This window comes from Podarcis filfolensis (genome assembly GCF_964270895.1).
Source record: "Podarcis filfolensis genome assembly, chromosome: 12".
Lineage (NCBI taxonomy): Eukaryota > Metazoa > Chordata > Lepidosauria > Squamata > Lacertidae > Podarcis > Podarcis filfolensis.
In genome coordinates this window covers 16,856,795-16,959,850 of record NC_139614.1, presented here as the reverse complement: position 1 = coordinate 16,959,850, position 103,056 = coordinate 16,856,795, and the positions used below count along the sequence as shown (strand labels likewise).

The following is a 103,056-nucleotide window of genomic DNA, read 5'->3' as shown; positions in this document are numbered from 1 at the left end:
GAATGCATTGCCTGCTGCTGCACTGTGGTCCTTGGAGGCCAGATCTGCGACTTCCTTGGGTGGCCAGTGCCACCTCTACAGTGGCCTCTTGGCAAATGGGTGGTGCTGCTGATCTCCTCTCATCCTTGTTCCTGATGTAGATCTTCGCTCACCTCTTATTCCTTGGTGCACTATTTTGTGATTGATCTCAGGTGCCAATTGTATTGGGCTGGCTCTGTTTCTCATGCTCAATTTCAATAGACCTACAGCCTAGAATAGAATTGGCAAGACTGAACAGAACCAAATCTTACCACAGAAAGAGCAAAAACATGCAATATGGGTAAAGCTGCAATATCTAATATTTATCCAGAGTTATATTGCGAATCTTTAGATCACTCCTCAACTCTGATCAAGCATCTCTTTCTGACCCTTTACATTGTAGTTTTTATTAATTTCTCTTTTAAAAATGTAATATTTTCCTGTTTGCCTTTTAACATTCTGCACAGCCCAATTACAGTAGTACCTCGGGTTACATACACTTCAGGTTACAGACTCCGCTAACCCAGTAATAGTACCTCAGGTTAAGAACTTTGCTTCAGGATGAGAACAGAAATCGTGCTCTGGCGGCGTGGCAGCAGCAGGAGGCCCCATTAGCTAAAGTGGTGCTTCAGGTTAAGAACAGTTTCAGGTTAAGAACGGACCTCCAGAACGAATTAAGTACTTAACTTGAGGTACCACTGTACTGTACTAACCTTGTCTCCTCTTAATGGGAAGAATCTGTGCATACTGCTATGGCTTCACCCTCAAGTGCTGGCATACTTTTGTATGCCAACAAAATTATTTGGGTGCCAGTTACAAATAAGGCAAAGGATTGACTGGAATTCAGGGCAAGATAGAAGGGTAAAACAGCATCACCTTGTCCCATACAGTTCTTTAAAATCTGAGTATTTGCAGGGCAGATGTGGGAAGGAAGCTGTTTCTTCCCACTTTCCTCGATCCAATAAACACAGGACAAAACAGAAAATATGTATTTTTCCTCTCTTCATTTTTCTTTCTTTTGCTAATATGGGAGGAAGAATCAGGTGTGTAATATAGGAGTGTACATTTCAGCATACTTTGTGAAATAAATACCATTCCAGTAAATGTCTTTTTCTGTTACCAGTAAAGGTAAATCTGCTTTCTAGTGTCACTAAGAAACAAAACTCAAGTTCTCAGTGGCTTCCTCTGAGTTTTATGACAGTAAACAAGATAGAACTAAAAAGGTTATTGCATTGGAAGTGCATAACTTGCCCAATCGCCCACAAAACTGTCAACACTGGGGCAGATTAACCCACCTCAAGCCTACAATGGTTGCCATTCATTCCTATGAGAAATACTCTACTCTAGAGATCCTTGAATTATATTGGTCTTCAATTCACTACAACCCCTGCCCACCACAGTGATAGGATTTTGAGCATCTAATAATATAACACAACTTCAATTCAAAAGATACATATTGCAGCATTATACAGTGGTACAATTTGTAGCATCGTTTTGTAGACTCACAGCTCTTACTTGCTGGTTGTGCATTTCTTAAACACATGGCAAGAACTTCACTCTAAACTAAACTAGCTAGATAAAAGTTAGAGCACCAGAGAGCTTTCATGTATTATATCAGTAACATTAACCCTGCATAACAAACAACATGTGATTAAAGATTAACCGAAAACGTTAAATTCAGTGGCATTTTATTGCTTTTTGTCAACTTTTTGAAACATTACAAAAAATAGTTTTCGCAACATTCATTAAACAAATTATAAAGGCTGGATTTTTCACAGTACATGTTGGAGAATTTTTTGTAGGCATTATATAAATTAATAAAATATTGTTTCTACATTTGGAACAGTGTTAACTTGCTTTGGATTTTATTATAAAAGGAAATGTTATATGCAATTAGAAAACTGTCATAAAAACTGGAATAAAGTGTGGAATCACACTGCAAATCAAAGTAAATGTTTTTGTTCAGCTCTGAACACTGGAAGACACACTTACAAAACAAAGCATCAATAACAAATGGGAAATGTTACAAAGGAATTCGTCTCCTGACTAATAAATTGCATTATAAAAACCTGGCATTAAATAAGTTACTCCAAGACTGCCGAATAGTGACAATATGTACTAAATATGAAAAACTTTATTTTCACACCAATTGCAACCATTTTCCTATAATTGACAAATTTACTAAAAAGTTTTAAAATAAAAAAACTGCAAGTAGTAAAATCACAAGACAATATTTTGTATTCAGAATACGAGTATATATTGACACAACTATGTGCCTGTACATTCACTAAAATAAATGGTTCTTCACAACATTTGTACTGTATTAGGTAATGGATGGCACCTATAATCAATCATTCTAAAAAACATTAAATTACTGACCAAACTTAAGAAAAGCAAAAGCAAAATACATTCAAAATGTTGTGCTAATGATCTACAAACTCTGAACTGGTAACTTCAAACACAATGTATAAAACATATGTATAATACATAACCCCTTTAAACAATGCATACCAGTGCATTTTGGTTTTGCATTTCATCTATCCGTGACGTTTTTACATTTGGAACTTACTTTTACAATGGGCACATTTTACAAGACTACTGTACATAGAGATAAATGTGTTGGGGGGGGGAGGAGAAACGTTCTGTTGGATGCTAAATGACTGACATGCTTTGTACACTATCTTGCACATTTTTGTTGATTATCTTGATAATCTGGAATAACCTGCCTTAAACACAGTTTGCAGCATGGAACATTGCAAACTAAGGATAATGAGCTGTTTGTGCATATCTAGAACAGAGTTTTACAAGTTCATACACAAACCAAAAACACCGGGTTGTTTAGATTCTATTGTGACACTAAGATGCTTTACAAAAGATGCCAGTACCAAGGTATCTAAAAAAAGTGCTCAGCTATTTAGTCTACTGGTTTAATGGAAATATACTGGCTTTAAATTAGGCTCCACCCTAAGGTGAATCAGTGCACAGTAAAGTTTACTCATTTACACCTTTTAAGGCAACATTTATTATCTACGTACAGTAAAAGCTCTGTCCTTCACTGTCTTACTTTAATACTATCCTTTTTTTAATTATGGAGAAGGAAATAACGTTTATACAGTATAATAAGCAGTAAATCACCTAGATTTTACCACTGGAATTCTCAGCATGTCATCAGGACTTAATATGCTATCAAATGTGTAAGATAACATTAACAAACAACATCGAAACAATCAATGCAGACTACATTGCAAGTCATGGTTATGCCTGGCACTGTATAATATTTTTACATAATTAAAATAAAATAAATATTGTGATTCTAAGTAGTTTTCAGATCTTTGCTTAAGTTACCAAAATTATTAACCCTTTGGCACTGAAAAGTTGATATGAACTGTTCAGCATTATGGAATTATAGGCTTAGAAAACAAAGGGTTAAAATTCAAGACAATCTGTTTGGATCTTTGCAAATTACTACCCACAGCTCTGAATACAGAATTTTTCAGTAATGGAAGACAAGTGTGAATAACTCTGAAAGCTACAGGCATGATTGCGTTTTTTTACTGTACCAAATAGAACACATTGTTTTCAAACGTGATTGTTGAAGACGTTGAACACACCTTTTGTGAAGGAGATGGGGTAAGTGACAGGTGGTCATGATTTTCAAAAAAGAAAAAGTGCATATTTTCTGAAGAAGGCTAAGGCACAAGCTACGTGAACATCCAGGAATGAACGTTATAGCTATACTCTTACCAATATCAAAGATAAGCAGTACTGAAAAGCTAACTTGATGGTGCTGAGGCATCAGCTCTTCTGTTTAATGATGACCCATATCCCTACATGTTGATTTAATAAAGTTAACTTTTTCTTCAAACTGTGAATACATTTAGCAGCATTTAAAAAATAATAATAAAAGGAAATGCCACTGTTCAAGTAAATCTTAAGTGTCAATTCCATAGGTTTCTGTTCCCATTACTTGCTCTCAATTGTTTCAGGTCACTGAGCACAGTTGCTTTTGATGAGCCCCACAATCTGCTTTTATGCTGTGCAACTTATTCACTCCTCTGGTTCTGCCCTGAAAACGGCTTTTGAAACACCCCACTATTTCAAAAGCAGTTGACGGCACGGTACATGAACTTCCTCTTCAGAAAAGTAAAATGTTCCACTGGGTGCACCAAGTTACTTTCAAGATCCAACATGCACTTCTTGCAATATTCCCAGTGAAAAGTTCTGCGGGAGACGTGCACAAATTCTTCTTTTGACAGAAAGCACAAAGAGAGGTGCAAATATTCATTATTGACGGAAAATAAGCACAGCCTCAAGTTATGTGGCTTCTGTTACAATTGTGAGCAATGTCAACAACTAGACTTCTTTGCAAGGTTTGCGGAACTTAAGTTTTCATACAAACAGCATTCTTCAGTAACAAGTGGTGAGGCAGTTTGCTAACACGAATTGCATGCTGCCAGGCAATCAAGGAGGGAAAAGAAAACACATTCTTAATGGGAAACTGCTGGGAGGTGGCAGTGATGACGGGCTCTACTGAGAATCTCTGCTAGCATGAGAGGTCCATATGGACTTGAAGCTCCTAACCAGCCAGTAACTACATGGTTTACATCAACTGCCACTTCCAATAGTGGTTTTTAAAGACCTATTTGATTGCTCCACGGTGGTGATTGCTACCAATGAATGGCTTCACCAGTTGCTGCCATTTCACCTTAGAAGCAGAATTGGTTACTGTGAGTTTCACCATTGGGCAAGATGACTGAAGTCCATGCTGGCAAACAGATACTATCCAGCTGCAGTTCAAGCCTTAAGTCCTGTGCATTTCATCAGGACAGATATACACAAATGCTTAATTCTGCCACAGAAAGAAATGAGCATTAATATTCTGGTGCAGGGATGGGGAGCCTGTGGACCTCCAGATGATCTGAACTACAACCCCCATCATCCCTGACTACTGGCTATATTTGCTGCGGATGATGGGAATTGGAGTCCAGCCATGACAGGTGGGGTCAGAGTCCCCCCCCCCAACCCTGTTCCAGTGTGGCTAGCAATTTATACAACTGACTTCAGTAAGAGGAGATAATAAAGCAATGTGCTTTTAAAATTGAAGACCTTACATGTTTAATTTACCTTTTAATTTTAACTTCACATAAAGTTACTCCATTCCTTCAAATGCATAGAGATTAATGTATTACACAATCCTCACACCTTGATGCTAAACACAGTGGCTCCAGTTTAGGGGCCTTCTTCATATGTGTGGGATTTTCAGATAGGTACCGTGAAGATCCAGCATACACAAGATCTTTCCTTAATATAGAGTATAATTTCATATGCACATCCTCCACATAAGAGAAGGCCTTACCCATTGCAGTAGCTCTGCATGCACAGCTTTGGACCCAGATTCACTGCCTTCAAAATTAAGCACCATTGACGTCAATGCAACTTATTTCTATGCATGGCCTAATATCTTATAAGGAAGCTGTAGTTCCAAACACATTGCGTGGATCTTGAAACGCTCAAGCAGAACTCTGTTCATGCAACAGGGCTCCTTCCCCCTGCTGTAGGCCCTGTGGTTCCCCAAAGTATCTCCTAAGGGCCAGAAGGACCCTCTAGAATATAAAATGGGGTATGGGGGCAGCAGCTGGATGAGGAAATGGAAGAAATTCAGCAGGGTTGCCTTTCACAAGTGGAAGTATTTTTTTCCACTCACACAAGAAATCTCTGGATCCAAGCCTTCCAAGTAATAGCATTTAGATACTGAGTTCTATTGACTGAGTCAGGATTGGCTCAATGATTGCTAGCCTTTTGCTCTGTCTCTCATCCTCTGTGAGGCACACTCCCTCCACCTGCTCTGGGTCTGTGTGGGGCTGTTTGAAAGCCCTTTGTTTAAAAGCAAGATTCCTGTGCAAACCCTCTCCTGAATCAGGAAAATGTTTGCATTGGGATCCCCTGCTCTCACCACTCTGAATGTATTTTCAGAGATCAATTAATATTATGCACATGCAGGAAAAGGAAACAAACGCATTGGCTAATCAAAGTCTGTTAAGCTTACATTTTAAGTCAGGAACCTTAATTTGGAGCCTACATGTGTATTCAAATCCACAGGCCCTGTATAATTTCAATGCCTCATTAACTTCAATGGAGGCAAAAGAATCTGTACACAAAATATGTAGTATGAAGAGGTACTGTGGAATCCATGTCTTACAGGAATAAGGGAAAGGCAACAACACTGTGTTTAGTGTTATACTAATTTAGGACTAATAAATCGCTCACAGATATCCATTTAGATCCCCATAAAACAGCAACATGAAGTAAGAATGGCCTGAAAATAAAGTCATTTATGAAAGGGCACATTGGGATTTTTTCCCCTAGGGAGACTGACATTTATAACATTTTGCAAACACCCAAACAGTAATTGCCTGAAAACGTGACGTGTACTGCAATAAATTATAAAAACTACTACATACTAGAAAGTTATAAACAATGCAACCAATACTTCACAATTAAAGATGATTTTGACATGCAATGCATGTACTGATAACTAAAAAGTATTTTTAATTTTCCTATTTAAAAAAATGAAAAACATTCCACTAAAAATAAATATTTCCAGAGCGGACATCACTTCTATCTTGTCTGAAAGTCTTGTTGCTGTGCATACAGTATCCATATCTCTCGAATTTCAGTACTTGAAAGAAGATGTGAAGTCACCCTTTTACAGTATATCCTATAAAATAATATATACCCTTGTTCACTTCTATAATGAGGTTTCAGCATCTACATACTTTGTTTCAGGAGTATTTTCCATGTCTATTTTCACACACTCTTCTTTTTCAGAACTGTTAAGAAGAATTCACAAGGTTAGATGAGCCAAAGAATATATAACACACTCAAATTTTATCAAATAGTACCTGTATTTCATGTATCACATATTATTTTTTATTATGAACATGCACATACACACACTCAAGTTAACACATTTCAAGCACATGAAGCACATCAGAAAAGTTTAACATGGATTCAAGATTATTCTCTTAGGGTTTATGGCTTGAATGCTGCTTTTCGCTAAACATTTAAGCCATTTTCAGCTTTTCTTCCTATAGACGCATGTGTATTCAATATAATTGCAATAAACCACCACTAATTATTCAACTTTAAGGCTGCAATTCTAAATCCACTTAATACGATGGTGCTTATTTTTGGGTAGACATGTAGGACTGCCATGTAAGGTCAGTGACAGACTAGGCAACATGCATTTAGTCTGGATTCAGATGCAGCCTGAACCTGAACCCACCTAATAATTCTAAGTTCCTATTATATGTGAATTCATGGGACATTGACAAATCACAGGGCCATTGTGCCAGTGCAAGAGGCTGCTTCATCATGGAAACATGAAGCTGAATTCTGAGCAGACAAGCATCTCAGACCTATAGTCAGCCTGGCAGATGTCAAGAAGCTCAGACTATGAAGTGGGTTCTTAACTATGGTTAGCACAAACCATGGTTTCATGTTACATCTGAAACCAGCCGTAATGTGGGAAAGGTTTTGCTGTTTTGTTTTGTTTAAATATTTTGTGTTTTTATCTTGTATTTTTATGCTGTAAACTGCCCAGAGAACTTCAGATGAAGGTAGTATAAAAATTAAATAAATAATGAGGTCTTGCAACCAGCCTCAACATTCATGATCTCAAGTGTGCAGCTACAGGACTAAGAATATTTGAAATTCCTAGTAGCAAGCAAGCTTTTGTGAAATTTGTGTTTGTGTATATACACCCGTGTGTGTGTGCATCTGTAGCCGAATGGGGGGAAGAGTATCATGCTTTGTGTCTTTTCTACTCTTTATTCCAAATTAAAGTTCCACAATGAGTAGAAACGATATGAAACAGCTATGCATGGCATTCTTTGGTCCGTTATGCTACAGATTAAATATTTTTAAAAGAGCCACCCCATATCTAAATCACTACAATACACAGAAAATGTGCTTTGGGTGATATCCAACACTTCCCTTCCAGCAGGGCTTCCTGGATCAACTTTTGAGTAGGGGCTGTGGGTGGATGGAGAATAATTGTCAAAAACTGCCTCTCTCTCTCATTTTGCTGATAGATGCCTTCTACTACGAGAGGGGAAGTATTGGATATCATTTTCTGTCCATTATCCAAAAAACCAATTCCAGTTTAATCAAGAGCCTTATGCTAATCCATTATATATATTTTTCTTTGACGATGACCCTCATAACATGTAAGCAAACTGGGCTTTTAAAAAAGATACCCTCACTTCCAAAGCACATTTGTTATGCAGAATGGTAGGCTGTTATTTAAGAAAATTCTATGGGCAGCTCCAACTCATGACACTAGTTTCACTGTTCTTGGGATTCTGGACTTCCAAGTTTAGAAACTACTCTTTTTCTTTCCTGGGTCTCATAAACTTTTCCATTGTTTCACAGGTCAGATGTGTGATATAAACTTATTTGGGCATTCAGGGATATAAATATAAATACCAGTCAAAATTACTTCCACAGCTCAACAAAATCAAAGCATAATCAGAAAGGTGAGTAGTTTTAAGCTACCTCAAGTTAGATCTTGTTACTTTGGCATTCTCTGTGTTCATGGAAAGAGCCTTCCACTGTGCAGTTTTGGCCATTTCATCTGATATGTTTACAACAGAAGGATCAACGCTAGACAACAAACACAACTTGATTAGTACTCAGTGCCTTGCAAAAGCATTAATTATGTCTCATGCTCTTTACATCATTTGAGCCTTTATGTTATGTATTTACCCAGCCACTAGTGACGTGTTGTGTTAAATACTACATTCTGTATCAATACATGTGGTGTAAGAATTCCTGGGCTAAAAACGGTATTCCATTAAAGGAAAAACTGGATTGGCTTATTGAGTGATTTTAATCATCATATGGCAACAGAAATATTTGTATGAAAGAATCCAATTCTAACTGAGTCTATTTTGAGAGCAGATCTGAACTACTTCTGTACTAGCAACATTTTTCTTTGGAACACATGAGAATAACCAAAATACTTTGTAAGAATTTCAGATACTTATTTTCTCTATCACTTCCTTGTTCACCCAAAATTCTTACAAATAAGTATTTTGGTTATTTTCATGTGTTCCAAAGAAAGTGTATATTGGCCAAATCCATACAAACTAGGGGCCACCATCAGAAAAGTATCTTTTTATAAAGCAAACTTGAGAATATGGCTAGGGATGCTTGCTGATATTGAAAAGCTTGTTGGGATGCTGTTCTTAAGTCACTTAATCCTAACTAGCTCTATACGAAGAAGGTATGTTCCTGGGTAAAGTGGTTGATGACTGTAGCCTTAGGAGCTCTGGTATTCCAACTGGAGCCAAGTATTTTGGCAAGACAAATTATTTTAAAAGTATACATGTTCCTTTCAAACAGATTACAGAGGAAGGATGTAAAATGTTCTGGAAATGAGCTGGCTGGAAAAGGCAAAGACGTTTCATTTTTTCCTGGGCTTCTGGCCCTTTAATTTGAATGGTATATATTAGTTTCTTTAGAGGGATGAGACTTAAAGTCCTGCCTTCTTTGTGTTTTTAGTCTTATTCAAATTGTTGTGTTTTTAGGTTTTTATTGTTGTTTCTAATTGATTTTAATATGAGTCAGTCTGAGTTACCTTGTAAGAAAAGTGAGTAGCAAACAACATTAATAAACAACATTTCTTTGTTTTAACTTGAAAAAAAGGATACTCAGTTGGGATTGATTTTAGTAGTAGATAAATTAAAGGGTTAAGTGCTATGTCCTTCAAGTCCGTTTACAGTGGAACCTCGTGTTACATACAGTCCTCCTTGCGAACACTTCGGGTTACAGAAGTAGATGCTTCCGGTTGCGAACTTTGCCCTGAGATGCAAGCGGAAGTTGCATGCCGGGAGCACGGCAGCAGGAGGCGCCATTAGTGAAAGCACAGCTCATGTTATGAGCGGTTTTGGCTTAAGAACGGACCTGCAGAACGATTTAAGTTCATAACCGGAGGTACCACTATATTATCAAGTGTCCCCAGACAACTTTTTTTAATGTACACAAGGTTTGGTTTTTTGTTTGTTTGCTTTGCGTTAAAAGGAAATTACTATATAGAGCTTTTTTGTTTTCGTTTTTTTAAAAAAAGACTGTCCAGGCTTTAAGCAGCTGGTAAATTTATGGCTCAAATTATATTTAGTATCTTCAATGCTTCTCACATCATTAGCCATGCACAGGAGCACACTAGACAGAACTGACCAAAACAGCTTCTTCACCCTGAGAACAGCTGGTTGAAAGTGAGTCATCTGATCTGTTCAAAAGGGTCACATGAATAAAATGTAATTTAAAATAGATATATAAAACCATATTGTAGACATAAGGAGGTCTGTTTTTTTGTTCCTCTTTCACAGACAGTTGAATCCCAGATTTATAGGTCAGTACTGATTCACAATAGTTCAAATACATTAATTTCCACATAAAGTTATGTAAAAAGCAAACAATAAAAATAGTAGGTATATATCACACCTGTATTTTAGAGCTTTCACGGGAATCTCTAACACATCGCCTCTGTCATATGGAAGGTGTATAGTTTCACTGTCCACTGCCTGAAACATTCGTTCAGCTTCCTGAAAGTTACACATTATCCAATACATATTTAATTATTTTACTCTACAAGAATGAGGCATGCAAACAAGGCCTTGGATGATTTTCAATGTACTTTAAATACAGAGCGGTGGCCATAACTGTATTTTGGATAGTGCTACATTATAATTGTACAACATAGCATCCTGCCCAGTCACCTACTGACCCCTCCAAGATAAGTCATATTTGGGACACAGAATAGGGGATATTTAAAGAGTTTCGCACAGGTAATGAAGCTTGAGTCCCTTTCTTTCTGGAAACTACTGCCCACGCCATCTGATAAGCCATTTAGAATATCAGGGTATGGGGCCTTCGAGTGCAGTGCCAGCAGCTGCTGTCAACCCACTGGTACCAACAAAATTGGGTATCTGCTGTGATCCATGGGAGTCTGAGGGATCCATCCATCAAACCCTAAAATATGATCTCTAATCCACCATTCTCCCATCACTTGGGATATATAGAGGAAGAGTGGGTTAAGGTTGTTTAAGGAGCATGTTTATGTGGGGAAAGTGTTCCCATAGATGCCTGGTTGGCCACTGCAAGAACATGATGCTTAAGTAGATGAACCACGCCTGAACCAGGAGGTTTTCTTGCTTCTTACAGAAGACCCCAGTCCTCATTGTGCATCTCTTGTTTATAGTAATATTGAGTCAGCACTTGATTCAATGCATGCATGCCCTTGCATATTTAAAGAAGGTTCTGGGTCACAATTTTAAATTTAGTCCATTTAGTCCAGATGAATTTAGGAAGGGGGAATATTCCTGCTCTTGCACTTACAAATGAGATTTTAATTCAATTAAATCAGTGGAGAAACACATCTTCAAGAGCAGTGGCATGCAGACCCCAGAGACAGAGCTATGAGAGCAGGTAGTTCTATTTACCATCACTTGCCCCTCCACTCCATTACCCCAGGAAACTCACTGTATGCTGTAGCTTGAAATTGGGTTTGCAAAGCGCAGTTGATTAATTGCTGAATGGGACACAACCTAAAGGAAGCTCTATCATACTTCATGGCCTGCCCATAAAAGGAAGCTCTGCCATTGGATAGTGAGTTTGTTTGGGCCTTGGGTGAGAATCAAGGTGAAAGGGTGGTGTTCCAGTGTTGAGTGGGGAAGTATAGGAGATAAGGAGAGAAAAAACTGAGGGGTTGGCACTTGCCTCCCAGAGTTCTTTGCTCTCCTGCCTCCATGACATGAAGAGGGTAATACCCAACCCATTTGGGTCATCAAATGGGGTGTGTGGTACAAATCAGTACCAAATTATGCTATTGATATCAAAAAGAAACATTTATGAAATCTTGTTAGCACTTTAATCAGTAACTTGCACTGTGTATTATTTACATCATCTTCCAGTTTGCATTTTGCACTGTGTTGTATCAATTATGTTTTGGGGTTATGTACTGGGTTGCTTTTTCACTGTTTCAGTTTTGATTGTATTTTTATGTACATACGGCAACCTGCACTGGGACATACTGGTGAAGGGCAGGCAAGACATACAATAAATAATAATAATTCATAACGACATGGACACTGCTCCACTCAGGCACAGGAGCTTTTCAGCTCTTGTTTCCAGGGGCAGCTTCACAGATCCTTGAAAAGCCTGCCAAAGTCTTGGGGCACTTCAGAACAACACCCAAAGGAGTAAAATTGCAACTCATTTTTCATATATTTATACAAATTCTAAAACCATACAGGTGACAGATCCATTAAAAACTATAGGAACTATGTTTTACTCTTGCCCCCGCCCCCAAAACCCCCCACTGATTTCAGTTGTTCTTTTTTTGTTATAAATTACAATCACACTTACTTCCTTTGCTTTTTTCTTTTTGTCATCTTCCTTCTTCTTCTTACTTTCTGGCATAAGGTCATCAAGCCAACTGAGCTCCCGTTTGGTGAAACACAAATCCAAAAGTTTGCGAATGAAAACTAGAGCTAAAACCTTGAAAACAACAATTTAAAAACAACAGCTATCACACAAAGATCAGAACACTAATAGAAAGGATAAAACTAATACAGACTGTGTTATACAAGACAAAATTGTATGGTGCAAATTCTTTGTTGAGTTGACACAATATTGAGTTGACACAAATGTATATTCTCAAATACACTATAATTATTTACTTACCATCATAGGAAAAACAACAGCAGCAGCAGATGCTTTAATTGCCCACAAAAGAACGAGACAGGTGAGTTGAACTACCGTAAATACATGAACCTTCCAGAGTGGCACGTAACGCAGATAGATCAAATCAGGCTGATGTTTGGCCGGCATTCCAAACAATTTGATACGGTCAAAAAACTAAATTGAAAAGGGGGAAAAAGTTATTGAACTTTTTTTCATCCTAAAGGGAAAATTAGGAAAGAAAAATGATCAGAAATATAAATTGAAGGGATTGCAAAATTAGGCAGGGTTGCGAATTTGACTGTCCAACTATTGGTCAAATACTTAAAGCATTACTTAATTAGACTGATAACAGAGTTACCCAAGCTGCAAAAACAAACTGAGTAGCATCCAAGTCACACTCTGAGTAGACCAATTAAAATCAATGGACTAAAGTTAGTCAATGCATCTGCTCTGAGTATGATTCAGCCAGAACCCAACCTATGAGAATTTCTAAACAGGGAGTGCCTAACCTGTGGCTTTCCATGCATTACTGGACTACATATCACATTATCCCTGACTACTGGTCATGCAGGCTGGTGGGATGATGGGAACTGAACAGCATCTAGAAGGCACCCTTGTTCTAAACGAATTAATTAATTAATTGTCACTAATATTGTTAAACTCTAAGTGGTTGTGAGCAGTACTCAAGAGACTGGTTCAAGAGTGGAGTACAAACATGACTCCAGGTCAAAGAAAGAGATGCAAGGAACGCTTCCTCCTCAGCTTTAAGCTGCATTAAGCCAATGCCTTTCGCACACTGCTAAAGCCACCTTCTGATGCTTTGTGGGAACAGGCAAATAAGCGTAAGAAAAATAGTGTCCTCTTTCCTTGCAATCCTCAGTCTGCCCGCAGAGTTGCCATCGCACCCAGTTTCCACCAATTTTTGCCTCTACTGCAAAACTCCTTGTTCCAATACCATGCTATGAGCACCCCCCACAACTCTTAGGGGCGACTTTGGGGGGGCTGGGGAGAAATGCCAAGCTATAGTATCTATTTTTCACCTTTCCCCCTCAGATACTGATTAAAATAGAACTTGCCTGGATGCCTTTTAGTGAGGATGCTCCCATGTAAAGAAAAACACCATATAAAACGGGCATTGGAATAAACTGTGGGGAAAAGATCAGCAAGTTCATTAACAGATCAGTGAATGCATTTTCTACCATCTTTATGCTAACAGTTAAGGTAAAGGGACCCCTGACCATTAGCCTGGAGAAGAGGAGGTTAAGGGGTGATATGATAGCCATGTTCAAATATATAAAAGGATGTCACATAAAGGAGGGAGAAAGGTTGTTTTCTGCTGCTCCAGAGAAGCGGACACGGAGCAATGGTTCCAAACTACAAGAAAGAAGATTCCACCTAAACATTAGGAAGAACTTCCTGACAGTAAGAGCTGTTCGACAGTGGAATTTGCTGCTAAGGAGTGTAGTCTCCTTCTTTGGAGGTCTTTAAGCAGAGGCTTGACAACCATATGTCAGGAGTGCTCTGATGGTGTTTCCTGCTTGGCAGGGGGTTGGACTCGATGGCCCTTGTGGTCTCTTCCAACTCTATGATTCTATGATTCTATGATTCTAGGTCCAGTCGTGACCGACTCTGGTGTTGCAGCGCTCATCTCGCTTTATTGGCCAAGGGAGCCGGCGTACAGCTTCCGGGTCATATGGCCAGCATGACTAAGCCGCTTCTGGCGAACCAGAGCAGCGCACGGAAACGCCGTTTACCTTCCCGCCGGAGCGGTACCTATTTATCTACTTGCACTTTGACGTGCTTTCGAACTGTTAGGTTGGCAGGAGCAGGGACTGAGCAACAGGAGCTCACTCTGTCGCGGGGATTCGAACCGCCGACCTTCTGATCGGCAAGTCCTAGGCTCTGTGGTTTAACCCACAGCGCCTTATTTATCAAAGTCACAGCCTTGAGCACTGCATCCAATTAGGGAAAATGCATGATTCAACAACAATTAACTATGAATGTGTGTTTAACAGAAAACTTAGGGCTCGTCCACACGTTTGCTTGTCCTGTGCCAGGAAAGCATGGGTCCGAGTGATTTCCGCTTTCTAGGCACAGATCCAAGTGGTTTTTCATTTGTCCTGCCGGTTTCCCCGCAGAAAAACCAATCGATGTCTGTTCTGATTCAGCGCAAACAGTAGGTTTTCTCAGGACAAAGCATCAGAATAAGTGGACGAGCCATTAAAACCCATCTGAACTCAGAATAATGAACTTAGCACAATATAAAAAACATACTATAGGTACACTTTTCATGCTTAACACATGATTTTCTACTGAGATTGGTTGGATATGGCGAGAGGCATGTTCATATCATTGAAGCCATACCACTGGGACTTTTAATACTGTTTTACTAGCATGTTCAGCCTACATAATGTTACGGAATAAACTTTTTTTTCTTACCTTTAATACAGATGTCATAAATACAGATAGCCCCATCAACACAAAGATCATTAATCCTGTCACTCTCTGCTCACGAATTCCCAGGAACTTTGGCTGCTCCCCAGGAGCAGAACACTCGGATTCTACTTTTAAACTGTTGACATGACTTATAGAAAGAACAGTTGCAGCCACAAACCAAGGCAAGCCCATAATTGAGCATATACCTAACATCATGCCAACCATGAGCAGATCGAGATGATATCCACCACCTTTCTGTTGAGTCAAACACAAACATGTTTCATAGCAAATATGCACATATTCAGGCAACAATACTTTTTAAAAATTTCGACACAGACATCTGGAGTATTCCAATTGCTACATATTCATAATGGAAAATATTTAGCATATAAAACCTAAACACACTGAATCCAGTGATCTATAGAAGAAAAATGTATGGTAACAAAACATATGTTTTTTCAAGTCAATATGGTATAAAAATAACCCAAAAAGTATGAAAATCAGAACACACTGCTATGACTGAAGATCTTCAGAATAATTAATAAAAAATACACGGCTTTAAAAGAGTTTCACCCAGGATAAATGGTGCAATTTATATATAAAAAATGGGTCTGATTACAAATAGCTTTATCCCACTATCTGAATACAAGATTTTTGCCTCCATCTTCAGCATTTTATAAACCTTTGCAAAGTATACAGAGGAAGTTACTATTTCAGAAACTAGGTTAACTTTTGTATTTACAATGAGGAAACATAATTAAAATTTCACCTTGAGTTTATGTTCTTTCCTGTTTATGATAACTGCTGTAATTTGCTGGTCCATAAAAATAAGAATGGTGCAGAGTAAAGCAGGAACTGCAGCTATTACAAGTGTCCACCAAGGATTAGGTCCTAGCGGATCTATGAGCCATCCCCGATCACTTCGTGTGGGCTTGTGGGGGGGGGGGAAACAGAGGTAACAAAAGGACTAAGTACTTCTTCCTTATAGATTAGACATGTATGTTAATTCCAAAGTTGTTATGCATACTATTTGCTAACATTTCCCAAAAATTCAAAGTTTAAAAGATTAGTTAGAATAATTTTTAAAACAAGTAGTACTGTGTAACATTTGAGTTTTAATTATATTTGTGGCATGATCCTGCATTGACAGGGCCTTTCTACTTCAGAAGCCACCTAATGTCCTTGTATTCAGGATAATAAACTATCAAAGTTTAGTAACAGTTCAATCCTGTGCATGTTTACTCTAACACAAAAACTCATAGGACTGTGCTGTAACAAAGCGGAAGTAGGACCGTTTTGCATGAAGTCACACTACTGGGATGCAGAATACCAAAAAAGTGTGTGAGCTAATGAGCATTTACTCAAGTTGAGAGCCTTACTGCATTCAATGAGACCTGTTCCCCAAATTTACAAAATGAGAACTAAAGATAAAAATACAAAAACACAAAACTGATTACTATAGCACTAATCATTGTGCATATCTAAGCACAGTGGAAGAAAATACAAATTTCAAGTGCATGAGCCCAAAACCTAAATCAAATCTGTCAATTCCAGTTCTGTCACAATATACATTTCACTCGATCTAGCTTCTAAACAGTGCTAGTATAATAGGTTGACTTCTCATTAAAAAACTACCATAAATAGAGTTGATTCCTAGTGAAAAGTTAGCCATTTTGGCAGCAGTATTTAAAGAATTCCATTTCAGATTCAGCATTATTATTATTATTATTATTATTATTATTATTATTATTCTTACTTCAAATTTTTCAGGCACATGAAGTTTAGGAGAAGGAACTCCAACAAGATAATCAATGAGAACCATGATGACTATTGTCAAAAATACAGCAAAATCACTTATTGTAGACCGCACCTAAAAAGAAAGAATATACTGGTTGCTGTTTTTTTTAAAAAATGCAAATTAATGCTATTTGCCACAGTGACAGGGATTGTCAAATAATTAATCATTCGGAAGTAGTTTAATACAAATGTATACTTACTGAAACCTAGCAGCATATAAACTTACTCTAAAAGTTGAAAGTAAGTTAAATGGGAATCTCATTATCTTCAAGAAGAGATTTCTTCTGGATGAACAATCAGATTTATGATATTCCAGGACCAAAATTTAAAACCTTAAATCAACATTTTCCTAATCTTAGTCTCCTTGCAATTAATTCTGTGTTGTTGCAAAAAAACCCCTCAGATATCTATTATTTACAGAAACAAAATATCCAGTTAGATCATTTAAAATCTCCTTTCATCTAACAATTTCAATCTGATCTCTACAGAAATGAGCAATATATAATAAAGCATACTCAGCCTCTCCAATTTCAAAAGGACATACACGTGCAGCAAAAGGAATAACGTGAAATCTTCCTTGTATCAGCACAGAAGATAAAACACTGAACCACTTTATTGTTAATGCATGCCTATATTTAGGAACAGTTAACACTAAGTAGGGTGGGACTTTTACATTTTTTGGATGCCTTTGCTGCTATTTATTCTAAGATGATGTGCTTAAGATAGCACCGCGATTGTGGTTTTCTCTGATCAGGATTATTTTAGCATTTGAGTGCTCACCCAAAACACAATTAATCAAAAAAATCCTATTCGTATCTAATTTAACTGCATTGGGTGTGTGACTGTGCCACAAAGCCAAAAAGTTGCTTTGCCTCTTATGTTTGTATCACTGATCAATCTTTTAATAATTACCAATTTAAATGGTACTGCCGTTTTGTATTGCATATTACAAATGCAAAGCTTGGCTAAGAGCTGGTGATAGTGTTGAAACTGTAGGGTTTTTTACTCAACTAGAACAATTAACTATGGGTTGAAATAGCTTTAACCAATGATAAGTATGGTTAATTCAACTCCTCTCCAAAGCAAAACTTTGGAACAATTAATTAAAGAACACTGCATCCTCATCAGTCCTTACAATAGTTACTGCCACAAGCTTGTCCCATATAACACATTTACATGGGTGATCCTGAACTTTTCAGTTCTATACACATTGGAGGATATTTACTCAAATGGGTTAGTTTCTCATCTAACATGCACAAATGAGCCATTAAGTTGCATAGTTGATTAAACCCAGAACCTGTGTCATCTTTGGACTTGCATGCACCAGAAAACCCTCAAAATGAATAAATGCTACCACAATTACCTTGGTGGGGAAATAGCGCTTGGTCTTGAACTGCTTGAGGAAAGAGGAAAGGAAAAACGTTGTAAAGAACAGTATGACGGACCAAAAAAGAACATCTGGGAAATATGGACCATGGTGGCCGCAGGCTGATCCAACAAACACGCCATGAAGATCTGTACATTGCTGTAAATCAAACCATGCAGAAATGCAAATTAGATGAACTGTTCGCATCTGCGATTAAACTTGCACCTGCCCTCTTTAAATGTATAGAGGAATCAACAGATCCAAACTCTGAGGGAATACAGACAATTAGGCATCACCTGGCAAGAGGATCTGATCCTGTGCAGTGCCACTTTGCAAATGCTTTCCTATAGGAGCCATAGTGTTGAGCCTACCTTCTTCCAGGAAGAGGCAGCTACCTGTTATTAGGTACATCTTGGCCTTTTCTTGCTGTTTTTCCACCCTGCCTGCCTCTCCTTGCTGCCTGATGCCCTTCCCTCTGACAGCCTGGGCCATCCAAGCTGACTCAAAGCAATCTGTGACTGTTTATATCCAACTCATCCAAGGCCCATGGTCCTCCAAATATGTCTCCAGTTTGGCTCGAGGCTCAGCTGAATCCAACGTACAACCCAAATATCAAGTGTTATGGCTTCATCATGTCTACAAAGCAGTAAACTGGACTGTATTTGAACAAAAAACTCAACTTAAAGCATCTTTATGTTTCAAAAATGGGGAACTGTCAGGAACATTTTCATTTTCTATACTCTACATATTTTTGCATTATGTAAGAAACTAGGTTGAGACTGCTGCAAAGAGCAAGCTAGCTAACTGGATTCAACAAAATATCATCCATGATTAATTTTAAGCTCAAAGATTGTATAACAGATGAAGCAACTTGCTTTTCACTAAACATCTAATGATATAATGTTCCTTTTCCCATCTTGCCCTCTATAACCTCCTTCATACTTATAAAAACACATACAAGGGGAGCCAATGGATTCTTTAAGAGTTTTAAAAAATAGTTTTAAGTAGTGAAAAATCATGATACATGATGAGAGACCCCAAATTTATTTCCATTATTTATTTCAATAATATTTTCCTTCTCTGCCTGGAACTTCTATGCATGGCAAGATCAAAAGCAGGTCTCAGACACATGGAAACCTACCACTCCAGACTTTTCACTGGCAATTTCTGAAGCTGGAAGATACTATATTTCTGAAATATACAAAACTATCCTTGCCCCCAAACAGGAAAACAAACTGAGAAGCAGCAGAGGGAATCATTCCCTTGGAACCAATGCACCAATTATCGTCTTATGTCCTGCCTACTGTTCCATCAATGATTAATTATTTGTTGGACATCTGCATAAGTGGGGAAAGAGTTTAACTGATTAATTGTTCAAAAGCCAGACAGTTCAGAATCTAAATTGGCAGCCCTGATCTCAAGTCAGTACAACAATATAGAGAGTGAAGGATTAAGACTCATGTGTGCCAAGTTATTTCAGACTATTTAGACTAGTTCTACAGCACCTCTCAAGATACTCACTTTAACTGTGAGGTTAGACCATGGTATAGTATCCACAGATTTGTTGGCTGTCATCCACTGCGCTACTGTTTCATTGGTGGGGTCTGGAGGCTCTGCACACACACATCTGACAAGTTTAAAATTTCAGTATTTCAATCAGTATGTTTCATCTTGCTGCTATAAACATTTACAATATCTAGCCTGACATTATTAAACCAGGAAAAAAATGACAATTAAATGAAAATTTATCATGATATAATGTGAATGCTTGAAAAGTATGAAGTACAGAATAACAAAATTGGTTTAACAAAGTAGCCTAAGATTGATCCTGAAAATATCATTTTCTTTTCAATGGTTAAAATATTAAAAGGCAGCCAAAGAGAATGAAAAGGGAAACGACATGGATGCTAAAGAATGGCAAGAAATTTTATTTCTTATCCTAAGAAATAAAATGCTTTTTGATCCTCAGAACCGATGGAAAGTGAGGGAGAATATAGGCATGGAAAACAACATTGTTTCCATGTTCTGCTGTATACAATAGAACATCAGGAAATAACTCATGTCAAATAGGCAGATGAACTACCAGTTTAATCTAGTACAGCACAGTGTATTTTATTAAGAAAGCCAAACTTACGAATACAATGTCAATTTATTCAGGTCATTGTCCCTGTTGAATTCATACATTTCTCCCAACTGAAAAAGCTTTTCCAGTGCTTCATATATGAATATTATGCAAATAAGAGCAGCAAAAGCCTCCTCAGTAAATCGAGTGATGTAACACACAAGGCTGCTTGCATCAGTTGCCACTAACAATATGCATAAAAATGCTGTCCACAGACCAATGCTGGTTCGTAGAGAGAGATAAGAAAGTCCATAGTCCCTATTGAAAGAAGAAATATGGATTCAGTAAAACTAAATATAATGCAACAAGAGACACAAGTTTGACAATATCCTGGGTTTGGATCTGTCTCCATCTGTTAATGCTTATGCCATAATGAATGTGTTAAGGTGGCGCAAGACTCTATTGTTTTTACCATTTCAGTATTATTAGCTGTATTTTTGCTATCATGTTTTTATTATAATTTTGTGTGCTCTTTTAAAGTGTATTCTTGTACCTTGAGGTTTTGGTGATAACAATGTCATTCATTTATAACTTCATGTCTAAAGAATCAAAATTGTAATTAGTGAGAAGGCTTTACCATCTGATTCCAGAAAGGTCATTCTATCTGCCTTTAGTGTCAACTTCAGATTCCTCTGATGCAGCAACACTGAACATAGCATAATGGTTTCTGGCTACCATTCAGATATCTAATTTCAGAAGTAAACATTGCTAGGTGTCCTTGTACCTACTTTCACTTTCAAGCGTCAAACATAAAAAAATAATCTTTCAAGAAAAAAATGCAATGGTATGCAACTATATCTTGTGAATAAAAGTTCACTTACTTGCAGAATTTAAATAATATTTTCTCAAATACTAGGACAGGTCCAGTGCTCCCCAATATTGTCAGAGGTTGCCCAGCAAATAGTGAATAGGCAATCCCAGTTAATGATGCTCCAAATAAAGATTCTATTGCACTCTGAGGGGAGGAAAGAAACATGTGATTCCCAGAACATAAGATTCAACAATTCAGCTGTATGCACATTGATTTATAAACAGCAGCAAGAACGATGAAAGCATTATAACCATCATCGGCTGTAATACAGTTTTAAACTAGAAATGTCACTTAGCAGTATCATGGCCAGAATTCAAGGTGCTTAGAAGTAGTAAAACTATCCAAAAACAAGGGGAATAAGTTACTCATTTGGCATGCTAAGGAAGAAAGGCACATGTCAACAAATATAGCACACAAATTCAGGAGAAAAAGGATAAATAAAGGGTCTTCTCCTGTATAAAGTATGTTGCAACAAACCTGTACCCAAATTGAATACGATGTGCTCTACTATATTCGAACTCTCATGACACAACAATGAATGAATGCAACTCAGCAATGATGATTAAACATAAATGGGGGGAAACATGGGCACAAAAAATAAATGGAGAAGAAAGTCATCATCCCACCTGGTAATGCATTTTCTCAATTACAACATACTGTAATTGTCTGGCTATTTTCTTAATAAGTTTTCCAATACGGCACCCCCTGGGATGTTATCCATTTACAGGAAACGACAAGATTAATTTTGGTACTTTAAGACAAACTAATCTAAAAATGCATGGGGGAGGCAACACTATTTTTCCTTTACGTAATTAATTGCAAGGTATTCAAAACTATTTAAGGTAATTATGGGGCAAACACAATACACTAGCCCTAGGCCTTTTGTGGCGAATGGCAGTAGCAGCCAATGAGGAGGGTTTCCTTAGCGTTGATGGCAACCCAGTCAGATGGGCAGGGTACAAATAATAAAATAATAGCAATTGTTGTTGTTGTTTATTTGTTTGGTTTAGAGCACTTTGTGCCCCCGCGGACCACACACATTGGCTGGCAGCAGCTGGTGCAGCAGCAGGAGTGGACCCTCTTGCTCTCCCAGGTTCCCAACTCCATGAGTCACTGCCACTTACCAAGATGGGGAGGGGCAAGGTGCAGAGAGCTCAGCATAGTGCAATGAGTGGTGGAGTATCAGATTATCTCCACTGCCACCTGCTGCATCACAGAGTTCCCCCGACCCCTCCTGGTAAGCAACAGTGCCCCATGGTGTTGGGAACATGGGAGAGCAACAGGAGCCCACTGTTAGCTAACATGTGCGACCCCAATCTCTTTAAACATCTGAAGGGGGCTACAGAGTGCACTAAAAGCCATTAACGTTAAGGGAACCTAAAACTCAACAGGAGAGATACGCCAAAATAGCTCAAAACTGAACCATCTGAAAATGATATATGGAATGGTATCTTGAATAAATGTAAGGTAACCGAGAACATGCGTTTTGTTTGTTTGTTACGAATGAGTTATAGAAGAAAATGAAAAAGCAGGCCCACAACCAGCAAAGTTCATTGTTTACCACTTAATGTAGCACAAGATCAATCTAATCCTTCAGATGTTAACCATAACCTAGTCTTGGGTTGATCAATGCATTAACCTTGGTTTCTCTAGGCAGGATGGCAACAGCGGGAGCACTGTGGAAGTGACAGCCTCTGGAGATGTGGGGAAGTGGTGTGAACACAAGTGTGTACCTTACAAGTCAGTTACTGTGCTTGAACACATGTGTGCAGTAGCTAATTTAATATATTCACTGATGCACACCAAGCAACTGAAGGCAGCAAACAATCCCAGACAGCTAAAAGAAAGAAGGCATTTTTCAATTTACATGCAGGAGGTACATATTTTTAAACCAGCTGCTTGAGAACATGCTTAACTAGTATTTCAGAGCCAATGCTATAAGCCTTTTCTAACAGTTACTACACCTCATTATTCCATGTTACTAAAAGTGGATTGTCCACAAGCAAATACAACAGGGAGCTTTTTGTTTTGTTTTGTTTTTGAAAGGGCCACAGTAATGTAGAAGAAAATTATATAAATGTTCAAGTTATGTAAAAAAAACTAAGTCAAGTCTAACAAAGGGGAAGCATTAGTACTGTATGAAAATGTGAATACCTGTTATGGAAAGCAATACCGACACTTTCAATACATATAAAAACAAATTTCAAAATTACAGACATTTATACTGTGAAGGCAGATTTACAATGAAATATTTACGTGAAAAGTTTTTAAGTGTTCCATTAATTTTAACCCCCATTAGATCAGCTGTTATAATGGCCTATACATTCGAAATCATCATCAGTAAAAACAGGATGGTTAAGGTCACAAAAAATAAAATTCAATGTCAAAAACAATTAAGAATTTAGTTAATTTGTACAACTGCAAATAAAGTGGGGCAGTTATTTTCAAGAAGACCAAACATTTTACACACATATATATGTATTTAAACATCAACAAATTCTTATAGAGGAAAGCAGCTTCAGGAGTGACGACTGGAGTAGAGAAGGGCTGATGAAAGGTGTTTCACCCTTTCCCTTTACATTACTTTTCCACTGCAACACAGTAGTGCCCCACCTGCCCCCGCCAGGCAGTGAAATGCATCTGGGACCCGGGGGGGGGGGGAGAAAGTGGCGAAGTTGGTTGGGCATAGTTGCAGCAAAGAGTGGTGGACAGAGACAAGGTTAAGCACCTTTTCACCACTTTTCTGCTCCAAACAATTCCTCCCTGAAACAGTTTTCTCTAACAAAAGTGCCCATCTAGATTTTATCACACACATGTGCGACATTTAGGATAGCTCAGAGTACTTAGTTCTACATTTCTCTTTCCAAAAACTTTTTTTAAAAAGGCATTCTTTTTATAGGTCTACTACCCAATAAAACAACCAAGCTATCCGAAACATCAGCCTTGAGCAGAAAATCAAGGTGGGTCCAAAGGCGGGTGATCCAATAGCCTTTCCACAGCCAGTTTAAGGCCTCTTTAAAATAAAGACAATGCAAGCTGTTTTCCAATCCATGAAACGATTCATCAAGACAGAGTAATTTTTACCTTAACTGTGCGTCTTCTCCTGTTCATACACACATTTTTATCCATGTTTTCCAGTTAATATTTGAGGAACATTTAATAGGGGGCAAGGCTAATCAAATGCTGTGGCTAAAGGTCTTCAAATAAAGGTAGGAATAAAGGAGACAAATGAACACAGTCACTTGCCTCTGAAAATCTAAACGCCTGGCTACTACCATTCTTTGTACTCACTATTCTGCCTTCTGTAGCTTCTCCAAGGAGCCCTCCAAAAGTGATTACAGGAGACATACAGGCACAGTATAGGAAAAGAATCGAGGCCAGGCACTGCAGACTTAATGCATCCTTGAAGTCACTCAAGAAAAAAGGTGCTTTCCTTTTGATGTCAAGTATCAAACCACCAAAAAGCCTAAATAGGTGAGATGAAACTCGTCAAACTGTACACTAAAGGACTCCAGAACGCTTAAAACTATGGGATACACAAGACTGACAGTGCAGATTTTTTTTAGCACAAAGTAGCCTTATTTCATATACTCCAAACCTATTGACAATTACAAACTGCAAATGTACCATTTTAATCTACTCATTTTCAGTACCTAAAGTAAACTTAGTTGATATTCTGTTTTTAATGCTGGCAGATAATTTGTGTATAATGGGCTAGACATTGAAAAAAGCTTGGAAAATATTCAGTATCCCTACCTGAATGTAACATTGATCAAGATATTTTACATCTAACATCTGCTGAAAATCTGTAGGACTTCTGTTTCCCTGCATTTGCTCTTATGGACCAGCCACCCCTCTTAATTCTTTTTAGCAAAACATACTTTTACATAAGTTGATGCAACCCACAGCTTTGTGGATATTTTAAAACTCCATGGGCATGGTCTGTACTTCGCACAAAAGTGGTCATTAATGCTCTCGTTAACAGATGGGAGTAGATGCAACAGAACAAAATATTTCAGATTTGTGTTAGTCTCAGTTCAAAGTGTTTGGCATTTATTCCTTAAAGGTTTTACAAATTGTCCTAGCAGTGCTATGTAAATGATCCAGGCAGCTTACAATAATATTAAGAAATGCAAAAATATACAGAAGACAGTAATATCAGAACTGTGCTTACACTGCACTAAAGAACTCAAAATTCTGCACTTCAGTTTTCCCCCCATACATCTTTAAAACCATCAGTTGGCTCTTGCCAACCCATGGAAATAACTCGCTTTCTCATCTCTGAATTGTGACATTTTACCATGCATGACACATTCACTTTTCAGCCTCTTTTTGAAATGTTAAAGATCCAAAAGTTATTTTTAATAAAAAAAACTGAATGTTCTCAGGGTGACAAATTCTGCAGCCAGTACCAAGTTCTGTGCTTATACCCAGGTTGCACTGAATTGTGGAATATATACAGCTCTGGGCAACTAATTAAAAGGCAGGGGTTCTATACAGCAGCAGAAACTATAAAGAGAAATCTCAAAATATTTAAGGAAAATGGAAATAAGCGTCAAACATTTGATAGCACTGGTATACTGGATTCAAAATATATTGGGAATAATTAACTTTGGTCGCAGAAAAACATTCTTAGAAAGAAAGCCATTTGAATCTCCATTAAAATAACTATTACACAAGAAATGTGTCTATGTACATTTTTATACTCACAGAGTGTAATTAAATTAAAAAATTAAAGCACAGTATGCTATCATTTTTGTGCATTTCAATAATGTTCCTCAATGAACAACTTTTGTGAAAAGCCATCTAAATGCCTTAAATCTTTCATTTTTCATAGCTACCCATTAACTGTATTTGATAAAGCTTACTGATTTGTAAATCTGTAGTCAGATACATATTCAACAGTTGCTTTTTAGAGAGAAAAAAATTCAAATTGGCAAAGAGAATTTTCTTTGAAACTGACTTCTTCTATCTCAGAAAGCTTTTCCTTTCTGTGAATTCTGCCAAGAGGGACAATAGGGGACATCACTAATGTTTCCATGTCTAGGAAATCACTGTGGTTTTTCTTTACAAAATCTTTTGACTATCTAGCCCACTATATACAACTTTTGGTTTTAAACCATATCTATGGCAAATGTAAGACTTTGAGCACTGTTTCAGTTTGAAAATAAATTTGGGTAAGGCATTGACACATTCTCTATTCTTCCCCGAAGCATACTGAAGAATACTGCCATAGTATTAAGTGCCTAAAACAGGCCAACGGTGGAAACTAAACATTACGAAATATATATTCTGCAAATTTCTAAAGCAGTAAGGATTTAGATTTCTACTTCTTTAATATTGCTAGAATTTAAGCAAACACCACACACCTTCCAGTCCTCTGTAGTTCAGGTCCAGCATGATGGCCTTCTTCAAGAGACTCTCCAGGAGAAGCAGCTCCATTTGGAAATTTAGGTATCTTCCGTTTTTCCTGTATCAAGGAAATGCATGAAAAGATTGCATTAAGGTCAAACCACAACAGCAAGCACAATTTCAAGCTCTCTCCCTCGCACCTAAGGAAAGGCCTACACACTGAGCATGTGTTGCTATTTTCCTGCCAAACTCAAAAAGTATTTTTCAAAAAGCAGCGTTAATTATTCACTGAGAAATTATTCTGCAACACTTAACATGGCTCAGAGAGAAAAATCTTTTGATTATTAAAAACTTTAGCTACCATTAACTATGCAAGGAGATAAGTTTACAAGAGGGGAAAAAACCAAACTTTTTGCTTCATTCTAAGTAATTATTATTTTTGTATCAGAACAGGTGATTAGCATGGCATTATCTAGGGAGAAATTCTCTACACAGAAACCATTTAGTTTAAAAAAAATACTATTTGCAGAATTCGCTTCATCAAAGCAACTAGACACATTCAATTCACTGTTTAGTCCATCCTGTATCATGAGCTCAGGATAATCAAACACACTTTGCAGCGTTCAGATACTGAACATAGCATGTTTTCCTTCAAAGTTAGGAGCTAACATTTAGCCACCTCTCTCACAAAAGGATTAGCAGTTCCATGAAGTGCTTTTCAGTTTCAACCAGCACTTTTTCATTCTGTGTGTATCTCATGCAGTTTTGACATTTTTTTAGCTGTCTGCATATCCCACCTATGTCCTGTCACACCACTACACTCTTTTACGGTGCCCTTCACTAGAAAAGTTCTTACCTGAGAAGGAACACTTTTGGGTGGCTCAATTCGAATAGATGGATCCCACTCTCCTGGAGGCAGAACTGTTACTTGATCTAAAAATTCATCGATTCCAGAGAGCAGATCATTTCGGTCTTTAGCTTTATAAGCAACATCATGGAAAACCTTTATAAAATATATACACACTTATATTTGATTTCCTGACATGGTGAAACTCTTCTCTAAGAGGCTGGAAAGGCATCACAGTTATTATTTTAAAAGGCTCAAATAAATAACTTGTTTCTATACTCAGTTCTACATGCAAATATACATATGATCAGCTTTCAAATGCATGCTCAAGACACAAGTTATGTGTGTGCGCTTATGTACACATACACCTGTTTGCATGGACAATGACATTTCAAGCCTATAATATTGATATTTAAACATAGTAAGCATCTGTCAAAGTTTCAGAGTAGCAAGGAAAGGAAAGTTCATAAAGACTGCAGTTCTATACACACTTACATGGGAATATGTCCTGTTGTAGCTAACATGCATAGGATTGTACCACAAGGAGGAAGGAACAGTGAAAAATCTAAGAGCATTATTGTGAGATGTATATAGCTGTCAGATTTCACAAAAATGGTGCTTTCAATTTCACACACACAGCTTTAGGAATTTATCAAAAACGCAACATGACACATTTCACTGCACCATTCATAAATTCGTGCTTATGGTAAACATACTCGTTCCATAGCTATTTCCTTCAATCACCATATAATCATTAGCCATGCCAAGTTCTACTCGAATGAAGATGCCATTCAGATTTTTAAGTGAATACTTTGAACAGATACAGGATGCTTAGTACTCACGTCATCTGTCATAAGTGTTGCTATTGATCGACCAATCTCATGGTATTGCGGCGCTTTGCCTGCTGGACCCAGCAAAAGAAAAAGGAATCTGTGGAAGAATGAAACAGACTACAAGAAATCAGACATTAGAACTATGATAAGCTTATTTTTTTAGCATCAGTGATCAGTGAAGACATGTCAGGTGCTGTGAGAAAGCATAAATATGGAACTGGAGGGCTGCCCAGTGTCTAGCTCAGTTAGTGGCAGCAGATTACCATTTCCATTTATTTATTTTTAAATGAAATAAAATGTACCTACAGTATTTCACACCAATGCAGAAAGTAAAAAACAACAACAAGGAGGTGGCAGCAAAGGAAGTATTTCTCAGTTAAGAATTTCTGCCTGAAAAGCTTAGAGTCAAAACCGTATTATACAAATACAAAATTCCAGCTTTATTATATGTAAGATTTTCCTTACCGGGTAGGAACAGGAACTTCCGTAAGGCCTGAGAGAAGTACAGCGGGGGCCAGCCTCACAAAAGCAATAATTGGTCTCTCCAAAAAATCCACTTCTCCCACCAACACATTTGATGCCTCTGCACCTATGGGAATCTTCCTCATAAAATTCATATCTACCTATTTACAAGGATTAAAAATAGCTACTTAGTTTACAGTTGATTAATGCCAAAAGTGTTTCTAAAACTAGGATTAATGGTATGTGACTGTTGTGAACAGAACACTATGGTGTTGCTACAGGAACAAATGTGTGTCAGAAGAAGCTTCAGAAATACATTTATAATGTAACCATATCTGCACACATTGTTGCATATTTTAGTATAAATATTTAAACACAACTACTTTTTTAAAAAAACAGTTTTTATTATTGGTATCTACAAATATCACTAAAAAGTCACTGCAGTTATATACAAAGTTCTTTCATTTTATAAAATCAGCCTGAGGGGAAAAACTAGATTTGGAGAAGTATCTATTGATATATATATAAGGTTTATTAATAAATTAATTGTGCAAACTGTGTATATAATTACAGAAGAATACCACCATATTGTACAGCACATGAACTATCGGTTCACATACAGACAGATACACAAAGATCACTGAAACTAAGACACCAGTTACACAGCTATCTAGGAAATAAAACTTACAGCTGGCCTCTTGAGTCCCACACCAAGTGTGCCACAACTACAGTGCCAGGAGGCAGACTCCTGCCCAACAGGAGACAAGGCAGGTGCAGAGAAGAATAGGCCAAGTAAAAACACAAAAACTGTGATAGAGGAGCAGGAATAGTGGCATCTGCCATGATTAACTAAAACGCAAGTTAACTTCGTTTACATTTAATTTACAAGATGCACATTCACAGACAACTTTTAAATTAGTAATTACATTGCTCAACTGAATTATATAAAACAAGTGGATGCAATCTTGTCCCTCTGCAGGTTTAAATACAGAAAACTAGAAGGAGGAATAGAGCCTTAAATGCTTCAAGCAACAACAGAAATGTAGGCTCATATATTGTTTCCAGGAAATAAAATATACACCGCATTAAAACCTTCATTGCAAGATAGCATTCATTCCAATACTAAAGGATTCAGTTCTACACACTTGAACTCAGTCCTAAAGTGTTGATTTTAGCAACACTGGCACATACCAGGCTTCCACTGCTACAACTGGACTGTGACCAAGTAGGGCACAACCCTGCTACAAAAGGCATAAGGGAATAGTGGCTGGAAAACAGAATCATCTGTAAGGCTGCACGACTCTTGCTATCTCTAAGCACACCAAATGTAGCCAGAGATTTCCAGGAAGAGTTCTCTACCCTGTTTCTGCAGCCGGGCAATAATAAATGAGCAGGAGATGCAGAGGCCATGCCAATCCAGGAGCACTGCAAAATGTGTTCAGGTATTAACTGGGTATTGGCATAAGAGGCAGCTTGGGATAGGGGACATACTAGAAACCATGACTAAAACAAACCCTGGTCATCATTTGTGGCTGTAGGAGATTTCCTTGGTCATTTATATAGGAAGTAATGTACAGACATCAGCTGCTAATCCTACAGTCCTGAAAATTATGGAAATATGTTCATAATTCTTAATTTATTTCCAGGAGTCATTACAGATCTATTGGAAATCTGTCACAAGTAACTTCAAATAAGCAAACAAAAAAAATCACTTAGAATTTTTGCTTTTAACAATATACGAATAATGATCTTAAACCCAGAATAAATAAACAGCTTTACAATTCACAAAGCTCTCTCTCTACTCTCTAAATGGCAGTTTACCTTGCTGAAATCAACAGTGCTGTTTTCTCTACTTCCCCCTGTTCCACTGCTTTTAAGTTCTCCACTTTTTCCAATGTCCAAATTACCAGGTGCAGATTGTGGTGAAGCAAGAAGTCCTACAAGCAGAATATAGAGGGCCATTCAAAATTACATCAGTAGAAAACAGATTTAGTTACACAATGACAGTGGCAGCTTTCTAAAAGCGAATGTGGAAGTTAATAAACAAAAGGTGCATTAGTATCAAAAATGCCACACAAACAAGTTATTTTCTTCTGAAAAACAATGAACACTTGTTAAAAAGTTGAAATTAGATGCTGCCTAAATGATGGCCTTTTGCAAAATGCACCAGAACAAAAATGTGTTATTTTTTAAAAGAGAACATAAGAATGTGTGTCTAACCACCAATGCTTTGTGTGTGGATCGTGCATCAGAGGGATGTCATACTTTCTATGAGTCTGAAAAACCACAAAAACATACTTTAGAATACCTAGCAAAACACCTAGCTTGTTACAAGACTGGCCTCAAAATTACATCTCTCTTCCATTAGTCAACACTAAAGCAAGAATATGTTTTAAATAGGATGTGACCCATGATCCTAAGAATTAATTTTACACATGAACAAGAGGAACCAATTTTATTTGGAGTTAACACTACAGTTTCATCTGCTCCCAAGGTGGCAAACCAGTTTTAAGAAAAAACCAATAACAAGAAGAACTGTTATAAACTTCAAAGACATATCAGAGTGGTATCCAACAAAATTACACTCAGAGCAGACCTATTAAAATCAATGGATTTGCATTAGTTTTGAAGGGTGATATACACATTTTACTATTATTAAAATTACTACTACTACTACTGCTGCTACTTATTAAAACTCTTACAAGATGCCAACTTTTTTTCTTTTCTGCTTCACTGCTTTGTCTACCATCTAGTCTTGTACACTATTTTGGAACTATTGTTTCACCATTTTGGACAACAGACACAATATGTTACCTCTGTTGTAACATTCTATGAAATACATGGTTTTAAAACTGCATTTTTAAGAACCTTGGCCTAGTCATGACAAGATGCAGATGGGGCTACCAAGAAATCACAGAATCATAGAGCTGGTATATAACACAGAGTTCAATAAGCCACTGCAAAAAAAAACCCACCTCTTTGTGCAGAAACAAACAGTCCACATTAGGAACATTAAATAAATAAATGTAAAAGAAATTGCCTCAGCTGGTTCAGTCTTGCTTCCAACCTTGCTTTGGAACTGTGATGTTACTTATCATCCTCCAACAGGATTGCCCAGTATATCAGAAACTAGACAAGAGAAGTGTGGTCCTGTTGGTTCTGCTTAACGTCTCAAGCGGCTTTTTGTGTTCCTGGGGCTGGTGACACTGCTTTACAGTATCCCTGGTCCTTTCTAGCAGGCAAGTCTCAGAAGGTGGTATCTGAGGGGTACTGCTCAATTCCATGGCCACTAGCTTACAGTGAGCCACAGAGTTACAATTTGTCCCCAACACGTTGAACATCTACAGAAACACCACTGGAGGTTGTCGATTAGGACCACTGAGGCATCATTATGGTGGGAACAACCAAAGATCTTTCTTGTAAATGGTATCACATTACTTCATTGTGAATCAACTTCACTGGCTCCAAGTCTGTTTGCAAGCTCAATTCCAGATGCTGGTTATTTTCTTTATAACCCTAATTAGTTTAGACCAGGAAACTTGAAGTACCCATTTCTCCAATACAAGGATTCCCACTTAATTGGAGTGTGTGTGGGTGGGGGGGGTGTTTTCTACAAGACACTACTGTTGTAAATTGGGAATGCAAGAGAAGGCTTTCTCTGCAGTAGCAGAGCAGGCAAGCAAATGTACTCTAGGACAATTGCTTGCCCGCTCTTAGTTACACTACTTCATACTAAATTATCATTATTTCCCTTGCATCCTATTCTAGTGGAATCCAAGTTCGGAAAACTTAGGGCTGTTTTATGCAGTGTGTTGTCTGATCCCAGACAGTACCTATACCTGCAGAGCAGATTATCTATTTACTGAAAGAGACAATTCCATGAAAATCTACAATGGTCATATCTTCTCACATGAGATAACAGAAAGCTCAACGTTTAAATTAATCTATCAAAGTGCCCCCAGATGACAGTAACCAAGAAACAGAGCAACAAAGGAAAGCAATGGAATAAAACAACCTCAGAGAAAAGCAATAATTTCAGGATATGGCTTACAAAGCATCTTCAAGCTGCGTCACACTTTACACAGCACTGCAACAAAATGTGAGTCAGAGAGAAAGAGAGAGATGTTTAGTTCATATTTGCAGGGGACCTACTTCTGTCAAAAGTAAAAAAAATGTACATTCGACTTTGCAGCTCGAAGACTTTCAGAGCGTTTAACCCTAAATATATACGTACTTTACATTTACTTCGCAGGTCTTAAAACAACTGATTGCTGGTTACTGACTGCTACAATAGCCTGAAAAAATAATTTGCTGTACACCAACACACATAATCAGATGTTAAGCTCCTAGCTATAGTAGTCAATCTTCCTAGTCTCAACCTCTGTGCAAAAAGCTACTGTGCAGAACAGGAGACTGATGCAAGAGGTCTCACGCAGGAAGTGAATAAGACCAGAACACTGAGGACTGCAAAAGGCATCCACATCAATCTTACAGGTATAAAGTGTTGCTGTAACCAATGGAGTTTAGAGTTCAAGTACACTAGTAACTGACAGCTCTTACCCATTTAATTCAGAAAAATTAAATGCCCCCTTAGCTGTTGCACAATCCTCTCCTTGTTACAATTCCTAAAAGGGGGCTGGCTACAGTTAAAGTGGCCCTTTTCAAATTAAACAGGAAAGAACTGGTTTATTACCCTGAAGTAGGAATTTCAAGTTGGGTACAGCATGTTACTGTGTTTTCAAAGAACAGACCATAATTTTTAAGGTAATTGGCATCTTCTGGTGCTGAAGTATACATCACCTACTATAAATTACGAGGTTTAAAAAGTAGTAAAAGGCCACCATTTGGTATCTTAGTTTCAAGTTTATAATGTATAACTCGCTTGTTTCTTTCGTATTTTTTAAAGGCAGAAGCACTTGCTGAATGAATTCCTTTAGGTTATGAACATAAAAAGTATGGAGAAATACTCAGATATTTCATTGCTTTCAATGTGTTAATACTTGTGTTAATATTTCAGTGTCAACTCCAGTTCGTAATACTGACTAAAGTATCACACAAGAAAATATCACACAAGAAGAAATGAAGCATGCAAACGAGTGACAGACTGATATACAACTCATGATTGCTCAAGCTGTGTGATAAAAACTTTGCAGTGGACGTGATTCAGCTGCAGAAAGCACCACACATGGACAATTTGAGTTCAAATAGTTGCCTGGTATTATGTCACTATTATCCTCTGTCGTCTTCTCCTCGCTTTCCTGAGCTTCTAAATCCTCCTCAGGTGGATGAATTACTACTTTAGGGATATCATCACTAGAAGGAGACACTAGGAGTTCAGCACCCTGGTGCTCAGCTGGTGGTAAATTTGTGGTTCCCTTGTGACCGCACCTAGGACTGGAAGGTGGAGTGCTTTGTGGGGTAGGTAAAGGGGTTGCGCTCCTTGAGACGGCTGGAGATCCAGGAAGAAGGTAATTGAGAAGAAGGGATAAGCGATTCTCTCCTCTCAGGGAAATATTTGAGGCAGAGAGACCAGCTCGTAAAGAGTGGCGGGAGGCTGAAAGGCCTTCCCCTGAGGTAAAACAAATAAAGTGATAAAAAAAAATGTTCAGCAGGAAGACAAGTTATTCATATTTTATATAACAAAACTCTAAAAACACAAAACATCACTCAGTCATAGGTGAGATAAGACTTAAGCAAAACATAAGAGCTAAGCAGAATTTTCGATGTTAAAAAAGTCAGCTTATATGTACACATATCTACAAGGTAAGGAAGGAAGGAAGGAGAAATATATTACTGGTGACTGCTTAAGATCCCGAGAGAATTGAGCAAAACATCTAAGTGCTATGCTTATGATAAAGGAATCTATATATATTAAAGCAGACATATAAGCACCTTCTGCAAAACAAGTTCTGGGAAAAACAAGAAAGTACAGTATCTGAAGTACAACATGCAAAATAAAAACACAGTCACTATCCTGACCTAGGGTGTCAACAGTATGTGAACCTTTGTTTTTCCTACTTTAAAAACACGTCACCACAAGAAGGTATAGAAGAAAAATACTAGGTTTAGGGCCTAAAAAGACTCTGTACTGATTACAGGCTCCTAATAACAATGCAACAGTTTGCTGTGGAGCCACCAAACTCAATATCTTTAGAGGCAGGTTTTATCAAAATCAGCAATTTGAAATATACATACATGAAAAGTCAAATATGTGATAATTCTAATTAAGAGTATAGATAGCAATATAAAATGAGATACACATTGATTACCTGAAATTACCTGAGCAGTGACTCTATTTTTTTTTAGCATCAGAAACCACACCAACAGAAACGAAACACCAAATGTGAGAGCCACTCAGTAAATAAAAAGCACACTATCAGAATATCCTATAATGATTCTATATTATAAGCAAATATAAACACATGCACATACAGAGAATAGCAAACAGGAGAAACCAAGGCAATCATTTAGATAAAAAGCAGTGTGGTTTTCCTCACCAAAATATCATTTATTGATTATTCCTAAAAGAAAAATGGACTTATTATAAAATTCAGTAGCATAGGCATAAAACAGGAAGAGCCAGAAAACAGAGGAGGTATATAATAAAACAAGACACAATATTCATAAGCCTTGGTTTCACAAGCATCTATCCATATATTCAGTAGTGTAAGCACAGTTCTCAACTCTTACAGATCAAAAGGCATGAAGACAAAGTCACTAATTCTACAGACAAATGTTTACTCAACTCCTTATATATCAGGAATGAATTATGAACTTGTTTTCTTCAAGTGTGCTGACTTTTCTCACATCTCTGCATTAAATTTGTTAAAAGTTAAAACAAACGGAATGCCATGACTTATCTCACCATTTCTTTCAAGCAAGAGAGGGTCAGAATGTTTCTTGCCTATATCTGCAAAGGATCGGACAAGGGGAATCCGATTAGTGAATTTTTTTTCATTCTGATGATGGTGCCTCTTCAGAAGAGCTTCTCTGACATTGTCTCTCATAGATTCATCCAAGTGACCAGAAGCTATCATGTTATCCAATACCATATCTATAGAGAGAAAAAGATTAAATTAAAAATATAGTGACCTCCTGAAGCTGATTTAAGTCAAATTCCACATTATGAGCAAACCGGAAAGACTTTCCTTTGGTAAATGATGATTCTGGTTAAAGATTATAAAGCAAGCATTTGCTAAACAATGCAAAGCTCCTGCGAGATTTCATGATAGAATCCCAGAGTCCAGCAAAACCCAGCACAAAAAGAGCTTTTAAGCTCTCCGCCATGCATGCAATTAATTGGTGCAATTTCAACCAGCTGTCTTTCAACCGCACAAGGTTGAAATAATGCAAGTGAATTGTGCACAAGATGCAATCATACTGTATACAATGTGGTCCTTATTTGGAAATGTCCAGATTTCTTCTGAATGAGGCACATTTTTGCTTAGATTTAATCCCAAAACTTAAAATTGCTGCCAACAAAATATGTAGCAGAGCGACAGAATAAGCAACGATGCCCTGCAATAAACCCTCAGGCTGGAACCATCTTGTTATCTCCCCCAGTGACAATACCCCAGCCTCAGAGAGGTTCTGGTTAAGATTTATGCTAACACACTGAATAAAATGATTTTTTTAGTGTTACAACATTATGCTACAGAAAATTAAAGCAAGTGCAACTTTTAGCATGGCCCTTATCTGCTAATGAAACACAGTTAATCAGCAGGACTTTTAACTTCAAGCTTTAAGTATAATGGTGGGAATTTTTTGCCTTTATCGTGTTTCTTTCTTAGACAGAATAACTGAAAAACTGCTTTGTTTTGTTTTGTTGTTTTTTTTTTGTTTTAGAACTAGATCTACACAAGCAAAATTTTAAAAATCTTAAAGGAAAACTGGCTGTTACCTGCTATTTCATCCAGCGTACTGGCTCTCATATCCAACATGACTGTCCCGTTTAAGATACAGCTTCTCAGTTCAAAGAGACTGTGCAGAGACAGGGTAGCCACATAAGGTTTGCTCCACCTATCACCACCATCTTCAACATCTTCTTCAAATTTTAGCCATCTGAAACGAAAATACACTGAGCTACATGCACACTAACAAGTCGTTATTTTTCAAAATACTGCTGTTTAAACACAAAAAAACCTTAATAGAAACTATTTTTAATTTTAAAAAACTCTGCTATTTACAATCTATGTATTTCTTTAGATTATTGATATACCGCTCTTTGCACAGGCCCCAGGGCAATTTACAACAAAAAGAACTAAATAAGAATATATAAAATCTATCATTTAGCCCTGCTTCTCAGAATCTTCTTTCCATACATTCTATAATTTAAGTGTTTGCTTTTATTAAAATATTTACAGTACAATCGTATTCTTTCCTACTCAGAAGTAAGCCGTACTAAACTCACTAGGACGTACTCCCAGGTAAAAGAGTACAGGATTACAGCCTCATTTATCCTTCATTTCTCAACCACCCTACCACTTGACACCAGCACCCTTATATAAAAGTGAGCAATATCTTTTTTTAAAATAAGCAGTAGTATCAACAGCCATGGAGCTAGGAGAAGTATGCTTAGGTGTTAAGGAATACTTATCAGGCACTTCAAACAGATTTCCACTTGTCTTAATGTAAACTGGAGGGCCAAGTCTCTTTGTGCTGTAATCATCAGTGAGAGAATTTGACGAGGAATATTCATTGGTTACCTGGCAGTTTCTTTCCATTCATATTCTTCTCCTTCTCTAAAGCAAAGTTCATCCATTTCAGTGAATAGATCGTGGGGAATGTGTTCTTCATCATCATCCTCGGTACCCAGGATAAATTGTACCCTCTGGGATGGTGTGTCTTGATGGAAATAAGATTGTGAAGGGCACATCTTAGTTTAAGGTTTAGATTGTCAAACTCTTACCTATACCATCACACTGCTAAAAACAAAAAGACAACCACTGATGCTGGAAGTGGAAGAGAAGTTATTTTTTAACCACCAACTTTCTAGAAAAATAACACCATCTATTATTTAGATTTTAGCTCCCCATATTCCAGTGGTTCTTAGTGGGCAATGAATGTACATGAATACATACAGCTAATTTGAAACAAAACAGAGCACTGTTTGCAGAAAGTCTGCAATGGCTAGGTCTCACTGAGATCAGTCGGACTGCAGCATTTATGAAAGAGTGCCCATACAATACACACTCCAGGAATCTGTCTTGCACAAATGGATCCCATGATCAGGGTCTCCTTTTGTGCACAGGCATGTGCTAGTCCCTGGTTTACAAAGGTTTTATGAACCATTGCCAAACATACATGAGGCAAAGACTCACTGGTGCACATGTATAACCTATTTCCCTTGGCCATATATAAGCAAGATTCTTTAAGCTGGCTCACATTAACATTAAACCATGATTCTCTTCACGCACTGCCCTCTCTTACCCTTGTATGCTTTGACTGAGATTCTTACACTGCAAGGGGCTGGACTAGATGACCCTTGGGTCCCTTCCAGCTCTGCAATTCTATGATTCTACACATCTACCGTGAAGGTAGTATATGGTCTTGAGCAAACTGTGCTTGTGTACTAGCAATATACAAAATTTGTAGAGAGAAGAATGACTGCTATGTTTGTAAATACAGGAACATTTGAAATGGTACTTAATCTTTACGCAGAAAGATTTCTTTACAAACAGAAATCATAACCGGCATAGAAAAACAGACAAAAATCCTTAACAGATAAAGGAGATTATCATGGTTTGAGAATGAAATAAAGCCTCTTGTTCCAGTACCAAGATTTCCAAACTTGATTTGAGTCTTTTTAAAGGCTCAAAACACCCAAGTAGTGATGCGTTTTCATTTTCGATTTCTAACCTATTAACCTTCTAGCAAAACCTTCCACTGAACAAAAATGGCAAAGGGAGCAAAATGCATTTGGATGTTAAATGGGAGTACATACATTTAGCTCCATGTCTTTCCATGATCATAGTCACAACAATTGTCATGGATTAAACTGGACATGATCCTTCTCGGGGGGGGGGGGGATCCAGGGATATTAACTATTTAAAATATATATATGAACAATCCAGGCAGAAAGCATATTCTCCTGAATAATACTGAATGTTTGGTTAAGTTTGTTATATGGCTTTAATCTTGCTACAGTTTTGAGTGCATTAATAAATTGAAATTCACAAATCCAAATTCCTGAACTACTTCCTTATGGATATCAGACTCTCTCCATCATACAACTTCCTCCTTTAACACTACAACACTCATGTTATGCAATGTTTCCCCCTTTTCTCTCTTTACATTCATTTCATTATCTGTAGTCATGTACATTTCTTGTATTTAACACAAAAATCAAGTTAGCAGCCACGTAAGCATTTCTGAAACCCCACCATTTTCAAGGCTCTATATTAGAAAACAATTAAAAAGTTCTGAATCTAATCTGACTAGCCACTGACCAGATGTAATAATTTTAAGATTATGTAGCACAAGAACAGAGTGCAAGTTCTTGACGTAAAAAGTTCATAAAGAATAATAATGAGGCAATAAGCTCTGTGAACATTGTATAAACACAGGCGACTAACTAATGTAATTTCTCTGGAACATGCCCATAAAACCCTACCATGCTGTCAATTCTACTCTTCTTAAAAATAAATAACCAAAAACTGTGTTTTACTATATTGCTGCTTAAAGCACAATGAAAGAACTATCTTTTTTTTTTTACCATAGGATGGAGATTCTCGCCCATCTTCTTTGTCAGTTTCCTTTTCTTTTCTTCTTCTATGATGCTTATGTCCACGGTGCCTATGACGTCGTCGACCCTGCTTTCCAAAGGGGACGTGCACACCAATATAAACAGCTCTGTGACCTTAACCAAAAATGTTATGAAACATATTAGGCATATCAAGCAGACAACCACAGACTACATAATTGGCTTGAAATTAGGATTAGGACACTTGTTGTACACATGAATTATCCAAAAGTTGAGAAAGAGCCAATCCTGCTATTTGAGGAACATTGTAATAATGTTCTATTTACAAGAATTTGAAGGCAACAGAGAAGTCCCAATTTGGCACAAATGGATTTTCTTTTTTTCATTATCAGGATAGAAATAAAAACATCTTCACTGATTTTTGAACATCTAGACCCCTTTCAAGAAAAGGTTTGAACTCCTTAAAGGATGTACCAGCTCAGAAAATGAATTTGGTACAGAATAATGAGATATGTTAAGGACTTCAAACATCACCTTGCCCAACCACCAATAGATAAAGGAAAGCTGCTGCTGCAACATCCACAGTAGTTTGCCAAACAGCACATAGTAATAACGTCATTAATGGTGTCGTTTTAGAATTTTTGTAGATGTTCACTACTTATTCCATTTATTACACTATTATATAAATCACATACTATGAAAATCATGTGATAATTGGTAATCTCTTTACTATCTTAGGCTACCACAATTTCATTTTCTAGACAGAAAAGGCAGACTTTTACATTTCCAAATACTAAAATCTGAATACATTACTGGGCCCAAACTAGATACAATAAGATGTTCCCTTTCCCCCCACAGTGTTTTTGTTGAACTGAAAGTGGCCTCACAGCTGCAAAATGACATGGAGAAATATTAAACAGGATCTCCTTGCCCCATCCTTCTATTCTGAATATCTGGAAAAACTCATGCAGTTTTTTAAAGAAAAAAACCACGTCAGTTTGAGGCTCAGGTGGCCTTAGTGGCATGGAGTGCCTTCCATCAGCTTCAGCTAGTAGCCCAGCTGCACCTCTATCTGGACAGGAATAGCTTATCATTGCCTATGCTCTGGTAACCTCAAGGTTAGATTACTGCAATGTGTTATATGTAGGGCTGCCTCTGAAGACAGTTCGGAAACTTTAGCAGGTACAGAATTCAGCAGCCAGCTTGCTCACCAGAACAATATAGTTTGAGCATATTACACCGATCCTGGCACGACTGCACTAGCTTTCAATTAGTTTCCAGGCCCAATTCAAAGTGCTGGCTCAGGCACAATTCATCAAGGACCACCTCTCCACATAAAAACTGATCCAGACCCTGTCATCACAATTTGAGGCCCTTCTTCCGTTTACCTCCTCCACACGAGGTCCAGAGGGCAGCAACATGAGAATGGGCATTTTCTGCAGTGGCTCCCCACTTGTGGAATGCTCTCCCTAGAGAGGCTTGCCTGGCACCCTCAGAAACATTCCTCTTCTCACAGGCTCTTAGCTAGTGAAACTTGGGGGGGTATTGTTTTTGTTACTATGTTTATGTATTTTTGTGTTTTTATGTTGTAAACCGCCCTCTGATGCTCGGGTGAAGGGTTAGGGAAAGAAAGAAAGAAAGAAAGAAAGAAAGAAAGAGGTGGGAAGCAGCACTGAACTCAAACATCTAAACTGGCCTGTAATGAAATTGTCAAGACCATGTGTGCTATGGTCAATGTCTATCACAATCAATAAACTGGTGTCGGTTGGAACATCGTCAAAAGTGGTATTCTTCTCAACTTCAAAGCAAGTGATTTAGAACTTGCTGTAAGCCTCACCTCACTGAATTGTGGCGTTTGTTTTTTTAACTAAGCCTAGGTCAGAAAAAGAGTCCTGTTCCCAGCTGCAGCTGGCCAGCAGTTTGACATCAAACCTGGCTTCTAAGTCAAACGCAGGATGTTCGACTTCACTGCAATTGAAGCAGGAAGCAAACTTGATCACACCCACAGTTGAAAGAGAAAGAAAATAGACATTGAAAAGTAAGAAATATACACAGGAACACTGTAGAGGAACTGGTATGTGTGTGTGTGTAATAATTCTTCACAAACAGATCTACTTGGGGAAAGGTCTACTAGAATGGCACACTCCAGGTGAATTTAGATAATCCTAACTCAAGCTTAAGGAACCGATATATAAATGAGCCTTTTGCCTGTATACACAGCCTGTTCTCTCTTCTCCCCTTCGTAGTGGCCACAATGAAGTAATTAGAAGCATCTAATTAACCATAGTATCCCCTTCATCAAAAACTTGAAACTACTTCCACATTTCACCGAGGCAAAGAAGATATGATGCCCAATGTCGTCTCTGGGTATGTGGGAGAGGGGGGGGTGGAGGGGAAGAGGAACATATGCATATGTAAAAATATTAAGTAATTCCATTAAATTCCATGGTCTCAAGTCATATACAAAAAAAATCCTTATAGTCCAAAGGATACTGCTGAATTGTTAAATGACCTTCAGAAACCCCACTTCCACAATGGCTGTGCCATACTAATCCCAAGCAAAGCTTGTTACCGAATTAGCTTAATCCAATATTCAACAGCATTAATAGAATGAAGGACACTAAATTTAGTATACATAGCTCCAGAGACAGTTGTTTGGTTTAATCAGACATGACTTTATCCAAGCTTAGTTGACAAAATCCACAAATGGTATTTACCAGTTAAGGTCATTAATGGTGTCACTTTAAAATTTCTTAAAAGGTGCTCACTACTTATTCTACTGTATATACTCAGACCACACACCATGGAAAACTTATGATACGTAGAAAATAAACAAAATACATTAAAGGCAATTCCAAATCAGCTGATTTTTGCACAGCATCAGAATACACTTTAAAAAAAGCAATTCACTACTTTTTATCCAATAATTTTATATTATTACTGTATTATACCTGCAACTTAGTAATATGCAACATAAAATCTCATATTTTAAAAAAATACCCAGAAAATTCTTACGCTAACAAAGGATCGTCTCATAAAAAAACCTCTACCTTCTCTGGCAACTCAATATTACAATTTCATTCTTGATTTTATTCATTCAGATATATATAATACCTCTTTTGTAAACTCATTAACTATGAAGCATAGCACTCTAGCTTCAATGGAACCTACTTGAAACAATTTTTGCTTAAAACTGCAGTCTAGCTTTGGCATTTTCTTACACATGTTCAAGGATTTCCCCATTATGCTAACATGTTAAACCTACATACACAGAGAAACGGAAGAATATTTTGCTGTCAAAGAGCAGAAATCCAGATTGAAAAGTCTGCCACTATTATTAAGAACACAGTTTATAGTATCACATATTCGAGATAATAGAACTATTAAATGTAAACACGGTTACACCTGGCAAAGAAAAACCTAAGTGAAGCTAAGTAAAAGTCAAGTGCAGCCCCCTCTTCTTAATGAGCTTTGTTTGGACTTCTGCCATGGAAAAAGCAGATGGCACAAGACATCGTTTTTCAAGGATGCACCAGGAGCCAAATTTCATAACATAAGCAAATACCAGATGACTGCTCACTTCACAAAATGGCATCATTGTCTTCTGTCCAACTAACATCTTCAAGTTCTTTGCATGGTGTTCTTAGTAAAGTGTGTGCCTGAGTTTGCAGACAGCTTTCACTGTTGCGCAGTGCAAGTCTCTTAATTAGATTTCTTCCTGTACGTATAGCATACTCTCTTTTACATGGTTACCTGTATAAGTTTGTTTCTCTTCCACAACCACAAATATTTTCAACATATTCAGCAAATCATAGAGAGCTTAAATCAGTAGCTATCCTAATACCCTTTAAACCATTCAACAAGCACATCCCAAGCACAGCACAACTGCAGGGATACTCTCTGATCCCTGATTCTACTCCAAACTGGATATGATTGCAGGAGGGGTTTTTTTGGTGTTGTGCTCTCTTGAGGTTCTCAGAGCACCTCAAATCCTGTCTCTTTTACTAGAAAGGATGGCTAAGCATAGAGCTAGAAAGGAGAAAGGGTAATTGTACCTGACTTCATCTTGCATATTGGATGCAATGCACACTAACAACTTCGGTGAAAATCCCAGGCATGACTTCAAATGGCATCAATGCAACCTAACATGTTTTACTTTTGAACTTGGGAAAAATAACAATCCTAACGAGACTGAAAATATATACTTACTTTCTAGTTCTTCTTTCTCAAAGTTTGTGTTGATAGTAGAGCTGATTTTGCCCGTATCCACCACAGCTTCTTCATCATGACCCTAAAAAAGACAGAGCAGACATCCAGTTTTAACACTATAATCACATCTACATATTTATGTTTCCATTTTATAAATGACTATGACAAATTTTTTAAAAATAGCTTGTCATACCATCTTCAGAAGGTTAGGAACAACAGAGAACACAGGGTTATTTTCTGGAACTGCATATTTTAGTATAAGTTTTTTGGCAAGTCATCATGTTGCCCAGAAAGCCTGAGTGGAATGAAAACCAGTTTTATACCCCATTTTCAATTGCCTGCCATAGTCCAACTTAATAGTTTTGTGTAAGCTTGTCTAGCATGTGAAAACAAGAGTTACTGAGTAACAGACTGTGCATCTTCTATAACAGGGAACGGAAACTACCATGATTCAAAGGAAACATTAAAAACTTTGGGTGAAAACAAGCTTCACAAATATATCCTCTTTTTCAAGCTGTGCATTTAGCAGACACATTTTTATAATGACCCTAAAAAGGCATTATGTTGCACATAATATCTCTCTCTTTTTACTTCTGCCAAGTTAAACATTAAATCCATTTCCATATTATGGATTTTGTAGCTTAAATCTGCATTAAAGTGTTTTCCATTTATCCAACATTTCTTAAAGAGTTAAGCTGTAGATATTTCTCCTTCCAAAAACCTAAGAATTAGTTGGCAATAGTGTAGCATTGCAGAGACTTAAGATTCTGAATGGCAGAGAGAGGAAAAGAAAGAATCATACTGAAAAAATCTTGAAAGCCAAGAGGCACAAAATTTACAGTTCCAATCACAGCTTAGCCAAAAACTCATTGGGCAGATTTATGCAAATAACTACCTCTGCATCAGGTCCTTATGGGGATGAAGTGGGTTCAAGACAACCCATACACATTGAAAGGTTACAGGGCTGCACAAGCCATCCCTGTCCCCCCTCCCATACTACTAATGGGCCTGGCGACCACATACCCCCATCATCACAAATTTGGTGTAAGTGAAAAATAGTCAATATTGATAAATAGGGCCTGATGAGCTGGACCCAAGGGTACTAAAAGAGTTTGCAGGTGTAATCTCAGAACCTCTGTCTATAATCTGTGAGTATTCTTGGATAATAGATAAGGTCCCTGTGGACTGGAGGTGGACAAACATTGTTCCCATCTTCAAAAAGGAGGAGAAAGAAGACGCAGGTAACTACTGACATAGATACCAGGTCCTAGAATAGATAATTAGAAAGTCAGTCTGTGAGCTTTTAGAAAAGAATGCTGTGATTACTAAGACCCAGCACAGGTTTTTCAAAAACAAGTCATGCCATATATATATAGAGTGCATTCCACTCTAAGGCAAAAATCCTGCTTGTATCATATAATGTAGCAATAGAAACAGCTAAGATGCTCAGAATATTTCATTTATTTAGTGAGTGCATGACTCTCTACACGGTATTAAGAGAACAAATCCTTGCTCTCAGGAGCTTACAGTCTAAAATGTGACATAAGGGAGACCCCACTATTTCTAGTAGGCAAACGTTGAGGGCCATATAGATATAGATAGATTAGATAGGTATACACATATACACACAGAGAGAGAGAGATTCTTCCCTTCATTACTACCCCCCCTCTCTGTGTGTGTGTGTGTGTGTGTGTGTGTGTACACACACACACACACACACACACACAATAACTAAGCCTTAAGTATAACTAAAATTATTAAATGCAGATTCTTCCCCTCATTACTTCCTCTATTTCCAGCATTTTTGCCTTAGAGTGGAATGCAGTCTTCTCTACAAAAGATAAGATTCTTTTCTTCTAGAAAAAACCATCATGAGAGTGCATCTTGCAAATACTGCTAGATACTCCTAAAAGGAGAATGCCAGAAAAAAAGTTCATTTTTTAGGTTACATATAAAGTTATGATATGATTCACAATCATGACTGCATGCTTGGTAGGGTCGCAAGAGAGAGAATTATTGATGGCTGCTAGCTCCTTAAGAGAAAATAGACTGGCTCCCTCCTGGTTGTCCTTCCACCAGCAGATGAAGACTTTCTTGTTCTAACAGGCCTTCAAAAACAAACTGATTTTAATGAAAAGACTGGTGCCATGATGTTTTTATTATAATTATCAGTATGGTTTTAATATATTTTATATATGCATATAACTTTTAATTCTATCAATTATTTGTGTTTTCATGGTTTTTTCCTATGTATTTAGTAGCTCTTATTTTTATCTGCAAGCCACCTTGAGTCCTGTCAGGGAAGAAGACAGGTATAAATAAATATAGATATATATTATTTTTAATCAAAGTCATCTGCGCATACCAGGAGATGAGAACCTGTGACCCTCCAGATATTGCTAGACTACAACTCCCATCCTCTTTGACCACTAGCTATCTAGGGCTGCTGGATAACTGGACTCAACAGCATTTGAAGAACTACAGAGTCACCATTCTTCCATAGGCTATGGTATCGCCTAAGAAAAGGTTTAATTATGTAGCATTTTTAACTCTTGTGTGCATTCAGATTAAAATGTTTTTATCTATTAACTTTTAAACTCCTACCAGCTTTTTATGGTTTAAAAAACACAGCACACAATTAACTACTTTTTGCCCCATACCATTGATGATCATTAATGTTCTGTGGCACATGTGTCAGTGTGTCTGGCTGCTAACCAGAAGGTTCGTAGTTTAAGCCCACCCAGGGATGTCTGTGGACAGGATTTCTGCACTACCAAGGGTTGGATTAGATGACCCTCGGTGTCCCTTCAAACTATGATTCTATGATTCTTACTATTCAATGCTAATGCATTTAAGAACTTTAAAAACAAGTAGTGCAATGTTCAAAACAAGATCTCCTTAATGTACTTTGGACAAATACTAAAGTACAGTGGTACCTCTGGATGCGAATGGGATCCGTTCCGGAGCCCCTTTCACATCCTGAAGTGAACACAGCCTGCATCTGCAGATCGTGATTCGCCGCGTCTGCGCATGACGTCATTTTTAGCGTCTGCGTATGCACGAGCGGCGAAACCTGGAAGTAACACATTCCGTTACTTCTGGGTCGCTGCAGACCACAACCCGAAAACGCTCAACCTGAAGCTACTTTAACCCGAGGTATGACTGTACATTAAGGTTAGATGAGGGGTTCATAAAGCACCACAAATTTAAGATGGCCACAACTACAGCCAGCCAACCCCAACCTCTCTCACCACCAAGGAAATACAGCAAGCAAATAGTAAGAGAACCCATATGTGACGCTGAAACAAAACCCCACACATACACTAAGAAGAGAAGCATAGCCACCCCACCCCACTCACCATTTCCCCCTCTTTCCCTCTCTTTTCTTCCTAACCTAACAATGTATGCAATACTAAAGTCTCATAACAAATGAAACTGATCTGTAGAAAACACAACTTGAAAAAAGAGACAATGCATGTATTTTTGTGAACTAAGAGATCTTTAATAAAAATATTTTTTTTTTAAAAAAAAAAAGATGACCACAACTAAGTGGAGCCAATGTTGAGACATTACCAAATGATGAAGTTGTCTTATTAACTCAGAGAATAGCAAAAACAGCCTACTTAAATTCTCATTTCAGGTTGGAGTCATAAAAATGTTCTAATTCAGGAGGAAGGACTGAAGGCTAAATATTTATCAGTTGTATGGTTCCACAAGCTTTTACATTTGTATTTGTATTTACATTTCCCTCTCTTATTTGGTTATTAATACTACCATTTGATGATTAATTTTCAATACATTATGAGGTTTGATTATTGCAATGTTGCTTTAATTAAAAGCAACGAAATGGCTTACACTATGCCAGAGGAAAAAAATGTGTTTTAGAATGCTGTTTATACCAACATTGTAATTTAGTTTCCTTAGTCTTGTTTGACAAATATGAAACAGGCGTTCTTTGCCAGCTCACTCATAAAGAAGTGGCCTTCAAAATTATATCATGTGAAAGCAGTCTGTCTATAGATTAGATTACCAAAAGGCATGTGTGCCCTTGTAGACCTTCCCAAGGCATTAAAGGCATGCCTGTTTTTAAAAATTACAATACAAATACACTGAGATTGAGATTATTCCATGAAGTAATAATAGCCTTAATCCCATTCTTAATAAATTTTTTTGTCAAACAACTTGAAATTAACAAAGCTCTGAGTTAGGAACTAATTTTCTGCTTAAATTATAATCCTTAGTCTTCAATATACTATATCTGTTGCTATAAACAGAACTTAGTCACATAGGTTTCCAATACTTAATAACGTGCAAGTAAAACTCGCTCAACACATTGCTGAATTTGCAACTTTCTAGGACATATAATGAAAGTCACCTTCTGCTCTGCGTCTCTCTTACTATACTTTTCTGTGTCTGAAAAGTATGTAGCTGAAAGCTAGTGAGGTTTATACGAACCTATTTAGCTTCCCCAGTAGTCCAATTCCATGCAGAAAAAGGATTGACTCATCAGAAAGCTAAATAAGAGGGGCTTTGCAGGCTTCACAAGCTGTTACATGTTCTGACACAATAGAATTAGGCAAAAATTCGACTTAAATAAAGACCCATTTGCTGAAAAAATGCAGCATGATAGGTAATATGGTGACCAAGAATTTCTCTAGTACTTTTTAAAGCTGTTTAATATACTGGATCTTACAAAATCATTTGGTAGTGAATTTCAAAACCATGTGTCATGTTAAAAGTCTTCAACCTGCTGCCAATCAGCTTCATTGCATGACCCTGAGTTTTAGTATTGTTGATGGAAAACAACTTTCCCCAACAACAATTGGGGCAGGTATGCTTGAGATCGATAACATTTTGAACATTTTGAACAAAATGTTATCGATCTCAAGCATACCTGCCCCAATTGTTGCCTTAAAAAAAAAAAACCTGCCCCAATTGTATTAGCCTTCCCTTGTATAGAAGATGCTTCAACATAATAAACTGTTGTTCCAGGCATTTTTCCACAATTCCAGGAATGTTTTCCTGGTTGTTGCAGTCCACATAAACCCAATCAGCTTTGCACTTACTTACATCAGTCATGTCAGATGGCACTCCTAATTTGCATTCATCTTACTGTGTTTGTAAGCTTCTGAAATCATAGCTCCCACCTGAGGCTACCACAAGACATTTTAACACTGAAGCAAATATAAGGGGAAATAGGGAAGGAGTTTCTCATTGTCTTTGCAATTCCTACTGAGATGAAACAGACTGGAATCTGATTCTCTGCAGGCAATAGAACTAAATCAGAAGAGAGACAAAAAGGAGAAACTAAGAGAATCCATAAAATGCAGAAACACTTTGAAGTATGCATTTTCACCAACAATTTGCACTGTTTAATATTAATCAGCAAGTCTTCTAAGAAAAGTAAGATACCTTAAAATAAATGTAAGTTTATTCTGATCAAAGCATGTCCTTAATTTGATTACCATTTTCAAATAACTTTAAGTGTTCTACCATCACTTTTAAAAACACCACAACTTTTAATTGAACTAATGCTGTCAGCTGAAAAAATGCTCATCTAACAGATGTATAACGTAAAACTAAAGTTGTCGTAATATTTTTGCTTTGTGAAAAATGCACACTAAACTACCTACATTAAAGGCAAAAAAGTAGCATTACACTTAAGGCCAATTCATCAGATACCTGTACATGTTTATATTTGACAGGGATTTCACCAGGGTATATGTTATGACAGCAGAAATCAGCAAGTACACACTTTTACACGCTTGTATTTAAGGCATGGCAATCCACCCCCATCCCATTATGCCAGGCAGTATGGGGTTTGGACTCAGAAGAAAATCTGCTGAACAGGTGGCCACAATGCATGCTGGAGGGTTATTCACCAGTGGAAATGTAAGGAGGTGTGTGTTAATCTGAATTTACAATATGGTTTATCTCAGCAGACCATGACTTAAGTATAAGATTGACAGAACTCTAATATGACACAAGACCCTTCATGATGAGCTTTGGTGACCATGGAAAAAGCCGGACTCCAGCCTCCTGCTGAAATGCATTTTGGGCATATCCTGCCTTCACCCACATCTGACCAGAAGATTAACACATGCAAATTTTGTTTTCAAGTACATGATACTCAACTCCTCAGTGAGATCCATCCCCACAATGGTAAGGTGATTTAAAGGCAGATGGCAGGCAGAGATGGGCAGGTGCAGATACCATCAAAGTCTTTCACCCTTTTGTTAAGCAAACAGGAACAGGATGACCAAAGATGGGCAAGGTGAGAACTAGGCAGGAAAGTCTGGAAGAGATTATGGAAATGGTAGGAATCAATCATTTCACAGACCCTTTCCCTCTCCACTAGTAAGCCTTGGCAAAAAGGTATTTTAAAAAACCTGTTAGATTCAAAGGCTAGTTGGCCCTCATAGCTCCAACAGGATAGAACTTAACCAGCGCTCCCCAGGTCTCAACACACTGCTGCTTCATTTTAAGGACAAGTATACTTTCATTTTCCCACTCTTTCTAGTGTAGGTTTATGGCAGCTTCTGTAGGGCTTTTAGAATAGTTAGGGAAATCTTTTACTCTTTAATTAAGGTGTGTATGTAATGCACTTTGCTACCTGCTTAGTCTGTAACTTTGCTGTCTAAGCAACAGTTTCATATATTCTGTTGCTCCTGTTTTATATAATAAACCAAGCTTCATTTCTTTGAGTGACAGCTTCTTGTGGGCATAAGATTAAGGGTTAAAGCACATCCATAACAAGCACACGTTATAACTCCAGGAAAAGATCCTAAAGCTCTCAGCAGTGAACATGAGTGCTGGCTGTGCACATGCGGATCCATGTACACACTCGTAACAGAACGGCATGAAACAAGGGCAGGGAGGAGGCAGGGCTGTGCTGGCCTGGAATGAACTGGATTACAAGCTGTTTTCATGGCTCTTGCTGGCAAGTATCAAGCCCAATCATGCTGTTGCGGCTGCTGCCACCAGCCCTGCCCCCCCCCAAGTGGCTGGGTAGCGGATGTGGTAGTGGCTTTACCACTACACAAGGCTCCACTGGCAGGCAGGGTTGGGGTTAGGATGGCAGCCTAAAACTTAAAGACCACCTTTCTATCATCCAGTGCACGAGCAGAAACATTAAAAAAAAACCTTACAAATATGGACAGACTTTACCTGATTTTATATTACAATCTTCATGTAACAAAAGCTGATATACCACTGAGAAGCTTTCTAAGATTCTCAAACATATTTTCTTTACATGCAGCCACATGGAAAATCTTTTAACATGATGAAGGGTTAGACTTAAATCATACTAAATCAATATCCAAGTTAGCAACCACATTATCTACTACAGCAAGATATATTCTTAGAAGATAGCAAAACAGAATGATAAGTGGGGAATGAAAAGTGAAGCCCAGGAGACTACTGGAATCAGACATGTTTTTTAAATGTTGGATACCTCCATATTGATAAGTCACTTAAGTAAAGCTATCTAGGCATGTTCTGCAACTTCTATATTGAACTCAGGAAGCTTTTTCTCACTAACTTTAAACCATACTGTTTTCCAATTAAATAGTTATCCTCTACTGAACATGATACTGAGAAAAAGACCTATGAGACTAGTTTCACAAAGAATGCTGATGAGCTTCTAATCCTGATTATGTACAGATGACCTGCCCAAGAATCTTACATAGTCAAAAGTTTACTATAGACCTAACAAAAATTGTTATAATATGGTGCATAAAGGAGAGAAGGGTGCTAAGAAAGTTTAGTGGAAGGTATGTTTAGACAAGAAACCTGTAATTTCACAATACACTACTTTTAACACATTTTAGTACAATTTCCTAACATACATTAATCCTGAAAAAATCTGCCCTCTCTAAAGAAATGAGTTAGTAAGTAGTACTATTAATTGTATTTGAGTCAAAGGTTTCAGTCACACACGTTATAAAGCTAAAGGAGTTTATAAGAAGACTATATAGCTAAATTTGTATGTGTACTTGATAATGCAAAGGTTTTCAAGACAATTACGCAATCTGACATACTATCATGACTATCATGAGTTCTGTTCTAGCCACTTTAAAATGTTATTTCTTTGAAAGAAGTATTTACCAGCTCCTTGTCTATATGTGTTCCTTCCATGCTGATGCTGAAGAAATGGAGAATGCCCTTGTGCAAGTTTGCAGTGCTATGAGCCTCAAGAAACCAGACCACACATAACTACTTTATAACAGTGCAGCCAACACAGATGTACAGCTGTATAAATCACTCTGTTGCAGCCAGTTATCTTGTAAAGATACTTAGTCTTCCAGGCCAGTAACTACATCCAGCACAGGTCACATAATAACAGAATTGAGGAACATGGCATGCCTTCAATTCCCACCAAGGGAACACCAAAAAAGGAATTGAAACTATGTGGTTTGTGACTTAACGTTTAGCTACAGCAGTAGCTAAAAACGGCCTGCAATATGAATGTTTTGCTGTTAAGGCCCAAGGTTTCATCGTCACTGTGTTTGACTCAAATCCCCAAACTAAAAAAGGTCTCAAACACTGTACACATTTATATATTCATAAAAGCCAATTTTCTAGTTACGTTGAGGCTGAAAAGCTCTCTTGGGGATCTATAAAAAGTACTGCAGGTGGGAGGGTGGGGGAAGGAAGATCAATTCCCATTACAGAGAAGATGCCAAGAATCATTTTTAAAACTATAGCATCTAAGGAACGAAATATAAGGTACAAGTTCCTACATAAATATGTTTAGTTTGCACATAACACTAAACCATGTGATTGATACATGAGCAGGCTTCTGTGCTCCCCCCTCCCCTTTCCTCCTCCCACGTAGACAGGAAGAGGACTTTGCTAAAAACTATCCTGTCGTTATGTAAGAAACCAAAATTGTGGTTTATAACTAATTTTGGTCTTCTTAACAATACACTTTCTTAGCCCAGAGTTTAAGAACATAAGAGCCCTGATGGATGTGGCCAAAGGCTGGCATCCAATTCTTATAGCAGCCAATCAGATGTCTATAGGAAGTCCACAAGCAGGACATCAGCGCAACAGCACTCTGCCCATCTGAGATTACCAGCAACTGGTAATCAGAGGCATATTGCTTCTGACAATGGAGGCAGAACATAGTCAAAATGGCTAGAAACCAATGACAGCCATACCTTTCATGGTTTTGACCTAATCAAGTTTCAAAGGCATCCAACTTGGTGGACTTCACTACCTCTATAAAATGGCGATGAATGAAATGATTTTTTTAAAATATATATATTTATTATTTATATGCTGCCCATCTGACCAGGCTGGCCCAACTACTCTGGGCAGCTCCCAAAAAAATATTAAAAACATGTTACTGTAAAAAACAAGCCTTTTAAATATTTATATAGCAAACAATTTTGTGTGTGTGTGTGTTGAATTTCATAGCACTATGGCCACTGTTCCTAATTGGTTTAACAACACTTACATCCCACACCAGGTCCTCAGTGTCACTTAAGATTAAGTCCAGGGTCACTGACTGGTTCCATGAGAAACTATTCTAGGTCACAATGATTTAGGGTATCAAGAAATTTTTATCTCTTTGTCATGACTGGGACACATGTAGCCAGTCTACGTTAGAGTATTTGAAGTCACTTATTACTACATTACATCCTATTTTTCATGCCTTCTTGATTTCATTCTCAAGATCAAGATCAACCTGGGTGTTTTGTTCACTGGACAATAGTACTAATTATTCTTTGGGCCTGGTGTTTCCACCCACAGCAACTCTGTGGAGTCTGCCCTTTTGAGGATTTCTATCTTGCTGGACTTTATGCCCTCTTTGAGGTATGGGATTACAGCACCTCCAGCACAACCTTCCCTGTCTTTCCTATATACTTTTTAACAGCGATAACCAGGTCTAACAGGTGTTTTTTTCCAGTCCACAAAGTTTCCCTTATGTCCATTATAGCTATGCTCTTCTCTCAAAACCAAGGACTCTAGCTAATGTTCATTTTGGCTCACAGGCTTCTAGCAGTAGCATATCAACACCCATAACTAGTGTGTTTGGTCTTTGGAATATGGGTTTTACCCTATGGTGCCTTTGCTTCTCTAATAGTAAGCATGTGCCCCTGCTTTCTCAATACCTCACTGCACCCATCCTCCATTTGAAAAAGGATAAACATTTTACTCCTCATCCCTGGAATGGAATGGCCCCCACCCTATTAGTTTAAAGGCTGCTCTGCCACATTTTTTATTTTAAGGACCAAATGCAAAACAAGAAGTAACCATAATGTTAACCAAGGACCAGGTTCTTATATAATTAATACCTGGTTCTTAAACTAGATTCCTAAAATAGAATGGAACATTTTATAAACACAGCCTTAAAAGGCTACACTGAAAAAGGATAGCTGTTTAACAAGTGCATTTTTTATAAAGCCAAATTTCAAATCTGCACATTTGCTATACCACGCATAAATATACAGTAATGCAAGGCTGAGAAGTATGAGGTAACCTTTACAGTTGGGGCTGTTTAATTATTGTTTATAATACTTACAAACCACTTAAAAAAATTATATCCCAAAATAATATACAAAAGTATATCTATGTGTGTGCGTGTGCGCACGTGAGCAAATATCTATTGTCAAACTTAAAACAAATGGTGAATTCCCTTAAAAATAAGAGTTTTTAGATACTATAATATCAGCTAATAAACTGAATGGTGGTACATCATCAGCTTTCAAAGGAGTGGAGTGGGGTGGGTTGAACACACAGAGGCACACATATACCTTCACAAGGTGACACACATTCTGGACAATGTCAGAAAAATTCAGCAGCAGTGTTGAACATTGGTTTGTGTTTGTCAAGTGAATGCTCAGTCTTTCATACGTTCCTACAGATGTGAGAATTATTTTTGTTGAAAGCCTTCAAATATCACTTTCCTCCTACTTCTACCTAGACCAATGTGGTACTGCAGCAACTACTTCTCCATCTCCTCAAAAAAAAAAAAAAACCCCCAGAGAGAATAAAGCTTTTAAGACTGTCACAAAACAATACAGGCATGATAGGAAGAATCAAAAAGCCTGGTTCTGAAGTCCTCTACTGATCCACATACAGTCCTCATAGCTGTTCACAAACCGATCATTTGTTATGCCACAGAGTAAAGGAAATGACAGAAGGGCCAAGGCATTCAGACAATTTTCAAACCGAGGGAAAAGACTGTTTTTGAAAGCTAGGTCCACATGACATTGCTGTGCTCATTTAATGGAATAATTGAGTTGTTACCACTGCCAACCATAGTAAGTTGACTTGCACACTTTTATTATTATCTGCTTATACTTATCTCCCGAAATTATCCCAGTATGAACTTCTGAACCAGAGAGTGAAGGTTCTTGAAAACAAATATTTAAAAAGTGCTAAAACAATAACAGAAGGAATATTTCAAACAGGGTAACTGACTTTTGGGAAATGTTGCTCATTTTTGTCCAGTCTTTAATATATGCCGATATTGATATACAGTACAAGAGTAGAGTGGTAAATGTGATATATAGTTTATAAATGAAATGCAATGTGTTGAACCGCTTATTTTCAAACATATGTTTCTACTAATACACTATTTTTGTGAGTTTTGTTTTGCTTTACTCAAGTTTTTGAAATATATGAAATACCTTCATGTTGCAAGGTATTGTTCTAAACATTTGCAGGTACATTTGATGAACAACAAAATTCTTATTTGTTTGTTGCATTTATGTCGCACCTTTTTCTCCAAGGACCACAAGGTAACATACAAGGACCTCCCCACCTCACTTAATCCCCACCAGAACCCTTTGAAGTAGGGTAGGCTGAGAGGCAGTGGCTTGCCCATGGTCACCAAGTGAGCTTCATGGCTGAATGGGGATTGACAATTCATCCCTGTACACTGCCAGTGCTTGCATTTCCTTTATGAAAGAAATGATTTTACACATTTCAGCTTTTAAATACTGGGTGGGTAGACTCACCAGCTATGAAGTCAAATGAAAGTATTAATCAAATAGCACATGCACAGGAATTATTTCCAACAGTGTAAAAATATATATACTATTGATGTCCTTGGGGACATTATAAAGAACATTTCCCAATATGTAATTCATAAATCAGAAACCAAAGGTCCATTCTTTAGTAAGTGGGCTGGTACTAGGTAAATAGACTGACAGACAGAATGACACAGGACCATTACCAGCTCTATAGGTAGGAAAATGGAACTAAGGGTCCATTCTTTTCCATGTGGGCCAGTACTAGGTAAATAGGAATTTGGTTGTCAGACAGAATGACACAGGACCAACCCCATCCCTATAGGCAAATACTACAAAATTAATTTCAAATGGCTGGTGGTCACTATAATCAGAGACTGACAAGTGTATGAGCAAGAACAGCTATATAATTAACTATGCAAGCTCTAGTGAGTGAAATATGTAAAAAATTCCATTTTGGCCTTTGGGGCCCTTGCTGTTTAGCAGCATATAATTAGATTTGTAAAAGGTCTGATATACCCGCTAAATTGATTTTAGTGTCTCTTGAACTGGAGAGGGAAGTGGGGGAAGAACCATTGTCCTTCAATTCAAAACATGCCACTGCCTTGTCTAGGGTATTCAAATATAGGCAAGAGTAATAGCCAAGAGTAATTAGAAATTGCATATCATATAATCTGATTTTAAGAGTCTATTTTTCACTACACTAAGCAGCTTGCAGTTTCCAAAACGCTGCTTAAGTAGATTCCATTACAGATGATTAATTTAAGTGAACACTAGCAGCAGTGTGACTTGAAGAAAGATAGTGCAGATACACTGAATGCATCAAGTCTCAACAAAGAGTGAAACAAATAGATTTTGTTCTTATAGAACTAGGTCAATCAGCAGAAGCACTTTTTTGGCATTTCCAGCTTGGTCCTCCTTTCATCACTGTGACAGAACACACTGTACTAAGCTACTACTACTTCAGGAGTTAGGAATAGACTCTGTTTAGCATAGGCCTGTGCCACTTTAGCTTTACACTCAATAAGAATAAAGAGAACTCAACTCACAACGTGTTCCTCTGAAGTATAGCTGATAGTCTATCCCAAGCTTTCCTCTGAATCAGAGTACAACTCTACACCTCAATTTCAAGCATGTTCTTTTGTGCACTAATCTAAATGTCATACAAATTGTCATATGAACTAAATGCATTCACCAGACATTCAAAATTTGAACAGAGTGTAATTCTTAATTGCTCCTACAATCTCCCCTGACTAGACAAAAGTGATTATTGCCAGAGCAAACAATAAATTATTTTCTTAAGAAGCTCATCAGAGCTGTCAGATAATGTCAGCTGCTCCTTTTCTCAATCTCCTGGCAACATAAAAGCTAGCCTCAAGAATAAGCATCTTTTACCCTGCTGATATTCTGACCACCTATGGAAGCAAGGCATTCCTCTTTTCTTGATTACAAACACACACTTTCACATTCATATAAATGGTCTCTCATTAGAAGATCATATGAAGCAAGCCTTGAGACTTTATTTCAGTATATTTTGAATCCAGAATACTGCATATGCTGTTCAACACTGTATTAAATATTCTATTGAATCCCATTGCTCATGAAGAATTAGTATCAAGCAATATTTTAAAATCACCTTTTCTTTTCTTTTTTGCTATCAACACTTAACACTACAGTCTGAAGAGGAACCACCACACATCCATATGTACCAGAAACAAAGAAGCAAGTAATAATTTGGAATCATTATACAAAAGCTATTTGAATGCCTGTGATATGCTTCCAGTCACATTCCAAACACATATTTTATACACAAGCAGATATTTTAAAGAACACAATGACCCCACTTTCACTTAACACTAAGCTAAACCAGGGTTTGGCAGTAATGTGCAGGTTGCTCAAGCAAAGATCAAAGCTCTATTGCTCCTCACTCAGGTGTTCTGCGCTCAGCCGTTCTGCTCTCATGCTACCCAGGGAAAAGCCATGGTTTGGTAAAGCATTGCACCTGAATGTTGGGAGTGAGACAAGCAAGTCACAAGCTGTAACAAAGGTTTGTTCTTGCCTTATCACTTGGAGTTTGTCTGAAGGCACAAACCACAAGCCTGGGTTTGAACACAATGCTAAGACAAATCATGGCTCAGAACAAGCACTGTGGCTGCAAACTTTGCTCCAACAACCTGCATGTATTTTCATTCATGCTAAGTCATGGTTTGGCTTTCTGTGCTAACTACATCACTGCCTAGGTTCATTACCTGTTGCAGCACCCTTTCTGCTATTAGCACAAGTGCACTTCCAATTTCCATAGATGTCAAACTAGTTAAGTTTTATTTGTAGTTGAAGTATGATCCATGTATCTTGTCCACACACACTTTAAGTACCCCACAACATGCTGAAGCCTTTATATATGAAGAAAAGAATAGCTGTATCTATTCACAAGTATGGCTTATTGCCATGACCAAGATACTAGCTTCAGGAGTGCCAAGTGTGCAGTGTAATCTGACACATCTACAGTGGTACCTCGTTTTGAGTCCGTCCCGTTTAGGGTCCACTTCGTCCAACGTCCGTGGCAAACCCGGAAGTACCGAAACTGGGTACTTCTGGGTTTGCCGCATGCGTAGAAGTGCTAAATCACGCTTCGCGCATGCACAGAGCAGCACTTTGTTGAGTGTCCCTTTCGTTGAGCATCCAGGGCTCCGGAACAGATCCCAGACGCAAAGGGAGAAACGACTGTACTCAGAAGTCAAATCAGAGATTCACAGAACTGTAGAGCTGGAAGGGATCCCTGAGGGTCATCTAGTCCAACTCCCTATGCAGGAATCTCAACTAAATCATACATGACAGATGGCCATCCGGCCTCTGCTTAAAAACCTCCAAGGATGAAGAGTCCACCACTTCTCATGGGAGGCTGTTCTACTGTCGAACAGCTCTTAGTGACAGAAAGTTCTTCCTGTTCCTTATGTTTAGTCAGAATGTATATTCTTGTAACTTGAATCTATTATTTCGGGTCCTAGCCTCCAGAACAGGAGAAAACACTCAATCCTCCATGTGACTGCCCTTTAGATACTTGAAGGTTGCTATCATATATGTTCTCAGTCTCCTCTTTACCAAGCTAAACAGATCCAACTCCCTCAACTGTTCCTCATAAGGCTTGGTTTCCAGACTCTTGATTATCTTGGTCAACTTCCTCTGCACACATTCCAGCTTGTCAATATCCTTCTTAAATCGTAGTGCCCAAAACTGGAGACTGTACTCCAGGTATGGTCTGTTTGACCAAGGCAGAATAGAGCAGGACTATTATTTCTCTTGGTCAGGACACTATACTTCTGTTGATGCAGCTTAAAATAACATTAGTTTTGTTGTTGTTGTTGTTGCAGCATCATACTATAGACTCATGTTAAACTTGTGATCTACTAAGACCCCTAGATCCTTTTCACAAGTCCTACTGGTAAACCAGATGTCACAGAATCACAGAGTTGGAAGGGACCTACCTCCATTTTATATTTTTGCAGCTGGTTCTTCCTGCCTAAGTGTAGAACCTGACATCTGTCATTTTGGCCCAGTTCTCCAGTCTGTTAAGGTCATCTTGAATCCAGATAATGTCTTCAGCGGCTTTGGCTACCCTCCTAGTTTGGTGTCATCTGCAAATTTGATGAGCACCCCCTCAATTCCTTCATCCAAGTTGTTTATAATGAATTTGAACAACAACAGGCCTAGGACAGAACCCTGAGGCACCCCACTTGTCAGTTTTTCAAAGATAACGAGTTAGTGACAATTTCCCCATCTTCTCCAAGCAAGGGACCTACTACTTGATTGTTCTTCCTCTTGCTTTGAACATAGCCACAAAAACTTTTTTATTTCTAACCCAGGGGTCAGCAAACTTTTTCAGCAGGGGGCCAGTCCACTGTCCCTCAGACCTTGTGGGGGGCCGGACTATACTGGGGGGGCAGGAACGAATTCCTATGCCCCACAAATAACCCAGAGATGCATTTTTAATAAAAGGGCACATTCTATTCATGTATAAACACACTGATTCCCAGACCATCTGTGTGCCAGATTTAGAAGGCGATTGGGCCAGATCCGGCCCCTGGGCCTTTAGTTTGCCTACCCATGTTCTAACCTTTCTTGCAAGGCTGAGTTCATTCTGAGCTCTGGTCCATCTTACCTTGGCTATTTGTGTATATTCTTCCTTCATGATTTCTTCTTTCTTCACTACTTACATCTCAGCTCATCTAAAACCTCCAACTGAGTTCAATGGGGCTTATTCCCAGGTAATTATGTATAAAATTACAGCCTAAAATGTTATAAATGAAGCCCTCACTGGCTTTCCACATATTATGTGTATTTTCGTAACACAGGATTTCTCTTAACCAAGATATGAGAGCAGTGCCCTCTAGTGCCTCTGCAACAGAACATCCTATATTTGTAAAAGCAAACTAAACCATAAACAACAAAAATTCTCACTGAAGCAGAGGCACCTCTAAACTATGTTTCAACTTGAAGTGAGATATATCATTATTTGGAAGTTTTTGTAAACTGCATATTCAAATATGTTAGAAGTCCTGAGCTGACATTCCCAGCCTTCATTTTAAAAAGGAGATGGGGGGGGGGGGGACAACAAGAACACATCTCAAAATTACCCAAGTCAGAAATGGCAGAAGTAGAACGGAACATATTATGAGTGAGCAATTTTGTTCAAAGGTTTTCAGCAGCTGAACTGTACCAAGCTACCTCTTGTCAGAATCTTACTAGGCAGGTCAAATAGTTTCTAGCCATTTTATGCAAGCCCTGGTCCTTCACCTAAGAAATTCTTTGTTATTTTGCATGTCCCATCAGTTCCCCACCCCCCAGCCCTCCATCATCAACAAAATTAAGGCAAACACAGACACACAACAAATAATTTTGTAGGCAAGAAATAATTCTCAAAGATTCTCAAAAAGGAAGTTTATATTTTCAGAAAGGCAGAAGGAAGCAGCTATACACCTCTATCAAGAGAACTTCAGAGCATTAGGCCTTGTCCTAGCAGGGACTACCGGTAATTTAGAATCCCCATGGGATGTAATAAAGATCAGGTCATCATCAGAAAGTCTCAAATGCTAGGTAGGTGCTTATATGAGAGTCTTATATTAGAAAAAACTCCTTGACCTATCTACTGAATTTGAATGAATTGATGATGCTATTATTCTCCTCTGCCTCTCCTCTTAGGGCTTCCCTGGCATTAGCCTTCTTAATTCCCCTCTCTTCTCTGCATCTCATTTGAGGATTTTTTTTTAATCTATCCTGCTTCTATTAAGATAAGAGCTTCTATGCACCATAAAATAATCCATCACATGATTCTCTTCAGTGTAGTCCTAGACCTAGGCCATCAAAATCAATATTAAGTTTTGTCATTATTTTCAGTGGGCTATCTGCTAACTCTTGAGCAAGATAAAACCAATGCACACAGTGTCATATGTGGATTTGTAATCCTATTCTTACACTTCAGGCTATTTTATAGAGCTGCATATTATCTAGAATTGTGTGTACAATTACTTACAAGGTTAGCTAAAACTCACTCAAGGTGCAAAATAAAGTTATTGTCAGGAACCATGAAATTCGGCTTAGCAAAATGTTTCGTTCAAAAGGTGTCTTGATTAAGTCCTCAGCTAATACCCTTTCTTATTTTCACTAGTTTAGAAGCAGGCTAAACAAGTAGATTTGTTATTGCAAACGAAGTACATAACCTCAATTTAGCTGGCTTTTGGAAGAGTCAATAAAAAGAACAACAACAAAAAATATGACAACATTGCAACCAAATGTTTTAAGCCAAAATACTTAACTCCTGTGAGAATGATGAAGAACCAACCTCATAACGGAGTAATGACTGAATGTGATTTATGAAGGACAATGCCATCAGGTGACAAGTTTGTGTAATTCTATAGCAGGAACCCAAATGTACAAGCTATTTTGAGTTAAGACATTTTTTTCTGGCACACACGTCTGTGAAATCCTATGCACAGTCCCACTATTAGCTAACAAAATAAAACACAAGGCACAATATGCATATACAGGAAAGTCAGAGCAATAGCAGGTAGAAAATATTTCACCCAATGTATTTTCATCATTTTGGGGGGGGGGGGACTATTCCAGCTATATTCAGTTGTATAAACAAGAACTAAATAGCACTGCACAAATACATATAGTTCCTTGCCTTTTTAGGATAGCCTGGCATTTATTAGATTTCAGTACTGCATTTTTAGACAGCTATATAAAGGCAGTCATGACTTTTTGAAATATTAAATGGTAATTGTGTTGGATCAAACCAGAGGGAAATGTTCTACATTAGAATCTGAAGAATTCCATCCTTATCTCAGGCTCATTAAATGCTAAGAAATGATCTAGTTCACTTATTAGTTCCTTTCATCTTCTTAATCTCCAATGGAACAGAAAATAGATTAGCATGCAAGCAAAGAGAGGAACCCTCTTTCCAGCATGTTCATCCTTTCTTGTTCCACCTACTTCAGGTAACTCAAAAGGAGGCGAGTGCTGTGCTTACTAGTAGGCCATGGGGTGAAGTTCACCCCTTTCTCTCATATCCAATAGCCACCTGGTACAGCTAATTGCAACTATACACACGGATCACCTACATGAATCATCAGTGCAGAAGAGAATAGTAATAAATAATTAAAGCTATTTTAGTGGATTGGTTAGTTTAAGATTGATTATATGACCCTCAACAGATACTGTAGGAAGCTGTAGGCTCATTTCAACTATTCCAAAAATACCCTTCCAGATTTCCAAGAACAGATTTCTGAGAAGCACTCAGGATGCTATAGATGTGTAGATTATAATATGCAGGATCCTACATATGTATAAGGTGCAGTAAGATTTGCTTGTCTTCCTAGGGCATTCACACTTAATGATTTATCATAAGTGCCGGATAAAATGTGATGTTGTCTTTTACTTTCAAGGAATTTTCATATTAGTCGATAGGAAACCCTCCAAAAAGTTAGCATGCAAGACGCTCCATCAGAAGATCAACACAGATCCAACCTCTAAACCTCTAGCAAAACATTAAATCCTAATTGCTGGCATATTCCATAGAAAGGTTGCCTGAGAAGAATGGTTAATATTACCTGTGAAATATTATTAGTACTTGTAATACTACTGTGAAAGCCTCCAGATAGGTTCAGAAAACCTATATAGTATATGGTGCTTCAAACTGTAAATGGTAAAAAAGGCCTGATCAAAAATCATTGCCACAAAGCAAAAAAGTAGGTGCAATTGAACATTCTAGAACTACACGTAGCTGAAGAGCTAATTGTTGCAAAAAGGAAATACGCACAGGTCTACATCCGTTTCATTATAAAAACACTTTCATATTAAAATAAATGAGTTCTCTTTTCTTCCTAGACAGGAAAAGAGAACTAGGCAGACCACAATCTATGTAAGCTTATGAGAACAGGGACCATTAACCCTCTCCATGATTGTAAAACCAAATCCAATCTTCTCTAGCATCTTTCAGTGAATATATCATAGTCTCCTATGTAGAAATATATCTTAAAAGTAAATGTAGCAATTCAATTTTTGTAGTCATGCGTTTCTGTATTCAAAAGATTAATGGGCCCCCACCTCCTTCAAGAAGCTGGAACGACCGTCTCCTTCTGTAATCTGTAAGAATTCAAAAGATGCAAAATTATTCCCTCAAAAACTATTATGACCAAAAACAAAACAATATATATTTGCAACAGATCACTCATACTCAGCATATTGAGAGGATTGCCAAAGAGCGCAAGAACCCACAGGGTCAAAGGAACCACTGCAGAATCAGCAATCGGATCAAATGCATCCTCCCTTTCTTAGACACTACCCTTCCCAGAGTAACATTCTGCTTGTCTGCTGTCAAGACACTTAGCCCTAGTTACAAGCAACACTCAGATGAGGCAAGGTGGAGGGCAGAGGTGGTATATAAATGAAAGCAGTGCTAAGATGAGAGACCTGAACCCCTGCCAAATGAAAACTGCTATAGCTGTGGAGTCTTTCCACACCAGAAGCCTTGGCAAACAACTGGGCAAGTAACTTTTAGAGATACACTCCAGGCAAAAAACCTGGCATGGTTTCCAAGTGTCACTTCTGTGTGACAGCTGAATATCAAAAAGATCAGACATTACTGTATTTGGATTTAAGGACATCTACTAACCACAGGAAAGGAACAAATCCTGTGGCTCCCCCCCCCTTTGTTTGTGGCTGTTGGCAAACCTGAAGCTAAAGACGCTTGACTCTTTGTCCAAGAGATCTTAGGAGCCCTACTTTTGTTCCCCCCATCATAGATCAGGAGTGATAACTCTTTTTCTATTACTGTCTTTTGCGCAAGTTAGCATTTTTTATTATGCCACCTCCAGTGTGCAAAAACCACACATTTGACATTTATTTACTTTGATTTAAATAGGCATACTCTAATTAATACATAGTTCAATACTACCCACAATGTAGTCTACCACAACTGTTTTACCAAAAAACGAAAAAATAGACCACTACCTTTCTACATAGATTGTATCGAACAATTTGCTGTAGATGTAGATCCTAATGTGCAGCAATCAAGTTAAATCCAGTACTTAAATTGTTTGCCACATGGTACTAATACATATTACTCTTCAGTGAACAAGCCAAATGATGTAGAGGCAAAGCTTTTACACTAGGTTGTTCACTCGCTTAACTTCGTTTGCTATCAGAAGAGCTCTCCATCTTCTAGTGCCATTTAAAACTAGATTATCTGCCCCGGCACAGTCCCAAGGAACCTTGGGAATGAACGCAACCTTAGCAGCAGGACAAAGTCATGGAAACACTCAATAAAAATCCTGGCTAGCTCATCTAAAACGCAAGGGGGCAAAAAAAAAAAATCTGTGATGAACCACTAATGTTTTTTTTCCTAGTACCACTTTAAAAAGCGGGGAAGGGTAGGGTGCCGGGGAAGAGACAGAGTGCGCCTCATTTCACCCCCAGCCATGAAAGGAAGTAAAGTGAATCACTGCTGAGTTATCTGCCACTTCCTTGAGCTCTGAGGACAAAAGAGCTGCTTCGGGTTAGCCATGTGTTTGCACTGACAAAGGAGTCAAGAGGAGCAGGAGGACGGAAGGCAAGCAAGGCATCTCACCGGAGATGCCCCTACCTCGCCTGCTGCACTGTGCCCAGGACACATGTCCTTTTATATTATTATTATTATTATTATTATTATTATTATTATTATTATTATTAGTTCCCATAGGACAGCAGAGGCCAGCCCTGACCCGCTGCAGCCTGCCCATTATGTCTCCTTCTTTACCCCGTTTGACACTTCCCAGCCCGAATGAAGGGAGCATGTTAGAAGGGTAAGGGGGGGGAGCTTCGAACAAAGAACCAGGCTCCCCCCTCCCTCTCCCTCTCTGCCCACCCCTCACCCTATCAAGAGCTCTTGCCTGAACAAAAGCAATGAGCCCAGACCAGCAGGAGCTGGTTGTGGAAAGGAAGGCGACGCGCGCCTCCCTCCATTTCCTCACACGCGCCAAGTGGAGGATTCATTCGGCGGAGATGATGCTGAAGCGAAATGTTTCCATGAGCAAGAAAACCGCCGCCGCCCGCCCCCCCCCCCCCGCACACACCCTCAAGTCTTAATTCCATCCACGTGTCACAACATTATTGCTCCTGTTGTTGTTGTTGTTAGTAGTGTTTGGCTGCGGAGATGAAGGGGGGGAAAGAGGAAGCGCGAAGTGGAAGGAAGGGCTGAGGGGAGGCGAGAGAGACTGACACCTGTCGGTTTGTGTGTGTGAGGGGGAGACTCAAGACCGGAAAGGAAAGAGCGCCTGGCTTTGTGTCGCCTCCTCGGGCATTAATCCGGCACCGCTGCCGCCGCTTCCCGGTCACAGAGCCAGGGAGCCCAGTGAGGCGCCCGGCGGGGCTCCGCCCCCACAAAGAGGCGCAGCGGCGGCGGCAGCAACGGCCGCCCGAGCCCCTCAGCCCAGGGGAAAGGCGGGAGAGATAAAGGGGCGCGAGCGCCTCCCTCCCCGTCCCCCCCTCCCTCCCTCGCGCGCAACCGCCAACTGCCATCCCGCCTCCTCCCGCCGCTCTTCAGTTACCGTTGTGAGTAGCGGTCTCATCTGCTCCCCCGACCGCTCCTCCTCCATGGTGCAGGGCTCGGGAGGAGAGAGGGCGGCTGCGCTGGAAGGAATAATAGTACTGGTACTACTATTTCTACTACAAGCCGGCACTGTTCCTTCTTCTGTCGTCGACGTCGGCGGCACAACGAGGCTCCTGACTCGGCCGGCCGCTTTTTTTTTCTTCCTTTTTTGCTCTCGCCGGGAGCCGAGCCGGCTCTACGCTTGGCCGCGCCCCTCGCCCGCCTGCGCGAATGGCAGCAGCGCCGACCAATCGGCGCGGGAATGCGGCTCCTCCTCCTGGGCCGGAGGGATGACGCGGAGAGGCGAGGCGGCTCTCTCGCTTCTCTCTCTCTCTCTCTCTCCTCAGAGGCAGAGGGGGATTTACGGCGCGACCTTCCTCCTCCTCACTCAAGGGGAGCCCTTCATGCAGGGCGGCGCTGCCTCCCCGTCCCCGCCCCATGCACGCTGCTGCTTAGAAGTAAAAGTCCCTCTTGAGTACACAGAACACACACACAAACACGAGAGAAATCGAGCGAGGGGGAATAAATTGCTTCAGGGGGTTGTCTGAATAGGCGTCGACGGTGCTTGAGAGGCAGTGTGGGGCGTTTTTAACCACATCCCTTCGTGGCCCGAGGAAGAATGAATCGCTGTGCGCGGCCCTTGGAAGCCGCTCAGGCAATCCTGCTTTCACAGTGTTTAAAACGGACCCCTTGAGGGGAAATAAAAAAATAAAACCTGCGGTCCTAATCCACAAACAACTATGGCGGATGAGATCATTAGGTGTTTTCCCCGCAGCCCCCATAACAAATGGCTGCTTCGGAAGCTGAAGTAACTCGGTGGATGAGTAAGAGCCTCATGGTGTGGTCCTACATGCGTGTTTGTATTCGGAAGAAGCTGCCACTGAGTCCTCCATCCACTCTCTTGGTTTTCAGCCCAGGGCCGGCCCACCCATGAGGCAAAGTGAGGCGACCACCTCAGGCAGTAGGATGCACAATGGGGCAGTAGGTCCCCATGCAGAGCTGAGCCTCAGAGAGGAAGGGATCAGATGCACACAGCAGTAAAGTGCATCCATATAGGAAGAAGCCTATATGGATATTTTCAACTGAGCAATATTTCAAGGTGCAGATATAAGCAGTGATTTTTTTTTTCTGGTGAGACACATACCCCTAAACATTTTGTGAATCTAAGTTTGGCCTCATTGAGGGGCAGTATTTCAATATGAGTGGGAAAATGAGAGTACCCCTAAACATTTTTTTAAGGAGAAAAAAGCACTGGATATAAGGTTGCCAGACGTCCGGAATTTCCTGGACATACCCAGGACACTGTGGTCGGAAGCAGCGCCTGGGCGAAAATCGTCCAAAAAATAAAATGTCCGGGGAAATCTGGACGTAATGCTACCCATATTGGCAGTGTTGTTTTTGCCAATTCTCCTTTTAAAAATAGCCCAAACAGCTCAACAGCTTTTGTGTCCTGATTTTCAATTTTTGAAACATGGCAACTCAGTAGGCTACTATAGGAACGTGCCCAGCCTACTTGTCTGTCTTCCCCAATATTGCTACTCCATCTCATGGTGCTTCCTCAAGTGTTTTCAACAGGCCTGCTGAACTGGGATCCTTTTGTTAAGGGCAACCCTCCAAGGCTGTTAGAACTTGGACTCCAACTCCCATCAGTCCCAGCCAGTCTGGCCAATGATTAGGGGTAATGGGAGTTGTAGTTCACCAAAAATTGGAGGTTCACAGAGTCCCCATCCCTGCTTTAAGTAGAGATCCATGTAGAGCAAGTTTTCCTCCATTCTACCCAATGGTTCCTATGTTCACCTTTTCGTTTCCAAAAATGCACTTCTTAATCAATATTATTCACAAATGATATGAGAAAGGGGGTGGGAAGATTGATAGGGCATGGGAAGAGAAATACCTATTTAATGAAGCAGCTATGTATTAGTTTAATATGATTCATAATACCACACTTTAAGATGCACTTTCTCATAAATATATGACTTGAATGAAATGAGAAGGGGGAGCAGTGATAGCCAGGACTTGTGATGGAATAAAAAGCTGTGTAATGAAACAACTATGTATCAATTTAGTATTATTTAATAATTTTAATGGCGTATTTTAGAGTACAGGGGCTTCACGGGGTATGTTGACCAATAGTGACTCGTTCAGTAAACTAAATGGTTGAACAGAGATTTGTACCTCGGGCTTCTGGGTCAAAACCTAATATTTTAACAGTACACATCAGTGCTGCTGGGTTTATATATGCAGTACCTAAGCACTGCGTTACTATAATTAATTAATTACAATACTCAGATCAAAATTCAAAATGTATTGCATTGTTTCCTAAGTTCAAGGTGTCACAGGAACAGCATTGCACAAGATAACATTCTATTTCCCACGAGAGTCTGTTTTGGGAGAACATGTTCTTTCCACACATGGACTCCTTGCACTGCTTCAGGGAGTGACCTCACTCTTAGCAGCTGCACAGCCAATTTACAAATGAGTTTGGTCAACCTTTTGGCTCAGTACAAAGCACCCAATTAAGTCTACGTCAGTTCTCTAAATGTTTAAAATGTTTCCGGAATTAATGTTTCCACTTTGATGCCATCAGTTCTCTGCCCATCAGAACTTCTCCGCAGTCTTCATTTAGAATTCATAATTCTGTTAAATTCTCTTGGGAGCTGGAATTGTTAGCATGCCATGGGTCTTGGTCAGTGGTACATAAAAGACAAATGTGGTCAATACTCTCTTTCCCTGTTGGATCAGTATCCATCAGCTTGTCATTATTTATATGTATTTATTTATTACATTTATATATGCTGCCCTTTCTGCAAGGAACTCAAGGCAAGATAGATAGTTCTCTCTCCCAGCACTAGCAGTAACATTTTATAATCACAGCAACCCTGTGACATAGGTTAAGTTGACAGATAGCGTAACTGGCCCTAAATCACTCTAATGAGCTTCATGGCTCAGTTCATCATCAAATGCAAGATTGGGGAAATCGCTGAAATCCAACATTTTCAAGAAGGAAAACAAAAAATGTCCAAATTCTAAGATCTGCTTTTGTCCACAAATAAATTTCCAATGCAAATAGAACTGAAGGCTGTTGTGCCCACAGTAAACACAACATCAGAATCGCATTTCAGTCTCAGGTGTTTCATTGGTATTACAAGTAGTGTGAGGAAGGTTGTGTGAATCTGAACTTATGATATGGTTTATCTCTGTAAATTGTGGCATAAGTATAAGATTGACATAACTAATATGACATGAGACCCTCCATGATGAACTCTTTGGTAACCTGGCCCAAGCCACACTCCAGGCATTCAGGAATATTCTGAGTTCACACACGCCTGACCTAAAGATCAACATATGCAAATATAGGATTGCCAAATACAGGATACTCATCTCTTGAGTGGGATTCATCCACACAATGGTAAGGTGATTTAAAGACAAATCTCAGACAGAGATGCTTAGGATTAGATAACTGTTCACTGCACAAATCTTTCACCCTTTTGTTAAGCAAACAGGAACAGGCTGACCAAAGATGGGCAAGGTGAGATATAGGCAGGAAAATCTGGAAAGGATTATGGAAATTGTAGGAATAAATCATTTCACATACCCCTCTTCTATACACTGATATGCCTTGGCAAAAAGGTATTTAAAAAAGCATTAGATTCAAAGGCTAGTGGGCTACTGTGTTCTTTCTTCTAGCAGATCAAGATAACCAGGTGACAGCAAAAGCTGCCAAAAAATTAGCAGGGGCAATTAGAATAAGATCTACTGGGTATTATTTGATTATTGATGCAAACCTCCAGAATGTATTTTGTGTAGTTAAGTTTTTACCTCTGTCTTCAGTACACTTATTTTATTGCTATGGCTAGTGGCTGATGCAAATAACGAATCTTCTGAATCCGAATCCACTCTGTTTACATGTCGTATGTGGTTACATAATATAAATAGTTCATCCATGGTTAAATCTGTCAAGGGAAACCTGAAGCTTAGAAAATCACAAATGGCCAAAAAGTGTGCCAGTTAACTACGAAGGCTACTCCTCAGCTTGAGGCCAGTTCATAAGGAGGAAATCTGAAATGTTACTCATGAGAGCAGAAAGCAGAATGAAAAACCTGTTTGCAGACGAAGGTCATGACTGATGTACAAGAGGCTACATGCCCCATTACTTCTCCCCTCCCAAAAAAAAGTTTTCATTAGCATGACGTATCAAAATTCTAGCAGATGACTTTCCTTTCTATAGAAGCGACACTCAGAAATGCAATTTCACATTCTGGCTTTTTCTGAGGATTCCAAAATTGTATTCATGCATTATACTTTGGGTTTTAAGATAAAGCAAACCTGGACTGCTCATGTTTCAGAAGTTACTAACGGGACTGAATCTCAAAATGTAGTCTGGAAAGAAAACTGAAATGTCTACCCTGTATTTTAATGGTCTAGTTAAACCATGATTACCAGTTCTGGGGTTTGAAAATTCAGTCTGCTCTTGTTTCTGCCAGACTTCATATGTTGCCTGCCATATTCTGCCTGTCTCCGCCTTTGATCAGCCAGACTCTCATCTGCACTATACATTTAAAGCATCATCATACCACCTTAAACAGTCATGGTCCCCCTCCCCCCGCCAAATCCTGGGAACTGTAGTTTGTTAAGGGTGCAGAGGAGAACCTTATTCCGCTCACAGAACTATAGCTGTCAAAATCCTTCATCCAAAGGAACTCTGGGAACTGTAGTTCTTTGGAAATGCTCGGTGGGTGTCATCCGGACCCAGCAACTTGTCAGTTTTTATTTTGTCTATCAGGCCTGGAACTTCATCTCTCATTACCAGAATTGGTGGGGCTGCTGAGGCAGTGGCAGATCCGGTCTCCAAGGAGCATGCCACTGCTGTTGCTGCCACTGCGGCAGTGGGCAATGGACTACTGGAGGCGGGACATGCCACTCCTGTGGATCCTGCCACCTGAGGCAGATGCCTCAGTCTGCCTCATGGGTGGGCCAGCCCTAAATGCACATATAGAAAAATTGCCCCACATTCACATTAATGCCCTGGTAGGTACAGTCTAAGATATGGTATGCAAAAAGCAGAATTAGTTAACGGCACTAATGTTATATAGCAATATTTGAGTCCAGCAGTGAAAATGTGGCATACAGTCTCTTTCTCTATAGATGAGAGAATCAGTTCATCATGTCAAGTAATATGATCGTGCAGTATAATTAAGTGTGGAGAAACAGTCCCATAAACCTTGCCTATGTAGTTTGCAGTCTAGACTTGAATTAATTTTTGAAGATATTTGGGTAACACGGTGTCAGCTTTCCCGGTTTTCTGAGATCCCCTTTGTGCTAGTTTTTAGCTGAACTCATTCTCAGCACTGGATAAGATAGAGAACTTTAATTAAGCTGTAACTAGATAGCTTTAGTGGGCAATCAGTGAACGCAATAGAAAGATTACACGCGCTAAAAGGTTTGACCTGGCTAAGCAATGATTCATACAATCTAGCTAGCGTAAATGTCAATGCAATAAGCTTTTCTTTGCCAGAAGGTATTGTTAATTATTTCTGCCTTTCTCACTGCCTGGAATGTTGCAAAATTCTTATTCATTCTCACAGCAGACACGGGAGGGAGTTCCCTATGATTCCCATTTCTCCTTTCTGCGCTGGTTCTGCAACTCTTAGGGATCAAGCTGTCAACCCCTGAGAGCAATCCAGTAGTAAGGATAAACCTTTTGTCCCAGCAGGCTTGTACATGTACTTTTTGTATCAATTATATCCTGCCATTGTTAGGTAAGCTTACTCTGTCATGTAATGATGGGATCTTTGTAGCTCATTTTTTTTTATTATTTCATAACTGAGTAACTCTTTTCTTTCATTGGGACTTTGGCTACATTGTTCTACAATATTGTTGCGCTACAAACATAAAAGCAAGCCGGATTTCAAAGCAGAAGTGCAATACTTTGAGGTGGCTATGCCTTTGGATTTTTTTTTTTTTTAAAAAAAAGAATTGTATTTACTGTTTTATCACTGGTATATCACCGTCAGTGCCTCTGGGCAGACAGTGAAATTCAATACTCTCCTATCTGTAAGGGTGGCTGCTGTATGCAGGGAGAGGGCAGGAGTTTAAAACATAAGAGATGTGGAGGGAAACCCTGGTTTTATAAAGGAAAACAGTGGTGTCAACGGATGGGTGAACCTTGATTTTCACCAAACCTATCGAGAAGTGGAAAAATTCCTGGGTGGAGCAGTCACAGTTTAAGGATTGTAATTAAAAAAGGTGAAAAGGTAAAGGACCCCTTAACAGTTAAGTCCAGTCAAAGGCGACTATGGGGTTGTGGCGCTCATCTCACTTTCAGGCCAAGGGAGCTAGCGTTTGTCCACAGATAGCTTTCCGGATCATGTGGCCAGCATGACTAAACTGCTTCTGGTGCAACGGAACACCGTGATGAAAACCAGAGCGCATGGAAACACCGTTTACCTTCCCACCACAGCAGTACCTATTTATCTGCTTGCACTGGTGTGCTTTCGAACTGCTAGGTTGGCAGGAGCTGGCACTAAGCAACAGGAACTCACCTGGTCAGAGGGATTCGAACTGCTGACCTTCTGATCGGCAAGCCCAAGAGGCTCGGGGGTTTAGACTATAGCGCCACCCACATCCCTTAGATTGTAACAGACCAGCCGAGGGAATTGTGCAGTTGCACGGCCGGCTTGCTTCACTCACATTCAGCTCTGACCACCCATTAAACCATAGCCTTTATCATTCAGGATGTTATTGGATGTAGGGTAGCTGTAGATTTAAGAGAGTGCCCTGGCAAAGGGTCATCTGGCTCCCCCACCCCAACATTGGTGCTCCCCTAGTGAGATTAGCAGCAATGGCAGGCAGAAGGATCGCAATCTGCGGTGACCAGCTGTGAGCCACCCATCATTTTACATTTCCCACAATTCTCTGACATAGTGTCACTCCTGGGCATAGCAGGGGAATTTTAACTGGTGGGTGGTTTGCAGCTGCCTGTCATTAGGTAAAAACTGAACTTGGAGAAGTCCAATAGGTCAATTCACAGCAGGCGCCAGTGAGTCTGGTTGCCTGAGAATACTGGGGGCTGATATGTAAAATATGAATGTGTATCTGCAGAATGATATGCAGGCAATAGATGAGCAACAAGACCGAAAAGTCACACAACCAATGCAGCAGAAAGGGTTAGATTTTTATTTTTAAGACACAGATGGAGAGATGGTACGTTAAACAGGAAAGAGAGGAAAGACTTGCTATAGTATTATTTGGAACTACGTTGCCAAATAGACAGTAGACACAAAACAGTATAGAAACTTGAGCCAACTGATTGGGTGTAACTGATGGAATTTACCAGTAGCTAAAGGCCAAATTACATGTGGCAGGAGAAATCTGGCCTTAGATCTCCAAACGTATTTTACTTTACTTAAAGGTAAAGGGACCCCTGACCATTAGGTCCAGTCATGACCGACTCTGGGGTTGCAGCGCTCATCTCGCTTTATTGGCCGAGGGAGCCAGCATACAGCTTCCGGGTCATGTGGCCAGCATGACTAAGCCGCTTCTGGCAAACCAGAGCAGCGCACGGAAACGCCGTTTACCTTCCCGCCAGAGCAGTACCTATTTTTCTACTTGCACTTTGATGTGCTTTCAAACTGCTAGGTTGGCAGGAGCAGGGACCAAGCAACGGGAGCTCACCCTGTTGTGGGGATTCAAACCACCGACCTTCTGATCAGCAAGTCCTAGGCTCTGTGGTTTAACCCACAGTGCCACCCACGTTCTTTACTTAAAGCCACTTTAAAGCTAATTTGATGGGAAACAAGCGCCGGGGAGGGAGTGCTTAACCCTTTCCCCTGAGATAAGGCACAAGCATTATGGGGAAGCATTATTACAGTCGTACCTTGGTTGTCAAACTTAATCCCTATCCGGGAGTCCATTCGACTCCCGGAACGGTTCGAAAACCAAGGCGCAGCTTCCGATTGGCTGCAGGAGCTTCCTGCACTCAATCGGAAGCTGTGGAAGCTGCGTTGGCCATTCGGCTTCCGAAAAACGTTCGCAAACTGGAACACTCACTTCCGGGTTTGCGGCATTTGGAAGCCAAAACATCCGAGTGGCAAGGCATTCGACAACCAAGATATGACTGTATTAAAAAGAGGCCTACAAAGAGTCTTTCCCAACCATGGTAGGAGAAACCAGGGACTGAAGTAGCATATGTGCCACCAGAAAGGTACGGCTCACGGAAAACTCAAGTGCAAAAGAGCTTAATCAGAATGCAGGTGGGAGGACGCACACATGCTTTTTAAAACCCACACACCATGAGCGATTCAGAGTGCAAAACAGAGCATGTGCTAATACAGATACAAATATGTCAATATTGCTTCGTCAACATTTCAAGCATGAGAAAAATAGTGACTATTACATAATATGCAGCCGCGATGGGAAGATCTCTGTCTTTTGGAAAGGCAGTAGACTGGATCCACACTGCAGACAGTGTGGAGTGGTGGTTAGAGAGCTGAAAAAGGACCTGGGAGAGCAGGATCCCAATCCCCACTCAGCCATGGAGCCCACTGGGTGACTGTCACTGTCTCTCAGCCATAGCCTAGCCTACCTCACAGGGTTGTTGCGAGTATAAAATGGAGAGGGGGATAGCTGTGTACGCCACCTTGAGCTCTGTGGAGGGAAAGGTGGGCTATAAATGTAATAAGAAAGAAATAAATATTAGACACATTATCTCTGAAATCACTGAGATATAAGTAGACAATTTCAAATCTGTTCCATGGATTTTCGTGGGAATTAAGTGTGACTAGCTTAATTTGGCTTGAACTCAGTTCTTGCAATACTGCCCCCCCCCCCAATTAGCAGTACATCAGCAAATAACCGTGTGCTTTCTTTTCTATATGCAGAATCCAATATTAGAAATGCACCAGGCCACATCGTTTCTGCATTCTGGGAATGATAACATATCAAACCTATTTCTCAAACAAGAGCCTCTAGGCCAGCACCTGGGCTATTATTTGATGTATCAGAAACAAATGAATTATGAATGAAGGATATAGAAAAGCCAAATATAAAGATTTCAGACTTGTCTGTAAAGTTTAACCTTGCTAATCCAAGAAATTGATGTACCGTGCAGGCAAAAATTCAGAAACATGCTGCTGAGGGGCTGCTGAAGGAACCCTAGCCTAGTAGAACACCCCAGGTCTCACATGCTGGGCGTCACAAGTTTGAATCCAGGGCCAAACTGGTACAGTGGTACCTCGGGTTAAGAACTTAATTCGTTCTGGAGGTCTGTTCTTAACCTGAGGTACCACTTTAGCTAATGGCGCCTCCCACTGCCGCCGCACAATTTCTGTTCTCATCCTGAAGCAAAATTCTTAACCCAAGGTACTATTTCTGGGTTAGCGGAATCTGTAACCTGAAGTGTCTGTAACCTGAAGTGTCTGTAACCCGAGGTACCACTGTAATGTTTGGTTACACTGGGTGTGGAGTCTTGGGAGCACCACAGGAAGTGCTGCAACAATGGTGCAGAACAGAAGGTGAGAGACCGGGGGGAGGGGATTTCGCCATCACACAGGGTGCTGCTGAAATTTGAGACCCAAGGTCCGCCACTGACCAAGTGCGCCTCAGTACTCAAGTGAGGTCACATTTCATTGAACACAAAACATAAAAGAGGCTTCAAGCTGAATATTTACATTGTATAATAAGGTAAGGTCAAGGTAAAGGGCCCCTAGATGGTTAAGTCCAGTCAAAGGCAACTATGGGGTTACGGTGCTCATCTCACTTTCAGGCCAACAGAGCCGGCGTTTGTCCACAGACAGCTTTCCAGGTCATGTGGCCAGCATGACTAAACCGCTTCTGGTGCAACGGCACATCATGACAGAAACCAGAGCGCACAGAAATGCTGTTTACCTTCCCGCCACAGCGGTACCTATTTATCTACTTGCACTGGCATGCTTTCATACTGCTAGGCTGACAGAAGCTGGGACAGAGCAATGGGAGCTCACCCCGTTGTGGAGATTCGAACTGCTGAACTTCTGATTGGCAAGCCCAAGAGGCCCAGTGGTTTAGACCACAGCACCACCCACGTCCCTTACATTGAATAATATCTCTTTGCAAAAGGAAACACAAGTATGTCATATACAAACATCAGTATCAATGCAATGAGAATTCCTGCAATGGTCTTAAGAACTCCTATAATCACTTTGGGTGTATTTTTTTCAGAAGAATTCGGCCTTGCACATTCCATAGCTGCTATCCTTGCTCCTAGGCATAAGCCCTGTGACAACATTAATTACAGCATTTTGGAGCGGAAGGGCCAAGTGAAACCAATTCTAGTGTAAATCAAACAATGCAGAAGGTTGTGAGGAGCAAAGGATATACCAAACGGAGATTTTCAAGAGTTTAGATTTAAGATGGTAGTTATGCCTACCTAGAGTAATGCTGGGGGGGGGGGGGGGAGAGATACTGCAACATTGTACACACACACACACACACACACACACAGGCTGGTGGTGGAAATTGTAGTCCAATAACATCTGACTACCCATTATTGCCATTATTATGAGTTGCAACCATTTAAAATTCAGAATTAAAAACAATTAAAACAGGGCCGGCACAATACATTTTGACACCCGAGGCGTACCACAAAATGGCGCCCCACCAGAGGAGAAAAGATGAGTGAAGATCTACATTGGGAACAAGAGTGCAATAAAGATCCACAGACAAAGGGGGAAATAAAATCAATCTTACTTGACGGTTAAAGTGGGACTCAAAGGCTGTTGCAGGATGGGGCAAAGTATCCCGCTCTGAATCACACTGGGTGGGTGAAGGGACCAGGAGACCCCAGAGGGCAGTCCCTACCATTTCCTCCCTAGAGGTGGGGGAGACCAGAAGCACCTCCTATTCATCAAGCTGCTGCTGTAGAGGCAGAGCTGCAGGTGGGCTGCTCCAGCCTCCAAGGAGCCATTGCAGCAATCACTGCCTCTGTGGATCCTGTCACTTTACCCTGTCTCATGGGTGGGCTGGCCCTGAGTTGAAACATATTGCATTCACAAGAATAGGAAAACAAGCAGCTGGTAGTCTGATTCTACTTGCCAAAATAGTCTTAATATCATATTTCAGAAGGGTAGAAAGGAGGGTGGGTAATCAATAAAAAAAACCACACAGGTAGGTAAAAGGTAAAGGACCCCTGGATGGTTATGTCCAGTCAAAGGTGACTATAGGGTTGTGGAGCTCATCTCACTTTCAGGCCGAGGGAGCCGGTGTTTGTCAGCTTTCCGGGTCATGACTAAACCACTTCTGGTGCAACGGAACACCGTGACAGAAACCAGAGCGCATGTTAACGCAGTTTACCTTCCCACTGCAGTGGTACCTATTTGTCTACTTGCACTGGAGTGCTTTCAAACTGGTAGGTTGGCAGGAGCTGGGACAGAGCAACAGGAGCTCACTCTGTCGCGGGGATGCAAACCACGACCTTCCGATCGGCAAGCCCAAGAGGCTCAGTGGTTTAGACCACAGCGGCACCTTTACCTTTACCTACAGATGGAACATTTGGTAGCCCAGACAACGAAGAGGATATCAGTTCTGCGGCACTCAAATGGGTTTTTCATTGTCTAATCTAAACGCAACTGTATAAGCCACTTATGTGTACATTTGCTTGGATGTAACTCTCCATGAGTTCATTGAAGAGATGTGGATAGTTTTGCAGATTTCACCTGCAAGCCTCCTGATACTCACTCATCTAGGAGGAAGGGCCACTGAACACAAGGTGACTTACAGCATCTGAGTACCCTTAAGGTCCTTGAATAACCATAGTTTAGAGATCCCAGGCCCTAAGGAAGTCAGATTATCCTCCACCAGGGTCAGGGCCTTTTCAGTGATGGCTCCAACCTGGTGGAATGCTCTGTCCCATGAGACTAAGGCCCTTTAGGATTTAACCTCCTTCCGTCGGGCCTGTAAGATAGAGCTATTCCGCCTGGCCTTTAATTTGAATTCAGCCTGATCTTTTATTTCCCTTCTCTTCCCTCCCCCTCCCCTTTTATAAAGATTACCCGCTCTGAGACCCCACAGCTAATTCTCCCCTGGTTTCCTCGCTGGCCCAAGGAGGACTAATTCAGCCAGCTAGCCCTGGTGACTATCTAATGCTTATTAGATGGATTTTCCCCAAACTGATTTCTGAACTTTGAATTTTATTGTTATTCATGTTTTTAGACTGTATTTTATGCTGCTTCTACAATTAAGTGTTTTAAATTTCTTGTTAGCTGCCCTGAGCCCAGTTTTCTGAACTGGGAAGGGCAGGGTATAAATAAAATTTTATTATTATTATTAAGGCAGTGGTTCTCAAAGGGTGCAGTGTGCCACACTGGTGTGGCAGGAGAGGATGGCAAGCGTGGCAGGAAGACTGAAGGACAAGCAAAGAAACATTTAAATATAACCTCACCTGGTTTAGCCAGCTATTCCCAGGGTGTGGCCACTGCCACATGTTGACAGCTTCTAGGCGCCACAGGTGAGAGCAGGGTGGGGAACCATAGGGGGACAACCTACCCCAGAAGGGGCATGACATATCCCCTGCTTGAGGTACTACCCCTCCCCTAACACTCCATACACCCTGACAGTTCCCATCCTTGGTTACAGATGTCAAGTCAGCACAAACATTGTTTTATGTAGCTACCCTGCCCCACAATAACACATTCACCACCATGCCCAAGCTAATGGGAGCCCTCTTAAAATATTTCTCTTGAATTGGAGGAAATAGTTTCAAGTCCCAGTTTCACATGGATAACGAAAAAGAAAGGGGAAAGGAAGGAAGGAATTATTTTTTTTAAGGAAGCAGAAAACAGAAACGATACTGGTTAAATAGGCACATGAGTATTTAATCACACACAAGGAAAGCAGTCTTATTTGTAAAAGTGGAAAGGTGTGGTGGTAATTGTTACATTCTAAGTGACTAGTGGAAAGAAAATAAAGCTATTCACTCATAAGGGTTAGGTAGTATGGTCATAATGAGAAATGGGAAATGCCATTCAATGCCGTCAGAATTTTCTGTATGATTACAACCCACAAATTCTTAAGCAGAACAAGATATCTGATCTCACCTTTAAAATAGCATTTCATACCTACATGAACAGGTTGGGATATCCAACTATTCAGCTAGATATTCTGCATCCTCATGCTGGAAACCTTTCATGCATCAGATATTCAGGACATCTAATTTCGTTCACAGCTTTTATTACAGAGAAGCAGCATTAAAGCCTCACATGGATTTATTTATTTAGGTATTTACAAAGAGCGAACACTCAATGGCAGAGATGTAATGTGTGACTCCATCAAAATGCACTCTTCCTGCAAAGGGAGGCTGATGAGACTGATAGTGTAAGAGGAAATGAACGGAGAGCTTCTACGCAAGGAGGGGGACAAATGGTGCATGAAAGATGGATCCAGAAATTTGGTGAGATCACCTTGTAAACACAATAATCGGTCTGACAAAGGCATGCATAAATACACACTGCAGAGATTTCTATGCTACTGGATTTGCCACCGCAGACACCGGTGACACTCTGAACCTAGCAACATTCAGAAAGTATGAAACAACTATAAAGATCAGCACAAAAAAATGAATGAACAAATCGTGCAGTTAATTAAATTGGATTCATGTTAATCCTAGCTGTGCCTTGAGATAGTGCTTTTAGCATGGATAATTTTTTATTTATTTATTGAATGTCAAATGTAACTAAAAAACAAAAACATAGCAAGGTTTTAGAAAGGGGAAACTCACATTGATAAGGCATTACTATTATTATTATTAATGTCCCACCTTTTTGTCCAAGAAGCTCAAGAGGGCCACATGCTCTCCCTCTGCTCATTTTAAACCTCACGACAACCCTGTGAAGTAGTAGATTAGGCTGGGAAACAGTGACCGGCTCAAGGTCACTGAGTGAGCTTCATGGCCGAGTGGGGATTTGAGCCCTGTGTCTTATTTTTTTTTTTTTATAAAATTTTTATTGGTTTTTTAACACTTAATAATAGACAATACAAAACAATACAAAAACAAACAAACATATAAACACGTATAATTTCTTCACATTTTTTCTTAAACCTTCTTTCATCGACTTCCTCATACCTCCCCTTTCTGCATCCCTGTTTTAAAGTTTTCCAGCAAGCCCCAATGTCAACTTATAACACTTTTTTCCCCCTTTGAATCCTTTTTCTCATATCCAATTATTTTTCCCCGCAATTCTGTTTTACCTGACCCAAAACATTTTAGCACTCATTAATTTTGCAACAGTTCTTGAGATAAACTTTAAATTTCTTCCAATCTTCTTCCACCGTCTCTCTCCCTTGGTCACGGATTCTGCCAGTCATCTCCGCCAGTCCCATGTAGTCAATCACCTTGGTCTGCCATTCTTCCAGTGTGGGTAGTTCTTGTGTCTTCCAGTACTTTGCTAGAAGTACTCTTGCTGCTGTTGTAGCATACATAAAAAACATCCTATCTTTCCTTGATACCAATTGACCCGCCATGCCCAGGAGGAAGGCTTCTGGTTTCTTCACAAATGTGCATTTAAGCACCTTCTTCATTTCATTATAAATCATTTCCCAGAAGACCTTAATCCTTGGGCACGTCCACCAAAGGTGGTTGAGCCCTGTGTCTTAAAAGGCAGTGACCACTGGTATGAATGGGAAAGACCAGAGTTGCTCCTCATATACAGATTTAAATACATACAGTCGTGTGGACTACCCCAAGTCTAATTTGAATGGAGGATATGTGGATTAAATAAACATCAAATGTAGACAAGCCCTCAATTAATAGCTACACTTCTGGAGATTCTAAGGAGCAGCTTTCTGAACTTCATGCCACTGGGACAGCGGTTCTCAAAGGGTGTGGCGCTCCAGGAGAGACTGGAAAGTGTGCTAGGAAGTTTCAAGGATAATCCTAGAAACATTTAAACATTTCAGTGTAGTATAGTATAATATAACATCAAAACAATTTTTTTTTTTTTGCAGAATATGGATATATATATTTTCAAAATGAGAGCAAGAGCGAGGCTTCTTTGTGTTGATGAGGAGGTGAGAGTTTATTTGTCTCAGATTAAACCTAATATAAATGAGATTACCGGGCAAAAACAAGCTCGCACCTCTCACTGAGTTTGCATACCTACTTAAGGTACATATATTTGCAAAAGGCTCGTTTATAATTATATTTTTGGAGTGATTTGCGTTCTTATGTAGCTGCATTGTTTTGTACTTTCTGGATGTTCCCTGATGATATTATAAAGCAGTTGTGTTCTATGTTATAAACCAAGCACTGATAGGAATTGCTTCTTTTTGTTTTCCAATGTACTTCTTACCAATTAAATTTTTTATTCCGTGTGGTCCAGAGAAAAAAGTTTGTGAAGCACTGCACTAGGCATAGGAGCCAACTCCTAGGGGCCAAAATATTTGAGGGGACTGCCCCCCCAAAGTTGGTGGGCATTGCCATTCAAATGGTGCAGGTGCACCCCATTATATGATTGATAATGGAGGACAGGGCTTACCTGACACCCCCCAAAAATATTTTATTCAAGTTGGCACCCCTGGCACTAGGAGCAGTTACTACCAAACTTATTTTGAATAAAGCAATCTAATAGAAAACAAATCCATTTCACTGCTGTGTTTATGGAAATTTGGTCTGTTTGATTACTTGCTGTCCAAATCTCAAACTCTACAAAGTAGCAGAGCCATCTGCACACTTAATCTCTACACTTATCCTCGGCACTGACTTCAAAACAGAGTCAGAACATTCTGCCTTCTGAAAATTAGACCCATGGGCTCCATTTATCCTTATCAGGCACTTTTGAACTCAAGTATAATCAGGCTTTCCCCTCAAGTGGTCAGAAGCTTTAATTGTAGAAACACCGTGCCAAACTACATTGCGGCGAGGGGGGAAAGCCTTTGTTTTCACAAGAAACAAAGCAGTCCAAAGCTTTAAATTCCACTTTGGAATTTGGAGATGGCAGAAAACATTTTCTTCACCATCAGGTTCTTCAGCCTGACAACATAACAGAAATAACTCGCTGGCTAGGACAGAGTTGCATCGCTCTACTCAGCTATGCGTCCAAAGTCATTGTCCAACTCTCCAAACAGGCTTAGAAAGGCCTCGGCAGAGCTACTTCTTTTTACAATGAGCCATAGAAGGAGTCAACAGATTAATTAGGCTATGTGCACATTACTGTTTTAAAACGCAGCTTTTTCCTCAATTCAGACCGAAGCTGGTTGCAGGGGCAGGGATGCATCAAAACACAGTATTTCCTAATAAACGACAGAATAGTGATGGATTGCGACCATCATTATGTCTGCACATGATGGGAGAGTGCACCGGTTGCAGAGTCAACAGGAGCGTCTACACATTTCCCAGTTTTTTCTTAGCCCACCTCCAACCCATCACCAACCCCAGTCACCCGGTTAGGTCCTCTGTTACATCCCTTGAAGTTGATAGAAACTGTTCAATGTGATCCTGTTTAGTTAATAAAGCAATTCCCAACTTAAAACACTGCACAGGCAACGACCGATTTTACATGCGTCTGATGGGACAAGCGATTGCACGGCACCAAAGGGACCTGAAAAAGATCACTTAAATAGGGCGGAATGAGGGGTGGAACGAGGGGCAGAGAGGGGTGGGGGTGGGGTGAAACGCCCAATCGCCTTCTAAATCCTTCTAAATCCAGCCTGCGGACGGACTGGGAATCAGTGTGTTTTTACATGAGTAGAATGTGTCCTTTTATTTAAAATGCATCTCTGGGTTATTTGTGGGGCATAGGAATTCGTTCACATTTTTTTCCAAAATATAGTCCGGCCCCCCACAAGGTCTGAGGGACAGTGGACCAGCCCCCTGCTGAAAAAGTCTGCTGATCCCTGCTCTTTGCCAATTTAGACATTTCTATCCTGCTTCGTTTTCAGCTACATAACTTGTGGTTAACAACAGAAATATAAATATAAAACAGGGATAGGCCCATTCAGGCTGCAGCCTCTCCTGCTTGCCCCACTCAGGCAGACAGAATCATAGAGTTGGAAGGGACCATTCGGATAATCTAGTCTAACCCCCTGCAATGCAGGAATATTTTGCGCAACACTGGCTCGAACCCACAACCTTGAGATTAAGAGTCTTGTGCTCTACCAACCGAGCTGCAATCAGTTTTGAAACCAGCCTCCCATCAGAGCCAGTCTAAGGCTCTTTTCCAGCCCAATGGAGGAGGCCATTTGCATGGTTTGGGGGGGGGTGCAGCAATGTGACCCCAGCCCTATGCAGTGTGACCACCATCAACCCCCCCCCACTTGGATTGTTGGAAATGCTCCATTGCCTCCAACAATTGTTGTGTGAGGAGCAATCCACATAGAAACTGCAGTTGGGGAGGGAATGGTTAGCCGTCCTCAGTTGTAGTCTCCATTGATATCACATTGCCCCTCCAGCAATCAGGCTTTTAAGAAGCTAAAATGATTTCACCAACCCCCCGCCCCAAGTCTAGCCACCGGTAGGGGTAGTGAATTAAGCACGAGAGATTGAATGAATAGGTAGGGTGTACATGTGAGACAGAGAATGAATAAATGCATGCATTCATGTGTTAGGTGTGAGAAAAGGCGTGTGTGTTTTGTGTGGGTATGTATGAATGCATGCATTATTTGAGTATGAATGCATATCAGCAGAAAACACACGATAAAAGCAGCTTAAATATCCTCGGAAAGCTCAGGAGTTTAAAATGGCCTTAACTTGGCAACTCTAAACTATTACCTTAAACTAGGTTCTGAACATTTTGAGGATACTTTAAAGCAGTTTTAAAGTTGGTGGCAGGTCAGTGGCCTTGGGGAGAACATTCCACAGTTGCATTGCCAACAACGAGAAGGCTCTATTTTGGATCACAACCAACCTTGCTTCTCTTGAAGAGCTTCATGAACAAGCAAGCTCATATACGAGCAGGTAATTCAACATATACTCTGGTCCTAAGACTTCATAAGTCAAAAGCAGTATTTTGTGTTGTTCCAAGAAATCATTTTCTCCCTCCTGATAAGAATTACGTCTAATAATGGGTGTAGTCAGGATTTTTTTTGGGGGGGGGAAGGACTTGGTTGGGGAGGTAGGACTTTAGTTGGGGGGCAGAACTGATGTGATTGGTCATTTAAGTAAGTAATTCTATTGTTTTACTTAATGGGGTACAGGTGCCCCCCCCGGCTACACCCATGCTTCTAATTTTGGAGCCCCACCAGGAAGAAAAGAAAACTGCTGGAGATTGTGAAAGGAAAGAGAGGAATTGGCGCTGCCTCCCATCCACTTTAGATCAGCTCTTCAATCTTTGCTGCATAGTTCCAGATGTTTTGGACAACAACTTCAATCACCCCAGATGGAAGCTGTAGTCCAAAAATTTTTACACATCACTTGGGAAGACAGGTGAACTAATGTCAGTGTACTGGAACAAGCAAAGATCATCAGTGTTGAAGCGATGATTCTTCAACATCAACTTCGTTGATGCGGATGCCTGATGATTGTCTTCCAAAGCAACTACTCTATTCTGAACTTAAAAATGGAAAGCGTAATGCTGGTGGTCAACAAAAGAGGTTTAAAGACTGTCTCAAGGCAAATCTTAAAAAATGTAGTATAAACACCAACAACTGGTAAACACTGGCCTGCGAGCGCTCCGGTTGGAGAACAGCCTTTACCAAAGGTGTCATAGGCTTTGAAGATGCTCAAACTCAGGACGAAAGGGAGAAACGTGCTAAGAGGAAGGCACACTTGGCAAATCCACACCGTGATCAACTCCCGCCAGGAAACCTATGTCCCCACTGTGGAAGGAGGCGTGGATCCAGAATTGGCCTCCACAGTCACTTACGGAATCACTTGTAAAACCATGTTTATGGAAGATGATCTTACTTGGCTACAAGAAGACTTAGTCCCTGAGACTGATCATCAACACCACATTTGCAAACATGGTGACGAAACTGTTCCATCCCTGAAAGGCTGCTAATTAAAGCATGGGTTGAGCTGCAGAGATAAGGGCAAGCAAGCTCAGTTCAAAGTTGACTGTGATACAGGTATACTAGATCAATCTACATTAGCAAAATAATGGTACTTAACCTTTTGTGCTAAATTAACCTTTCGTGCCAAATGCAAACTGAGTATTATCCACATAATAACTACTACTCCCTATGAGGCTCCTACTTTGTTATGTGGCAGCCTCCTGAATTCTCCCTTAGGCAACAGATTTAGACTTGTGTTTTGTTACCACTCAGGAAAGGTAGCAGTATTATGAAAGTTATAAATCGTGTTAATTAAAACATGATTTAGCTAATATAATACCCCACCTACTTTTTTTAAAAAAATCAAACAATAAAAGGTGTTTCCACACTGACACTACTTCAATCACATACTAGCAAAATATGGGAACTGTAGTTTGTCAAAGAGCTACAATTCCCAGCACCCTTAACGATCTACAGTGTCTAGGACTCCTTGGGGGAAAGCCTGATCTCATGAGGTGTGAAATTCCATCCTCTGTGTCTCTTTGTTGCAGCCTGCCATCCCCAGCTCACCAAGGTCATCCCCCCCCCCCGCCAGCTTGCTGTCATTCAAAGTCGAAACCCTAAACCTGGCCTTTGCCTCTGCCTGTGATCACCCAGAAAAGGGGGGGGGGCTCTCCCTTGCCTGGCCATCTTGTCCTCTGATGGTTTCCTGCTAATGGCCCATCCAGCTAAATTTGCCCAGCTGGCTTAACTAAATCCAGGGGGCTTCCATGATTGGCAAACCATGCCTAATTTTAAATTTCACTACATCATAACACATTTTGGGGGGACGCGAGTGGCACTGTGGTGTAAACCACAGAGCCTTGGGCTTGCCATTCGGAAGGTCAGCGGTTCGAATCCCCGCAACACGGTGAGCTCCCATTGCTCGGTTCCTGCTCCTGCCAACCTAGCAGTTCGAAAGCACAAAGTGCAAGTAGATAAATAGGTACCACTCCAGCAGGAAGGTAAATGGCACTTCTGTGCACTGCTCTCGTTCACCAGAAGCAGCTTAGTCATGCTGGCCACATGACCCGGAAGCTGTCTTGAGACAAACGTCGGCTCCCTCGGCCAGTAAAGCAAGATGAGCACCACAACCCCAGAGTTGTTCGCGACTGGACTTAACTGTCAGGGGTCCTTTACCTTTAAATAATAATAATAATAATAACACATTTTGGGGGATCTAGCCGCCGCCCCCGCCACAAAAAAATACATAACACTACAGTGCTTGGAACTCCTTGGGGGAATTAAAGTGGTAAATTAAAAGTGTTTTAGATTTATGGTGTAGATGTGACTGACCACAGGTTCTCAAAATGAACTCACCACAGGTAAGGTAACTGTAAGCAGGGCCCCTGGAGAAGGTATGGATGGCAATTATAGAACTGCAGAGTTGGAAGGGGTCCTGAGGGTCATCTAGTCCAACCCCCTGCAACGCAGAAATCTCTTTGTCTAACGTGGGGCTCAAACCCACGACCCTGAGATTAAGAGCCTCATGCTGTAGTGACTGAGCTATCCTGCAGGATCTAATGAAAGTAGGCAATCTTTCAAGTACCCTGGGCCCAAGACACTTAGACTTTTAAAGGCCATGACCTGCACTTTGAATCGATCCTAGAAACAAATTGGCAGCCAACGTAGCACCACCTTTCAGCAGTCGGGGATGATGGGAGTTGTAGTCCAATGACTGGATCACACAAGTCCACCTGAACCCCCGTCCTTTCTGGGCTCACAAAAAAAGCTCCACATTTCTCTTCACTTTTGTTGCTCCCTTTTATGTGCCTTCTGTGGCTGGTTTTGGGCAGGGCCAATGCATTAATAGAGAAGTTGTCCCTGGGAAAAACAGGCCTATCTCACCTCTGTATTCACAGGGGCAGAGCAATTAAAATTATCTGTCCTGTGGAAAGTGGCAGGGAGAGATCGCTACCGAAAATGTTGTCAAGGGAACCATGGGCACTCAGGCAGCCAAGGAAAACAAGTCATTTGATGATAACAAACCACAACGGCCCAAGTAAACCACAAGCTCCAGTATAGAGAAGCCTGAAAGCCCTCTGGTCTTTTCAAGGCAAAAGCACTCGGCCAGCGATGTAAAGGAGGACCATATGGAACTGGTTACATGGTTCAGTGGACTTTTCCCATGTGGGAAAGTCGATGCACCAGAGATCTGCTATTACCCTCACAACGCTTGGGGGCCTGCAGCCTAGATACAGAGAGTAGTCTTCACCTTCCTCTTGCTGTTTACAGGCCAGGCTGGAAGCGAGTGAGGCTGTGCACACCCTTAGAAGCACATTCTTCCCCTCAAAGAATGGCGGGCACTGTCGTTGTTTAATGGATGCTGGGTACTGCAACTCTGTAAGGGCTTAATTCTGTTGGGAGCCATCAGAGTGGCTGGGGAAACCCAGCCAGATGGGTGCGGTATAAATATATTATTATTATTATTATTATTATTATTATTATTATTATTATTAGTTAAAGGACCCGACAGTTACGTAAGTCCAGTTGCAAATGACTCTGGGGTTGTGGCACTCAGTTCGCTTTACTGGCCGAGGAAGCCGATGTTTGTCCGCAGACAGTTTTTCGGGGTCATCTGGCCAGCATGACTAAGCTGCTTCTGGTGAAACCAGAGCAGCACACAGAAACGCCGTTTACCTTCCCGCCGGAGCAGTACCTATTTATTTACTTGCACTTTGATGTGCTTTCGAACTGCTAGGTTGGCAGGAGCAGGGACTGAGCAACGGGAGCTCACCCTGTCACAGGGATTCGAACCACCAACCTTCTGATCGGCAAGTCCTAGGCTCAGTGGTTTAACCCACAGCGCCACCCACGTCTATTATGATGATGATGATGATGATGATGGTGATGATGATGAACTACAACTCCCAGGATTCTTTGAGGGAAAGCCATTGTTTAAAGTGGTGTGATACTTCTTTAAATATATAGTACAGGTGTGATCCCAGAGATCTTCAAGTATTAATGGGGGTAACAGGGAATGTCTTGTACTGCAACCCTTTGCATGTTTGTCCAGAAGTATGTTGCACACCGTTCAATGGGTCTTACACCCAAGTAAGCATGTATAGGCTTGCAACCTCAATCAATGAATCATCATTAATTGCCTTACATAATTCCTGCATGTCTACTCAAAAGTAACTCTTATTGTATTGAACAAAGCTTACTCCCAATAAATCAGTACTGGATCAACGCATCAACAGAGCCATTAGCCAGTTACAAAGTACTCTTGGAGACTTCTCAAATACTAAGGAATACTAATCTTGCCGGGCTTTCCTTAGCTTGCTGTAACTTTAATGGGATCAAATGTTTCGACCTCTGTGATAGCCTGCCTTACATTGGCTAATTGCTCTGATATAAAGATTGAGAAAGCAATTTAATGGCGCAGTCGAAAGGTAGTGACCTAAGAGCTTAAAAAAAAATTGCACACAGGGATTCAGAACAGCATGTCTCCGTTAGTAACTATACACTGCTGCCATAAACAGCCACCTGGCTATTGCTTGATGTCCAAGGCAAAAATCTTTAAACTTCCTCCTTCTGGCATAATCCCACAGAGCCACAGCAGAGGCAGAATGAAGGCTGCAACTTGACACTGCTCAAGAACAGCCTGAAAAAAGCATGGTAGAAAAATCAATCCCTGCTACCATAAAAGCCACGAAGCAATCAACGCACCGCTTTGCGATCACATGCAGGAGGGAAAGACATACCTAGTGATCTTGTTACATTCGTTTGTAGGACCAGCTTTTATTATTTCCATTTTGCCACTGACGCATAAGGGCATATTTCCATGGAGAGTTCAGAACAGGCGCAGCTGGAGCAGCGCTTTATGAGCTAAACCAGACGCAGAAAACTCTAGCTTCTGTAACATCCGAAGTGACATCAATAGAGTAAAATCCTGGCTCAAAGACACACACCACTCCCATCAGATCCTCATCACCGTTAGCCTGTGCTCTTTAACTGAGACAGACAGGTCCCTTCATGGTAGTCACAACCCAACACCTTCTAAGACAGGGGTCAGCAAACTTTTTCAGCAGGGGGCCGGTCCACTGTCCCTCAGACCTTGTGGGGGGCTGGACTATATATCGGGGGGGGGGGGGGGAAGGAACGAATTCCTATGCCCTACAAATAACCCAGAGATGCATTTTAAATAAAAGCACACATTCTACTCATGTAAAAACACCAGGCAGGCCCCACAAATAATCCAGAGATGCAATTTAAATAAAAGGACACATTCTACTCATGTAAAAACACACTGATTCCCAGACCGTCCGCGGGCCGGATTTAGAAGGCAATTGGGCCGGATCCGGCCCCCGGGCCTCAGTTTGCCTACCCATGTTCTAAGATTATATAATAAGAATAATAAGAATGATACTCAGCCATGTCCACAGAATGGAAGATGGCAGGATCCCCAAAGACGTACTCTAGGGGGAGCTAGTTTCAGGCGCCAGGTCCATTGGCAGACCAATTCTGAATTTCAAAGATGGCTGCAAACGAGGCATGAAGGCTGGCAAGATCAACCCTGCGGTGTAGGAATCCCTTGCAAAAGATCACAGTGCCTGGAGACAGATAGACAGGTCATGTATCTATAGCAGTGACCAGAGACCACTGGAAGGAGTGCAGAGAAAAGTAATGCCATAGTGCATCGGCAGCAGCACAACCAGATCCCTTCATCTGCCCAGGCTGCAAGAAAACATGTCTCTCCCATACTGTGCAGGTGTTATAACTCTCCAGCAGTTTTACTTCACCCCTAAAGGTGTGCTCCTCCACTGTCTCCCAAGCAGACGGATGCCTAACAATTGCAACAATCAATGCAGTTCTCCATGTGCTACCTTTCATCTACATCTATAATAATAATAATAATTCATTATTTAAACCCACCCATCTGGTTGGGTTTCCCCAGCCACTCTGACGGCTCCCAACATAATATTAAAAACACAATAAAACATCAGACATTAAGAACTTCCCGAAACAGGGTTGCCTTCAGATGTCTTCTAAAAGTCAGATAGTTGTTTATTTCCTTGACATCTGATGGGAGGGCATTCCACAGGGTGGGCACCACTACTGAAAAGGCCCTCTGCCTGGTTCCCTGTAACCTCACTTCTCGCAATGAGGGAACCGCCAGAAGGTCCTCGGAGCTGGACCTCAGTGTCTAAAGTGAACGATGAGGGTGGAGACGCTCCTTCAGGTATACTGGGCCGAGGCCGTTTAGGGCTTTAAAGGTCAGCACCAACACTTTGAATTGTGTTCGGAAACGTACTGGGAGCCAATTTAGGTCTTTTAGGACCGGTGTTATACGGTCTCGGCGGCCACTCCCAGTCACCAGTCTAGCTGCCGCATTCTGGATTAGTTGTAATTTCCGGGTCACCTTCAAAAGTAGCCCCATGTACTTTTTTTTAAAAAAAATTGTTATTAAAGATTTTCTTGGTTTACAAAAGTAGGTGCATTGTCTCTTTTTTCAAGCTGTGTTTTCTACAGATCAATTTCTGCCCACATACTTGAGAAATGATTCGGAGCGCTCTGATATCTTCTACTGGAGTCGCCGAAGTGGTGGTTTTTCCATGAAGTTCCATTATTGCACGTAACAGAACTTGCAAACCATTCTCTTGAAACTGAAACACCTTGTGTCTTCTGCATTCCAAAACGCTCCGCTTTCGTGCCTGTGGTGGCTCAAAAGCTTCCCTTCCACGCTTTTAAGATGCTGGAGACAGGGGGACTCTGCTGCAGAAATAGTAACTGGCCTTTGACCCCCTGCAAAGCTAGACCATAATACAGCAGAGCCACAGTGTTATGGCAAAGTGTCTAGAAGCAGCAACGCAGGAGTGGGAGAGAACAAGGCTGTATTTACCCAGTTTAGACAGCAGCGCTTAGCTTCCCGCACAGGAACACACACCTGCATGTTCTGACTGTTCTTGTGTGGTTGAGCACCACTGAAAGCCATTCAGATCTTTTCATGAGTTTCGCTGGGCTTTGAGTCAACTGGTGAGAGGCCGTTTAAGGTCACTCAGGCCTAATATGAGAAGGGCAGGTGGGGGGGGAGGAGAAATGAGGCTGCCAGAATTTATCCCCCTTTTAAGTTGCTGCCTTGAAACAATTCCCTAGGTTTTGTTTCTGCTTTGTGTAAGGGTTCCTTTGCATTAGCTTGAACTCCTTTCCCGGCTTTGATAAAGGAATGGGACGTCATTGCTCCTGAAACCTTGTATGCTCACTGTTCATTCTTGGGTCAACTCCAGGAGAATGCTTTGCGGGCAGCATGCCTGATGGCAGCTACATTCTCCATGAAGAGTCTCACTGGGTCACAGAGAGCCACGTCTCATCAGCAGCATTTGCATCACATCTCTGGGGTATGTGGACGAAGGAAGGAGGGGGAAACCTGCCTTGGCCATAAAACCATTCCGCAGTTGTTGTTTTTAGTATCCTTTTCAAAACCATGTACAAAATATTGTGCAAAATATTGCCGGGAACCTCCGGACTGGCAGCTTTTCAAGACGCTTTCCCAATATAATAGGTGGCATTGTCTATTATCAGAGGCCCGATCCAAACCTGATTTAATTTCCCAATTAATTTCAGTGGATACGCTGTTAGCCTTGTGAACGGATTAACTTCAACGGTTTCCATTGGAATCGTAATTGCTCAAAGTGGCCACAATCACATGCGCACTTGGGGGAAAGTAAGAACCAATTCACATAGCTGCACTGTCATTTTGTCGGCACAGATCATTATTAATCAATTAATCAGGTAATCAATTACATTTTTATAGAGGAGATTCAGTATGGATCACAGCAGAGATGTGTCTGTTTCGACATGTACCCAATGGCTGTGTACACCACACACTATATTTTTAAAGCATATTTTTGAAGTGTGGGGAACTGTAGTTTACCCCTCACAGAGCTATAATTCCCAGCACCCTTAAACTACAGTTCCCAAGATTCTTTGGGGTGGAGAATGTGCTTTGAATATACGGCATGTACACCAATGTTTCAGATACATAGCTTGTTGACTGGACTGAGTTCATGTCCCTACTAAGCAATGAAGATCACTAAATGTTCAATGCAATAATACCATGAGAAAGATGCTTAGCATTAGGGCAGTTTGGGGCAGTGATACAGATGAGGAAATTCTTCTTTGTCAATGGGACAGCATCTGTATGGTGAAGCTCCTGCCATTTGTTTCTGTGTATATCTGTGTATACATCAAAAAACAATCCACAGATAGCATGATATCCCAGTGAGAGCAGTGTGGGGAAACAGCTACAGAGGTGCTGGAGGTCCTCATGTGATTAAAGGTAAAGGTAAAGGGACCCCTGACCATTAGGTCCATTCCTGGCCAACACTGGGGTTGTGGCGCTCATCTCGCTTTATTGGCCGAGTGAGCTGGCGTACAGCTTCCGAGTCATGTGGCCAGCATGACTAAGCCGCTTCTGGCGAACCAGAGCAGCACACGGAAACGCCATTTACCTTCCTGCCGGAGCAGTACCTATTTATCTACTTGCACTGGCGTGCTTTCGAACTGCTAGGTTGACAGGAGCAGGGACTGAGCAATGGGAGCTCACTCCGTCACGGGGATTTGAACTGCCAACCTTCCAATTGGCAAGTCCTAGGCTCAGTGGTTTAACCCACAGTGCCACCCCCGTCCCGCCTCATGTGATTACTTTGTGTTAAAACTGGAAGTTGCTGTGCATCACATTGAAAATTATCATTGGATATTAGCAGTGTAATTGCTGGAAGATGAAAGCACATCAAAAAGACTTTCTTGGGGCTGTAACTAAAATCTGTCACATACCAGCTCTGATCGTGTTCTTCAGCTGTTTAACTAAATCCCGCTAGTTGCTCATTTCCACTCTGAAAGCTTCTGGTCTGTCTGTAAAGCCCCAATATGTCTGCTGAGTGTCATATGATACAATTCATCATGCTATGTCTGGAGGCCTCTGTGCAAGATGAAAACTGGTTTCTTTTGGAATTGGGTGCTTTCTTTTTTGACAGTAAAAATGAATGCATATAACCAATTCATGGCTGCAACAGGAATAGAAAGGTCGAGTGTGTTACAACAATTGCCACCAACAAGTCTTAGGTATACAATAAAGTCTGTATCACACTACGTACTGGTCTGCCAAGAGCATTTTAGGAATATAATGGGTCTCGGGGTCAAGAAATATGGGATGTCTTTTAAACTGTAAGATGGCTTTAACTGTTCTATCTAAAGGGACTTTCAGAACACCAAAGGAACAATATAACAATATAACAACAATATGAAGATGACAATGTGTGTACGTGAAATATACTCAGAGTCGAGAGTGGATTTCATGCTCTTTATTCAGCTCATAGTGGTGAGGAGGAATGGAGGTTCACCCAGAATGTCTGCCTTATATACATTACATACACAATGGGCCCCAAGTGATTGGTTAATTTCAGGATTCTCCTGTAGGCCAATCAGGTTGTGGATTCCCTTCCACCTGGAGCTGGATTGGGTGGCTCCTGTGGACCAATCAGACTGCTGCATTCTGGATCCTATTGTTCTAGGACCAATCAGACTGCTGCATTCTGAATCCTATTGTTCTAGGACCAATCAGACTGCTGCATTTTGGATCCTATTCAACTCAGTGCATAACAGTACACTAACCCAAAAATGCATCTGCAGAAGGCACGAAATACACTTTATGGATGTGTGTACACAGGCCTGGGGTTAGGAATGGCATGGTTCATGACAGCTGAATCAGGAGTTTATCACATAACAAAAACAATCAAATAAGGATGTCACCAAATTTTGCACTTAGCGAATACAGTGGTACCTCGGGTTACATACGCTTCAGGTTACATACGCTTCAGGTTACACACTCCGCTAACCCAGAAATAGTACCTCGGGTTAAGAACTTTGAGAACAGAAATCGTGCTCCGGCGGCGCGGCGGCAGCAGCAGGAGGCCCCATTAGCTAAAGTGGTGCTTCAGGTTAAGAACAGTTTCAGGTTAAGTATGAACCTCCGGAACAAATTAAGTACTTAACCTGAGTACCACTGTACTCAAAATCCCCACACTGATTTGCACAAACGGTTCTCAGTTTCAAACTGTGCCTCCTGTTTCTTTTTAATGCATCAACTCTCCTCAAAACAAGAGTGCCAACTTGAATAAAGTATTTGGGGGGGGAGGCAAGCCCCGCCATGCATAATCAATCATATGAAGGGGTGCATGCACACCATTTGAATGGCAATGCCCATCAACTTTGGGGGGCCCGGCACCCTCAAATATTTTATTGGGGGGTGCAGACCCTAGGAGTTGGCTCCTATGCCTCAAAATAAATACTCTTGTTTGGAACAGAAACCACAAGTGCAAGATTATAGTTCTATTACCTTTCAAAAAGACAGCTGGGAAAATACACATTTAAAAGGAGTTCCTTGTCATATATGCAAATTTGGTCAGGTTCTAGAAGGGGCCCAATGCACACATCCACCTTATAAGAGTTCTACTGTCCCTGGATTACCAAAACTGATCAAACAGAAGGAAGGGAATGCCCTCTTTCCTCCATAACACACCTTCTCTTTCGCCAGCCCTAGGTCAGTCACAATCTTGCCCACAGCAAATGGTAAACAGGCACTATCGCTAATCACACAAAGTAACTTTTTGCACCGTTCATTGATCAAACATAGGTTTGCCCTCAGCACACCAGCTGCTGTTGCTGCATTATTTTCTGAATTGCGGACCTTCTATCATATCATGAATGCAATAAAAGGTTTTGATGACTAAGGTGTATTTCTGGAATGCTTATCTATTGCTCTAACGCTCCAGATTTTCTCCTGTAATCGTTTAAGGTGTATGGAGGGAGGCTGGCTTACGAACAAAGATGAACCAAGGCAATATGTCGTTCCAAAAGAAAGGCCCAGCTTTTCTCCACATCATCGGCTTGAACTAGAGAATATAAATTTAACATCTGCAGTGTTCTGAACAGAGTTCTTGGGCTGCTCTGAATTCTGGGAGCTGGGCACCATTTAAAATTTCCCACAAGGCCTCGATGTAGCATCTCATAATAAACTACAGTGCCCAGAATTATCTGAGGGGGAAAACTGTGCTTGGAAACCAAGAAGAGATGAGAACCATCTTCAAATATCTCAAGGGCTGCCACATAGAAGATGGAGCAAGCCTGTTTGCTCTTGCTCTGGAGGGTAGAACTCAAACCAACGGCTACAAGTTACAAGAAAGGAGATTCCAACTAAACATCAGGAAAAACTTGATGACAATAAGAGCTGTTCAACAGTGGAACGGTCTCCCTTGAAGGTGATGGGCTCTCCTTCCTTGGAGGTTTTCTAAGCTGAGTTTTGATGGCCATCTATCATGGATGCTTTAGCTGAGATTCTGCATTGCAGGGGGCTGGACTAAATGATCCTTGGGGTCCCTTCCAACTTTACAATTTTCTATGTGCTTTAAAGGTTTAAAGCCCTTTATCCTCTGGATTGGCCAAGCATAATACAGTGGTACCTCGGGTTAAGAACTTAATTCGTTCTGGAGGTCTGTTCTTAACCTGAAACTGTTCTTAACCTGAAGCACCACTTTAACTAATGGGGCCTCCTGCTGCCACTGCACCGCTGCTGCACGATTTCTGTTCTCATCCTGAAGCAAAGTTCTTAACCTGAGGTAATATTTCTGGGTTAGTGGAATCTGTAATGCAAAGCGTTGCTAAAAGATCTCTTAAAAGTGAATGACCAAACCACCTAACGGCATCCGATTTTATACCCTGAAGGGGAAAGTATTTATTTATTTCCATCTCACCCCAACTGCAGCAGCATTCACTTTTCATGAACAAGCATGGAAAAGTAGGACAGGCTCCTGCTCAAACACCATTCATTCCATTCTATGAGAGCCCAGCTGCGCCCGAGGGCTTGATTTTATAAGCTATTGATATTCACAATAACTTCCTCCAGAGTGCAAATGTCACCCAGTAACCATCAGGGAAGAATCTAATGATCATATTGTAACCGATGCAGAATAAAGGTTCGTGACCTTTTGCACTATTCCCTATAGTGCAAATGCCACCACGCTTACTAGGATATTTATGTTTTACTTTCTTTAAGGGTACAAACAGGGAGAGAAAGAGAGAGATTTTACGTTTTTGAGAGTGACCTTTACAAAGGAAGATTGCACTGGAGTAATGGAAAACCCCAAAGGTCAAGAAGCATTCTTCTGCCCTAGTAAATATCATATAGTGATAATGCTTTTAAAAATGCTTTGGGGTAAATAATAATAACAATTCTCTAGTAATTTAGTGCTAATGTGTGTGTTTTTTTAATTTGTCATTTATTTAAAATATTTATTTCCTGCCTCTCATAATTTCTCAACTGTCCCAACTTTTCTGATATTAGGTTTTTTTTATTGTTTTATGTATTTGAAAGTTTATATTATAGTCAGGTTTTTTAGGCCAAAATTCACGACTAATTGTTCAACTTTGTTCTTGAGGATGACAGACTTCACTTTAAAAAAATTCTGCAAACTATTCCGAGATAACAGACTGGCTGTAATATGCAGTGGCATAAGTAATACTGAATCAATTTAATGCTGTGTATATATTACTGGTTTAAATTAAGCTATGCCATTCTTTTTCTGACGGTGGATTGAATCTGGTTTGCAGAGAAACACGTCAAAATGCAGGATTTCTTAAGAAACTATAGAATAGATATAGGAGAGGTGTGAGTTTCGGCTAATGCGATGTGTATACCACTTCCCAATCCAGGAAGACTGCTGTTCCTTCTGGGTAGAATGAGACAATCTAGCCTTTTCCTCTAAAGCACTTTTCATTTTTAACAGTACGATACACTGTACTGTACTCCGTGGGAAAGTGTTACAATGTAGGCTTCATAAACGAAGCCGTCAGAAAGTTGATGAAACCAACATGCCCTCTGCTGGAAATAATGGAGAAATTAAAAAGGAGAGGATTTAAAATGAATGGCTTTTGCTGATATATATATATATATTTTAAAAACAATTCCCTTCAAGGAAATCTGAAACAAAATATAAAAGGAATGAGGTAAGAAGAGCCTTGCTAGATCAGACCAAAGGCTCATTTAATCCTGCAACCGTTTTCCACAAGGGCTGCAGCTAATTCTCCACAGAATCTCAGATATGCGAGACACACTTTCTCCCTTCAGCATCATATAAATTGGGGAAGTAGCAGGAACCAGGAAAGCAGCATAAATGTAGAAGGAAATAATATTTAGAAAGGCAAGTGCTGCCCCTGTGTGGGAGATGCAGCAGGAACCAACAGGGAATTTTGTTCCGGGTGACATCCCACGGCTAGTTCAGCCATTGAGGGAAGGCAAAAGGAAATGTGCCCATCAAGCCAATGGCTAAATTATAATAACAGCAATTTTATTTGATTTTTTTGAAACTGTTTTTATTTGATTTTACAAATACAGCCGTACCTTGGATCCCTGGGACTCGGATGTTTTGGCTCCCGAGCGCTGCAAACCCAGAAGTGATTGTTCCGGCTTGCGAATGTTCTTTTGGAACCCGAATGTCCAACAGGGCTTCTGCAGCTTCTGATTGGCCGCAGGAGCTTCCTGCAGCCAATCAGAAGCCACGATTTGGTTTTCGAACGTTTTGGAAGTCAAACGGACTTCCAGAACGGATTCTGTTCAACTTCCAAGGTACAACTGTATAGAGTTATAACAATACCAAAATACATATCCATATATAGAGATTCCTCTGAATCTTGAGACTTCCCACCATCCCCCCCCATGGGTCCTATTGTCAACATTTTCAACTGCATATAATGTTGTAATCTGTATTTTTAATCTGTCCATATTGTCCATGGTGTTTGTTACATTACAAGTGTTGCTAGAATCCTGCTAATGTTTTCATTTGCTTACAACAGTCTCCTAAATAAGTTATTAAAAAATTCCCATTCTTGAAGTTTTTGTATTCTTGGTTCCTGAGCTTTCCGGTCAATTTTGCCATTTTGGCATAATCCAGCATTGCCATTCCTCTCTGGTAGGGACCTATTTTATTATTTGCACCCCGCCCATCTGACTGGGTTGCCCCATCCACTCTGGGCGGCTTCCGACAGATATAAGAACACAATAAAACTCCTCTATGCTACAGGAGTGGCAAGGATCCTAATTGCTAAAAACTGGAAAAAAGAAACTGTGCCAACAAAAAAGGAATGGCAAGATAAACTGTTAGAGTATATTGAACTGGCTAGATTAACAGAGACAACTAGAGATCACACTAGACAAGAGTTTCAAAAAGCATGGGGGAAATGCAGAGAATACTTCACAAAACGGTGCCCTAAAATACATACCTGGACTTGTTTCGATTAATGTCTGCAGGAGACTTCGTGGATATTTAAGTTATAATTAGAAAAATCTTAATAATTATTCATAAAGGAAACAGTTTATACGAAGTAAATAAGGAGGCCAGATACAGGATAAAGGAAGTCTTTTATCTGGTTGTTTGTATTGTTGTATGTTATGCTCATTGTATGTTATGTTCATGTTTAATGAGGGGGGATTTATGTATTGGGGGGATTTGTATTATGTTGTAAATAAAATTCCAATAAAAATGGAAAAATTGGGGGGGGGAGAACACAATAAAACATCAGGGCAGCATCATGTGCAGAGTCTAAACTCAGGGATTCGTCAAGACCTACTTTGCAGAAGCCATGCTGACTCTGTTTCAGGAAGACTTGTTTTACTATATTCTGAGTAATTGTATCAATGTTTTCCACCAGTTCCCCTAGAACAGACATTATAAGCTAGCTGGCCTGCAATTTTCACAACCCCTCCCATTCCTTTTTAAAAGTTAGTATTATATTGGCCACCTTCCAGTCCACTTTGTCAATTAATGCCTGGAGCTTTTGTCTCTTGTCACTAACGTTTGCCTCGGTTCCTCAGCTTCCCCTTTCTGAGAAAGTTAGTTCACGTACAGGGATCTGCCCTGCGTCTTCCACAGCAAAGGCAGATGGAAAGAATTCATTCCACTTCTCTGCCTAAAACCTCACTTATCAGATCAGCTTAGAGGGCAGCAAAGGCATTCGGATCAGGAGATAGTCCATGAATCCTTTGGGCTTACCTCTTTAGGCGCTCAACCCTGCACAGCCCCATTAAATATAGCAGGACTTACTTCTAAGTAAACATTCGTGGAATTATACTACATATCTTCAACCTCAGCTGTAGCCAACTAAAGCACATATATCGTATATTTTGCTCTCGTTTATCTCCAGTGAAACCGTAAGTTTCCTTGCGCTGTACTGATTAATACTCAGGAACACTGAGCTAAGTGGCTGTACACGCAACACTGGTGGAACAGAAACATGAGACTGAACAGCAGCTCAAAATGACAACTATTATGTATCATTGCATGCCACTCCAATCTCCGAGTGATGCAAGATTCCATGGGTTCCAGGAACTTACCCAGGGCCTTTGGGGAGCGAGGCACAGCAGGGATTGTGGCGTCTTTCTGATATATGGTTTATTTACACATATATACAACCTGAGTCTATGATAGAGGGGCTCGCAGCATCAGCACTCCAAGAGGGTCTTGCTTCTCCCATAGCTGCAGCTTAGGATTCAAGCAGACACCAGCCATCGTGCTCTGACCCTCTCTCCAGCTTGCTGCCTTTAACAGAGTGCAACCTCCCCCTGCTGGATCACATCACAGTCAGCCCTAAAAGTCTACTTCAAACTATGCTTTGTCTTCAAAGCTAACTCTAGGTACTGTAGGAAAGGCCCAACCCACCTGCCACCTGGCACAGAACCACTCTCCATAGCTTTCTTAATGGTCATTACCTTCCTTTTGTTTTCTTAATGGTTCGTCTCCCAGGCGATTACCTCATCAGGAGACTGGCCTGGCTTAAATTTTAATCCTTGCTGGACCCAGGGGTTCAGGAGGCTTGATTAAATCTAACAGTTGGAAAACTGTGTATGAGGAAGACATTGATGTACTTGGACTGACCTGATGAAGGGTGACGAAACAGAGATTTTACCCGGATGTCTTGTTGTCAGAGTCCTCCTCATACACAGTTTTCAACTAGAAAATTTAACACAGAGAATTGACACTCTGGACTTCAGTACAATATAGTTGAACTTTTAGAAGTGGAGACATTGAATAGTAATATGTAGGATTGTATATATCACTTCAAGATTGACCAGAGACTGCACTGCAGAGACTCTCTCTCTAAGCTCATACCAATTGGAGTATTACTACATGTTATATTGTGATATTTTGTGAACAATGTATTTAAAATACTCTTATTTTCCATTTACAGAGTTGTGCTTTATAAGTTTTTTCTCTCTGCATTCCTTTGTTGTTTGATAAATTCTAACACCAACTGGACCCAGGAATTTAGGGTGTCTAGCACCAACAAACACATAACAGCATTCAAGATCCCATGCCTTCGAAGACATGGTACAGTGGTACCTCGGTTTACAAACTTAATCCGTTCCGGAAGTCCGTTCATTAACCAAAACTGTCTTAAACCGAGGCGCGCTTTCCCTAATGAGGCCTCCTGCTGCCAGCGCCCTTCCACCATTCGAATTCTGTTCTTAGACTGAGGCAAAGTTCTCAAACCGGGATACTATTTCCGGTTTTGCGGAGTTTGTAAACTGAATCGTTCAGGGCAGGTCGGAGATTGGAGGGAGGAAGCAGAGGCTTTTAATGTCCCCCCATCATTGGGAAGATGTTCAGGAGTTGAAGAAATGAATGAGAAGATTTTGAGCATGAGAAGAATTGTGAAGGGGGTTGATTGGCGGTGCCTTTTTCACCCTCTTCCCCATGTGGGGAAGATAATTTATTAGGCTGCCACTGCAACCTAGCAAATATTTTCAATTCAGTATTATTGACCTAGCAATATGTCCCGTCCCCCCCAACACACCCCATTTTCTTTCCTTCTGTCTTCCAACAAGGGCTACCTTTTGACAACAAACCTATTGCTGATGCAAAAAGATAATGATTCCAACATTAGACTCCAAAGGATATTGTTTATTTGAAAGGCAGAGTGTGTTGGATAAATAGTAAAGGACACAGAACAGATAAGGACAGGATGATACGTTACTTCCTCAAAGCACTGACTAGGGAGCCCCCGTAAAATAACTTCTGATTTAAGCTCAACCTGCAATGCTCAAAAGAACTTTCCTAGGATCCAATGTTCATAGTTAAAGGACAATACGAGGCATACACTTCTAAAAACTGCTCCGAAGTGGGGATGGGAGAAGATGTCAGTTTCAGTTTTTCTCTTTTACAGTCTTCAGTTCAATTCTCCGGATTTTTTTAAGGCCTCATGAAAATTCATCATCATTTTTGGTATGAATTTATCCCAGGATACACATTTTTATATGCAATTTTGCCCAATGAACACATTTTTGCAAAGCAATTTCCCTTAATATAATGCATTTGTATGTTATTTTCACACACAAAATGCCTTTATATTCACATTTTACCCTAGCATATGCATTTTGGTTACATGCTATTTGGTTGCATAATTTGGATATGTGCAAATTTCGAATAATGGCTGTGTTTTAGAAAATGCAGATTTATTAAGTTCACCTTTAAGTGTGAACTGAAACAAATTTATCCCCCATCTTAGCTCCAAATAGCAATTGGGATCCTCAAAGGTTTTTGTCTCATGCACAAGTCATCTTGAAGAAGCAACCAGTAAAAATAAATCTAGTCTGGAGAAAACTCTTTTTTTAAAAAATGGAAAGGATACAGTAGGAACAGAAAAGAATGGAATCTTGAGAGGGTTTGAGGGAAAGAGGTCAGGTGGGGGGGGCTGTGCTATTTTAAGACTTCAGAGATGATGTGTGAAAGATGAAGCAATTGTATGTTTGCTGAAGGAACCTATCCAGAAACAGAAAATGTATTTCCCTGTAATCTGTGTGAGGTAATTTCTAAGTTTCGCAGACAATTGATTCCAAAACAATAATTTTCACTGACCTTTCCTGCCCACTAGATGGCAGCAAAGCATTGCAACTAGCGAGGGAGGTAAAACTAATAATAACAACAAAAATATTTCGAAAATGCATTATGTAGAGTTTTCGTATACTGTACACATCCAAATATACACATTTTCCCCTGCTCTCTCTTTTCTCTCTCTCCTCTTTCCCCCTTCATTTCTCATTCTTTTCCCCTCTTCTATGGTGTCCTCTATCTCTCTCTTTTTTTACACTCTTCGTATGACAGTGGTACCTCATGTTACAGACGCTTCAGGTTACAGACTCCACTAACCCAGAAATAGTACCTTGGGTTAAGAACTTTGCTTCAGGATGAGAACAGAAATCACGCAGCAGCGGGAGGCCCCATTAGCTAAAGTGGTACCTCAGGTTAAGAACACTTTCAGGTTAAGAACGGACCTCCAGAATGAATTAAGTTCTTAACCCAAGGTACCACTGTATTATTAGCTTTCTTTCTATACATCTCTTTTTACCAACTTTCCATTTTTGTACATGTCTTTTGAATTTGCTGATACTAACATCATTTCTAATGGATCGGATAATTATGTATGTAACCACATCTAATGAAATGCGTGGTTCTTCATTGCCACCCCCCCCAAAAAAATGATCAGGCAATGCTAAGATATCTGAGCCACATGATGAAAGCATTTATCCAAACTCTTAGGAGAAGATCCTTCCAGTTGTGTGACTAAGGCAGGAGCCTGGGCTTAGCATGTAAGTTGTGTCACACAGCTATAAAACAGGAGGTGGGTGATTTTTTTAAAGTGGTGGGCTGCAAAACGGTGCTGAGGGTCCTTTCCTGTGGCTACCTGAGCAACAACACCAACCTTTTAAGCTTCTCTAAGCAGGAGGCCGAGCAGAGGAAACCGCCTGGAACTTCTTCCATCGCCCTAAGAAGTTCAGTGGGGCTGGGGCTCGTGAGAGGATCTTCTCAACGGTGGCTCAAAGAATATAGAGTCAGAGGATTTAGGGGAGCACGGCTAGTTCACCTGCACTCAACGCTGCAATAATGACAAATAGTGGAAGGTGAGAGTCGCAGGGCACCAAATTTTGGCATCACACAAGGCAGCACTGAAAATTTAAACCACAAGTCTGCCACTGGTAGAACTCCCTACCCACAGAGGTGCATCTAAGTATCATTCCTTTACAGCTTATGTCCATCTCTTGGGAAATTGAATAACTGATTTGGGTGCCCTCCCTATAATGCATTTTATAAACTGATTTTTTGAACTGTTTTATATGTGTAATACACCTTGTGATCTTCTGCTGAAGGACAGGTAAGAAATGCTACTAATAATATGAATACTACTAATACTATGGGATGCGG

At 40.1% G+C, this 103,056-nt stretch overlaps 1 protein-coding gene and 1 long non-coding RNA gene across 13 annotated transcripts; one reads left to right on the top strand and one right to left on the bottom strand.

Annotated features, from left to right (window-relative positions):
* Positions 1 to 1,689: 1,689 nt before the first annotated feature.
* On the bottom strand, positions 1,690 to 67,207 carry SLC4A7 (solute carrier family 4 member 7). 12 transcript variants are annotated; one of them, XM_083577648.1, is made up of 27 exons: positions 65,769 to 67,207; positions 63,289 to 63,327; positions 43,703 to 43,784; positions 39,506 to 39,649; positions 37,497 to 37,635; positions 36,692 to 36,852; positions 35,696 to 35,845; positions 34,004 to 34,360; positions 30,613 to 30,728; positions 28,795 to 28,952; positions 28,339 to 28,426; positions 27,506 to 27,652; positions 26,667 to 26,767; positions 24,589 to 24,763; positions 21,308 to 21,441; positions 20,499 to 20,744; positions 19,886 to 19,991; positions 18,362 to 18,523; positions 16,958 to 17,071; positions 15,971 to 16,132; positions 15,205 to 15,456; positions 13,842 to 13,910; positions 12,766 to 12,939; positions 12,448 to 12,579; positions 10,525 to 10,625; positions 10,258 to 10,309; positions 1,690 to 6,848 (listed from the first exon to the last, which is right to left on the bottom strand). In XM_083577648.1, exons 1-27 carry the CDS (start codon positions 65,814 to 65,816, stop codon positions 6,843 to 6,845), a joined length of 3,615 nt encoding a protein of 1,204 aa, XP_083433774.1. In that variant the 5' UTR covers positions 65,817 to 67,207; the 3' UTR covers positions 1,690 to 6,842. The 12 variants fall into 12 exon arrangements, with proteins under 12 accessions (XP_083433774.1, XP_083433765.1, XP_083433769.1 ...); XM_083577639.1 differs by lacking the exons at positions 10,258 to 10,309; positions 63,289 to 63,327 and adding exons at positions 8,575 to 8,682; positions 29,480 to 29,539 and having other exon boundaries at positions 35,657 to 35,845; XM_083577643.1 differs by lacking the exon at positions 10,258 to 10,309 and adding an exon at positions 8,575 to 8,682 and having other exon boundaries at positions 35,657 to 35,845; positions 65,769 to 67,206.
* Positions 6,857 to 9,523, top strand: LOC310745637. Its single transcript, XR_014540259.1, has 2 exons — positions 6,857 to 8,555; positions 9,424 to 9,523. It is a non-coding gene; the product is annotated as an uncharacterized lncRNA (long non-coding RNA).
* Positions 67,208 to 103,056: the final 35,849 nt, after the last annotated feature.

What these genes read in the sequence shown, in the direction of transcription:
- SLC4A7 (XM_083577639.1), bottom strand. Translation starts at nt 65,816, where the DNA reads ATGGAGGAGGAGCGGTCGGGGGAGCAGATGAGACCGCTACTCACAACG. An exon ending in TGAGACCGCTACTCACAACG is followed by an intron (nt 43,785 to 65,768) that starts GTAACTGAAGAG and finishes TGTCTTTTTTAG; the next exon opens with GGTCATGATGAAGAAGCTGT. An exon ending in GGAAAGAACATAAACTCAAG is followed by an intron (nt 15,457 to 15,970) that starts GTGAAATTTTAA and finishes TTGACTCAACAG; the next exon opens with AAAGGTGGTGGATATCATCT.